Below are 132,666 nucleotides of genomic sequence, written 5' to 3'. Positions count from 1 at the left end.
TCATGGTGAGGGTGTGGGGGACGATGGAAAGACCTCCTTGAGTGAGAATGGGTGGGGAGAAAGGAGGAAGCCCTACACATGACAGTGGAAAAGATGACTTTCCTTCAGAGAGGGCTGCTGGAGGCTGAGGAGAGATTCACAGAGTGTGAAGACAGAGGGGTGGAGAGGGGGATGCTGGGCCTGAGGATGCATCTGTTCTGCCTTCCCCTCTCTCCTCAGAGCCCATTCAGATGATAAATAATTAGGGTTAATCATACTTTTGGGTTTTTTAAACCAGTGACTGAAACAGGACCTAGGGAGACCAATAGATCTGGAGTCTGGACACTCAATAAATTCTGCTCCAAAGCTGGCTGCAGAAAGAAGCTTCCCCTCATGAGCTCAACCAGCAGGCAAAGGAAACCACCAGCTCTTTATGGTGAGAAGTCACATCACCTCACAGCCCCATTACATGCAGCCTCCAGAACTGTGTGGTTTGCAACTTGTGAGGTGTAAGTAACAAACTCATAAACATTGAAACCTTGGTGGAAAGTAAAGAAGGTATCTGTACCATTTCAGTAAGGCTTTCACTCATTCATTTGATCATGAATGCATTCATTCACTTATTCATTCAGCAGTACTTATTGAGCACCACTTAAGTGCTGGGCATTATGCTGAACTCAGGGAATACAGCAGTGGGCCATGACAGAGGTCTCTGCCTTCAGGGTGATTACATTCTAATGGCAGAGGCCAACACTCAAATATCCTTTAAATATCATGGCTGCAATGATGACTGCTATGAAAGAGAGCTGTGTGGAGCCAAGAATGGCAAATTTTCCTCTGGTCAGAGACAGTATCTCCAAAGTGATGAAGACTGAGCTGAGATCGGAAGATGAGTAGGAGCTACTTACAAGAAGTGGAAAGGGAAAATAAAACCCTTCTAGTCAGAGGTGCAAAGGCCTTGTGGTGAGAGGACCTAAAAGAACAAAAGTCAGTGTGGCCAGCAGAGAGAGTTGCACTTTTAAAATTTCATTAGTTGCAGTATGGTAAACAGATTGTAGGGGGTCAAGATTGGATGTAGGCAAACTGAGTCAGAAGGCTCCTACAGTTATCCAGGAGAGAGGTGATGGTAGGTTGGACAAGGATGGTAGGATGCAGAGAGAGGGAAGGATGCTTTCAAGAGATATCTAAGGGATAAGGAGGTTTCTGCTTTCAGTACTGTCTTGGGAATGTGTGCTGATCTGGAAAAGGGGGTAGGAAGATGGGCCTTTGCTTCTGATAGCCTCTAGGGACTAGACGGACAAAGTTTGGAGTCTGGGGCTGCCAAGATTAGAGAACTGGTAAATCACTCATCTTTTTGACCTGGGACCCGAAAAGACTTACCCTAGGAGACTTATCCTTCTTGTAAACAAGAAGTACACCAGTTTTAATTCATCTATGGAGCCAAGAAAATCTCAAAACTGCTATTAGATTAAAGAGATCCAAGCTTACAAGTGCCCACAAGTACCTTACAGAAGCAAACAAAGACCATCACTAAAAGAAAATAGCATTCTTAAACCTCACATTTTCCTACAAATAATTTTTCATAGGCAACATTCATCATATGTTCAGAGATATCCAGGCCCATGAGCAAGACCCTCTTGGTGGGGATAGCCTATCACAGACTGCAGCCCAGGACGCAGCCTGGCCCACTCCCCTCTCATTTCATCCCAAGAAGATGGAAGGAGGAACTTCAAACCTTCTCAGTTCATGTACTTGTAGACAGACTTAAAAGATGTTTGGGCCGGGCGCGGTGGCTCAAGCCTGTAATCCCAGCACTTTGGGAGGCCTAGATGAGTGGATCACGAGGTCAGGAGATCAAGACCATCCTGGCTAACACGGTGAAACCCTGTCTCTACTAAAAAAAAATACAAAAAACTAGCCCAGTGAGGTGGCGGGCGCCTGTAGTCCCAGCTACTCGGGAGGCTGAGGCACGAGAATGGAGTAAACCCGGGTGGCGGAGCTTGCAGTGAGCTGAGGTCCAGCCACTGCACTCCAGCCTGGGCAACAGAGCGAGACTCCATCTCCAAAAAAAAAAAAAGATGTTTGGAGTTCTATCTGAGTATAGTCCTAAGCATACTCTTTATTGCAATCTGTCAAGAATATAGCCAACAACAGAGAAGAGTTGATAAACCATAAAATGACCATTTATAATATTTAATATTTAGAGCAGTCACAATATGCCAATCATTGTTCTAAACAATATATATGTATATGTGTATATGTATAGACATATGTACCTTTATTTAATCTTCATAACAAACATAACCGTTTTATAGATGAGATAGTTGAGACCAAGACTGTCTTTTGTCTAGCTGGGTTTTGTGGCTTGTTTTGTTTTGTTTGGCTAGCATGTGTCACTGTTCTAGGCAGTATTAATTAATTGATTAATTTATTTAAAATTTATCATTTTAAAATAAATACTGGTACTGCTTATCTTTACTAATTATAAAAGTTATTTTTTCTTTCAATTAAAACTTATTATGTGTCTACAATGTGCTCCCCATACTTCTAGGAGCTCACAATCAAGTGGGAGACAGGGATATCAACAGACATTACGAGTTAAAATGGTAGGTAAGAAAATAAAGGCATATATAAGACATATAGGGGGTTGTATTACTCACGGTTCTCCAGAGAAATAGAACCAATAGGATATTTGTAAATATATATAAAAGGAGACATTATAGCAATTGGCTCATGCATTAGGAAGGCCAAGAGGTCTCATGATCTTCCGTCTGCGGCTGGAGAACAAAGAATGCCTGAGGAGTAATTGAGTTTATGACTTGGAAGTCCTGAGAATAGGGGAGCCAAAGGTGTAACTCTCAGTATGACCCAGAAAGTCAGAGAACTGAGACCACCAATGCCCAAGGGCAGAAGAAAATGCATGTCTCAGCTCAAGTAGAGAGACCAGATTTGCTCTTTCTCTGTTTTTTGGGGGGGGAGAGTTGTTTTTGTTTGTTTGTTTTACATTTTTGTTTTGCTTTGTTTGACCTAGAGTTGTATGTTGCCCAGGCTGGCCTCAAATTTCTGATCTCAGGTGATCCTCCTGCCTCAGCCTCCCAAGTGGCTGGGAGTACAAGTGTGCACCACTGCATCTGGCCTTCCTCTGCCTTTTGTGTTCTGTTCAGGTCCTCAACTGATTGGGTGGTGCTCACCCACATTGGTAAGGGTGGATCTTTACTCAGTCTACTGATTCAAAAATGAATCTCTTCTGGAAACATCAGCACAGACACACCCGGAAATAACATTTTACCAATTATCTGAGCATCCCTTAACCCAGTCAAGTTGACACATGAAATTCATCATCACAAGTCCACCCCTTGTCAATTTAGCACCCATAGCAATCTCCTAAAACTCATACTTAATCTCCAAATAAAGAGAATAACAAGGCCATAATTCAATCTAGCATGATACAACAATCTTGCATACAACTGAAAACACACTAGCCTCTTCCCCAGAAGAAGAGATAAAGTCTTTGAGTAATATTTACTCTTCTCCTGATAGCTGTAACTTAAATATTATGATGTAAAATTAACAATACTTAAATACTGATATAAATTTAATACATCTTGTGTTACATGATAAGAAAATAAGACAGGAAAGAAAGAAAATATATTTGCCTAACATACATACACATAATTGTATTCGTAACAAAATAAGGAGGAAATATCCACGACAATTACAGTCCTTATTTCTGTAACTGGTCATATGGCTGTAGCTGAAATTTACAATTATCTTTTTCTACTACGCATTCTGTATTTCCTTTAACTTCAGCAAGCGCCTCAACTGGGTTTTGTTCTTTACCTGGTAGGGTGATCTAAACCTTCATTCCTGAAGGGCCTGGGCCATTAGCAGTTCTGCCTGCACTGGATTGTCATAGTTGACTTTAATCACAGGGCATGATAATACTAAGAGATGTTCCTAAGGGAGCTCTTTGTATTCCAAACCCTTACCCGCTTTTGTGAAATACTAGTCTAATTTCTCCCTTGGCAGTCAGGATCAGTATCCCAGTCAACACCAAAATTCCCTTCTTTGTCTGTTGATTCAGAGGCATAAGGAGGCCAAAGTGCTCAGGTGGCAGTCTTGACTTCCAGTTCAATGGAATCACTGTTGTGTCTCCTAATGGAAGCATTCCTCCCTCTGCAACTAAGACATTGAGGCCAGCAAAACACAAAGTTGCAAGAACAGGAAGGAAAGTTTTTGCTAGTGGGTCACTAGGGGGTAATAGTGGGTGGTGCCACTCCTGTTGCCATCTCCTTGATTCCACAACCGATGAATACTGGCGATTGCAAGAAAGAGTACTATATGTTGAACACTGATTCCAAGCCTAGACACAACCTTCTGGAGAACCTCGCCCTAGTCCTGCAAGGTATGTGATGGTCTAAAGGTTGCTAGTTCAACGAAATTCATACTTGGGACCTAATGCCCAATATGATAGTATTAAGTGGTAGAACTTTTAGGAAGTGATTAGGTCACCAGGCATCTAGCCTCATGAATGGGATTAGTGGCTGTAGAAAAGAGGCTTGAGAGGGCCAGTTTGTCCCTTTCACCATGTAAGAACACAGCAACAAGGGGCCATCTATGAAGCAGAGAGCTCTCATCATACACTGAATCTACTGGTATATTGATCTTGGACTTCCCAGCCTCTAAAACAATGAGCAAGAAATTTCTGTTGTTAATAAATTACTCAGTCTAAGACATTTTGTTATAGCATCAAGAACAAACTAAAACAGTATTGCCACCTAGCTCATGCTGTAACTGAGTCTTCCAAAGCCCATTCCTCTGTTCTATTAGGCCAACTGCTTCAGAATGATGATGAGCATGGCAAGACCAGCGAATTCGAAGAACATAGGCCCATTGCTGCAGTCCTCTGCTGTGTAATGAGTTCCTTGATCAGCAGCAATGTTGTGTGGAATATTATAATGGTGGATAAGACATTCTGTAAGTTCATAGATGGTAATTTTGGCAGAAGCATTGCATTCAAGGAAGGCAAATCCATATCTAGATTAAGTATCTATTACAGTAAGGACAAAAAAAAAATAAGGACACTGCCCCATGATGGAAGTGGTCCAATGTATTCAATCTGCCACAAGGTAGCAGACTTATCACCTTGGAGCATGGTGCCATATTGGGGACCTAGTGTTGGTCTCTGCTACTGACAGAGAACACAGCCAGTGGCCATTGCCAGGTAAGCCTTGGTAAGTGGGAGCCCATGTTGCTGAGCTCATGAAAAACCCCATCCCCGCCACCATGGCCACTTTTTTTATGAGCCCGTTGGGGTGACTGGGGAAAGAGGCTGACTGGTATCCATAAAATAGGTCATCCTATCAACTTGATTACTGTAATCATCCTCTGCTGAGGTCACTCTTTGGTAAGTACTCACATTAGACACAAATATCTTCACTCCTTTTGCACATTCAGAGAGATCTATCTAGATACCTATACCCCAAATTTCTTTGTCACCAACTTTCCAGTCATGACCCTTTCAAGTTCCTGCCCACTCAGCCAAAGTGTTGACTACTGCCATGAATCAGTATATAATCATATATCTGGCCATATCTTCTTCCAAGCAAAGTACACAGCCAGGTGCACTGTTCAAGTCTGGCACACTAGAGAGGATCTTCCTTCACCACTGTCCTTCAGGGATATCCCAGAAAAAGGCTGTAGTGCCACAGCTGTCCACTTTCAGATGGTGCTTGCATGTCATGCAGGACCATCTGTATTCCAAGCCTGAATCTTCTCTCCTATGTAAATTGAGCATATGGAACTACCCATGAGGCCATAGGTTCAGACGGGGAGAGAGAAAGTAGTGTAGCAGGAATGAGAATCATGCGTATTTAGGCCACTTCTTTATGTAATTTACTCATACCTTCAGGGCCTGCTTGGCCTAATTATGTATATAACTCTTCCATCTGATGATGGAGTATTGCTGTGTATGCCAAAATTTATGGCTTAGGGGATCAGATAATACCCAGTTTAAGATGGGCAGCTCAGGATCATATGGTAATTTGGTCAAACATTCAGTCTCTACTAAAGCCCAGTAATAGGCCAAGTGTTCTTTCTCAAAAGGAGAGTAGTTGTCTGCAGCTGACTCCAGGGCCTTGCTCCAAAATCCTAAAGGCCTGTGCTGTGATTCACCTATAGAGGCCTAACAAAGACTCCAAACAATACCCCTGTCTGTTGCTGACACTTCAATCACCATGGGATCTGCTGGAGCATGTGGCCCAAGTGGTAAAACAGCTTACACAGCAGCCTAGACCAGTTGCAGAGCCTTCTCTTGTTCTGGGCCCCACCCAAAACTGGAAGCTTTTTTGATCACTAGGTAAATGGGACAGAATGAGGTATATGTTATCTCAAAAATCCGAAGTGGATCACTCAGCATTGTGCCTCTTTCTTGGTTCCATTAGGGTCCAGATGTAACAAGTTATCTTTCACCTTAGAAGCGATAGCTCTGTCTGCCCCATATTGCTGAACCCCTAGAAATTTCACTGAGGTAGAAGGCCCCTAAATTTTAGTCAGATTTATCTCCCACCCTCTGACATGCAAAGGTCTTACCAATAAGTCTAGACTAGGTGCCACTTCTCACTCACTAGGTCAAATCAGCATAATGTCATGAATGTAACTGATTAGTGTGATATCTTGTGGAAGGTGTCAGGCCTCTGAGCCCAAGCCAAGCCATCACATCCCCTGTGACTTGCACATAGATGCCCAGATGGCCTGAAGTAACTGAAGAATCACAAAAGAAGTGCAAAAGCCCTGCCTCGCCTTAACTGATGACATTCCACCATAAAAGAAGTGAAAGTGGCTGGTCCTTGCCTTAAGCGATGATATTATCTTGTGAAATTCCTTTTCCTGGCTCATCCTGGCTCAAAAGGCTCCCCCACTGAGCACCTTGTGACCCCCACTCCTGCCCACCAGAGAACAACCCCCCTTTGACTGTAATTTTCCTTTACCTACCCAAATCCTATAAAACGGCCCCACCCTTATCTCCCTTTGCTGACTCTCTTTTCAGACTCAGCCTGCCTGCACCCAGGTGACTAAAAAGCTTTATTTCTCACTCAAAGCCTGTTTGGTGGTCTCTTCACACGGACGCGCATAACAGAAGGCAAAGGTGATCAAGAGTCCCTTGAACTTGATTATGACACAGGGCCAAAGAGTTGATATTCCCCCAAGGTAGGATAGTGAAGGTGTACTGCTAGCCTTGTTAGCTAAAAGCATACTATTTCTGGCGGGTCTTATGGATAAGAATGAAGAAAAAGGCATTTGCCTTAAGAAAATAAAAGAAGGTATTTGTCAATTTAAAAACAAAAGCTACATACTAGATACCAAGGAGTATGTTAATTACTCAAACAATAAAACCATATCTGGTATGGCAGCTGCAACTGGAGTGACCACCTAGTTAAACCTATGATAATCCACTGTCATTCTCCAAGATTCATCTGTTTTTTGCACAGGCCAAATAGGAGAGCAACAAGGATGTAGTGGGAATTATTACCCCTGCATATTCCAAGTCCTCAATGATGGCACCTATCTCTGCAATCTCTCCAGGTATGTGGTACTGCTTTTGATTTACTATTTTCCTAGGCACAGGTGTTTCTAATGGCTTCTACTTTGTCTTTCCACCGTAACAGTCCTCACTCCATAGGTCAGGGAACCAATGTGGGGGCTCTGCCAGCTGCTCAGTGTGTCTATTCCAATTATGCATTCAGGAACTAGGAAAATAACAACAGAATTGGCTCAGGGACCCCTTGGACCCACTGGGAAATGGATCTGAGCTAAAACACACTTGGCCTCCATAAGCCCCTACTCTGACCGAAAGGCCACAGTGATGTTTTGGTCTCCTGAAATCAGTGTCAGTTCAGAGCCCGTGTCCAATAGTTCTCAAAATATCTGACTATTTCCTTTTCCTCCATGAACAGTTATGGTTAAAGGCTGTAGGTCCTTTTAGAGAAGGCTAGGAGAAAGATTAACAGTATGAATATTCTGTTGTATATCAGGGTCCTTCCTCCAGAGAACTTGGCCTCCCCCTTATTCAAGAGGCTTTGGATCTGTAAACTGGCTCAAGTCAGGGAATTGATTCAGGGGCTGTGACTGTTTTTAGGAACTGTGTTAAACTTTTGCTCACTTGATCTAACAATTTTTTTCTTATACAGATCATGTAAGAGTTTAGTAGGCTTCCATCTGTTTTTCTTCTAGGAACGCCATAATTACCTCACTAGTGCCACAGGCCTGCACAAGTCAGACTATTCTGATTGCTGCTTTGACTCTGCTATCTATTATGGTAACCACTCCCACTTTGCCTTTGGCGGTTCAATACCACACTTGGCTCCTGCCACCCAAGGTCCAATTATTCCCATTGTGTTTAGGTTTTCCAACTGAGTGGCTATGGTTCCCACTGTAAGATCTAATCAAAGTGAAGAGTGATCGTGGAGCTCTCCAACGATGCTGGGGCTCCCCTCACAAATTTATTTCTCAGAATTTGTAAAAGTTGTGTCTTCTGGATACTCCCAGTGTGGGTGAGTAAGTCTTAAATAATATATTCACTCTAACATTCGATTTTCTCAAAGTCTCTGATCCTTTTCTCTACACTAAACAAGGGAGGTCAGGCATTTCCAATTCTTATGGTAGGTAACTTTTTGGTCCATGATTTCAGTCAATCGACCAGACAATGTCTTGGGCCCTTTCGAACATCATGAGCTGCAACACTAAATGTAGAATCTCTGCTTAGTCAGCATATTAACTAGTAAATAAACTGAGACCCAACTTTATGTTCTTTCTACCAATACCCCACACCCTTATTATCCATTCCCACAGGTTTCCCAGACTTTTGTTTATATAAGTTAGAAAACTCATGTAGTCCTTTTGGAGAGCAGTGTACCTCCTCATGGGTCCCACTTTGTACCTCATCTTTAGGGGCCTGCTGGGACTTGAGTTTAGTTATAGCTCTCAAAGCAAAGAGGGGTGGGGAGAGTGGGTCCTGAATCAGAAGGGTTTTGCATGGCAGTTGCCTTAGGGGAAGGCATTACTCTTTTCTTTGGCAATGCAGCACCTCAGAAGGAGGTGGAAAGGCCAAGACCGCTGTGGCTGGGGAGGCTACTTTCACTGGGGATGAAGGAAGACTTTTCCACTGGCAAAGAAGATTCATAAGCATATAGGGGCTGAATATCCCCAGCTCTATCATGGTATTCCCAATGTCCCTTTCTCAACTTACAGGACATCATTCTGTCCCAATGAATGCCATCACTTTAGCAGAAGACATCCTGCAAGTTTGAGAGTTCAACTTGTATTGTAATTCAGCCAATCACAGGATGAGGTTCTGCATTTGGTTTTCAGCCTTTCAGCTGTAGGAAATAAGTCTCTTCTTCAGGGCACACTACAAGCTTTTAGGTCATTTATGCCATGCTTTAGTTGGGAAATATATATATATATAGAGAGAGAGAGAGAGAGATGGAGTCTCGCTCTGTCACCCAGGCTGGAGTGCAGTGGGGCCAACTCTGCTCACTGCAAGCTCCACCTCCCAGGTTCAAGCAATTCTCCTGTCTCAGCCTCCCAAGTAGCTGAGACTACAGGTGCCTGCCACCAAGCCCAGCTAATTTTTGTATTTTTAGTAGAGATGGGCTTTCACCATGTTGGCCAGGCTGGTCTCGAACTCCTGACCTCAGGTGATCCATCCGCCTCGGCCTCCCAAAGTGCTGGGATTACAGGGATGAGCCACTGGGCCTAGCCTCCAGTGGGGAATTTAAATCCCCAAGCTCATCCCTTTCTTTCATCAGTTTGTCCATTGGTATTAGGAGAAAAGAACCAATGTCATTATATTCTCTCATTTTTCTAAAAATGTTTAAAAGTATCATGTACAGAGTAAATGAGCTCCTTGCTTCATATAAGTGATTAGATATAAGTTGATTAGAAGTATTCAGTACAGATATTTTTCCTATCTCTATATAAATGGTGTACGTCATAGACTATCACTGCTTTCCTTACTACTAGAAATAGAGTCATTAGCATCTTTCTAATCAGATTAGAGAGTCAAATCCAGAGACTCCAGAGCCAATTCAGAAAAATCATTCTTAAAATTGTTTCCTGTAGAACCACTCTCAGTACCAAACTCTATATTAACCAGGGTTCTCCAGAGAAACAGAACCAATAGGATGCAGATATATACGTGTATAAAGATTTATTATAGGCGTTGTCTCATACAGTTATGGAAGTCAAGGAGGTCCCATGATCTACTGTCTACAAGCCAGAGAACCAGGAAAGCCAGTCATATAATTCCGTTTAAGCCTGAAGACCTTAGAATTAGCAGGCCAGTGGTATAAGCCTCAGTCTCAGTCCAAAAGTCCAAGAACCAGGAGTGTCAATGTCTGAGGGGAGAAGATGGATGTCTCAGCTCAAGCAAAGAAACTAGTTTCCTTCCATCCTTCACCTTTCTGTTTTTATTTTATTTTTTTAATTTTTATTTTAGGTTCAGGGGTATATATGCAGGTTTGTTATATAGGTAAACTCTTGTCATGGGGGTGAGTTGTGTAGATTATTTCATCTCCCCGATACTAAGCCTACTATTCAATCATTATTTTTTTCTGCTCCTCTCCCTCCTCCCACCCTCCACGCTCAAGTAGGCCCTAGTGTCTGTTGTTCCCTTCTTTGTGTCCGTGAGTTATCACTTAGCTTCCACTTATAAGTGAGAACATGCAGTATTTGGTTTTCTGTTCCTGTGTTAGTTTGCTAACAATAATGGCCTCCAGCTCCATCCATGTTCCCACAAAAAACATAATCCCATTCTTTTTTTTAGCTGCATAGTATTCCATGGTGTGTGTGTGTGTGTGTCTGTGTGTGTGTGTGTATTTAATTGACATATAATAAGTTTACATATTCATGGAGTACATAGTGATATTTAGAGTCATATAATTTGTAGTGATAACATAAGGGTAATTAACATACTTGTCATCTCAAACATTTATCATTTCTTTGTGTTGGGAACATTCAATATCCTCCTTCTAGTTATCTAAAACTGTACATTATTGTTAACTATAGTCATCCTAGAGTGGTATAGAACACTGTAACTTATTTCTCCTTTCTAGCTATAATTGTGTAACTTTTAACAAGTCCTTCCTTATGCCTCCTCTCTACCTCTTTGTTCTACTCAGGTCCTCAATAGATGCATGATGCCTGCCCTCCTTGGTGAGGGCAATCTTCTTTACTCCGTCTACTGGTTCCAATGCTAATGTCCTCTGAAAACACCCTCATAGACACCCAGCAACAATGTTGTATCTGGTATCTGAGCATCCCTTAGCCCAGTCAAATTGACACACAAAATTTACCATGACAGGGACCAACAGTTGTTTCCCCTCTGCCAAGGTAAATCCTGTATAAGGCTGGGACAACCCCAGAAGGGACAATCCTGGAGCTGAGTTAGTCTGGGAAGAAAGCAAACAAGATGAGGACAGGGAGAGATGAAAGTGAGGCCCGGAGGCTAACCACTAAGATCTAAACTTCAAAGATGGGCAGACAGCAAGGCAAGTGGTTGAGTGGTTGAGGCAGTTAAGAGGAGACAGTAGTGTGGATCATGGCTCCACTTTAGGGCTGAGGCTACCTAAAGTTTTTGATTTGCTCTTCTATGCATACCACCTCCATTTCAAACAAGACAGAATAAAAAACCAGGGGTGAGCTGGCTTAGGGCACCAGGAAAACAAAATGAAAGGATGTTTAATTAAAAAGGGGAAAAATAAGAGAAAGCCCATGCTACCCACAGTGGTTAGTCACTAATCTGTTTTACTTTCACCACCCTGAAAACTTGGAGAGGAGAGAGAAAGAGACACAGAGAGGGAGAGAGAGACACACAGAGAGAGAGAGAACAGAAAAGCAACTCTGAACATCATACATCTTCTCCTAGTCCTATGACCATGAGCAAAATGCTTAGCTTCTTGGAACCTCAGTTTTCTCTTCTATAAAATGTGAAAGATACTTCCTACCTCACAGGGTTGTAGTGAGATTGAAGGTAAAGATAATCATACACATAAAGTGTTCAGCAGAGTATAACATCATAGTCCTTCGACAGAAGTTACTTCATCATAAAGAGACTACTGGCGTGAACCCAGGAGGCGGAGCTTGCAGTGAGCTGAGATGGCACCACTGCACTCCAACCTGGGTGATGGCGCGAGACTGCGTCTCAAAAAAAAAAGACAGACTACTGGCTAATTATGTAGATTCCATTCAGAACTGAGCCTCTAGAACTTTAAGTATAAAGAGTAACTGAAGACCTGAGAATAGCAGTTAATCATATCATTATAAAGTTGAGGCATGTGATAAGAGGCAGCTGACCAGTGCTCACAGAACAAGCAAACTAGCAAACACTCCCTTCTGTGTCATTCACTCATTCACACCACCCTTACAGAAGGCTTGTCAGCTATAAGCCTCCAAGCTGTTCCTCCCCTCACTCCTCTGGTGCTCTTTCTAGCTCCTCCTCTTCGCTGTGTTCTCCATGTTCCCTCCCAGTCACTTGCAAGCTGGGACCTGTGCATCTCCCCAGGAGCAGAAGCAAGCCCTGCTGAGTCAGGCTGCTAAACGGACTTTGTGGTTCTGGAGGTGCTGCAGGCCCAACTGCCCTGTGGGTGCAACTCTGCTGTGTCTCCTCCTGGGCAGTTAGGGACCCACCACAATCCCTCTGATTGCCCGGCCCTGTTGAGAGCCTGTTCCCTGCTCCCATCTCACTTGGCCCCAGTGAATTTCATTCATTTCCTGTTTTGCCCGGTCCCTGGATCTGTCTGATATCTACTGGTCAAGCCCTGGTCTGACTTCTTACCCAGCCTCATACCCTCCAATCCGGACAGCCTCCTCACCACTATGACAACCGTAGGGTCTGGAAGGCCCCATGGGAATGTAGGCTTCATAAGAGTAGGGAATTTTTGTCTGTTTCCTTCACTTTCTCTTCCCAGAGCTAAATCAGTCCCAAACGTCCATTTAAAGCTTACACACAGAATTTTGGAGCTGGAAGAGACTCTAAGGATCATGTAGTCCAACTCCCTCATCTCAGAGAGAGAAAGTGAAAGCAAGGTCCCAATGAAGGCTGGTGGTAACAGGATCCTCCAAGCCACACAGCAAGCCCTGGGTTAGCTCACTGCTGCCTCCTCATGGCTCAGCTGGAAAACCATGCACAAATTCAGCTGTTTTACTCGTCTGTTTTTTGTTTTGTTGTCTGTTTTCCAATAAAATATAGAACCTTATGAAAATACCTGCACACTAAGCTTCATGAACACTGAGGAAAACACATAGTATTTCCTCTTCTTCTTCTTCTTCCTCTTTTTTGAGACGGAGTCTCACTCTGTTGCCCAGGCAGGAGTGCAGTGGTGCAGTCTTGGCTCACTGCAACCTCCGTCTCCTAGGTTCAAGCAACTCTCCTCCCTTACCTCCCGAGTAGCTGAGTAGCTGGGATTACAGGTGTGCCCCGTGACACACAGCTAAATTTTATATTTTTAGTAGAAATGGGATTTCACCATGTTGGCCACGCTGGTCTCAAACTTCTGACCTCAGGTGATCCACCTGCCTCGGCCTCCCAAAGTGCTGGTATTACAGGTGTGAGTCACCACACCTGGCCTTATACACAGTATTTCTGTAGAGTAAAACTGTTGAATGGAATCTGCTTCTTAAAGTCTTCTAAGGGAAGAATATTGAGGTAACACAATCTGAATGAGAGTCTAAAAAGAATACAAGGAAAAGAATAGCTCAGAAGGCAAAATATAAGGCTGTATGAATCGAAAGGAAATAGTTACCCCTGAATTTTGTCTCCATTTTTGAATTTCCTTATTGCTTCAAAATTTAAAATAAATATCAGCAGGGATATGAACTCTCCCTAGCCAAACTCAGAACTGTGGGATAGGCAAACAGAAATGGATAGGTTGCTTCTCTCAAAGGGACTTTCATTCGTTCACTCGGTTTTGTTTGTTTGTTTGTTTGTTTGTTTGTTTGTTTTTACACTCACTTGCTCTGTAAGACAAAGTAGCAAACATAAGAGGCCATGTTTGCTCATTCAGCTGCCAGCAGAATTTCACAAAGCCCCTGACTCAGTGACAGAGGACAGCCCTTCGGAAGGATGCCCTGAAGATGATAAAGACGGAGCCCAGGTTACCACATCTCTTGCCTAAATCACTGCATTTTTAGAAAAGATAAATTCAATGATCCTGGCCTTTGTCTTTTTTCTTTACATAAGACAAAGGCTGACAGGATTAATCATTATGCCTCTGCAATCTATAACTAGATGGACCCTTGCACCCAAACTTTGGTGAAATTTTGCTCTTACATAACTTTTGAGCACAGGCAGAATGTCTGTCACCTTATGTATAAGCTGTAGGCTTAAACACTGCTTTGGAGCAGTCTAACAGAAACTCTCTGAAAGACTCTCCCGGGTTGCCATCCTCAGTAAGAGTAAATAAAACTAACTTTAATTCTTTAAAAACTTGGCTTTTCTTTAGTTGACAAGTGTCTCAGCAAGTATTTAGTGAGCACCAACTATGTGCTATGGCAGGGATGGATAAAGCATGACCCCTAACTTCAAAGAGCTCACAACTGATGGAAACACAAACGGGTCAAGAAGCAGCTTGACACAGATTGAGCCAGATGGAGAAAGGTCAGTGAGTCCCCTCGGGGAGAAAGAAAAGCAAGGTGACAGCACAGAGACATGTGTAGTGACTGTGGGGCTTCAATGGCTCTACTTCGGGGTGTGGAGACAGTGGGTAAAACTACAAAGATGGCAGAATGTAGCAATCTGTTTACTTTTCGGCTAAGGAAAATGAAGGGGGCTTTTCCAACAACTTGTTTTTGCATAGTCTGAATTGTCAACTTACTCTTTCATAGGGTGGTAATCTATCTGCTCCTGAGGGTCATTAGTCATTTCCTCCTCTTTCTACCTGTTCTCACCTCCTCCTGTCACACAGCAAGGGCATCTGGCAGCACCCAAGCAGGCAGGAAGCCTTCAGATACATACAGTTCATACTTCACACCTAAAACAATTTCCAGTAGACACCCACTTCCCTGGCTTTTTGTGGGTAAGCGGCAGGATTTGAGCTCTTCTCTTCTAGGGGAATCTCAGAGCTTTCAGTATCTTGGGACGTTTTCCAGCAGGCATTAGCTTCTCATTTTGCCAACCCAAGGTTAGGGACCAGGAGATGAAGCATTCCACTCCTACAAAATGCTGGTGACTTCAGGATCTCAAAAACAGGTATTGTACCAATTCTCCCTTCTCCTTCACATTCAGATGGCAGGCTGCTGCCCAAGAGTTAAGGGGTTCTGGTTCTCTTCAGACGCAAAGAGTGAATAGTGCTCTGTGGCAGAGGTTTGTATTGACAAGTCTATGCCTTTAACAGTGGTGCATTTGCTCTCAGGATCATGCTACCTGGAGTCCCTGAATGACAGTTGTCTGGAACAACAAGCAAGATCACTGACAGCCCCAGAACTGCTTCCCTAGCTATGAAATTTTGTTATATCTGTAAATAAGCATAAATATTAACTAGTTAGTAATGTTGAATTTTGTTGAATGCATCATTGGGGCTAGATTTGGAGAAAAGATATTCAACTCTAATTTTGTTTCAACTAAAATTTGACTAATTAATCTCTTCCTGTTTGTTTAAACCATTCACTCTTCCTGTAGAACCCCATGACCCATTGAAATCCTCCCATTTCCACCCAGTCAAGTCCCTAGACCTTTGAGTTCTCTTTTTTGTTATTGTTCTTCATCTCTTGATGCGCTTTCTAATATTTTAATTTTTTCAAAATACTACATATATAGAGAGTTCTAAAATTCAACTAATAGCATAAATCATAATAAATAAATAAACAGCAGACATCTGCCACACTACACCCAGAACTTCTGTTCTGGCAACTGCTGTGCTGGCAACCACTGTCAATTATTTGGTTTTTCTCATGATACTTCCTTGATGTTTAGAAATGATACATTTGTTCTGCCCTTTCTTGATTTTAGACATTAGTTATTGATGTCTTGCTATGGAGATAGGTATTTGACTCTCTTATCCACTGTCCTCCAAACTCTTTAGCCGCTCAGCAACACACAGGCCTTTCTGCCCATCCTGCCAGAGTATGACATAGCTTTTTGCTAAACTGTACTTAACGTTTATGATAATAATTATTCGCATTTGAGCCATGTAGAGTACAATGATTCGATTTCCTTCCTAACAATTTTTTGTTTTCCTTATAGTTGATGTCTTTCACTGGGTGCTCTGGTCCTGCTGCTGCATTAATTCCCAGTACAAAAGAGTTGAGAGGTGGGAACTTTAAGAGCCCTCATGAATAGGTTAATGTCATTATCTTGGGAGTGGGTTAGTTATTGTGGGAGTGAGAACCCATCAAAGGATGGGTTCAGCCCCCCTCCTCTCTCTCTCTTTCTCTCTCTCTCTCTCTCTCTCTCACACACACACACACACACTCTCTCTCTCTCTCTCTCTCTCTTTCTCATCATGTTATGCCTTCCACCATGGTATGATGCAGCAAAAATGTCCTCCCCAGATGCAACCCCTTGATCTTGGACTTACCAGTCTCCAGAACCATGAAATAAATAAACTCCTACTATTTATAAATTACCCAGTCTGTGGGATTCTGGCATAACAGCAGAGAATAGACTAAGACATGTCCCTTTCTGGAACTGTATTATTCAGGGGTTGGAGCTCCTGGGCTGATTCTTTAATTGCCTTATCTTTTCTGTTTTATTTTCTTCTGTTTGTCTTTAGTTCTACTTTCTGAGAGAGTTTCTCCATTTGATTTTCCAACACTTCCATTGAATTTTAGAAGATTTCTGCTTTTTATTTTTTTATTTATTGTTACTAGGGCTCTTTCTTATTCTCTGAGTTTTCAGTTTTTCTTATTCTGGCACCCTGTTTCTGTTTTTAAGTGAAAATCTTTTTATATGTCTCTAAGAATATTAAGTTTGAGGGATTTTATTTAATTTTCTCCTACTCCCTGTATTATCTCTTTTCTTCCAAGTTTCTTTTTTCTCCCCTGATTCATTTGGTTTGGAGATTGTCTTTCTTGTTAGAGGCTTTCCCCAAATATCTTGTGATCCTGTCTGCCTACTTATATTTCCAAATAAGTCATTAACTACTTGATTGGAAGCTTTGTGTGTAATGGGTGAGATTTGTCAATCCTCTCTGTGAATGAAATAGGAAATGAGGCTGGGCACAGTGGCTCACGCCTGTAATCCCAGCACTTTGGGAGGCCGAGACGGGTGGATCACGAAGTCAGGAGATCGAGAATATCCTGGCTAACATGGTGAAACCCCATTTCTACTAAAAATACCAAAAAAAAAAAAAAAATTAGCCAGGCGTGGTGGTGGACGCCTGTAGTCCCAGCTACTTGGGAGGTTGAGGCAGGAGAATGGCATGAACACAGGAGGCGGAGCTTGCAGTGAGCCGAGATCATGCCACTGCACTCCAGCCTGAGCAACAGAGTGAGACTCCATCTCAAAAAAAAAAAAAAAAAAGAAAAGAAAAGAAAAGAAATAGGAAATGAGCTAATCAACTGAGAGCAAGAAAAAAGAAAGAGAAGCGCAAAGTTTCTCTCCCACCTAAATTTTGCTTCTGGTTCAATTACTTGCATATGGTTCGAATTCTAGATCAACCTATCTAGCACTGCAGAGCAGCTTGCTGTCAAAACAAAACATAAATGACTTTTTTTATTTTAACTTTTTCTTTTGCCAACTGTTGAGCATTCTAGCAAACTTTTAGGATAAAGATTTAATTTCCTCCTTTCCATCAAAAGCAGAAAGAGAAAACAAACAATGGCATAGGCCCCAGATCCTTGTAAAACCTCCTAATAGTCTTCAAATCTTAAGAAAAAATATTCTCAACTCCAATTCATTCTGTCATTCATTCAATAAATGTTGAAGTATCTATCATAAGCCAAACGCTATTACCCTTTGGGTTTTTAGTTGTGAAAAAAATATATAGAAATAGTTCTTATCCTCATGGAGCTGAATATTTTGTGAGGGAAATAAACAATAAATAAATAAAACAACAAATAAGTGTGCCAGGCATGGTAGTCTATGTCTGTAATCTCCACACTTTGGGAGGCCGAGGTGAGAGGATCACTTAAGGCCAGGAGTTTGAGACCAGCCTGGGCAACAGAGTTAGATCCTGTCTCTATGCAAAATAAAAAGAAGAAAAGAAAATATTCGATTGCTTAAATGGAATTCTCCATTTAGAGATTAACTGGTGGTTTCCAACTGGTTAAGTTATTCTGAGTTAGTTTTCTGTTTGCTTGTGTAGAATCCCAGATTGCTAGGGCCGTCTCAGCCTAAGAGCCTCCCGATTATGTTTTAAACATACATTGATTATGAATGAGAGGAAAGATCTACTTAAGTGTAGTGGCCAAAGGCTGCTCCAAGGAGATGACATTCAAGCTGAAGCTGGGCTGAATCCAGTTATTTAAACATTAACAAAAACGTAATAGTATCTATGTATGACAATAACAATGTTTTTATGTTTCAAACCATTCAATTTTTCTTAAACAAATAAGCTCCTTTTTCTTTCTGAACACTTAAAAACACACTTCAACAAAACATAAACAGATTATTTTAAACAGAAGACATGTAGCAGTTTCCTGATAATTTTGAACTCAGTTTGCAAATGAGATAGGGTTTATGCCTTAATCAGTGTCAATGTCCCTCTCTCACACCAGGAAATGCCGGCCTCAGGCAGCACTCCACATGCGAACTTGTTTAACTCTGTGTCTCACAGGACGGCCGCCCTCTCACACTTCTCTTCTTGGCTTCTCCACATGTCAAGGTGAAATCTATTCAATCCCTAAAACTCCCAGAATCAAAAAAGGAAGAAATTCTTTCCTCAGGGTAGAAAGAAGGCTGAATGAACAATGACCATAGGTTAGGAATTGGGAGAAAAGGAAGAGAGGAAGACAGAGAAACAGGGAAAATGATTTTGAAGGAAGACAAATCAGAGGCATGGGTGGGCTGGAAGCCCCTTCAGGAAGCTGAATGTGGGGGTGGAGCTGAGATGTCCATCAGGCCCCATAGAGAGAGAGGGAGACTGTGAATGTCTATAGGCAATTATCATGTCTCCATGTGTCCCATAACACCCAGTGCAGATGCTTCTTAAATACTTGTCAGACCCACATTTTTTATGCCTTTTACTTCTTGTGTATTAGAGATGCAGAGAACAGTAAGAATGTGTTTTTTTCACAGTTCAGTGGAGAACACAGACACAAAAAGCCCATTATAGAGCACATTCAATGTTGTCTTTGTACAACAAAATACAGAACTCTCCCAAAGTCATTTCCCAGGGCTGACTGGAAGACGAAATGGCCAAAAAGCTAGTCAGGTGCAGGTTGTGATGATTGTAACAGTGATTTACATGAGGGGTAGAAATTTATCTGGACCTCTTCTTCATTGTATCTACAATGGTTAGAACAGCGCAGGGTTCATAAAAGATGCTCAGTAAATACCTGTGGCTTAAATGAATGAATAGTTGTTAAAATACTTATACCTTAGATAGTAGGCAGACATCATAGGGCTTTTTTTTTAGTTTTTAAAAGACTTACAATTTTTGATTGACAAATCACAGTAGCATGCATTTATGGTGAGCAATGTGATTTTTGATAATGTATACAATGTGGCATGATTAAATCAAATTAATTAACATATCTTCACTTACCTACCATTTTTTATGGTGAGACATTTGAAATATACTCCCTTAGCTATTTTGAACTATATAATACATTATTATTGACCGTGGTCACCCTTCTGTGGAATAGATCTCAAAACCGATTCCTCCTGTCTGTCTGAAACTATGTACCCTTTAATCAACACTTCCACATTCCCTCTCATGTTATAAGGTTTTAAGCTGAAAAGTAACACAAGCATTTCTTAACTTAGAATTAGACCTCTGGCAGTACAATCTGAAAGATGATTGGGAAGGAAGAGATTAAAGAAAGGAGTGGTTAGGATGCTGTGGAGTGGTCCAGGCAAGGAATAAAGGGAAAGGGTGAGCAATGGCAGGATGTGGTGGGGAAGAGGAGGGGCCCTAAATGACACCAGCATTTCTGCCTTGGGCAACAGAAAGAAAACTAGGGCAGTGGAGAAAGATCTGAGGCACCAGTCCTGAGAAGGATCCTGATCCAAGGGAAGATGTTCCAGGAGAGAGCAGTCCAGGTGACAAAGAAGAGCAGGTTAATGTGTCAAGTACTGGGAGAAGCCAAGGATAACAGAATTTAAAAGTGGCCACTGAATTTATCCATCAGGATGTAGCTGGAGGGGCAAACCAGCAGCAAGCGGGTAGAGAACGAACAATTGAAGATCTGGAGTCAGGAAAGACAACTGTTTCAGAAGGCAACTGAGAAGAGGAGAGACAGGATATGTTTGGACTAAGACAGTTTCCAGCCATGACCTATGACGAAGCCAAATGGGACCAGTGACGCCATGAGAGGCCTCCCTTTGCCTGCCAGAAGAGCACAGCTTCAAGTGTCTCTCAGAGCAGCTCTAGGCAAGGGGAGGTGGTAGGGTTTCTCTGAAAACACAGACAAGGAGTTTTGAAGGTCTCCACAGTGGGTTGTGCAGGGTTGAGTGTGGGTGAGGCAGCACCTTTCCTCAGGGAGTCCCAAGAATGAGCTGAATGCCTTGCTGAGTCTGCAGCAGGTCAGGCACAGAGGAACGAGGCCAAGAGAGAAAAGGTGGACCGGGACGGGCCCTGGGATGGTGGCTCCAGAGCCCTCATCTCCTGCCACCTCAGAGACACTTCCTGCTGCCAACTAATCTGGCTCCTCCCTTTCTTCAATTGCTCCTGGATCCAAGAGGAAGAGGCAGGGATGCTAAGAAACTAGACCAAGGCTTGCCAGGAAGAAGAGAGTCAGAAAAGGAAAAGTTTACCTAAGCAAAGGGGTCTGGTAAGGACAGAGCTGGAGCTCTGGCTGATGGGGTTCCTAGCATTGCAGTGGTAGCTCTCACTTTCCGCAGATATCCCGGGGACACTGAGAGTGGTCCCCCCATGGGATGCAACTGCTCCATGACTGGGAGGCTCCCAGCTGTTCTGCACATTCTCTCCAGCCTGTTCCAGGGAGCAGGCCAGGGTGATGAAGCAGGTCCCATCCTTCATGATCTGGGAGCTGGCAAAGATGTTTGGCTCCTGCAGCCTCTCTGAACCAAGAAGGGAAAGCTTGAGCTATGAGATGGCTCTGGTCTGGCCAAGCAGGGTAAAGGAAAGCTCAATTTCACATGTGGGGCCCTCCAGCCCTCCTTACCATAGACAAGCAGGGTGAAATCCCTGGTGATAATGATTGAGGAAGTACGCAGTTACCCAGGCTTATAGGCTTATAGGCTTATAGTCCTGCGGCCTCAGGGGGCTGATCTGACGAGAGTAGCTGTGGTGGGGAATGCTCAGTTATCTACTGGAGGGTCTCTGAGTCTCAAGAATCAGAACTGGTTTGCCTGTTAGTCCTTGTTGTAAAACAGCAACACGCTCTCGAGAGCTCCATGTAACACTTCCTACTTCTTGGTCTGCCGGGACTTCCAGGGGCCGAATGGCCAACTCCCCAAGGATATCTTCCCCCACTGTATCCTCTCCCAGTGTTCCTGACCCTGTAGAGAAAGAAGAGAACCCACAACCTCAGTGTCAGTGTCTCCCCACCCCGTTAGGGAAGCCACAGGCTCCATCCATCTCCTCCTGTGTTAGTCCCTCCAGCCTCCCCACCAGCTCCAGTGGGTCTTCTCCTCCCACTGCCATGACCACACAGACCATCACCCACCCACCCCAGACTCCCACCCTCCCAAGTGCATTAGCCCCCTTGCCCCAGGGTCTGAAGGGAACCAGGACTACTTCTTCCACCCTCTCTGTCAACCCCAGAGCTGCTCAGGCCCCTGGGCAGACTGAGGAGCCAGGTACCTATGCAGAAGTGGGGCGCTGAGATAGGGCGGGAGCTGCTGTTACTGAATGGGTTCTTGACCACGCAGGTAAAAGTTAGAGCACTGTCCCCAAGCCTCAAGGAGACTCTGAGGACAGACCCTCCACAGGACACAACAACAGTCTGGGGTCCCGGGGGTGTCCAGCTGTAAGTCACACTGTCTCCTCTGCTCTCTGCCACACATGTCAATGACATATGAGAATGATGATGCAGCATCCATCCTCACAAATCCTGGAGCTCAGTGTGACGTGAGGCCAGGCCAGCTGCTCTGTGCATGCAAAAAGGGAACAAACTGAGGACTGGGAAACTGCTCTGGGCCTCCACTTCACAGGACCAAAAATGCACAGCATTGGTGCCCAAACCTTGCATCACCTCGAATACACAGAAGGAACAGCAGAGGCAGGAACTGCCCACATCTGTTCCAGGACTTTGTGGTATGTAAGGCCATGTCACTTAATATCTCAGCTGATTTCCAGAACAACTCCATGAAGTAGACAGGGAAGATGTTATTCAACTCCATTTCACAGGCTCAGAATGCTTAGATAACCTGCCCAAAGTCTCATCTAGTTAAGTGGTAAAGCCAAAACCCAAATCCAGGGAATTTGACCCCAAAACTGAGGTTCCCAACCCTCCCCTGAATAGATAAAGGAGTGCAAGCACGGAGCTGTGTTGTAATTACATATATTCCCCGTAGGGGGCTCTGCAGCATACACTGAGCTTCCAGGTGTTGATCAAGGGTCCCAGAGGAGGTGGCTGTGTGCCTTTGAGGTTTCTCTTCATTCCTTTGCCCTCCGTTGGACCTGCTCCCCATCTCCTCTTGCCCCAGGGCCATGGCCCAGATATTCTTAAGTGCTTGAGGTGTCTACATTGCCATTATTTGTCCACCAGCCTCCCCAGGCCAGACCCAGGAGGATTTGCGGGGGAGGGCGGGGCAAGAAGAGCAGCTGCAGACACCAGGCCTGAAACAGGCTCAAAAGAGTCATATTGCATAGAACAAAGCTGCTCTGTTACTCAGCCTCAGCCCTGAGGCCCACATGACTGCAGCCCCGGGGGCAGCTCAACTGTGCAAAGTAGGACCACACAGGCCCAGCCTGTCCCCTAGGAGAAGGCAGCCTGGACGTTCCCATGGGTGGATACTTTGCTGCTGGCTCTCCCCAGTGTGTCTCCTATAGATAAGACCCTGCAATGCAAGCCTTTTGACTTCTATTGGCCATTTTCTCATCCAATAAATATGACGACATACCAGAAACCCAGAGAACGAAGGCACAGGGTACAGCATCAGAATACCTGAGTTCTATTCCCAAATCTGCCACTTTCTAGCTCCATGTCATAGGTGTGTTGTTTGCCCTCTCTAAAATTCCATTTCCTTCCTAGAAATGGAAACTCCTGACCTGCATACTGGCAGGGCTGTTGTGAGGCTGCAGTGGTGGGAAGCACCCTGTGAAGGATGGAGCCTAACCATTAGCACCGCCTTGCCATTGGGGTGTCAGCCCAGAGAGAGAAGGGCTCTCTGGAAGACCCCACCCCTGACGGGCTGACACAACCCTATCTGCTACCCAGAATCCACCTGACACCATACCACACTAAGTGCTACCACAGTGATTATCAGCAAGGCCAGAGGGCCCCTCCCACCAGTTTTGGGCCCATGCTACCCCAACCGCAAGTCCCAGCAGCCCACTTCCATTGTGCCCTGGTCCTGTTGTGAGGAGTAGGCCATAGTCAGCCCAGGCCTGATTTATGGCAGACATGCCTTCTCCCCAGCCATGTGGACCTGACCAGAGAGCAGCCCCATCAACTCCACTAAAAGAGTGCCTACATCTAATAGGAAGATTTCCTATCACAGAATCCAAGGAAAATGTCTGTGAAGGTTCTCTGCAGGCCTTCCCATGTCCATCCTCACTCATCACCTGTCCCCCTCACTCACTGCAGGGGAACGGCTCTGCCATGGCACCCCGACACCTTGCACATCTCTCTCAAGCAAAGGTTTCAACCTCTGCGAAACTGGGTCTTGGCAAAATGCCTTGTGATCCACCCAGGACACGAGAGTTCAAGTGGCCTATGAGGCACGGCCTTGAAGCCATCTCCCCTGGAAGGCTGTCATGAGACCATTTCCCCTGGCCCCTGGGGTTCTGATGCAGTATGGGACTTCCTGTCCTCAGAGCACTGCATTCTCTAAGTCCTCTTTGCTGAAGCTAGAATTGGCCCCTCCGCGTCTGGGTATTCCACTGCTCCCACTGCAGCCATCCGGCCCCTTTTGTTTCAGTGTCATCTTTTCTGGTGTGGAAAAGTGCCCAGGGATCTGGAACCCTTGGCTACTCTTCCATTCATTATATGAATAATCTACTGTCTGAATCTCAAAGTGGCTCAGTGTAGCATCTTTCATAGGCCTTTCTCGGTGCTGTGTGTGCTTGACACCCACTCCATTGCTTCTTTTGTAGTTTCTCCTGCTAAATTTTTTTAAATTTATTTAAGGAATTTGATAAGAGCATCCCTCTGCATCTGCATAGGCCTTTCCAAAGCACTTTCTTATGCCTTTCATTCTCACGAGAACGTGTTGTTCCCATTTTAGTAATGAGGAAGCTCCAAGCCACAAGAGGAGGCTGTGGAAACACTCAGTTCTCAGAGCCTGAAATCCCATTCTCTGACCTCTACTGTCCCAAGAACTCTGCTTCAGGTGGTCTGGGGTAGGTTCTGAGGCTTGACGTTTTTCAAGAGATTCACTCAGGAAACTCTAACTTACATATCTTTAAAAAAAAAGAAAAAGAAAAAACAGTGCACATAAATTAGTCTTGCTAATTGCGAATGTTACTAAAGTTGTAGAAATGACTGAGAGGCTGACACTGCCTCACCCACTGCTGCCATCTCCAAGACACTCACTATAGACTTGCAGATGGTACTCCCAGGTGAGGGTGCTGAGGGAAATCCTCAGATTAACATGGGCTCGGTAGGGCCCTGCATCGTCCCAGCTCAGGTTGCTGATCTGCACGCAGGGATAAACCTGGACCCATGACACTCTAGGGACCCGAGGACCAGGTTTCCACTTGGTAAAAGGTGTCTGGGCCCCCAGCTTCTCCCATGGTTACTGTGGCGATCTCTATGGGGACCGAACACAATATCCAGGAGATGGTCTCCACCTGCTGTCCACAGCAGCTGCAGGTGCAGAATGACAGACGCTCCTAGGTCCCAGTGACCGCCAGGGGTGCTGTGGTCCCTCTGGAAGTCCCTGGTCCTGCAGACACAGAACAGAGGCTTCAGGGGCATAGCCTGACTATGCCAGAAGGTCACAACAGGCCTGAGAGGGAGTCAGGGAAGGGATTATTATCCCCACTTCATAGATGGGAAAACAGTGACAAAGAATTTAGGTGACTTGCTCGAGACCACATCCCCAGAAGGCTTTATCCAGCCACTTCTGAAACAGATGTCACATCCCCTGAGGCCTAGCCAGGATTCCTGGGAACACATCTTATCTGGAGCAGGAGAACTTGTGCTGTGCTGGCCAAGCCAGTTTAAGGGTGCTCAGGGGGCAGCCGTTGGGATCCCAGCCTATACTTAAGAGAAGAATGTAAGCACTAGGGCACCAGTCAGACTGCCCGAGTTCAAATTTGCTCTACCAGATACCAGCTGTGTGATCTTGGGCAGGTGTTAAAACTCTCTGAATCTCGGTTTTCTTACCTGTGAAACAGGAAAGGCCACCTTCTAGCATTTTGTGAGGGTTAAATGAAATAATGCAAGTAAATACTATTCACCATTACTATTCACTATAAGTGTTGTGATTTATTATAATTCACTTCAATCCACTATTAGTATTATTAAAGACACTTTACATCACTGGAATAAATTGCTGAATGCACCTTGTTTTGCATCCTCACCAAAACCAGTCAGAACTCTTGTAGAGTAAGTTTGAAAACCACTCCTCAGTGGCATGACCTATCTCTGTCAGAGTATTTCTGCAGCACTGACATGCAGTCCCAGGAGGCAGAAACGCTGAAGCTGACCAAGGTCTACTACACACTTTTCTCTCTATACACAGCTGTATAGAGAGAAAAGGCAGCATGGGGTCTAAGGTCTGATTTGAAATTGGAATCTGGAAGCACTGACTACACAGCTGCTTCTTAGGCTGGGCGATGAGGCTCCTTGTCAAGCTGAACTGAGAAGTCCTGTGACAATAGCTGTGGTCACGAGGAGTGGGAGTGTGGTTGCTGTCTTGTGCGCCAAGCCAGGGGACATGCAGTGTGCTGGTGCACTCAGCACAGACTCCACTGGCTGGCCCAATGTTATGTTCTTCCATGGAACTAACTATTCTGGCTCTGCCTGGAGTGGGCAGCAGGAAGCATCCCACACAGGGTGTTGCTGACACCAGATAGATATTCCTCTCCTCAAATACAGCCCAGGCCTGAAATCTAAGCTGGAGGTATTCCACCTGGAACAAGCAGCTTTGTCCTCAGCTTGCACCCTCTAGTGTGGTAACTCACTAGCCCGGTTTCCATTCTGCTTCCTTGTTACAGCCTTATCTGAGCTCCACACTTCCGGTCCAGCCATGCCTTCCCCTTAGTTTCCTTCTGCCTGTGTTTTGTTGGATTGGTTTGCTTCAAGCATTTACTTCATTCTGCCTCATACAAATAGCTGTGTTGTGTATCTTTCTCTAGAGCCCATGAGCAACCCATGGAGAGGAGAAGTTGGGAGGGAATTAATATCTGAGTAACAAGGTAAAGTAAGGCCAGCGGTTTAGCCTCATAGTTAGGTGTAGTTGGGTGCATCCGGTGAATCCTGTTTCTGGATTCAAGGGAGGAGGGGAAAGAGACAGAGAAGGATCAGATGATGCAGGGCACAAATCCCAAAAGCCAGACACTTTGCCAAGCATATTATGCACATTACTTTCCTTAACCCTCCCAACAAACTTGTAAGGTAGGTATTCTTTTATCTCCACTTTATAGATGGAAGACCGTGAGACTCAAAGGGCTTAAGGAACTTTCCCAAAGTCACCAGCTAGCAACAGCAGAGTACAGGTTAAAACCCAGGTGTGTCTGTCCTCAGAGTCAATGCTCTGTTTACTACACCATGCTGCTGGCAGCAGGCCTTCCCATGCCAAATTCTTTCCTGTGTCACACTGACACCAGCTTTTCCCCAGCCACACCCGACATAGGACCTGGCACACAAGAGGCCTTAATTGATGTTTCTAGAACTGAACTGAGGAACTGTGAACATTTTTAAGGCCACATTTGTCTTACTCATTCTCTTGCCATGGGCCCAAGAGATGCCCCTGTGCTCAGTGACTACCAAGGGCCTGACTCAGATGTTGTGGAGGGAGGAAAACACCGATACACATGCTCCACAGGGGAAGAGGAAAAGCGCAGGCGTGAGAAACGTTGCAGTAATCCAGCTTCTTCGTTTAAGTTCTGTCTTTGGTTAGGGACACTGTGGTTCTCTGAGACATTCCTTGTTGCTCCTACGTTTCTACAGTTGGGCTGTGCTGACTTTCAGTTTCGCAGATCACTGGAAGATGCCACGTAATCTCTCTAAGCCTCAGTCTATCATCTATAAAATGGGTGAAATGCTACCTGCCTTATCCATATCACAAGACTGTTATAGGGATCACTTTTTTTTTTTTTTTTTTTTTTTTTTGAGACAGAATTTTGCTCTTGTTGCCCAGGCTGGAGTGCAATGACGCAATCTCAGCTCACCACAATCTCCGCCTCCTGGGTTCAAGCAATTCTCCTTCCTCAGCCTCCCCAGTAGTAGGGATTACAGGCATACACCACCATGTCCAGCCAATTTTGTATTTTTTAGTAGAGATGGGATTCCTCCACGTTGATCAGGCTGGTCTTGAACTCCCAACCTCAGGTGATCGCCCGCCTCGGCCTCCCGAAGTGCTGGGATTACATGTGTGAGCCACTGCGCCCGGCCAGGGATCACATTTTTAAAGCTTTAAGTTAAAGTTCTTGATGAACTATCAAGGTTTAAACACATCTAGGGGATTCATCAGTGTGTTAAAGGGGAGCCCTAAAGGCTGGGGTGAAAACAACCCTGAGGGCAGGTAACTGTAAGAAGAGAATGTGCTGGTTTTCCCCTGATGGAGAATAAAAGTGAAAGCTTGAAACTCTAGAGATTAAGAGCAGAACCTGTCCCCTCACCATGAATATCTCATGATCTGTGTTCCCCTAGCCTCCAAGCCCCAGGCCCATCCCCCTGCCATCTCTCAGATCCTTAGAAGTGAGCAGTGAGAATCCACAGGGACAGGAATTGCCACTGTGTGCCAGGCTTGAGCTCCCCCACTGAAACCACTTATGGGACATGAAAGGCCCAACTCCAGGTGAAGGGTGACTCCCAGGGGCTGGCAGGAGAGGGAGGAAAGGGAAAGAGATGCAAGAGGACCAGATACAAAACACAAATCCCAGGGCACTACACCCCCACAGGTCCTTAAAAATCTGGACATCTCTGGAAACATGACTGAAATGGCACGATGCAGACTACATGCATCTTGGAACTGACTGTGGCCGATCCTCCATCTCATGCCTCCACAATTCAGCCTCTCTGGAAATGCTCAGGCTCCTTGTGATACATTAGTCAAAGAGATGTGAGGGTCACAAGGACACCGTCTAGACCTGCATGTCCTGAGATTATAGCACATGCACACAGACTTACACACACACACACGCATGCGCACATACACATACACACACAGAGCCTGGCTCCCATACAGGCAGCACCTCAATGAAACTTGCACATTCCTAAAGTAAACCTGTGTACACAGCAAACAGACGAGGCTGGGAGGCAGTGGAGGGGTGGACTTACCTATGAAAAGACCAAGGAGGAGCAAGCACCATGGTAGAGAATGGGCCACAAAGTGCACCTGCAGAACTACTTGTCACATGGCAGCAGATGATGAACTATGCATGCGTAAATGTCAGCTTACTACCAGTTCCTGTTTTTAGTGTCACCACTTTAATCACGGGTGGTTTATGTGTCACAAGATATGAAGATGAGGGGACACAGAAGAAAGAAGGGTGAGAAACACCTGAACGAGCTACTTAAAAGCCAATGCTGGTGACATCACAGCCTTGCTTTAAACCCCTCAGGGGTCTACCACCCCCACAAGGCTAAAGTTGGGGGTCAAAATCCTTGTGGAGAAGGCCCTTCATGATTGGCTTGTGTCTTGCCAACCTACTTGGCTGCACTCTCTGTCACCAAGTCTCACAGCTTGGACTCCAGTCACCACAGACTGCTTCTAAAGCAGTCCCCTTAGGATTTCTCATTTTTGTAAATGCAGCTCTACTTCCTCAGGCCGTCTTACTGATTGGATTGCCCTAGTGTCTGCCATCTACCTCACCTACCTCACCCTAACACCCTCCTATTGCCCATCTCAAGTCATCACCACCTTGGGAAAGGCCTCCCTAAAGCCCCAGGCTAGGGTGGTGCTAGGACATCCATTCCCTCTTGCTGTTGAACGTCAGGCCTGTGGTTATGGGTCAGGACACTTGTACTACCAGCCTCCAGCCTCCCAGTTCTCAGGCCTTCCAACTCAGGCTGGGACCTACACCATCAGCTTCCCTGGTCCTCCAGCTTGCAGTCACCAGGTCATGAGACCACTCACCCTCCATAATCATGTGAGCCAATTCCTATTAAAAGAGATCAAAGGAAATATATATGAGAAGATATATTTGTCTTCTCATCTAAGTGTAAAAAGCTTTGAGTTTGTCAAAATTCTATAGTCTTTCATATTCTTCCAATCCGTGGTAGCATATATATACTACAAGTCAATAAAACATTTAAAATAAAGTCCAAAAAAATGCAATTGTGTAAAATGCAAGGTTGTCTTAATTGCACAGTGAATGAAGGGTTGGTTGGGGGATGGTGGTGAAGCAACACAGCTGAGTTTGTGGTTGTGGCTGCCAGACCCAAATCTCAACCCAGGCTGGAGTTTGATGCCACCTGGAGGCAATGCCCAGTTGATGGGGGTGATTTTGGGCCTGTAGCTAGCTGGACTCCCAGGACAGTAGCAGGGATTTCAAAAATTTTCCAGTCAGTCACACCCATTTGCTGGGCTGGTTGAAGGATACTGAGAAGGAAAACACTGGAGATGCTGGGGCCAACATCACTGGATGTTGCTCCCTGATTCCCAATGCTAGTGCCTTTGCCTCCCTGTCCTGATGAGAATATTAGTCCTCCCCATGTGAGGACAGGGCACACTTAACAAATGCATCATACCAAAATTTATATTAATTTAGGTTTTACTATACTTAAATGATAATACTTAAATTGGATTTTGTGTATCACAAGACTGTGTCCTCCTATGGTCACAACTTCAAAGGAGGTCATTTCAGTGTTGTTACTTTCCTAAATCTCAGTTTCCTCATCTCCAAAATGGGGATAATAAGAGTATAATCCAGATAGGGTTTATCTTAGAATTAAAGGAGAAAACATATGTAAAGTTCTAAACACAAAGCCTTACTCATAGTAATTACCCAATAAATGTTAGTCGCCGGGCGCGGTGGCTCACGCCTGTAATCCCAGCACTTTGGGAGGCCGAGGCGGGCGGATCACAAGGTCAGGAGATCGAGACCACGGTGAAACCCCGTCTCTACTAAAAATACAAAAAATTAGCCGGGCGCGGTTGTGGGCGCCTGTAGTCCCAGCTACTCGGGAGGCTGAGGCAGGAGAATGGCGTGAACCCGGGAGGCGGAGCTTGCAGTGAGCCGAGATCGCGCCACTGCACTCCAGCCTGGGCGACAGAGCGAGACTCCGTCTCAAAAAAAAAAAAAGAAAAAAAAAAAAAATGTTAGTGATGATTTTTAGTATTACCAATCTCTCTGAACTCCCTTCTGCCTTTGTCCTCGCCTCCCACGCAGACTGTTCCTGCTCCCATGCTCTGTACCCAGACTCCTTCAATAGATTCCTCACTTGTCTTCTCATCCCCAGGCTCATCCATTCCACCCATTCTCTCTTCACTCTGCAACTCCAGGAAGCTTCCTACTCATACTGTATCCTTGTTGCCTTTAGCTTGCTAACAGGATGCTTTATCTGGCCTCTGGTAACCTCTCCTGACCGTATGTCCTGCAGTTCCCTCTAGACAGCCCATGTTCTGGTCACAGGACCAAGACTAGAGTGAAACAAGACAGGCTCCTATTGCGCAAAATTTAAAGATTTTCGAGATTCTGTCACTTTCAAGATTGTGCAACATCAGATGGTGACCAGCCTCTAAAGATGCTTTCCATGGACAGAAGCCTATTATCCTAATGGTTCCTCTTTCTCTCCCTTCTTCCTTTGATCCCAGACTTCCTGAGTTCAAGTCGTTAATAACTATAAAACTTATAGTAAGCTATTTAACCCCTCTCCACCTCTGTTTTCTCATTTATAGAATGGAGATGATAAAAGATATCTCATAAAACTATTGTAAGATCAAATGAGTGAATATGTTAAAGTGTCAGAAGACGGCCTAGCACTCTGCAAGCTTTCATCGAATATTAGCTAAAACTACACACTCTGCCAGCCTCAAGTTTTCCTACCAAGTCCCCTTAATGTTACAGCCAAAGTAAACCAATGACCTGAAGCCCGAAACACAAACTACAGCATAGCCAGCTATTACACTACTGACAAGAAGAAGGAGGAGAATAAGACAGTTTCCCAAGTCAGGATATAGGGAATCATGCCGTTCTCCAACCTACCTTTTCAACTCAATCACCTCTACATTGTCACATACAATGTCCACCCCCACTGCAGTCTCCCTGATGCCTTTGTCCATATAAAAAGTCCTTCATTGCATGTGACAGAAAGTTAGCACAAACTGCCTTGAGCAAAATAGAAAATGTATTGGGTCACTGTATTAGTTACCTGTTGCTGTGTAACAAATTGCTCCAAACTTCACAGCTAAAAGCAATAAGCATTTTTGATGAAAAATAAAAAATTGAAAAAAATTTTAAAAACCAAGCATTTATTATCTTACAGTTTCTCTGGATAAGGAATCTGGGCATGGCTTAGCTGGGTGCCTCTGGCTTAAGGTACTCACACAGCTAACATCATGGTGTCAGCCAGGGTTGCAGTCATTTCAAGGCCCTCCTGGGGAGGATCCACTTCCAGTCTCATGTGATTCTTGGCTGGCCTCAGTCCTAATGGACTGCTGGCCAGAGGAATCAGCTCCTTGCTGGGTGTTGGCCAGGGACCTCCCTCTGTTCTTTGTTTGGAACCCTCTCCCTAAAGTATTTCACAAAATAATACCTGGTAGGGAGACAGAGATAGTGGGAAAGAGAGAGAAGGAAAGAGGGCAAGAGAAAGAGAGAGAGCATATGCACACACATGCTAACCTAAGATGGAAGTGACAGCTTTTTTGTAACCTGATCTCAGAAGTGACATCCCAGCACCTCTGCCACATTCTATTCACTTGAAGCAGGTCACTAAATCCAGGCCACACTCAAGAAGAGGTGATTACACAGAGGCATGAATGCCAGGAGGTAGAGATCTTTAGCAGTCACCTTAAGGAGCCAAATTTAGAACCCGAGTCCCTTGATGTCAAAGCAAGTGATGCTCCACATCAGTCACAAATGAGGCCCTGAATAGACTTGGGACCTTCACCTGCCTGTGCAGATGGGAGGAGTCTGTGGTGTTTCGTATAAACAACCCTCCCTCTGAGACACACACACTTACACATACACATGCACACACACACACACACACACACGTATACACGTGCGGAAGCTGTGGTAAGTGCATCCTCCTTCAGTCGCAGATCTGAAAATAGATCATCATGGTGGCACCAAAGAGTCACACACAAGACTGGGCTCCTGGGCCTTTCTCCAGTAAGCCACAGAGGAGTCAGCTGCAAATATTCTCTTCTGTTCTATGGACCTCTCTCCTCTTCCTGCTCATGGGTAAGTCCACTTTATGGCCACCACTTCTTGCAACTGGTGTTCTTCTGAAGCGGGTTGCATTCCCTGCCTGGGAGATTCTTTCCTTTTTTTCCTTTTTTTAACGGAGTCTTGCTCTGTCGCCAGGCCGGAGTGAAGTGGCGCAATCTTGGCTCACTGCAACCTCCGCCTCCTGGGTTCAAGCGATTCTCCTACCTCAGCCTCCCGAGTAGCTGGGATTAGAGGCGTGCACCACCATGCCCAGCTAATCTTTGTATTTTTAGTAGAGGTGAGGTTTCACTGTGTTGGCCAGGGTGGTCTTGATCTCTTGACCTCGTGATCCGCCCACCTCAGCCTCCCAAAGTGCTGGGATTACAGGTGTGAGCCCAATTCTTGTTGGTAAAACCAGGAAACTCCTCGCCTTGCCAGAAATTACTCTGCATTTGTACATACTCGTGTACCATGAAGGGGGTGGCATTCTAGCCCTGGTCTCAAATAACTCTGGGCTCAAACTACATTTCTCTCGCCCTCACACTTTCCTAAGAAATGCCAAGTATGTAATGAGTTTGTTCCTTGTATAGTGTGGATAAAACTCACAGAGGGATCCAGGAAAATCCCCTGATGAGAAGCCACCTAGCAATTCCTAGGGATGGAGATAACTTCTGGAGCTTCTTTCTACATATCCTGCCTTGGTTATCACATATGCTGGCTTTATTACTGAGGCTTCACTGGGGACCTGGAGGCGGCTGGGTGACCCTCGGCAAGGTGGTGTCTATCTGGATATCCTTTTGTCCTCAACCTTATTCCTCCCTATCAAGGCCCAACTCCTGGGAAACATCTCTCCGCTGCATGGCCCGGAACCCCACTGTCCAGCAGATAGAGCCAGTCTAGTACCCCAGAGAGGATCTCAGCCACCTGGGACTGTAGCAGCTACTGTCCTTCTGTGATCCCACTTTGTCCAGGGCTTCAGGGATGATGGTGCAGGTAGCACTAGAGATCTAAGAGCAGTGGGAGTTGGCTGTTGGTGCCTGAGGGGAGCTCTAGAAACACTCCTAGATGCAGATATGGGTGAACAAGGAGCCTAGACCTCAGGGCTGAGGTCCAGTCTGACCTCTCTTCACTTTCAATTTTATCTTGGCTCATCAAAAAAACACAGAAAGCAGCAAGGCTGTTTATGTCTACATGCAACCTTTGGGATATTCCTTGATTGTGTTGAGCAAACCTGAAATAAGCTACATTCAAGGTCATCCAAGCCTCAAATGATCATTGCAGTGAATTTCAAACAGATCGGAGCAAAGAGACATATCCTTCAGTCTGGCTCCACTGATTAGGATGACCTCAAATCTCACTCTTTTGATCTGAAAGGAGGATGCTTTTGTATCTCCGAAGAGTCGTTTCAGGAACTTAAAAGGCAGTCGAGTGAAAAGACCCCTCTCACTTTAGTATCAGGAACATCTAAAATTAAATATTGCTCCATCATTTATTAGTGGTGTGAGCCTCTATTTCTTAAGTGTAATAGTTAGTAGAATGCATCACGCAACACTCTTACAGATTGAAGATCTATACACACACACACACACACACGCACACACACACACACACATATATAGTGGCACATAGTTGGCAGAAGCTATGATTGTTATTATAATAATCAATTACTGTTATATGCATTCTTTAGAAACTATTAAAAAACAGGTGAGTCAAATTCAGTTATTGCAATCTTTGAACACTCTTTTATGATTTATCCTATGGTGCAATTCAAATAAAATGACTGGTACTGGAAAGCTGTCACTGTACTGGGAGCTGCATTGCACTGTTTTCTGCAACAAGATTTGCCCTGTGAGGCCCACATCCTGTCCCCTCCACTGACAGTCTGTGAGGCTTTGTTTATGATTTTTGTCTGATGTAAGAAAATTTGAAGTCAAAACAAGTCATATACACCCAGCCAAAACCCAGCAGCTTCTGGGCTTCCAGGATACAGATGGACAGTACTCCTGGCCTCCCTACTCCAGGGGCGTCATGGACATAGGATCTGGACTCTGTGACTGATCAACCCTGTAATCTCAGGGAAGTGGCTTAAATTCTCTAAATATCAGCTCCTCATCTGTAAAAGGGGGCTAATTACAGTATAGTTATGAGAATTAAATGAAATAAGTTACATAAAGTACCTAATGCACACATAGCAATCGTAAGCAGTGTCTTCCAGAAGAAAAGGGCTCTCTTTCAGAAAACCTCAAACCAGCCTCACATCAACTCAGCTTGAATCTGCCTAAAGAATCCACCTGACCTGACCTTCTCATGTCCAGTATCCCTAGCCCTGCATGCTCCATAGCTGCCTCTCCACAAGGTGCAAGTGCTTGACTGATGGAGGTCTAAGCAGAGAACCCCCATGACCTGCACCAAGCAGCCTCTCTCCTTCCTGTGTCTGCATATTCTGTAACTTCTGGGTGTTCAGAGCTTGCTTCAGCTTTCTTCCACCCCTCCAGGCTATACTTATGCTCCTTTTTTGTCTCTAACATTTTCTACTTATTTTCCCACCCAGAATTCCTGGTGGAGTCTGGGTCCCAAACCCATTTGATTTGGTCTAGAATTTCCAAAGTTCTCTCCAGAGCCTCAGAAGCCCTGGAATCTGGGAATCCAAGCTGGGGTCACCCAGAAGACACCCACAGGGTCCCTACAAGAAAATTAGCTGCCTTGGCCAAATACCAGCTTCCTAGATGTCTTGGTAACAATGTTTATCAGGAATATGATCTTGCCTAAGATGAGGAAATCAGGAACTGTATTGGTACCACCAGCTATTCCCACCCCCAAACCTGGCCAAGCCAAAGTCAATCTGAGATCCCATGGACAATGAAGGGAAAGATAGGGTGAGGTAGAGCTAGGAGAAGTTCCTTTAGTTCCCGACACTGCTATGAGAATTCTCAAACATTCAGAAAAGTTGGAGCATTTACACTGAACATTCATATGCCTACTACCTAGGCTCTAACACAAATGTTTTACTTTGCTTGCTTTATCATTCACCTGTTCATCTAACCATCCCTCTACACACCCATATTTTTAAAAATATGCTCCTTTTTACTTCATTGGCTCTTCACAATTTGCAGCAATCTGCTTTCATTTAATTTTTATCATATCCCTTGAAGAAAGTGGTGCAGGTATGAGCATTTAAATCCTTTAGATAAGTAAACTGATTCACTGAAAAATTCAGAAATGTACCCAAAGTCACAAGGCTAATTCCCCTACTGGAACAGAAACCCAGAAGATCTGTTTCACAGATTGTTGTGGCTACTTTTAAGGGAGACAGTGTTTGGAGAATGGAGGAATTAATGACTTTGCTAGGCAATGGACCTAGAAGAAGGCGGACAACAATCTCATTTCATTTCTCAGCATCTGACATTTATGCCCAATGTATATTCACCGAGTGAAAGAAAGAAGGCTAGCTCAAGGAGTCTAGCTGCTCCTGCAAGTCCCTTTTCTATCTCTGCAGGACTAAGAGCCTCTGGAAAGGACTCAGCCCCAACAATGGTGTCAGGGATCCTAGGGGGTTCTGTGACTCTCCCCCTAAACATCTCAGTAGACACAGCGATTGAGCATGTCATCTGGATTGGTCCCAAAAAGGCTCTTGCTTTTGCACGTCCCAAAGAAAATGTAACCTTTATGGCCAAAAGCTACTGGGGCCAACTAAACATCGCCAGGGGGAGTTACTCCCTGTCCATCAGCAATCTGACTCTGAATGATGCAGGATCCTACAAAGCCCAGATAAACCAAAGGAATTTTGAAGTCACCACTGAGGAGGAATTCACCCTGTTCATCTATTGTGAGTTCCAGAGAGCTTCTGTGTTTTGATCTTTTCTTTTTTTTTTATTTGTGCAAATTTATGGGGTATGCGTGAAATTTTGTTATATGTATATAGTGCATACTGATCAAGTCAGAGTTTTCAGTGTGTCTACTGCCTGAGTACAATACATTCTTGTTAAGTATAGTCACCCTACTCTGCTATCAAAAATTGAATTGATTCTTTCTATCTTACTGTATGTTTGTACCCTTTAACCCACTTCTCTTCATCATCCCCCCACCACCCACTCCCTACACTCACCCTTCTCAGTCTCTGCTATCTATCTTTCCACCATCTACCTCCACATGATCAAAATTTTTAGTACCCACATATAAGTGAGAACATGGCGATATGTGTCTTTTTGTGCCTGGCTTATTTCGCTTAAGATAATGACCTCCAGTTTCAGCCACATTGCTGCAAAAGACATGATTCATTCTTTTTTATGGATTTTTAAATTATTTAAATATATTTAGAGGGTACAAGTGTAGATGTATTGCATGCATATATTGCATGCTGAGGAAGTCTGGGCTTTTAGTGCACCCATCACCCAAAGAGTGACCTTTGTACTCAATAGATAATTTTTCAACCCTCACTGCTCTCCCACCCTCCCACCTTTTGTAGTCTCCACTATCCATTAGTCCTACTCTGTATGTCCATGTGTCCTACTCTGTATGTCCATGTGTACCCATTGCTTCCACTTACAGGCGAGAACATGTGGTATTTCACTTTCTGTTTCTGAGTTATTTTAGCTGGATAATGGCCTCCAGTTTCATCCAGGGTGCTGCAAAAGACATGACTTCATTCTTTTATGGCTGATTAGCATTCCATGATGTGTATAAATATATGTACGTATGTGTATACTGCATTTTCTTTATCCATTCTTCCATAAGGGACACAGATTAATTCTATATCTTTGCTATTGAGAATAGTGCTGCAATAAACATACAAATGCCGGTATTCCTTGCATATATCAATTTCTTTTCTTTGCCTTTGGGTAGATATCCAGTAGTAGTATTACTGGATCAAGTGCTAATTAAATGTTTAGTTTTTTGAGAAATCTTCATATTGTTTTTCATAGTGGCTGTACTAGTTTCCATCCCCACCAAGAGTGTCTAAGAGTTCCCCTTTTCTCCACATCCTGCCAACATGTGGTTAGTGTTTAAATAATAGCCATTCTGACTGGAGTGAGATAATATCTCATTGTGATTTTGATTTGTATTTCTCTGATAATTGGTGATATTGAGCATTTTTTAATACATCTGTTGGTCATGTGTATGTCTTCTTTTGAGAAATATCTATTTATATCCTTTGCCCACTTTTTAATGGAATTATTTGTTTTTTCTTGTTGAGTTATTTGAGTTCCTTGTATATTCTGGATATTAGTTCCCTGTCAGATGAATAGTTTACAAATATTTCTGCCATTCAACAGGTTGTCTCTTCACTCTGTTGATTATTTCTTTTGCTGTGCAAAAGCTTTTTAGTTTAAATCCCGTTTGTCTATTTTTGTTTTTGTTGCCTGTGCTTTTGAGGTCTTAGTCATAAATTATTTGTCCAGACCAATGTCCAGGAGAGTTTTCCCTAGGTTTTCTTGTAGTATTTTTATAGCTTCAGGTCTTACATGTAAGTCTTTAACTGATTTTGAGGAGTTTTTTTTATATGATGAGAAATAGGGGTTCAACTTCATTCTTCTGCATGTGACTATTCAATTTTTCCAGCACCATTTATTGAAAAGGTGTCCGTCCACGTCATCGAGGGTGACCACTGCACGCTCCTGGAGGGCAGCGGCCTGGAGTCCATCATCAGCACCCTGGCTGAGCCACACACGTGTGAGCGTGCGGGAGGGCTAGGCCTGCGCCCCCAACTGCCACTGGAGACCGCTCCGCCATCCCTACCTCACCGCGGCGCAGCGGGGACTGGAAGAGTCCTGCCGATGGAACCCTGCCCTGCCCAGGGCCGCTGCCCCCCAAGGCTGCTAGACGTAGGCGTTAGGCGTATTCCACCCACCCGCTGCCTCCCATGGCACCTCGGGGACACCAGAGCCCAGCTTGGAGACTTCTGGTCTGTGAAGAGCCGGCGACGCCCGCAGGAACCGGGCTGGGCCTTGTGTGCTGTGGGGTTTGCGCTTGGTCTTTCTCCGCTTGTATTTGCATATTTATTGCATTGCTGGTAGAGACCCCCAGGCCTGTCCACCCTGCAAAGACTCCTCGGGCAGCATGCGGGTCCCGCACACTGCACCCATTTCTCCAATGTCCCCTGCAGGCGCGGGTGGCCACCCAGGCCTGCTGGCTGCGGCCCTCTCTCAGCCAGGCCAGGCTCAGCCCACTGTGTGGGAGGTCACCAGCCAGTCCCGAGGAGCCGGGACCCCCGGGATGCAGGCCCACAGTGCCGGGCTGCATCCATGATGCGGAGCTGGCCTCCAGCCCTGCGGACAGCCCAGGGCACCAACTCAGTGTTTGTCAGTGTTTCTTTTTCCAAGAAATGATTCAAATTGCTGCTCGGATTTTTAAATTTACTGTAGCTGTCAGTGTACACGTCTGGATCCCGTTTCATTTTTACACCAATTTGGTAAAAATGCTGCTCTTCTCAGCCTCCCCACAATTAAACTGCACGTGGTCTCTTAAAAAAAAAAAAAAAAAAAAAGTGTCTTTTCTCCCCAAAGTAAGTTTTTGTTGGATTTGTCAAAGATCACTTGGCTGTAAATCTGTGGCTTTATTTCTGTGTTCTCTATTCTGTTCCATTGGTCTATGTGTCTATTTTTATAATACCATGCTGTTTTGGTTACTATAGCCTTATGCTATATATTGAAGTCAAGTAATGTGATGCCTCTAGCTTTGTTCTTTTTGCTTAGCATTGCTTTGACTCTTCAGGCTCTTTTGTGGTTCCGTATATATTTTAGGATTTTTTTTTTTCTGGCCAGGTGCAGTGGTTCATACCTGTAATCCCAACACTTTGGGAGGCTGAGGCAGGCAGATCTCTTGAGGTTAGAAGTTCGACACCAGCCTGACTAGCATGGTGAAACCCCGTCTCTACTAAAAATACAAAAATTAGCCAGGGGTGGTGATAGGCACCTGTAATCCCAGCTACTTGTGAGTCTGAGGCAGGAGAATCACTTTAATCTGGGAAGCAGAGATTGCAGTGAGCCAAGATCACACCACTGAATGCCAGCCTGAGTGAGAGAGTGAAAACCGTGTCTAAAAAAAATTTTTTTTTTAGAAAGAAGGATTGTTTTTTGTAATCTGAGAAGAATAAGGTTGGTATTTTGATACAGATTGCATTGAATCTGTAGATTCTTTGGGCAATATGGTCATTTTAACAATATGGATTCTTCTGATCCATGAGCATGGGATATTTCTCCATTTGTTTGTGTCATCTATGATTTTTTCATCAGTGTTTTGTAGTTTGCCTTGTAGAGATCTTTCACCTCCTTGGTTATATTTATTCCTAGGGTTTTTAATAGCTATTGTAAATGGGATTGACTTCTTTCTTTCTTTCTTGATTAAATCATTATTTGTGTATAGAAACGCTACTAGTTTTTGTACATTGATTTCTGTCCTGCAACTTTACTGAATTCATTTATCAAATCTAAGAGTTTTTTGGTGGAGTCTTTAGGTTTCTCTAGATATAAGATCATATCATCAGGCTGAGCAAGATGGCTTACACCTGTAATCCTAGCACTTTGGGAGACCAAGGCAGGTGGATTGCTTGAGCTCGGAAGTTCAAGACCAGCCTGGACAACATGGAAAAAACCCATCTCTACAAAAAAATACAAAAATTAGCTGGGCATGGTGGCATGTGCCTGTAGTACCAGCTACTCTGGAGGCTGAGGTGGGAGGATTGCTTGAATCCCGGGAGGTTGAGGCTGCAGTGAGTCATGACTATACCACTGCACTACAGCCTGGGTGACAAAATGACACCCTGTCAAAAAAAAAAAAATTATACCATCAGCAAAGAGGAACAATTTGTCTTTCTCTTTTCCACTTTGAATGTTTTTTATTTATTTTGCCTGGTTTCTCTGACTAGAACTTTCAGTACTATGTTGAATAAAAGTAGTGAATGGGGTATCCTTATCTTGTTCCAGTTCTTAGAAGAAAGGCTTTCAGCTTTTCCCCATTTGGTACAATATTAATTGTGGAATTGTCATATATGGGCTTTATTATTTTCAGATATATTGCTTCTATGCCTGGTGTGTTGAGAAATTTTTTCGTGAAGGGATTTGGACTGTATCAAGTGCTCTTTCTATGACCATTGAGATGATCATATGGTTTTTGTCCTTCAGTCTATTGATGAGATGTATCACATTTATTGATTTACATATGTTAAACCATCCTTGCATCCCTGGGATAAATCCCACTTGATCATGTATTATCTTTTTGATGTGCTGTTGGATTCTGTTAGCTAGTATTTTGTTGATGATTGTTTCTTCTATGTTCATCGGGGATGTTGGCCTGTAGTTTTCTTTTTGTTATTGTTGCATCCTTGTCTGATTTTGCTATCAGCATGATGCTGGCCTCACAGAATGAGTTAAGGAAAATTCCCCCCACTTTGATTTTTAAGAATAGTTTCAGGAGGATTGATATTAGTTATTCTTTGTATATTTGGTAGAATTTGGCTGTGAATCCATCAGTCTTGGGCTTTTCTCTGTTGGTAGACTTTTTTATTACAGATTAATTTCACTACTTGTCATTGAGGTCTGTTCAGGTTTTCTATTTTTTACTTATTCAGTCTTGTTAGGTTGTATGTTTCTAGAAATTTATCAGTTTTCTCTAGGTTTTTCAGTTTGTTAGAGTATAGTTGTTCATAATAGTCTCTGACGATCTTTTGTATTTCTGTAATATCAGTTGTAATGTCTCCACTTTTTCTGATTTTGTTTATTTGGGTCTTCTCTCTTCTTTTCTTAATTAGCCTAGCTAGCAGTTTATTAATTTTGTCTGTCTTTTCAAAGAGCTAACTTTTTGTTTCATTGATCCTTTGCATTTTTTTAGTCCCTACTTCATTGAGTTTTGCTCTGATATTTATTACTTCTTTTCTTCTGCTAATTTCGGGTTTGGTTTGTTCTTGCTTTTCTAGTTCCTTTAAGTGCATTGTTACATTATTTATTTGTGATCTTTATACTTTTTTCATGTAGGCATTTATTCCTATAAACTTCCTTCAGCACTGCTTTTGCTGTACCCCATAGGTTTTGGTATGTTGTGTTTTCTTTTTCATTTGTTTCAAGAACTTTTTTTAAATTTCTTTCTTAATTTCTTTGTTGACCCAATGGTCAGGAGCACGTTGTTCAATTTCCGTGTATTTGTATCATTTCAAAGTTCCTGTTAATATTGATTTCTAGTTTTATTCCATTGGAATTGAAAAGATATTTGATACGATTTCAATTTTTTAAAATTTGTTGAGACTTGTATTGTGAACTAACAAATAGTTTATCCTGGAGAATGTTTCATCTACTAATGAAAAGAATGCATATTCTGCAGTTGTTGGATAGAACATTCTGTAAATATCTGTTAGGTCCATTGGTCTAAACTCCAATTTAAATCCAAAGTTTCTTTGTTGATTTTTTGTCTAGAAGCTCTGTCTAATGCTGAGAGTGGAGTGCTGAAGTCCTCCACTATTATTCTATTGCAGTCTCTCTCTCTCTCTCCCTCACACACACACACACACACACACACACACTCTCTCTCTCTCTCTCTCTCTCTCTCTCTCTCTCTCTCTCTTACTCTCACTCTCTCTCGTAATATTTGCTTTATGAATCTGGGTGCTCCAGTGTTGGGTGTATATTCATTTAGAGTTGTTATATCCTCTTGCTGGATTGATCCCTTCATCATTATATAATGGCATTCTTTGTCTTTTTTTTTTCACTATTTTTGACTTAAAATCTATTTATCTGATATAAATATAGCTAGCTACTCCTGCTTGCTTTTGATTTCCATTTGCATGGAATTGTTTTTCCATTTCTTTACTTTCAGTCTATATATATTTACTGTTAAGGTGAATTTTGTGTAATTAACATATAGATGGATCATGTTTTTAAATTCATTCAATGATTCTACATCTTTTAAATGGATAATTTAATCCATTTACGTTCAAAGTTATTATTGATATGTGAAGCTTTTTCCTATATACTGTTGTTTTCTGGTTTTCTCATATATTCTTTGTTTTTTTCTCTCTTATTGTTTGTCATTATGGTTTGGTGGGTATCTGTAGTGACATCATTCAAGTCTTTCTCTTCACCCTTTGTATGATTGCTTTACAAATGAGTTTTATACTTCTGTGTGTTTCCATCATGGTAAATCTCATCTTTTGCTTACAGGTTTAGGACACCATTGAGCATTTCTTGTAGGACCCCATCTAATGGTAACAAATTCTCTCAGCATTTGCTTGTCTGAGAAAGGCTATTTCTCCTTTTTTATGAATAATTTTCCCGGATATAGTATTTTTGGCTGACACTTTGAATATATTATTCCATTCTCTTCTGGCCTGCAAAGTTTCTGCTGAGGAATCCACCATTAGTCTGATGGGCTTTCCTTTATAGGTGGCTAGATGTTTTTCTCTTACTGTTTTTATGATTTACTCTTTGACTTTGGACAGTTTGACTGTAATGTGCCATGGAGACCTTTTTGCATTGTATTTTCCTGAGAATCACTGAGCCTCCCATATCTGGGTGTCTAAAACTCTTGCTAGACTTGGGGAGTTTTCTTCTACTATTTCATTAAATACATTTTCTAATCAGTTCTTTGTCTCTTTGTCCTCAGGGATAGAAATAATTTGAATATTTTATCACTTTATGTTGTCCCAAATGTAACAAAGGTTTGGCTCATTCTTTTTTATTCTTTTTATTTATTTATTTTTTGTTTGGCTGGATTATTTCAAAAGACCTGTCTTCAAGTTGTGAGATTCTTTCTTCTGCCTAATCTAGTCTATTGTTGAAGCTTTCAAGTATATTTTGTATTTCCTTCAGTGAATTATTCAATTCCAGAATTCTATTGATTCTGTTTTTTAAATATCTATCTCTTTGGTTAATTTGTCATTCACATCCAGCATTGTTTTTCTGAATTCTTTGTATTGTTTTTCAGAATTCTCTTGTATCTCACTGAGTTTTTTCTTATTTTTTAATTTACTTTCATAGGGAAGTCTTTTTCCTGAAAATGTGTCTATTGTGTTGTTGGGGTAGGGCACCCTGGCTTTGATTCTGGGTGCATGCAGTAGTATAGTCTCTGTATGATTTGTCTGGCTGTAAATAACATTAGTGGTATCTGTGATTTCCTCAGTGGGTCAGGGTATGGTTATTAACAGAGGCTGTGGTGAAACTGTGCTGGGGATTGAAATGTCAAGTGGGCCAGTCATCAAGTCACAATGGTGGCAGCATACCTATCTTTATGCCTCAAGGCAGTGTATGCTGTAACTTGTGTTTATGCTTATCAGCAGGCTGATTTTTAAGTCTCCAGTGGCTTGCTCAGATACCGATAATGGCAGCAGTGGGCTGGAGGGTGGTTAGCAGGTTCTCAGGCCCCTGGGAAACCAATGTGGCATGGGCAATGACAGTAGTGGGATGATTCTCTGGGTCCCAAGCAGTGTGCATTGATGTTGACGGTGCCCAAGGCGGTGGATTGGGGTGGGCAATCCCCAAGATGCTGGCCTATGTGTTCTCTTTCCAAGGGGGAAAGGGGAAGCCAAGCTGAGTGGGCTTACGCTCAGGCCCCCCAGTGGTGAAAGCAGACACCAGCTATGGTACATGGGAGCAGGGCCATCCTCAGGCCCCAGGCAGAGTGCTCAGATGAGGGCAGTAGCAGCCACAGTGAGGCCCTGCCTCTGGAAAAGATGAGGCCAGGTTCAGTGTCCACAGCCTTGGATGGCAGATGGGGAATATGCATCCCTCTCAGCCTCAGTCCTAGGAGGGCTTCCCCCAATTCAGCACTAGCTGCAGGAGCTTTTGCCTAGCTTGCAACCAAGTTGCAGCAGCAACTCACAGCCCACTACTTTACCCAGTCTCAATCACAGCAGCACTCACTTCCTAGGAGCAGAAACCACAGCCCACACCTCTCTTGCTACTTAGTTCTACCCGCAGAGTGCTCCCAGTTCATACTCTAGTCTCAGCAGCAACAGTTTTAGTTTTCCTAACACCTCAGATCCAGCACTTTGGGCCCCAGGACAGCGTGCAGTCTGCCAAAGGCTAAGTTTGAAAATGGTCCCTTACTATAACTGCAGAGGTCTCAGAAAGAGTATGGAACCCTGTAGGAGCTCCCTCCCTGGAGCAGTTCTGTCCCACAGTCTCCCAGCAGCTCCCTATGGTAGCTTCAGGAATCAGGAGGGTCAGAGGGGTCTCATGCGGCCAGGATTGCATGATTCTGCAGTGGGATGTGGGCCACTGGAGGTCTTTCGCTCACCTCTATTGGGAAATCACCTCCAGCTCCCAGCAGATCCCAGCCAGGGAGGCTGTCTCTGTTGCTTCTCCTTCCCTGCTTTTAGTGTTTCCTGTCACATCTCTGTTGAATTCCGGCATTCTCCTTTGGAAAATGTATTTGAAATATGACTGTTTGTATACTACTTTGGTTCTTCTAAGTAGAGGAAGTAGGCATTAAATGCTTCTAGTCAGCCATTTTGAAGCCCCTTCTCTTGATCTTTTATTTTTAAAAACAGACATTCTTTTTCTCCAGGAATTTCTCTCTCTAGGATAAATATGACTACTATATTGATCATTTTTCACCTAATTCCGTATACACAGATGTCAAGATTAGAAGACACACCCATAAATTCCTGACATATATAATCGCCATAATTCATGTAACTTGTCTCCTACTTGTAGAAATACTGTTTCTGCTTATAGAAATATTGTTTCTAATATTTTCTCTTATAAACAATACTGCAATGAATATTCTTGTGCACCTATCTTTTCACGCTTACGTGACTAGGTTATATTCTGATGAATAAATCTAGAATATATACATGGGGTCAAGTTGCTGAATCAAATGGTATATGCGTTTTTGTTTTTTTTTGTTTTTTTTTTTTGAGACATCGTCCCACTATGTCACTTAGGCTTGTCTCCAATTCCTGGGCTCACGTGATCCTCCTGCCTCAGTGTCCCACGTAGCTGGCACTACAGGTACTTGCCACCATGCCCAGCTTTTAAATCCTGAATTTTTTATTATTATTATTATTATTATTACCACTAGTATTACCAGTATTTCATAGAGACATAGTCTCATTTTGTTGTCCAGGCTAGTCTCAACCTCCTGGACTCAAGCTATCCCCTTCCCTCAACTTCCCAAGTAGCTGGGACTACAGGCATGTGCCACCTGTAAAGCCATGTGCCTGGCTTTAAAATCCTAAATTTTTATTTATTATTATTTTATTTTGTAGAGACTGGTTCTCACTATGTTGCCCAGGCTGGTTTCAAACTCCTGGCCTCAAGCAATCCTTCCACCTCAGACTCCAAAGAAGCTAGTATTACAGGCACCACTGCACCCAGCTTAGTATATACATTTTTAATGTTGCTAGATATTGCTGGATTTCCCTCCGTGTTACCGAGTAACCCTCCCACTAGCAATGTTTGAGAGAATATTTCCTTATATTCTCAATAACAATGTATTGTCAAACATTTCTTTATTGATAAATTGAGTAGTTAAAATAGTATTTCATAGTTTAAATTTATATTTTAAATTGAAGCATCTCTTCATGTTTTAAACTGAGCATTTCTTCATGTTTTATGTTTTATGTTTGTTTCGAGACAGTCTTGCTCTGTTGCCCAGGCTGGAGTGCAGTGGTGCAATCTCAGTTCACTGCAACCTCCACTTTCTGAGTCCAAGCAATTCACATGTCTCAGCCCCCCAGGAAGCTGGGATTACAGGCATGCACCACACGCCTGGCTAATTTTTGTATTGTTAGTAAAGACAGGGTTTTGCCATGTTGGCCAGGCTGGTCTTGAACTCCTGGCCTCAAGCAATTCACTCTCCTCAGCCTCCCAAAGTGCTGGGATTATAGGCGTGAGCCACTGTGTCTGGCCATCTTTTCATGTATTAAATAGCCATTTGTATTCTCTTTTCTATAACTTTCTATTAATATTCTTTACTCATCTATATTAGTGTGAAAGGGATGCTATAACAGAATACCCCAGAATAGATGGCTTAAACAACAGAAATTTATTTCTCACAATTCTGGAGACTAGAAATCCAAGTTCAAGGTGTTGGCAGGTTTGGTTTTTCCTAGAACCTCTCTCTTCAGCTTGTAGTTGGCCACCTTTTCACTGTGCCCCCAGTCATTCCTTTGTCTGTGTTGTCCATGTCCTAATCTCTTCTTATAAGCACATCAGTCATATTGTATTAAGGTTCACCCTAACAATTCCATTTTAACTTAATTACCTCTTTAGATACCCTGTCTCCAAATACAGTCACATTCTGAGGTACTCGGGATTAGAACTTCTACATATGAATGTTGTGGGGGGACAGAATTCAGCCCTAACATTCTACCCTCTGGCCTCTCAAAATTCATGTCCTTCTCACATGCAAAATACATTCACCCCATTCCAACAACACCAGAAGTTTTAACCCATTCCAGCATCAACTCTAAGTCCAAAATCCATCCAAATATTATTTAAACCGGGTATGGGTGAGACTTGCGATAGGATTCATCCTGAGGCAAAATTCTTCTTCAGTTGTGAACCTGCGAAACCAGACAAGTTATCTGCCTCCAAAATTCAATGGTAGAACAGGCATGGAATAGACATTGCCATTCCAAAAGAGAGACATTGGGAAGAAGAAAAAAGTCACAGGTCCCAAACAAGTCCAAAACCTAACAGGGTAAATTCTATTAGATGTTAAGGCTCAAGCATAATCCTCTTTGGCTCAATGCTCTATCCTCTGAGCCCACTGGAATAGCAGCCCCGCCTCCTTGGCCCTGGGTGGCAATTCTGCCCGCTGGAATCAAGGAGGAAACCACCTCACCCTACCCAAGGCTTATGCCCTCTAGGCCAATGGTGGCAGTGGCATCTCTGCCTACTTCTGAACTGCCTGTGGGGTCACCGTTCCCTTTTCTTGAAGGATAATACATGTTTGCAGCTGTATGAGCTATATTGACTTGTTTCATAAAAGCCCAGAAGCCTGACACACTCCTTCATTTGTCCTGTCTCTGTCCTTTACAGTCCACACTTGCAGCAACTTTGCTGAGGTGGTCCAATCTCATAACCTCTCTAGCAAACATTGCCAAGCCACAATCTTTGTGTTCTCTCCAGACACACTTTCTCATTTTTCACAATATGAATAGGCTGAAATTTTTTCAAAGCTTTAAATTCTGGCTCCATCTTGCTTGACAATTCCTTATTTAACCTCTCTCTCTCCTCTCACATTTTATATAAGCAGCAAGGAGAAACCAGGCAGTGCCTTCAACTCTTTGATTAGAAATCTCCACAGCTAAGTACCCAAATTTATCACTTAAACATTCTGCTTTCTGCAAAACACTAGAATACAACGTGGCCAAGTTCTTTGCCACTTTATAACAAGTATACCCTTTCCTCCAGTTTCCAGTAACATATTTCTAATTTCTGTCTGAGACCTCACCAGCAATATGTTTAATATTTATATTTTTTACCAACATTCTGCTCATGATGACATATGTATATCTCTAAGGAAATAGCAGCTTTCCCTGCAGTGTTCCTATTTTCCTTCTGAGTGCTCACCCGAATTCTCGTTAACATTCATATGTCTACTCAGAGTCTCTTGAAGATAATCTAGGATTTTTCTAGCACATACCTCAAAATTCTTCCAATCTCTACCCATCAGCCCGTTCCAAAGCCATTTCACATTTTTATATTGTTAGAGCTTCATCCCACTTCTGGTATCAAAATCTGTATTAGTTTGCTAGGGCTTCCATAACAAAATACCACAGACTGACTAGCTTAAACAACAGAAATGTGTTCCACATTTCCCCAGAACACAATTCCGGAGGCCAATGAAGGTATCAGCAGGCTTGGTTTCTTCTAAGGCCTCTCTCCTTGGCTCCTAGATGGCCACCTTCTCTCTATGTCCTCACATGGGTGTCCCTCTGTCTGTATTGTCTACGCTGTAATCTCCCCTTCTTAAAAGGATACCACTCATATCTGACTAGGGCCCACCCTAACGGCCTCATTTTAACTTAATTACTTCTATCTCCAAATATAATTCCATCTTCAAATGCAGTCACATTCTGAGGTGCTGGAGGTTAAGACTTTAATATCTAAACTTTGCAGAGACACAGTTTAGCTCATAACACCATCTTTCTCTCAGGTAGTTTGATCGTTTTCATTGATTTGTATGGTATTCTGTATCTGTTAAGGAAATGGAATTCTATGCAGTTAATAAAATTAGAATGAATCAACATGTGTTGACATACGACATACAATAATTTCCAAGATATACTGTTAATTTTTTTTTTTTTTTTTTTTTTTTTTTTTTTTTTGAGATGGAGTCTTGTTCTGTCGCCCAGGCTGGAGTGCAGTGGCGCGATCTCCGCTCACTGCAAGCTCCGACCCCCCGGGTTCACGCCATTCTCCTGCTTCAGCCTCCCGAGTAGCTGGGACTACAGGTGCCCGCCACCTCGCCCGGCTAGTTTTTTTGTATTTTTTTTTTTACTAGAGACGGGGTTTCACCGTGTTAGCCAGGATGGTCTCGATCTCCTGGCCTCGTGATCCGCCCGCCTCGGCCTCCCAAAGTGCTGGGATTACAGGCTTGAGCCACCGCGCCCGGCCTATACTGTTAATTTTTAAGGTCCAAAACAGTGTGTAAAGTATGCATATATCTGTCTATATCTAGAATATCTCTGGAAAGATCAATAAGAAACCCATAACAGTAATTGCCTCCAGGAATAGTAATTCTTGGAGAGAGTAAATAAATGGCTGGAGGCTAGAAAGCTTACTTTTTCATTATGTACCTTTTGTATTTTCTCAATTTTTTTATATGTATTACCTATTCGAAGAAGAAATATTGGGCCAGGTGCAGTGGCTTATGCCTGTAATCCCAGCACTTTGGGAGGCCAAGACAGACAGATCACCTGAGGCCAGGACTTTGAGACTAGCCTGGCCAACATGGTGAAACTCCGTCTCTACTAAAAATACAAAAATTAGCCGGGTGTGGTGGTGTGTGCCTGTAATCCCAGCTACTCAGGAGGTTGAGGCAGGAGAATTGCTTGAACCCAGAAGGCAGAGGTTGCAGTGAGCAGTGATCGCGTCACTGCACTCCAGCCTGGGTAACAGAGTGAGACTCTGTCTCAAAAAAGAAAAAAGAAAGAAAGAAATATAGCTTAATGAAACATTCACACATGTGCACATACATGGTGAACAGTGGAGATGGAGCAAAAGGAAAGGAGAAGACAAGGAAGAAGAGCTAGAAGCACAATTCTAAATTCAGACCAAAAGACACGGGCAACTCAAATTCTAGAGGCACAGTTCCCCACTCCATAGTGTTTGGGGCTGGGCCGTTCACCTATTTATTCATCAAACATTCCTGAGTATTTTTCATAAGGCAGGTGCGTGTTAGATGTTCAGACACAGAAATCAGCCCCGTCGTCAAAGAGTTCTTATACTGGTCTGGGAGAAAGAGAAGTAATCAGACTATTAGTCATGCTGAGTCATGGTGATAACACCTGTAGAGGATGTTATGGGAGCACAGAGGAGAGGCCGTCAACCCAGCCTGCAGAGAAGATGTCCCTGTGACTGGTATTGCTGGCCTCTCTCTGCTGCCCCCAACTCCACTATTATCACTCCTTTCTTCTTTCAGTGCTTTTCTGCTGGCAAAGGGAACTGAGCATCTTCCCATGCTGTTGTCTCTGCAGAACAGCTGCAGGAGCCCGAAGTCACCATGAAGTCTGTGAAGGCGTCTGAGAACTTCTCCTGTAACATCACTCTAATGTGCTCCGTGAAGGGAGCAGAGAAAAGTGTTCCGTACAGCTGGACCCCAAGGGACCCCCATGCTTCTGAGTCCAATGGAGGCTCCATTCTTACCATCTCCCGAATGCCCTGTGAGCCAGACCTGCCATAGACCTGCATAGCCCAGAACCTCGTCAGCCAGACCAGCTCCCACCCTGTCCATGTTGGGCAGTTCTGTACAGGTACCTGGCTCCAATTTGGCCCTTGAGGGAAATCCAGAAACAATGTGAGCAACTGTGGAGTCTAAACCCTAGGGTTCTGGTCGGACACACAGCGGGTGGGGAAGCAAGAGGATAGGCCCCAAAACCCCTTACTCTCTACTCTCAGGGGCCTGAGAGAGGCTGGCAGGACTTGGAAAGCCCAGAACACCGTGATACTCTAAGGGTAGAGCAAGGGAGGAGAAGACAATATGGATACAGGAGTCCTGATGGGTTTTTGCTTGGGTGGAGGTGTTTCCGGGTACCCTCAGAAGGGCAGAGAAGGGGAATGAGAGTCCAAGTATTCAGTGGGCAGAGCCCGGTGGAACAGGTGGTCATGGGGAAGTAGCAGGCATGCCCCTCAGAGGAGGAGGCCAGGAGGAAGAGGAGGGGGAGGAGGGACTTCAGTCCCCTCAGTCCCCTTTAGAATGCCTGGAGGCCAAGCGAGTAGGGACAGTGACTGAAGCTGCAATGTCTCATCTCTGACCCCAGATCCAGGAGCCTCCAGAGGAGGAAAAACAGGGGAGACCGTGGTAGGGGTCCTGGGAGAGCCAGTCACCCTGCCACTGGCACTCCCAGCCTGCCGGCACACAGAGAAGGTTGTCTGGTTGTTTAACACATCCGTCATCAGCAAAGAGAGGGATGAAGCAGCAACGGCAGATCCACTCATTAAATCCAGGGATCCTTACAAGAACAGGGTGTGGGTCTCCAGTCAGGACTGCTCCCCGAAGATCAGTCAGCTGAAGATAAGAGGACGCCGGCCCCTACCGTGCCTACGTGTGCTCAGAGGCCTCCAGAGTCACCAGCATGACACATGTCACCCTGCTTATCTACCGTGAGTCTCTGGGCAGGGCACCCATCATTAGATTCCTTCTCTGAAAGCTTTCTCCTCTGCTGCCTTCTCCACCTCCCCCTTCTCCAAGGGTCTTCCCTCAGACTGAAATGCCTCAGACCACTAGGACAGCTGTTCAGTTCACACCAGTTGATTCACAGGAGGAAAACTCATGACTAGCTGCTGGACAAGTCTACCTGCCAAAGTGCCCCTGGTTCTAGGCTGCCAGTTAGGCCTCTACCACCCAACTTTAGGTGCTTGCCCTGGTCCTTCTGCATTGAGTCTCAGAAGGGACTAGGAGGCCAGGCGCGGTAACTCACACCTGTAATCCCAGTACTTTGGGAGGCTGAAGCAAGTGGATCACCTGATGTCAGGAATTTGAGATTAGCCTGACCAACATGGTGAAACCCCGTCTCTACTAAAAATACAAAAATTAGCAGGGTGCGGTGGTGGGCACCTGTAATCCCAGCTACTCAGGAGGCTGAGGCAAGAAAATCGCTCGAACCCCAAGGGGCGGAGGTTGCAGTGAGCTGAGATCATGCCACTTCACTCCAGCCTGGGAGAAAGATCGAGACTCTGTCTAAAAAGAAAAAAAAAGGAGGAGGGGGGGCTGGGAACTCACCAACCTGCATTTTTTTATTTTTGAGATGGAGTCATGCTCCATCTCAAAAATAAAGTCAGTCACCCAGGCTGGAGTACAGTGGCACGATCTCAGCTCACTCCAACCTCTGACTTCCAGGTTCAAGGGATTCTCCTGCCTCAGCCTCCTGAGTAGCTGGGAGTACAGGCACACACCACTACACCCAGCTACTTTTTGTACTTTTAGTACAGATGGGTTTTTGCCATGTTGGCCAGGCAATTCTCGAACTCCTGACCTCAGGTGATCCACCTGCCTCAGTCTCCCAAAGTGCTGGGATTACAGGCATGAGTCATGGCACCTGGCCCCAACCTGCATTTGTATAAACTATTATCATTTTTAATAAGGCCAGAGTTGGCTGGGGTGAAATCAGAGAAGACTGGGGAGAAGCCCTTGATGTCCAAAGACACTGTGGCCTCCAAGAAGGTGGGCCACTCAGCTCCCCTGGACGTGTGGAACAGAATTTGCATTCTACCTCCTCAGCCTTGGGCCTCACAGGAGCTTGGCTTGGCAATTTGCATGGTTTATGTTTACCTGTTCCTTCACCTGTGCCATTCAGACATGGTCAGCCTACCCCCTGCCCGAGTTTGTCAGTGTCTAGGTATCTGTGAAGAGTCACCATCATGGTTTTGTTAAAATATGCAGCAAGTCGGCCAAGTCCATGCCTATTGCCCACAGTGCCTCAAATATAAAGAAACCCACAAGGTTAAGTAAAAATAAGAATAAACAGGAAACAAATAGAGTCAATCTTATTGTTTCTTTTAAAGTTGCTAACATTTATTGAGCGTTTACTCTGTCAGGTACAGCGCTCGCCTCTCTGCATCCCTTGTCTCACATCAGTAAGCAAATCAGCCTCAAAGGCAAGCCTTGAAGGGTCTTTACAGCACATGGAAGTGTTGCGCTCATCCGTGTTGACTGGTTTGCTTGCTTTCACAGCTGTAACTAACTGTATAGAATGAGGTTGTATCTTTCTTTCTTCACTTTTCCTCATTTCCCTTTTTTCTCACCTGAGCATCAAGAGGTAAAGAGGTGTGTCTGAGATGTCACAAGTAGGGAGGAAAATGCCAGGTGTACTCCAAAATTCCTGTGGCTCCTGGAGGCACTCTGCCAGCAGTATCAACACTTGGCTTCATGAATATATTTTTAACGAACGAAGACAGATGACTGCCCAGGGGGCAGGCCTGATTCCACACGGAGTCTGCCTCTCTTCTCACAGGTAGGCTGGTGAAGCCCAAAATCACGTGGCGCCTCCGGCACAGCAAGGATGGCATCTGCAGGGTCAGCCTCACCTGCTCCGTGAAGGATGGGGGAAATGCCGTCATGTACACATGGACCCTGCTGCAGAAGGGAGCTGTTGTGTCCCAAGGGGAATCACACCTCAACGTCTCATGGAGAAGTGGTAAAAATCACCCCAACCTCACATGCACAGCCAGCAACCCTGTCAGCAACAGTTCCCACCAGTTTCTTTCTGAGAACATCTGTTCAGGTTTCTCTCCATCTCTATTTACTCAGGCCACGGGGCCTCGGGGCCTCAGATCCAAGAGTTTGCATCCTGACTGATTCTTTATGAAGTGCAGTGGGAGGCTGTGGGTGAGAGCTCTTTAGAGTGGCATGCTTCCACAGATATATGAGAGCCAAGCATGTGATTTTAATGTTCTAATAGCCATGTTAGAAAAAGCAAGAAGAAATAAAGTTATTTTAATAATATATTTCATTTAACTGAATATATCCAAAATATCATGATTTCAATGTGTATTCAACACACAAAAAAACTCATTAGACACTACATTTTATTTTGTACTAAGTCTTTGAGAGCCAGTATGTATTTTACACTTACAGCACATCTCTATTCCAATGCTAAATTTTCACTGAAAGTGTTTAATCTATATTCAGACTTTGTAAAATTACAGTTGAAAAAATAGATGTGTGCACCCAAGTTATTCCAAGCACACTTATCAGTTTTTCAAGAAGGAATTGAGTAGCCATTTATAAATTAAAACTAAAACTAAACAAAAGAAGCAGTTTGGTGTCTCAGTAATCCTAGCCACATTTCAAGGGCTTATGCATAGCTTGTGGCTACCATATTGAACAGCACAGAGTTAGAGGCTTGTAGAGAAAATCTGATATGAAGCTGATGTGGAAAGGGATGTGGACCACCCAGGAACAAAGGCTGTGTGAGTGGGAGCTAGAAAAGAAGCCCCAGTGGCCCTTACTAAATGCCAAGCACTATTCTAGGCCTTCATGCATTTTTGCACAATCTTCGCAACAATCCTACAGAGTAGATACTCTCATTTTTCCCCATTATACGGGTAAAGAAACTGAGGCTCAGAAAAGATAAGGGACTTGCCCAAGGTCACACCGTAAAAACTGGATTTGAACCCTAAGCTGTATCTTCTGCTCTTCCATAGAAGGAAGTAGAAAAAAGGTACGGTCTACCCAGGATCTGACAATGTTGGGTCAGATTGTGTCTGGCAGACAGATCTAGAGTCCAGCTTAACAGGAATCTGGAAGTCTCCTCATATCATTTACAGAGGGGCAGTGTAACGTGGCGATTAAGGGCGCTGTAGGATCTGCACTCGAACCTCAGGTCAGACACTTGAAACTCTGTGACACTGGGCAAGCCATAAACCTCTCTACCGAGGGACTGTCTGCCTCAGGTACTGCTATAACCTCTTGCCTAGAATAATGCTTGCTTGAAAACCATTGCACTCCAACCTGGGCAAAAAGAGTGAAACTTTGTCTCAAAAAAAAAAAAAAAAAAAAAGACATGTATTAACATGGCATACAGTTAAAAGTAGCTCTTTTTCCAAATTCCAATCTCCAAGTTCTAAGTCTCTCCCCCAACAGACAACCACTGCTGAGATTTCTACAGACCTGAATCCTTTCAGAAACTTTTAATTCATTTGCAGGTTTCATACATATTTGTGTGGGAAGGGTGTTCCTTTAACTTCACACATGGGAGCAATCTATAACACTTTTCTAAACCTTGCTTTTTGATCTTACCAGTACATCCCAGCAATATTAACATTTGTAGATTAAAACTGACTCCCATTTATTCTATTCTACACATTCGTTTAACTAATTTACTTTGCCAGTACTTATTAACAGTCATTCTCATTCCTTGTTACTTCTTTCCTAAAATATGCTAATAGTTTCCTTACAGACTATTCCCTCTCATCACTTTGCCAAGCTCAACTGACTTCTCTAAAACCCTCAATAGCTCCTAATAGCCTTTGTCTGTTCAAAAGGCAATATAACCAAGTGGTCAGGTGTATGGGTTCTGAGGTAGGGCAATCCTGTGCTCAAACCCTAGCTCTTCTCCTTATGAATCCCTTAGCCTCAGTTTTCTTACCTTCCAAAATGAAGGTGTCTACCTATTTTCACTCAGTATTGAGCGAAAGAGAAAGAGGGGTCAGCAGGGAGGGGGCAGGATTGAGCAGCGGTTAAGAGCATCAGGGACAAGACTACTTGTGTTCAAATCCTGGCCCTACCACTTACTCAGGCAAATACTTAATCTTTATGTGCTCGAGTTTCCTCATCTACAAAAAATAAACACGGATAGTTATTCTTTATGCTTCATGGGGTTTTATGCAGACTAAATAAACTTATTCATGAAAAGCATTTAGAACAGTGCCTCGCACATAGTAGGCACTTACTAAAAAATATGAGCATCAGGTCAAATCGAAGGGGCTATGTTGTCTGAGATATAAACGCAGGGTTTGTCCTCACTTGCCAGGAAAGTTTAGGACACAGACACACACGAGGAGTTTAGGAGTGGAGGTTTAATAAGTAGAAGAGAAGAAAAAGAGAAACAGCTTCCTCTATGGAGGAAGGGGTCTCAGGGTGGGGACCGGCTGCTGGTGAATGTGCCGAGTTCTATAGTCCAGTTTGAGGAGGTGGCGTCTGATTTACGTAGGGCTCACAGATTGGTTTGATAAGGTATGACGTTTACATAGTGCCTGGGGAAGGCTGCTTCCCCCACCCTAATCTTCTTATGCAAATAGATTTTCCAGTTGATCGCCACCATCTTATATGCATCTTATATGCTCCTTACAATACCAGTGGCTGGCAGAGAAGGGAAGATGGAGCCACCATTTTGAAAATGTCTAGTCCTTAGTCCCTGCTGGCATTCACCCATGCAAGCTCCCAGCTTGCAGGCTGCTCTTTGTTGGAAAATGATTTGGGGCTGCTTTTCAATAGAAAGAAAAGCCTTACCAAGGACTCCCATACCCTTACTATCTGCCTAAGTAATTTCTTCTTAACTCCTACATCAAAATGGGCTACTTCACGTGCCCCACAGGCAGGGTTGACATCCACCCAGTGTGCCGTGACAGCATTCACAGCATATCCACCCAGTGGGCCACACCAGCCCTCACAGCGTGTCCACCATGCCAGTGTTCACAGGTGCCCATGCTGATTGCCTAAGCCCTGACCATTGCAATTGTTAAGTATTTTTAATATCACCCTTTTGGAAAAGGAGACTGCTCCAGGCTTTACACCTGCCTCTAATCATGCTGCTCCCTCCTCCACCTAGAATACCCTTCCACTCATCGAAATATTGAATCCCTATTCAAGACCCACCTCAATTCTGCCACCTTCATGAGTTCCTCTCTGCTTCTCTAACCAGAGTCATCTCCTCTCAACTCTGCACTTTCCTCATATGTTCCATGGAATACTTGGCAAAGCTGGCCTTACATTACTGGTTTACACATGCACGCGACTCCCCAGCTAGACAGGGTGCTCCTCCAGGACCGGGTCCAGTTTACCTTTGTGTTTCCCCAGAGTACCTGTCATGATGCTTGGCATGGTGTATCCCACAGGGCCAGAGAGTTGCTAAAGTCTATCACATGTCATATTTAATATTGATCAAATGAATGAATAAATGAATGCTTGAAAGGAGGAAGGGAGAGTGGAATGGACTCCCTGAGGGAAGACAGGAAAAAAACAATCTCCCTCAGTTTTCTAGGCCTCATCCAATGCAAGCGTCAGAGCAGGCTGGGGCCTTGCAGCAAAGCAAGAGAGTGGTGGGGTTGGCATACTTTTATCAGCCCTGCACAAGGTGTTCCAGAACCCACAGCTGGCCACATGCTATACTCTGTGCTCTCTCAAAAGTGTGAGAAGCTGGACACTCCCCTCAGGCCTGCCAGGCAACGGCCTAGGCCCGCCTCAGACAGCAGCTCTGACAGCAACATCACAACTGAGGAGGATGCGGACAAGCCCAAGGTGCACAAGCCCATCAATGGAAGAGACGAGGTGTGTGACCAGGTCACTCAGGAGGGTGCTGGACATGACCCAGCCCCTAAGGGCCAAGCAGACTATGATCCCGTCACTCCATATGTCACAGAAGTTGAGTCTGTGGTTGGAAAGAACACCATGTATGCACAAGTGTTCTTCAACTTACAGGTGAGCCCTTCTGATCAATACACCTTCCTCCTCCTCCCACATCTAGCAGCATCTGAGATCCTGGTTGACTAGTTCCTCCAAACTGGGGGCTGGGGCCTGGAAACAGGACTAGGGGCACATGGGCAGGGACTCATGGCTGTGTCCATGTTTACCCAACCTTGGGATCCTGTGGAAGGAGGGACTTCTCCCTCAGCTCTCATTCTTAGGCCACTAAAAAGGGAGGTGTTGGAGAAGCAGAGGCACCGTCCCCACTGCACTAAGGCAGCTCCCACCCTCTGTGTGAGATGGGAAGCTGGGGGGTATCCCTTCTCCTCAAGGGTTGAGGGTAAAACTGAAAAGCTCTCATGTGGGGTCACTAGGGCTCATCTGGTGTTGGTCTGTTACAGGGAAAGACCCCAGTTTCTCAGATGGAAGAGAGCTCAGCCACAATCTACTGCTCCATACAGAAACCTCAGACGGTGAGAACAACTTTCTCTGTATCCCAAGGCCCACAGAGTGAGGAACTATTCCTTAGACCCTTTGAACTGAAAATCCTAGATTCCCACGGCTAAGGATCTTAAATTCTACCTACTATGCACCCCTCAGATACATTCCATGGTCAACAGAAATGTGTAAACAAACATTCCTGATATCTGTATGACCAAAGGCTGAACATTTCTAATTGATTTAATAATATCTTATGTTGGTTATTTTTAACACTGACCTGAATGACAGCTTATAAACTCAAACAAGGTAGGGTCTTTATAGTTTTCTAACTCTATCTCCAACCCTAATCCTAATCTACCTAAATGGCAGCTTCTCAAAATCATTGAAAATTAGCTCACAATTTAACAACAAGAATTTTTGGAAAATATGCCACTACCTACAGTACGTTAGTTTTATTCTAGTGTTTAAAAAAATCCCAGCTGGGTGCGGTGGCTCACACCTGTAATCCCAGCACTTTGGGAGGCCAAGGCGGGTGGATCACGAGGTCAGGAGATCAAGACCATCCTGGCTAACATGGTGAAACTCCGTCTCTACTAAGAATACAAAAAAATTAGCCAGGCTTGGGGGCGGGCCCCTGTAGTCCCAACTACTCGGAGGCTGAGGCAGGAGAATGGCGTGAACCCGGGAGGCAGAGCTTGCAGTGAGCCAAGATCACGCCACTGCACTCCAGCCTCGGCAACAGAGCGAGACTCCATCTCAAAAAAAAAAAAAAAAAAAAAAAAAAAACACAAATCCCAGCCTGGGCAACATGGTGAAACTCCGTCTTTATAAAAAATGCAAAAAAGATTACCCAGGCCCATGGTGGTACACACCTGTAGTCCCGGCTACTTAGGACACTGAGGTGGGAGGATTGCTTAAGCCGGGGAGTTCAAGGCTGCAGTGAGCCAAGATCATGCTACTGAACTCCAGCCTGGGTGACAGAGTGAGACCATGTCTCAAAAAAAAAAAAAAAAAAATCCCTTACAGGTAGAATTTATCATTAAATAATCATAATGATAATAATAACTAACTTGCTTTTATATGAAGTTTTACAGATACAATACATTGATACACATTCTTCTCTGATCTTTGTAATATCTCTAGAAAAGTGTTGTCATCCACGTTTTGTAGCCGAAGAAGCTGAGATTCAAGGAAGTTAATTTTGCCTAAGGTCACAAAGACAGTAGTTGGAAGTTCCAGTATTAAGACTATGAGGCGTTTTAAGATAATCCTGAGTAATCTTAAATAATTCACCTTGATCTTACTGTCCACTCCATTTTCACTTTCCTGAAAACATCCGGTCTATTCATACTTCTGCTTTCAAATCTCCCCCAAATTCCCTCCCTATAACATATTCAAAAAAATATGTTTTAAAAAACTCTTGGCCAGGCCTGGTGGCTCATGCCTGTAATCCCAGCACTTTGGGAGGCTGAGGCAGGTGGATCACCTGAGGTCAGGAGTTCAAGACCAACCTGGCCAACATGGTGAAATCCCATCTCTACTAAAAATATAAAAATTATCTGAGTGTGGTGGCGGGCACCTGTAATCCCAGCTACTCAGGAGATTGAAGCAGGAGAATTGCTTGAACTCAGGAGGTGGAGGTTGCAGTGAGCCGAGATAGCACCATTGCACTCCAGCCTCGGCAACAAGAGCGAAACTCCATCTCAAAAAGAAAAGAAAAGAAAAGACTGCAGCTGACCCTTGAACAATTCAGGGGTTTAGGAGTGCCAACCCCACCCCACTCCATGCAATCAAAAATCATTATGTAACTTTGACTCTCCAGAACTTAACTTCTAATAGGCTACTGTTGACCAGAGCCTTACCAAAAACATAAACATTCGATTAACACATATTTTGCATGTCATGTGTATTATATACTGTATTCTTACAATAAAGTAAGCTAGAGAAAAGAAATTATTAAGAAAATTATAAGGAAGATAAAATACATTTACTATTCATTAAGTGGAATTTGGATCATTGTAAAGGTCTTCATCCTCACCCTTCACATTGAGTAGGCTGAGGAGGAAGAGGAAGGATTGGTCTTGCTCTCTCAAGAGTGGTAGAGGTAAAAGAGATAGAGGAGGTAAAAGGGGAGACAGGAGAGGCAGGCACACTCAGTGTAATGTTTATTGGAAAAAATCCGCATATAAGTGGCCACACAGGTCATACATATGTTGCGTTTATGCCTAGTGTTCCATTATTGGAACGCTAAGCATGTAGGAGTTATTTATATCCTACTGCTCGAGATAATCGCCAAGGTCTGATTTCTCACTCACACACAAATTCAAAAAATTGCAACCTCCTGCATAAATGGGTTAAGGTTACTTGACTACTTAACAAATTGTATGCTCAGTTCCTAAGGGTTTTTCAGACACTGAAGGTGGGGGATATCACTGCACTGTGGTAAAGAGGAAACACTTCCTAAAAAAGGAATTTGGGTTGGGCCTTAAAAGATGGATAGAATTTGCTCAGTAAACACTCGTTGGGATGTGTGGTTTGATTCAACCATCATCCATCTCATGCTGACTTCTAGACAGTAGTCTAATGCTTAGCCAGCTAGAGACTTTGCCTTGGAACCTGAGGCCAAATATGTGCTGTTCACTGCATTCCCAGAGCTGCTTTCTACTCCGGCCTGGCCCTTTGTGTTTTGGTCAATATTGGTCAAACTTAAAGTCATGAATGTCAGTCCCTGCTCTGAGTTTCAGAATGACCACCACATGTCTGGTCAGTACTGTAAGGCACCCACACTACTGTGGAGACTTAAGACCCCTAAAACCACCTCTCCTACAGTGTAAGTGGAAATCAGTGCATTTCCTGAACCAAAATCTTAACAGATATGTCCCTTGTCTTCAGAATTGTCAGGACCAGGAATTCTGGTTCTGGATCGCTGAAGGCCATTACTGCCTACTTGATCCGGAAATTCTCAAACCTACTTTAGTTCTTATTTCTGATATACCTCTCTGCACAACATCTCAAAGGTTTATGCTATCCCCAAGCTGTTGCTGGTACCCAGCCTCCCACTCCTCTGGGTCAGTGCAGAGCTCATCTGCCCTTTAGAGCCTTCCCTGAACACTCTCAGACAGGGGAGTCTAAGAACCCTTGGAATAACTTGGGGACTAATGGTCTGGACCATTACTTTGGAACTTAATCTCTGCCATCTAAATTATCTTCACATAAATGTTTATTTTGTTTCTCCAGCTAGGGCAGAGATAGGAATCATTTGACAGTACCTTCTTGAGGGCAAGGCCCTTCACTGTCATTTTTTTATCCCCTGGATTTGCTGCACTAAACTGTCTTGCATTGGCCTTGCAGAGCGTCCAGCCCACAGCCTTTGCCATTAGGATCCTCCATAAATGCTTGGCATCAGGCTGGTTAATTGTGCCATGCCTGGGCCAGCACATGTGATTCTACTTCTGTAGGATGGACCGGTCATAGCCTGGCCTTGCCGTCCTCTTTCAACAGCCTCACTCTTCCAGGGCTTTATTAACCATATTCTTTGTGGATTTTTGGCTCACAGGTCGTGCCGCCACCACAACAGAATGATCTTGAGATTCCTGAAAGTCCTTACCTATGAAAATTTCACCTGAAAGGAAAAGCAGCTGCTGCCCATCTCCCGGGACTGTGGGGTTGGAGAGTCAGCTGGACCTCATGGGGCCTGGGGCTCACAGACAGAAGCACCTCAGTGCCTCAGAGATGCCTGGATGTGGCCCCTCCCCATCCTTCTCACACTCAAGGCCTCCCAAGCCCATTAATAGTTCAGACACAGGCTCCTTCTTGGAGCCTATGGGCTTCAGATGTCTTTGCCCCATTTGTCACCTCCCACACTCATAGCGTTTCCTTCTCGAAATTCTACCACGACTGGTCAAATGTTGCTGAGGGACCTGGACCAGCTGACCTTTACACCACCTTCTCAACACTGCTGAAATGAACCCAAGAGAATTGTCACACATGACACAAGATGTACGTAAAATCATGCTCACTGCAGTGTTATTTAAAATAAAAGGCAGGAAATAACCTAGATGTCCATTTGGTGAGAATCCAGTTACATATACGATTATATACCCATGCAACGGCAAACCCTGCCGCTTGGAAAGCAAGCAAGGACTAATAGGTGCTAATATGGAATGGGCTCTAAGATACATTATGGAGTGGAAAAAACAAAGTTCAGGACCATGTGTATTGTATGCTACCAATTGGATTTTTAAAAAACTGTACGTTGGTCAGGCGCGGTGGCTCATGCCTGTAACCCCAGCACTTTGGGAGGCCAAGGTGGGCAGATCACTCTAGGTCAGGAGTTCAAGACCAGCCTGGTCAGCATGGTGAAACCCCGTCTCTAATAAAAATACAAAAAACAACTAGTTTGGCCTGATGGCTGTAATCCTAGCTACTTGGGAGGCTGAGGCAGGAGAATCACTCGAATCTGGGAGGTGGAAGTTGCAGTGAGCAGAGTTCGCGCCACTGCATTCTACCCTTAGCAACAGAGCAAAACTTTATCTCAAGAAAAAAAGAAGAAAGAAAGAAAAGAAAAAAATGTAAGTCTACATGCTTACACAGGCATAGAAAAGCTTTGGAAAGAAATACAAAAAACATTAGTGGCTGCTTCTGGAAAGGAACTGGGAATCTCAAGCTGGGAAAGAGACATTTTTTACTGCACAATTTTTTGCACTGCTGGAGTTTTTTAAACCGTATGTGTGTATTACTCTTTTGCTATTTTGTAAAGGTGCTTAAAATGCCTGTTTCAAATGAGCTTCCCATATTTACCTAAAAGAACTTCCCTCCTTATTGTCCAGTCTGGATACAGAATGCCCACAGTATCTCTCCCCAAGACTGTGGCTACAGCCCTCTCCTCTGCCTGTAAGATGCACTATGCTTGACTTATATTCATGATACTCTAGCGAACATTTCTGTTACCATCACCTTGCAGCCCATCTAGGTCCTTTCATTGTGTGCTGCCTCTGTCATGCTCTCCTGCACATGGGCCTGGAATCAGTATGGCTTTTGTTACCTGCAGTGGGTACTCCCAGGGGTTCAAGCAGTGCTTCCTACACAGCAGGAGCTTAATTACTGCTTGTTCATTGACTGGCTTGTTGCATGGATAATTATCTTTGTGAGACATTATCAGGGAAGCTCAACAATCAGACATATAACATGGTGATATTGTACATCTTTCTTTCCATAATACTGCATCCTCAAAAGCCCTGACCCCATAGGGTCTCTTCTGCTCCTTAAATAAATCTGGCCGGTTCAAGATCTATGCAGGACACGTGAAAGGCCAGCAGCAGTTAGTGGTCAGAGTCCTTGGTGTTCATCTGGACTGTTTCTGACCCCCGTTATTTCCTGCTGCCTCTGCTCACTGAACTCCTTGACTCTGCAACTCAACTCCCAGTACCAGACTCCTTCTGAATATATTTCCCTGGTTTTTAAGCTTCACACTTGCTTTAAGATGTCATCTGTTCACACTTCTCTCCAGGAGGAAGCCAGCCTGGCCAGCAGCACAGTCTCAGGGGGGAGGGATCCTGCAGGGTGTGAGCAAGTGCATGCCTTGGCTCTCCTTCACAAGATGGAATAGCCCCTGGTGCCTGGTTCTGTGCTGTCCCAGTGCGAACAGGGCTGAAGGACACTGCCAGCTCACCAGAAAGCCAGACCCTCTACAGCAGTATTCAAACAGACATGTTTATGGACGGCCCACAAGTGTCCTTTGGCTGCTATAGAGAATAAAAATGCAGGATATGGAGAGGATAAATTTAATTCAGGTAAGGAATTCAGACTGCATCTGCACGATATCACAGTTTTATATGAAACTCCTGTATTAGATACAGGGTAGGACAATTGAAGAACCAGGCTTTGTGCAGTATCACCTGTTGGGATCTCTGAGTAAGTCCTCTCCCAGTTCACCCTTGTCCCTTTCCTGGGCCCAGCCAGAGTCTCCGCCCTGCTCCCCACAGCCTTGTTGAAATGTCTGGACTGACGACTCAGGGAACCCAGCATAGTGTCTAGATTCCAACTGCCTCGTGCTCAGCTCTCAGCTGCCTGAGCCCTCATCAGTGCACCTAGGGAGCACTCATCAGGACTCAGAACTTAAATAGAACATGGCTTCTGAGAGGCCTCTTCCTCTGGGAAGCCACTTCTATGAAGAAGCCAAAATGGGCCGGGCGCGGTGGCTCACGCCTGTAATCCCAGCACTTTGGGAGGCCGAGGCGGGCGGATCACAAGGTCAGGAGATCGAGACCACGGTGAAACCCCGTCTCTACTAAAAATACAAAAAAAAAATTAGCCGGGCGCGGTTGTGGGCGCCTGTAGTCCCAGCTACTCGGGAGGCTGAGGCAGGAGAATGGCGTGAACCCGGGAGGCGGAGCTTGCAGTGAGCCGAGATCGCGCCACTGCACTCCAGCCTGGGAGACAGAGCGAGACTCCGTCTCAAAAAAAAAAAAAAAAAAAAAAAGAAGCCAAAATGGATTTCTAACAATGTGTCTTCATAAATCAAACATCATACCGTGGACAAAGCTGGTCTCAACCCCCAGTTATCAGGTTGGCATGTGCTCGGGTGATTTTTCTACTCAGAGATGGGCTTGCTTTGCACCATCTACTCTCCCTTCAGCTTACTCCCCCTGGTGGCCAACTGGCCAGAGGTAAAGGTGTGAGATGTAGGGGGAAAGTTTTTTTCTCTGCAATTGAGAAGCCCAGGCCCTGGCTCCTGGTGCAGAACCTGCCAGGCACCTCACAGCCAGACAGTCCAGGCTCTCAGCGGAGGGCTGCTTCCTCTTCCCCTGAGTCACCATTATCGTTCCTTCCTCTTGCTTTGGAAGGCCCAGGCCCAGGGAGAGTCTAGAAATGCAGTCAACCCAGATTGAGGAGAAAAGGAGACAAGGGACAGCTTGAAAATCAGGTGGACAGAATCTCGATGCTGATAACATCACTTACATACACTTCCTAGATTACAAATACTTGGAAAGTGGCCTTTTGTGAACAACCTAACCCGTCCACCCATTCATGTCTGATTTGTAAACTGGAAGATATTATTTAACAGCCTTGCTCTTACCATGGCTGTTAGACATCATTTTCAAAACAAAATATAAAACAAGAACAAATTTCCATATCCTCTCCAAACTAGGAGCTGTTCTATGAGACTCCTGTGCCATCATCCACTGTGCCAATTCCCAAAGCAGATGCTGATGTGCAGGAAAGGTGAGAATTGCTGCAGCAACTAGGAATAAACATCAAAGTTCTTCAGCTCTTTGCGGCTCAGTCGAGCAGGGTTCTGGGCTTTAGGTTGACTCTTTTCAATCTGCAAAAGAAAAGGAGAAACTTCAGGCACTTCCACTGGGAGGTCCTTATAACAATCCTGTGGGGTATGAATTGCCATCCCCATTTTACAGATTTTAAAAATGAAGCTCAGAGTGGTAAAACAAATTACTCAGGGTCCACGACTAGGGTGAAGTGCAGGAGGGACTTGAATCTAGTTCTTCTGGCTCCAATTCCAGTGCTCTCTTAACCATATATGCTTTTTCATGACCTCACAAGCTATCTGAGTCTACACAGTGCCCTCTATGACCCTAGGTTGTCCAGTTGGCTTTAATGTTGGGTGATAGCTGAAGTGCCAGGAATACCGGCAGGCAGCCATCCACCCCCTCCCTTGTGACCAATGGCAGCATCTTTATTGGACCACAGGTGGGGAGGCTCAGGTGTAGTGTGAGGCTACTGGGTCGGGGGGGAGGATGAGGGATGCTCTCCATGCCTTAGTTTCTCTGAGTATAAATGGAAAGTATAATTATACCTATCTTGTAGCATTCTGTGAAGATTAAATAAAATAATCCATGTGAAGACACTGGCAGGCTACCTTATCCATAATAAACTCCCAAGAAATGTTGAGTCCCTCCTTCCCAGTCTCTAAAAGCTCTGATGGGAATTCAGCCACCAGGCTCAGTGGTCATCTTTGAATAGTGTCCACTCCTGAAGAAAATTAAGATCACCTATGTCCTGCAATGGCTCCCAAAGACTTGCTAATTTTAGAAAATCATTTAGAGTGCTTTATCTTCCCTCTCTGACCCCTCCCGCAACCATTCTTGGAAAGGGGAGATGTCCAGTTTGTGGCCCACAGCCTGGGAACTAGCTTGGGGACAGCCCTAAGGTAGAACCCAAGCTGCCCGATAAGTATCGTATCTAAACACGCAACATGATCTTGGGTTAGACCCTCACTCTCCTTGGCCTTCAGTGTCTTCATCTCTAAAACAGAGGCTTGCATTAGAAGATCTCTAAATTCCCTACAACTCTGAGACCATGTGGATGACCTTTTCCTAAGTGTACCCTTTCATGGCTAGATTTCAGGGCTATGCCACAGACACTAAACCCATTGAGGAGTTCCAGAATCTTACCACTTCATAGATAGTGCTATTGAAGGAAGGGCTGTGGTTCCTCTTTCTGGATCCAGGCTAGAAATTCAGAAGGTAAAGAATGCTTAACTTCGAGATAAGTGCTCTCCCACTCCTAAGTGATGTGAGAGGTCCCAAAAGAGACTCAGGGCCCAGAAAAATTCTGAGGCACTCTCAGCCGGAAAATGAATAGCATCTGTCACCCCAGGAGCAAACAATGGTGTTTATGGTCTCCAGGGAAGACACAATATATACAGTATTTGCCTATAATATGATATTTCTGAACCAAAATCAGAATTTACTGTTCCATACCCACATACACCTAAAACCCATACATATATGTGTGTGTATGTATATATGTATGTGTGTATATACACACACACGCGCACACACACACACGCACACATACACTTTCCCAGAGCACATACACATACACACACACACATATCCGCAAGGCAATCCTAATGCAAATACTGCCCCAAACCATATAACTCTTCAACACATGGTGTACATACACCCTTAATGTAAACAATTCAGGCATATAAGCAATTGCCAACCCAAGGACACTAGAATTCAGAGGCACATTCAGTAGCACATAGAGTTTTCATATACCAAAGCATGTGAACGTGGTGCCTATGAACATCTATAAGGCCTTATGTTGTAGCATATAATTAAAAATAAATCTCTCTCATGATGGGATCCAAGTAGGTTGAATGGCTTATTGGAAGGAGGTTGAATGAAAAGTCTGAAAATCTGTCCTAAACCCCTTCAAACCTGTGGTCCCTGACTTGCATGGACTTCCACAGTTATGTGGACTCCCAACTTCCCATGCTACCATGTTAAGGTTTTCTGGCTTCATACTATGGCTCCAGCCTTGGGAACACCACTCTTCCCATCCCCTTCTACACAAGAGAAAAATAATGACCATGGGTACCAGGATACCCAACTCTGTTTCCAAGTACACAAGAGAGCTATGAGCTCAGCTTGGAGAAGGATTTCAGTGGATGACGATGGGTTGCCTCAGTCTGGAGGCCTCCACCAGCAGGTGACTGACTGGTCAGGACCTTTCTCTGGTCCCTGAGGGTCAAGATTGTGTCTCTCTAGATACAGTCTACTCCTCCAGCTCCAGGCAATATGCCCTGCCTTGCAAACCCCTCCAGTATCTCTCACCATAGCCTCAGCTGGCCTAAGTACCCCGTAGTCTCTCTGTGCAAAGCACCTCCTTTCTGTCTCTGATTGTCCTTTACCTCCCACAGAAACTCCCAAAAACTCATCTAATCTACTGTTCTCTTAGTCTAGAAGCTGTTATTTTTCTCCAGACAGAACCAGAAAGGCATTTCTCACTGGCCCGTTGACATTTAAATACAGTCATTTAACAGAAGCTACTCAGATACACACAATGAAGAACAACTTGCTAGGATGTGCACACATACTGTCTCTGCAAACACATGCAAAATACACATCTGCATCAACAACACCCCACCATCACCACAGGAAGAAGCTCACCTTCTTGGAAGGCTGAATTAATGAATATAATGTATATGCAGGTTCTTGTGACGTAGGAGCAGAAGACTAATGAGAAGAGAAATAAAATCATTTCAGAAGCACAGATCCAGCACAACCCTACGAAGGTCATCTCTTCTATCCCTCCACCTCAACCCTGCCTAGATGAGATGGAAGCTTCAAGTGTTAGTGCAAAGAGCCCTGGACTAGCCAGGAGGTCAGACAACCTGAGTGTTAGTCTCGCTCTGTCATTAATGAAAGCTACTATTTGTCGAGCATTTATTTTAAATGTGTATTCTCCTCTGTTTGTTTGTTTGTTTTTGAGACAGAGTTTCATTCTATTGCCTGGGCTGGAGTGCAATGGCTCGATCTCGGCTCACTGCAACCTCTACCTTCTGGGTTCAAGCAATTCTCCTGCTTCAGCCTCCTGAGTAGCTGGGATTACAGGTGCTCGCCATCATGCCCAGCTAATTTTTGTATTTTTAGAGACGGGGTTTCACCATGTTGGTCAGGCTGGTCTCAAACTCCTGACCTCGTGGTCTGCCTGCCTCAGCCTCCCAAAGTGCTGGGATTACAGGCATGAGCCACCGCACCCGGCCCCTTCTCTAACTCTTTTTTTTTTTTTTTTTTTTTTTTTTTTTTTGAGACGGAGTCTCGCTCTGTCGCCCAGGCTGGAGTGCAGTGGCCTGATCTCAGCTCACTGCAAGCTCCGCCTCCCGGGTTCACGCCATTCTCCTGCCTCAGCCTCCCGAGTAGCTGGGACCACAGGCGCCCGCCAGCTCGCCCGGCTAGTTTTTTTGTATTTTTTAGTAGAGACGGGGTTTCACTGTGTTAGCCAGGATGGTCTCGATCTCCTGACCTTGTGATCCACCCGTCTCGGCCTCCCAAAGTGCTGGGATTACAGGCTTGAGCCACCGCGCCCGGCCTCTCTAACTCTTTTAACACTCCTATAAAATAGGAATGATCATAATTTGCCCCATGCCACAAATGAGGCTCCAAAAGGATAAATAGCCCAAGTCAGGCAGTGCATACACAGTAGAAGCAGAATCCAAACCCAAGACTCTCCAGGGCTCTTTCCTCAACATCTCAATGCCTCCCTTTGGCAACTTGCCTTCCTTCCCTAGACCTGAATCAGGTGTCCTCTAACTCAGGTAACCATCCTCCTTTTAAGATGCTCCAGAGGAGGATTCTCATTCTCACCCAACACCATAGTTTGAGAGGAGCCCTTTCTTGCACTGATACAAGTTCCTCTTGTTGGAGTTCATGTGGCTAAAACTAGAGAAATGGCAGATATCAAGCACTCTTATAATCAGATTTTCTTTGCCCCACAACTCAGCCACCAAACTGAAGATGGTGCTATTTCAGGTCTCAATTTTTTTTTTTTTTTTTTTTTTTTTCTATTTTTTTTTAAGCCATTTTTATCAGAAAGTATTTTATTACTGGCCACCAGGAGGCAGTGTTTCCCTTGGGAGAGACGTCCCAGCCTGGGTTATCAATGTCATTTTAGCCATCAATATTAAAGGACACTTCTCCAGTTTATGAGTGAATTTCTCTAATCCCAGAATATCAGAGGTGGAGTATGAGGAGGTGCAATGGAGACTCAAAAACGCTTTGGCTCAGCTCTGCCACCACCTAGCTATGTAGCCTTGAGTTATCAGTTGACCTGAGTCTCAGTTTCCTCATTGTGATATGGAATGTAGACCACATCTAAAGTATTAGAACTAGTTTCATGAGGCTGTTATGTGAGACTTAGTAAGCAAATATGGCCGGGTGCAGTGGTGCACACCTGTAGTCCTAGCTACCCAGGAGGAAGCTGAGGTGGGAGGATCACTTGAGGCTGGAAATTCAAGGCTTCTTCAGTAAGCTATGATTCTACCACTGCACTCAGCCTGGTAGACAGAATGAGATCCCGTCTCATAATGGGTGTACCAAAAATCTCACAAATCACCACTAAAGAACTTACTCATGAAACCAAATACCACCTGTTCCCAAAAAACCTATGAAAATAAAAAATAAATCAATAAAGAGACCCTGTTTCTAAACAATAAAATTTTTAAAAAGAAAAGAAAATGGACATTATTGCTAAGTCATAATAAGATAAAAGAGACCAATGCAGATTCATTCTTTCCTGAAAATGAATATAATAGGGAATAGGGATAAAAAGTGCAAGAGCCCCAAGTGCTAGAGGCAGCAGCAGGGCAAGAAAGCAGAAGTTGAGTCCCCTAACCAGGTTTCTGCTCCTATAGACTTTATCCGGGCCAGACCTTCTGCCAGACGCGGAAGAAGAAGGAATGCCCACATCAGGCTTCCCAGCTGTGTTAAGATGCTCCACAATCACATGGATCTTTTCAAATCATGTGTTAATGCAACTGAAGTCAAGCTATCTTCTGGATTCCAAGAGCACTAAGGTCTTATTCTGCCATTCAAGGGTGTGAGTTTCGGGGGGGCACTAGGAAACCCCAGAGATAGGTATGGAATGGACTAGAGAAACTAGAGAGGTACCTGGGACTGGATCATAGAGTAGATGGTGCTCCCCCCTCCAGGAAAAGTCTGCTCCTGCTCCTGCTCCTGCTCCTGCACAAGAAATAGGGATGGGGTAACATGAGCAGACAGCTAGGTCAGTCCAGATTTAGACTGAGCAGGGGAAAACAGCACAAAGAAGAGGGGCTTTCAGGAGCCTGGGAGGGAGGTGGCAGGACTGAGGAGAGTCATTGATCCTCCCAGGATGGGGAAAGACAGAAAGAAGAGCAGTTCCAGTGAAGCCATTAGTATCAGGAGCAAAGAACCACCCAGGTGTGAGGGATTCCAGCAACCCTGCCCAAAGAGAATGCTGTCACTTTCTTTCCTTTACTGACTTAGAAACTCTTCCTTGCAAAGCTCTGAGTAGGGCTGTTATCTGAGCCTTATGTCAGAGCACTGGAATTCAGAAAGTTTAAACATTTCAAAGACCACACACAGGTAAGCCCTCTCTAGATCATCTTCAGTGTCACTTTGCCCGTGACCTCAAGCCAGCCCCCTGGGCAGCTACAGTGCTGGGTACAGCCCTGAACCCAAGGGCCAAAGCAGGGAGCAGGGAGCAGGGAGCAGCGCTACCTGCTTCCCTTTTCTTGTTCTTGCCCCTTAGGAAATCGGTGGTGGAGGTATTTCATGCTGCTGGCCACTGAAAGCATATTGCCAGTTGGATAGGAGCCAGTGGAGGCCAGCAGGTTTCATTAGGCAAGGTGCAAGCTAAATTCCTGGAAGCAAGAAGAAGCTAAGAGGAGCAGAGAACTGTCAGCTGTCCTTAGAGGCTGGAGAGTCATGGGCATCTGACAATGTCAATAACTTCATTTGTGTTTTAAAATACTGCAAGAGTTTGTTGCTTTTCTCTCCTGTCCAGACTCATCTGAAGTGTTTCTAGAAAGATTAGAGCTGGGTCTCAAAGTGAGACCACATGAAACTTGAGATTTAGGCCTTCAAATTGGAACCCTGAGACAATAGGGAGAGGCCAGAGAGGGCTGAGGCCAGACAGGGAGGAGCTCTTGAGTCAGAAGTAAGCTAATAGGACTGAATCCCCAAGATGTTTCCTTTGCACTAAGTTGTTTCTCCCCCTGTGGTCTCCTAAACTCAAGTCATCTTCTTTTTGGAAAAACAGATTATTTGTAGCAAGCAGCACCCGCGCATCATTGGCTGTGGGTAGATTCACATGCTCTCAGGAATTTGCACCAGAGTCTGGTAGCAGTGAGACAAACAAAGTTCCCTTTTATTTTTCACATTCCAATAGCCACTGCTTTATTTTTCACATTCCCATAGCCACCGCTGGGGCCAAAACAAAACAAAACAGGCGTGGGGAACTGCCCTAACTGCCTCTGAAACCAGACCCAGGAGAGGATGCTTGCCTGCTCTGAGAGGCTGCACAGGGCCTCACGTATGTGGCCAGCGCGGAAGAGCCCCACCACATGTGCTTGCTACGTGGTGCTGGGTCTCCGCAGCCAAGCGCCAGGGGGCAGTGGAAAGAAGACATTTCCGCCCCACTTCACCCCCCAACTTCCTGCCAGCAGTTTGGTAGGCCCCATTAGAGCTTTCCCCTGGGCCTGTCACCACATTAGCCCTGAGCAGGACATAGCAGCAGGGGCATCTGCAGGCCCTCTGCAATTTCCTCCTCTTCTAATTCTTGGATGACGGGCAGAGTTGGCCACTGCCTGCCACAGAGAGCAGGCGAGAGGCTCCTGGAGGAACCCACTCAGGCTGGTGGGCTTTGTGCCAGGCTGGTTACTCTAATACCTCAGCCACACTCAGGCCTCTTCTCCCAAAAGGCTGTGAATGCAGCCCATTGAGCCAGCTACAAAACTGTTATGCTTTGGCTGGTCACACTTCCCAGCCTGTGTCACCATTAAGGGACTCATGAATGCAAGCCCTGACTCATTGGGAAAAAGAATTTGTGGTCAGACAACAAATACCACAGCAGCACTCTGCCTCTGCCATTGATTTCTGTTGTGCTCCATCCCTTCTCAGCAGGTGCAATATTGCACCAAGAAGCCCCTTCAGCCTCCCTTTCATCTTCTCTGCTCCTTTTGTTTCCTCTTTTCCTCCATTGCCAGAACTAGGAAGCAAGTGGAGAAAAGATAGTTGGGGAAGGGCTGAGGGTCACATCAAGAAGACAGTTGTTCAGTCCTTTTTGTCCCTCTTCTCTGTATAACCATCATTGAAAGAGCATTTTCCAAGCCAATTGAGAGCGACCCCAGCCTCTGGGACAACATACTTTATTTCTCCTGGTTTTCAGATCCTTGACCTCTTCATAAATTGTCAAAAATTCCTTGGGACAGGTCTCTGAGGGAGGAAGAAAACAAAGAGCAGAACTGCAGAAACTTTCAGAAGGGCTTTTGCTTCTAACAGGCCCCACCTCCACCCCAAATGGCCAAACCTTAAAGAAGGTTCTAGAAAGGAGGCAGGTTAGTGCTCTTCCCAGGAACCCCAAAGAGCACAGAGGCAGCAACCAAACTGCCCCTCTCATGCTTCCTCCCAAACCAGCTGTCTGCAGGGAAATCTGCACATTGGGGATCAGAAAGCATGAACGAGGAGAGAAAGCCTGGCGGCCTGCATGCCCCCTGCCACCACGCATATGCATATACCAAAGCTCGCTGAGGAAAAGGAGATGCTGTGCTCCCAGACACATCCCACTGGAGGCAGGACCAAGTCACAGGATCCGAGGCCTCAGGCAGAAGCATCACCCCAAGGACCTTCCACTCACCTGATTGCTTCCCCTTCCTCTTTCTCCTCCACACACAGAAGCAGACAAGGGTGCCAAGGAACAGTGTGCTTAGAATCACGATGATCACCAAAAACGGCCAAAATCTGAATTCTGAGGAATACAGAAGGCATGAGGTCTGAGCTGCCAGCTCACTCTCTTCTTCCTTCCCATCTGCCTACTGCAGGGGCTGCCTCAAAACCCACTCTTTTCTGTGGTGTGGTTGATCACACTCTGTGAACTCACCATCAAGGTTTTCTCTTTGCTCATTTGGGTAACCTCCTCTGAGTGATGCCAAGAGCATGGATATTAATAGCAGACAGGCCTGGCTCAAATTCTAACTCTGTGAGCTCTGCACTATTTATTTAACCTCTCTGGGCCTCTCAAGTCATCTTCTTTTTGGAAGATACCTCAGAGCCTCTCAGATTTTCTCACCTGTAAAAGGGGATAACGTTATCTACCTATGGGGGTTAATTACATGATCTAATACAGTTGGCCCTCCAAAGTTTTGAGTTCCACAACTGTAGATTTAATGAATTGTGGATCCAGAATATTCAGAGGAAAAAAATTGCATCCATATTGAATATGTAGACACTTCTTTCTTTGTCATTATTCCCTAAACAATACAGTATAACAACAATTTAAATAGCACTTACATTGTATCAGACATTGTAATTAATCTGAGATTATTTAAGTAAGGTATACAGAAGGATGTGCATAGGTTATATGCAAATACTGCACCTGTTTATACCAAGGACTTAAATATTCGTGGATTTTGGCATCTGTGGTTATGGCATGGGTCCTGGAACTAATTCCCCATGGATACTGAGGGACATGTAAAGCATCTAGCACAACAAATGTTACATTTATCCATTCATTTGTTTTTAACTCAAAAAATACTCATTGTCCAGGCAAGTTTTCCATCTCTCTTTTCCACTATTCCTGCCTTCATGGTTCTTCCTCATTTGAGCTTCTACTTAAAACATTTGTGTCAAACATGTAGCCTGATACATAATCCAGCCAATGAGAGGAAGGGAAAGGAATTAAGGGTTCCGAGGTACTTATTATCATCCCCATTTTACCCAAGGGGGGAAAAATTGAGACTCAGAGAGGTTAATGAATCTGCCAGAGATCACAGAGCTTTTTTTGTTTTTTTAAATTTATTTATTAGGGATGGGATTACACCATGTTGTCCAGGCTGGTCTCAAACACCTGGACTCAAGTGATCCACCTGCCTCAGCCTCCCAAAGTGCTAGGATTACAGGTGTGAGTCACCACACCTGACCTCTAAGAGATCACAGAGCTTCTGAATGATGAAGCTGGTGTCCCAGTTCAGTGGCGCGATCTCGGCTCACTGCAACCTCCGCCTCCCGGGTTCAAGGGATTCTGCTGCCTCAGCCTCCCGAGTAGCTGGGATTACAGGTGCCAGCCACATGCCCAGCTAATTTTTGGTAGTTTTAATAAAGACAGGGTTTCACCATGTTGGCCAGGCTGGTCTCAAACTCCTGACCTTGTGATCCACCCTCCTCGGCCTCCCAAAGTGCTGGGATTACAGGCATGAGCCACTGCTCCCAGCCTGCCTCAGTCTTGTTTATTTTTTGTGCAAAAGTACTTATTTTAGTTGCCCTTACTTGGCTGTAAGTTCCTTATTAATGAGAACTGTATTTTTTTTTCCTATAGTGCCCATGCTGCTGGCATATGAAGTCTCTGTTTATATAATAAAAAGTTGTGGAAAGTGAACTCAGGTAACTCGTAGGATGAGCGTAAGCAACAACCCAAGAACTCATCTAGGTATCCCTGGGATCATTCTCATGCTCCCGCTCCAGGCTACTGCTGCACAGTATAGTTACCTCTTGAACTATGTGGCCTGGAGAAAGTTATCACTCAAGAGGAGAGAACAGTTCTCCATTAGCCTCTCTCAGGAAGAAAATAATGTTCAGGAGCCATTTCAGGACTGTCACTCACCAAAAAACTGTGTCCTCCCTCTGCAGAAGAAAAGCTTGCATCTCCCAGAAGGAAACAGGGATAATTTTTTTTCCAGAGTAGGATAGCTTTACAGGAACTATGTGCTTGGAGGCCAGGACTCCCCTGGGAAGGGCTACAAGGCACTGGGAGAGGAAGCCAAGGGATTTTATCTCATACCACGTCTGTCTTACACATGAGCCTGGTTGTGGGTCCAAACCTTCAGCCCTTGTTATAGCCCAGTGTGTTCCACTTACCGTGATGGGCATTCTGACAGTCCTGAGTGAGATTCAGGGTGTGGCTTTCCCAGCTAACAGGATTGCTGACGTTGCAGGTATATGTGTGCGTGCCATTAATGTCAACCTCCTCCTCCAGGTAGGTGAGGTTCCCTGCTGTCTGGATCAGCTTGCTGCCTCTGTACCAAGCATAGGTCACATTGTCATCCCTGGAGACCAAGCAGGACAGAGCCACTTGGCACCTCCCTCTGTCCAGGATCTTGCCCTGCCCCTGTAGGCGGGGTTTCTCAACTTTATCTGGAAGCAGAGATGCTGATCAGAAAGGCATGGAAATACAGAAATTAGAGGCCTACAGGAATCAGAGAGGGCAGTATGAGCAGTCCTGGAGACTTACCAAATACAAAAACCTGGAACATGGCTCTCTGAACTTGTCCCATCGTATTGGTGACCTCCAGGCAGTAGAGGCCACTGTCCTGCTGCTGAGCTGCCTTGATGAGAAGAGTCGAGTTCTTGATTATAAAACTGAATCTATTGTTGAAGGTATTGGAAGGCGAAGAGCCATTCTCCCACTGCAATATCTGACGAAATGTATTTTGTGAGGGCAGCCACATCTTCCACTGAACATTGTAAATCTTTGTCTGTATGCTGTTTGGTTGTAACTGAAGGGGCATTCCCAAGATGCTAAACACATGGTCAGCTGATCCCTGGCATCCTAGGAAAGAGAACCCAAGCTGAAAGTAGCGGGAAGAGTGAGCAATGTGGGCAGCTGGATGTGATTTCCCTTAAGCCAATAGGTTGGGGATGGGTATGAGGAGCCCAGAGCCTAGGAGCACCTTAAAGTGTATCCCCCCATCTGCCTCCCCTTGTCCCCAAGCTCTTTGTCCCTAGTCTGAAGGATCCCATAGACCAATAGCTAAAATCTTGAGTACTTACTATGTGACAGGCAGGTTTCGCACTTTATACATTTTAACCGTTTAAGTTAAAAGGAATAAAATGGTGAAAATGTACAAATGTTTTATACATTTTAACTATTTAACTTAACAATGACCCTTATCCCCATTTTATAGGTGAGGAAACTGAGTTAGAAAGAGCTTAAGTAACTGGCTTAAGTTACACAGTGAGAATGATGAGCCTGAAACCTAGTCAGTTTGGTGTTGTTTTTGTTTTCTTTTGTTTTGTTTGTCAGAGACAGGGTCTCACTCTGTCACCCAGGCTGAAGTGCAGTGGCACAATCACAGCCCACTGCAGCCTTGAACTCCTAGGCTTGAGGTGATCCCCCCACCTCAACTTCCCTCGTAGCTGGGACTACAGGTGCATGCCACTGCACCCAGCTTATTTGTTTACTCTTTGTAAAGACAGCAGTTTGACTTCAGAGGATAAATTCTTAACCATGATGTTATAAACACCACATCTAATGTGACTCCCTCCAAGCAGTGCTGAGGCAACTACTAATGGAAAGTAGTGACTGTCAGAAATTCTGAAGGGTCAGGCCCAGGAAGAATGACCCTCCAAGCTGGACTCATGACCCCTCAACTGTCCTCTCAGAGAGCTGAATACATAATCCTCTCTCGTGGCACTTGGCACATTGGATTTTGGTCATTACTCATTGATGTTTGCCAGTTTTTCAGTGATCAGAAAGTCTCCACAAAAATTTCTCCCTAGAAAACAATTTTTAAAATAAAACTACACTTCCCAGGTAGATCCCAGCACTTCCCTGTCAATGAATCCAGATGAGACCTAATGAATATGGGGGTGTGACAACCTGGAGCAATTCAGTGCAGGCAGTGTACAAAACTGGAAGTTTCTACAGCCAGTTTTAGCAACGAAGCTATGTGGCATGGCCCAGTAGGTACAGTAAATTAAAAAGTCTCTCTGGGTGAGTTGGAGTGGGTCAGGGAGGGTTTGGAGGAGAGAATAGGAGATGGAGAGAGTTTTACAAGTGGCTCTGTTAAAATGGACGCTATTAAGAAGTAAGCAATGGAGAGAGAGGGGTTTTTAGATGTCCAGTGCATTATGAATGCACTCTCTCCAAGCCACAGCTTCACCCTGGCATTTTCTCAAGAGACTAAGTAAATAATTAAAGGACTTGTAATACTATTTGTTTGATGAAATATGTTTCTTTGATCTTGATGTTCCTAAGACTAAAACACATAGGTTCCCATTTATATTTATATGACTTGTACTGGCTCTGCCCATTAGCAAACCAAAAGCTTCTCCAAAGTAGAGACTGTGCTGTGCATCTCTGTGTCTCTGTCTCCCACAGTCCTAGCACTATTTATGAGAACAGGTCAACCTACCAGATATTGCACAAAGACCCTGAGAACAAAGGTGAATGGAAAAAATCATTACTAAACTTACAAGAAGGACATAAACTGTCCTCATCAATCATTCAGTCCTTACTGAGTCCCACTCTAATCCAGCCCCTGAAGAGGCAGGGCCTCTTCACGTATAAGACGTGATTCCTGACTCCAGAGAGTTTGTGATCTGGAAATGGAACACTTTCATTCTACAGCATCTCCTTAACGGTTGATATAAAGAATCATCTGAGGAATTCTAATTATGTAATGAAAATCCAGGTTAAGACTTGCTAACAAATCCTCCCACTAAAAATAACTCGAAAAAAAAGGAACAACATGTAAAAGCACATTGTTAAAGTTATCAGAGAGTTTACAAAGCAGTGAAAAATTACGGGGCCAAGATCTGGAAGAAGGAAACTCAGAGAGGTGAGACCAACATTTCTGACGGTTGTTCCCTGGAGGCATCTTCTGATTCCATAAATGGCAGCTAAAAGGCTGAGAAGCTGAGCAGAGCTCACAATAAAACTCAAGGAACTAAGAGAACATGGAGTTCAGGCCCCTCCTGTTAGAAAGTGGGTATACCTAAAATCCATCGGTGTTGAGGTTGGTACCACAGAGGGCTATACACTAAGAGTAAGAGTGAACGAGAAATGAACAGCCCTCGCAGGAACTGAAGCTCAGTTTTGAATCATCACAACCCTGGATTGAACTAATGATCTGGAATCTCTAGTAGCCCTAAGCTAGCTGCCCACTAGAAGCAAATATAAGTTATGACTAGAGGAAAATAACATCAACCAGAGCATTAAATTATTTCTAGAATTTTTCGTGCACAATATCCGAAATGAAATGAAGTATAAGAAAAGGAAACATGTCCAAAAACCAAAACAAGAATAGAGACAATAGAAACCAACCAACAGGGCATCTACATAATAGAGTTGTCAGTCATAAACTTTAAAGTAATCATGTCTAATATGTTCAAGGAAATAAGACGTAAGTTTAAGAATTTCAGCAGAGAACTAGCATGATCGAATGCAAAAATAACCATGTCCTTGCAATGTGACTTTGCAACTCCTTCCATCATCAAGAAATGGGGTTCATTTCCCTGTCTCTTGGAACTGGGCTGGTCTTCATGATGAAACGCAGCAAAAATTATGTCTGCCAGTTCTAAGCCTAGATCTGAAAAGGCATTGCACATTTCTACTTGTTCTCTTGGAACCTCATCTGGCTGACATGTGAACAAGCCTAAAATAGCCTGCTGGAGAATAAGAGATCACATGATACAGAGATAAACCAATACAGCTAAGGCCATTCTAAATCAGCCACCCCTGGCCTGGTGCGGTGGCTCATGCCCATAATTCCAGCACTTTGGGAGACCAAGGAGGGCAGATCACTCGAGGTTGGGAGTTTGAGACCACCCTGGCCAACATGGTAAAACCTTGTCTCTACTAACAATACAAAAATTAGCCAGGCGTGGTGGCACACACTTGTAACTCCAGCTACTTGGAAGCCTGAGGCACGAGAACCTCTTGAACCCGGGAGATGGAGGTTTCAGTGAGCCAAGATATCATGCCACTGCACTCTAGTCAACGTGACAGAGCAAGACTTAATCTCAAAAAACAATAAAAAATAAATAAATGAATCAGCCATCTGTGGTCTGGCAGCTGACCACACATGCATGACTGCTGCAAGAGGGAACCGAAAGAACCACCTAGCTAAGCCCAGCCCAAATTGCCAACTAGCAGAATCACTAACTAAATAGGTAGTTGTTTCAAACTACTGGATTTTGGAGTGGGTCATTATGCAGCAATAGTTACCTGAAATTGGATTTTTAAAGAATTAAATGAAAATTACAGAAATAAAATGTAAAATAACTGTAAAACAAACTCAATTGAAGGGTTTAAAAAGTCATTTAGATGCCATTGAAAAGAGAATTAGAAAACTGTTATAAAATATCCAGAGTGAAGTAAAGAAAAACAAAAGGATAAAAATACACAAGAAGGAGTGTAAGAGATATTTGAGATATAGCAAAAACAAAACCCCTAAACTAAGTGTAATTGGAAAGCAAGGAGACGGGAGAGGAAAGAGGAACTGAGCAAAAGAGATAACAGATAACAATTTCCCAAAACTGACAAAAGCCATCAAGATAGGCTTGTAAAATGTGTTACAAACCCCAAGCAAGATCAAAACAAACCAACAAGCTGGGCGCGATGGCTCACGCCTGTAATCCCAGCACTTTGGGAGGCCCAGGCAGATGGATCACCTGAGGTCAGGAATTTGAGACCAGGCTGGCCAATATGACAAAACTCCATCTCTGCTAAAAATGCAAAAATTAGCCAGGCATGGTGGTGCACGCCTGTAATCCCAGCTACTTGGGAGGCTGAGGCAGGAGAATCACTTGAATCCAGGAGTGGAGGTTTCAGTGACCCGAGATCGTGCCATTGCACTCCAACCTGGGCAACAAGAGTGAAACTCTGTCTCAAAAAAAAAAGAAGAAGAAAAAAAAAAACAAACCATTGAACAAAAGACAACTTCTCAAAACATCAAAAAAAAAAAACATGGAAACCAAAGATAAATAGAAAAATCGTAAAATAGCCAGAGTGGGGGAAAACTAAATTCCCTTTACAAAATAAACAACTTAGCTGACATTTCAGCAAAAATAATAAAAAGCAGAAGATGATGGAATGGTATCTTTTTTTTTATTTTTCCATAGGTTATTGGGGTACAGGTGGTGTCTGGTTACAAGAGAAAGTTCTTTAGTAGTGATTTCTGAGATTTGGTGCACCCATCACCCGAGCAGTATACACTGCACTCTACTTATAGCCTTTTATCCCTCACCGCCTCCCACTTTTCCCCCCAAGTCACCGAAGTCCATTGTATCATTCTTATGCCTTTGCATCCTCATAGCTTAACTCCCACATATCAGTGAGAACATACGTTGTTTGGTTTTCCAAGGAATGATATATTTAAAGTGCTGAAAGAAAATAACTGCCTATCTAGAATTTTATACCGGTGAAGAAGTACTTCAAAGACGAAGGCAGACACAGTGGCTCATGCCTGTAATCCCAGCGCTTTGGGAGGTTGAAGCAGGTGAATCACTTGAGGTCAGGAGTTCGAGACCAGGCTGGCCAACATGGCAAAACCTCATCTTGACTAAAAATGCAAAACTTAGCTGGGCGTGGTGGCACGCACCTGTAATCCTAGCTACTCAGGAGGCTGAGGCATGAGAATCACTTGAACCCGGGAAGTCAAGGCCAAGACTTGTGCCACTCCCCTCCTGCCTGGGCAAAAGAGTGAGACTCTGTCTCAAAAAATCATAATCTTTTTAAATGAAGCTGAAATAAAGACATTTTTAGAAAAAATAAAAAACTGAAAGAATTTGTCACAAAAAGGCTTGCAGTAAAGGAAATACCAAAGAATGTTCTTTACATATAAAGAAAATGGAAACTCAGGCACAAGAAGTGAAGAGCAATAGAAATAGATGTAATTTGTGACAATAAAAGTTGGGAGATAGAGCTGTATAGGAGTTTTTTATACTATTGATAAGAAATTGGTATTAATTCAAAAGATATTGTTGAAGCTATTCATTGTAATACCTGTAGTAACCATTGAGAAAATAACAAAATGTACAGAAAAAGAAATAAGAAGGGAATCAAAATGATGCAGCACAAAATATCAATTAAATACAAAAGAAGGCAGTAATGGAGAAAATGAGGGATAAAAAAGACATAAGATGTATATAAAATATACAGAAATAGAAGGAAATGTCATCATTAGAAAAGGACCAATTAAGTAGGAGTAAACAATCATCTTCAGTTTCCATGCATATAACAAGTTTAAAATAAATAAAATAATATTTGAAAGAACTAAAAGGAGACGTAAATCCACAATCATAGTTGCAGAGTTTTATTACATTGTCTCTCTAACTGATATAAGAAGAAAACAAAAAAACAATAAGGCTATAAGAATTTGAAGATCATTAAACCAATATATATTAATTATATATAAAACAATTATCCTAACAATTGCAGAATACACATTCTTTTCAAGTGCACATGCAATATTTACCAAAGTATTTTTGTAATTTTATTTTATTTTATTATTATACTTTATGTTCTAGGGTACATGTGCACAACGTGCAGGTTTGTTACATATGTATACATGTGCCATGTTGGTGTGCTGTACCCATTAACTCGTCATTTACATTAGGTATATCTCCTAATGCTATCCCTCCCCACTCCCCCCACCCCACAACAGGCCCCGGTGTGTGATGTTCCCCTTCCTGTGTCCAAGTGTTCTCATTGTTCAATTCCCACCTATGAGTGAGAACATGCCATGTTTGGTTTTCTGTTCTTGCAATAGTTTGTTGAGAATGATGGTTTCCAGCATCATCCATGTCCCTACAAAGGACATGAACTCATCCTTTTTTATGACTGCATAGTATTCCATGGTGTATATGTGCCACATTTTCTAAATCTAGTCTGTCATTGATGGACTTTTGGGTTGATTCCAAGTCTTTGCTATTGTGAATAGTGCGGCAATAAACATACATGTGCATGTGTCTTTATAGCAGCATGATTTATAATCCTTTGGATATATACCCAGTAATGGGATGGCTGGGTCAAATGGTATTTCTAGTTCTAGATCCTTGAGGAATCGCCACACTGTTTTCCACAGTGGTTGAACTAGTTTACAGTCCCACCAACAGTGTAAAAGTGTTCCTATTTCTCCACATCCTCTCCTGCACCTGTTGTTTCCTGACTTTTGAATGATTGCCATTCTAACTGGTGTGAGATGGTATCTCATTGTGGTTTTGATTTGCATTTCTCTGATGACCAGTGATGATGAGCATTTTTTATGTGTCTGTTGGCTGCATAAATGTTTTCTTTTGAGAAGTGTCTGTTCATATCCTTTGCCCACTTTTTGATGGCGTTATTTTTTCTCTTGTAAATTTGTTTGAGTTCTTTGTAGGTTCTGGATATTAGCCCTTTGTCAGATGAGTATATTGCAAAAGTTTTCTCCCATTCTGTAGGTTGCCTCTTCACTCTGATGGTAGTTTCTTTTGCTGTGCAGAAGCTCTTTAGTTTAATTAGATCCCATTTGTCAATTTTGGCTTTTGTTGTCATTGCTTTTGGTGTTTCAGACATGAAGTCCTTGCCCATGCCTATGTCCTGAATGGTATTGCCTAGGCTTTCTTCTAGGGTTTTTATGGTTTTAGTTCTAAAATTTAAGTCTCTAATCCATATTGAATTAATTTTTGTATAAGGAGTAAGGAAGGGATCCAGTTTCAGCTTTCTACTTATTGCTAGCCAGTTTTCCCAGCACCATTTATTAAACAGGGAATCCTTTCCTTATTTCTTGTTTTTGTCAGGTTTCTCAAAGATCAGATGGTTGTAGATGTGTGGTATTATTTCTGAGGGCTCTGTTCTGTTCCATTGCTCTATATCTCTGTTTTGGTACCAGTACCATGCTGTTTTGAGTACTGTAGCCTTGTAGTATAGTTTGAAGTCAGGTAGCATGATGCCTCCAGCTTTGTTCTTTTGACTTAGGATTGTCTTGGCAATGTGGGCTTTTTTTTTTTTTTTTTTTTTTTTTTTTTTGGTTCCATATGAACTTTAAAGTAGTTTTTTCCAATCCTGTGAAGAAAGTCTTTGGTAGCTTGATGGGGATGGCATGGAATCTATAAATTACCTTGGGCAGTATGGCCATGTTCACGATATTGATTCTTCCTATCCATGAGCATGGAATGTTCTTCCATTTGTTTGTGTCCTCTTTTATTTCATTGAGCAGTGGCTTATAGTTCTCCTTGAAGAGGTCCTTCACATCCCTTGTAAGTTGGACTCCTAGTTATTTTATTCTCTTTGAAGCAATTGTGAATGGGAGTTCACTCATGATTTGGCTCTCTGTTTGTCTGTTATTGGTGTATAGGAATGCTTGTGATTTTTGCAGATTGATGTTGTATCCTGAGACTTTGCTGAAGTTGCTTGTCAGCTTAAGGAGATTTGGGGCTGAGATGATGGGGTTTTCTAAATATACAATCACGTCATCTGTAAAGAGGGACAATTTGACTTCCTCTCTTCCTAATTGAATACCCTTTATTTCTTTCTCTTGCCTGATTGCCCTGGCCAGAACTTCCAACACTATGTTGAATAGGAGTGATGAGAGGAGTGCATCCCTGTCTTGTGCCAGTTTTCAAAGGGAATGCTTCCAGTTTTTGCCCCATTCAGTATGATATTGCCTGTGGGTTTGACATAAATAGCTCTTATTATTTTGAGATACGTTCCATCAATACCAAATTTATTGAGAGTTTTTAGCATGAAAGGCTGTTGAATTTTGTCAAAGGCCTTTTCTGCATCTGTTGAGATAATCATGTGGTTTTTTGTCTTTGGTTCTGTTTATATGCTGGATTATGCTTATTGATTTGCGTATGTTGAACCAGCTTTGCATCCCAGGGATGAAGCCCACTTGATCATGGTGGATAAGCTTTTTGATGTGCTGCTGGATTCGGTTTGCCAGTATTTTATTGAGGATTTTTGCATTGATGTTCATCAGAGATATTGGTCTAAAATTCTCTTTTTTTCTTGTGTTTCTGCCAGACTTTGGTATCAGGATGATGTCGGCCTCATAAAATGACTTAAGGAGGATTTCCTCTTTTTCAAACTCAATCAAAACTGCTCAACTACATGGAAACTGAACAACCTGCTCCTGAATGACTACTGGGTACATAACGAAATGAAGGCAGAAATAAAGATGTTCTTTGAAACCAATGAGAACAAAGTTACCAAAGTATTATCATGTGCTATGCATTAAAACAAGTGTCAACGAAGTTCAAAGTATTGAAATCATATGAATTATGAGTAGAATTAAATAAAAAATCAATAACAAAAATAAGTGGAAAATCTCTGAATGTTTAAAACATAAGCTACATATTTCTAAAAACCCATGAGTCAAAGAATAAATGAAATGAAATTTGGAGAAAAATTTAGAGCTAAGTGATAATGAGTATCAAATGTGCAATATAGCTAAAGCATTGTTTAGAGGGAAATTTATAGCTTTAAATTTGTATGTTAGAAAAAAAAGAATGTTTGCAAGTCAATAATGCAAGATTCAATCTCAAGAGACCAAAAAGAAAAAGAAATAGTAATTCAAATAATGATGATGATGATGATAACCCAACGAAAGGAGAAAGGAGAAAATAAAGGTAAGAGCTAACCTCAATAAAATAAAAAGCAAATGTACAATAGAGAAAATTAGCAAAGTCAAAAGTAAGTTCATTAAATAAAAGTGTTAAAATGTATATATCTGGTGCTTTGGAGGTGCCAACACCACCTAGAGTCTCTTGCTATCAGCCATAGTTAACCCCACCGTGTTCGTTAATATAGCCGTTGACTATGAACCCTTGGACTGTGTCTCCTTGGAGCTGTTTGCAGATAAAATTCCAAAGGTAGCAGAAAATGTTTGTGTTCTGAGCGCTGGAGAGAAATGATGTGATTATAAGAGCTCCTGCTCTCACAGGATTATTGTAGAATTTATGTGCCAGGATGTTGACATCACACACCATAATGGCACTGGTGGCAAGTTCATCTATGGGATGAAATTTGATGATGAGAACTTCATCCTGAAGCATACAGGTCTTGGCATCTTCTACATGACAAATACTGGACCCAACACAAAGAGTTCCCAGTTTTTCATCTACATTGCAGAGACTGAATGGATGGATGGCAAGAGTGTGGTATTTGGCAAATTGAAAGGGGGCATGAATATTGTAGACACCATGGAGCCCTTTGGGTCCAGGAATGGCAAGGCCAGCAAGAAGATCACCATTGCTGAGTGTAGACAACTTTAATCTGATATGAATCAAAAGACCCTCATTCCAGAGAAGTTCCTGCCTCAGATTCTAGAGAAAGAAATGCTGCACAGAGAGACCAAGAAGAATCTGAACAGACAGGCCTTGCTGAGTTTCTCCACTCAGCCTATTAATATGAAATCATACCCTTTTTGTCCAGTCACATTTCTACAAGGTTGTCAGTCATGCCTATGAAATGAAGTCTCCATAAAAACCCAAGAGGACTGGGCTTGGAGAGCCTCCAGATAGCTGAACACGTGGAGATTCCTGGCAGGCGGTGTGCCCAGGGAAGGCATGGAAGCTCCATGTCCCTTCCCCCATACCTTGCCCTATGTCATCTCTTCATCTGTATTCTTTGTAATATCTCTTATAATAAATCAGCAAACATAAATGTTTCCCTGGTTTATGTGAGCCACACCAGCAAATTAATTGAACCCAAAGGAGTGGGTTATGGGAACCTCAAGTGGAAGCTGGTTGGTCAGAAGTTCTGGAGGCCCAGACTTACAACTGGTGTGGTGGAGGGGTGGTGTTGGGGACTGAGCCCCCAAACTCTGTGGTCCAACACTGTCTCCAGTTAGTGTGTGAACTGAATTGGAGAACACCCAGCTGGTGTCCACTGTAGAATCCATTATTCAGTTTGTTGTGAGGAGAAATCCACCTCCCTGCATTTGGTCACGGAAGTCTTCTATGTTGATGATTGTTGTTATTTTGATGTGGGAGCAGAGGAAAAATGTGGTTGGAGAGGTTTGTTCAAAACAACAAACATTCACATTTGTACCCATCTCTTTTTTTTTTTTTATTTTACTTAAGTTCTGGGATACATGTGCAAAACGTGCAGGTTTGTTACATAGGTATACAGGTGCCATGGTGGTTTGCTGCACCTATCAACCCGTCATCTAGGTTTTAAGCCCCACGTGCATTAGGTATTTGTCCTAATGCTCTCTCTCCCCTTGGTCCTCACCCACTAACAGGACCTGGTGTGTGATATTCCCCTCCCTGTGCCTATGTGTTCTCATTGTTCAACTCCCACTTTGAGTGGGAACACATGGTGTTTGGTTTTCTGTTCCTGTGTTAGTTTGCTGAGAATGATGGTTTCCAGCTTCATCCACGTCCCTGCAAACTCAGGAACAAAAAAAAGGATTCCATAATTACCTCTTTTAATCGACATTGTACTGGAGGTCATGGCTAGTTCAACAAAACAAGGAAAATGGCCAAAGGGAATAAAAATTAGAAATGTATATGTGAGGCTGGGTGTAGTGGTTGACGCCTGTAATCCCAGCACTTTGGGAGGCTCACCTGAGGTCAGGAGTTCGAGACCAGTCTGGCCAACTTAGTGAAACTCCGCCTCTACTAAAAACACAAAAATTAGGTGGGTGGGTGGCAGGCACCTGAAATCCCAGCTACTCAGGAGGCTGATGCAGGAGAATTGCTTGAATCTGGGAAGCAGAGGTTGCAGTGAGCCAAGATGGCACCATTGCACTCCAGCCTGGGCAACAAGAGCAAAACTCTGTCTCAAAAAAAAAAAAAAAATGAAAAAAAGAAAAAAATGAATATGTGAAACTGTCATTATTCACAAACTATATACCTGTGTATATAGGAAACCCAGAGGAATATATGAAAAACTATTTGAGTGTAGAAGTCAGTTTGGCAAAATTGCTAGGTATAAGGTCAATATAGAAAAATCATTTTTATTTCTATATGTTAGTACAAACAGATAGAAAATGAAATTTTGGAAACAATACTAATTACAGCAGCACAAAAAAATTAAAATATATAGAAATAATTTCAACAAGCAATATTTAAGACCTATACACCTATTGCAACAAAAGATTTCTGAGAAAAAATTAAAGAGCTAAATAAGCGGAAGAATATAGCATGGTTTTTATGGTAAGACTTAATATTGCTAAGATGTCAATTCTTCCTAAATTAATGTATAGATTCAATAGAATTCCAATAAAAATTATTGCAGATTATTTTTATAGAAATTAACAAGTTGATTCTAAAACTTATGTGAAAATGTAAAAGACATAGAATAGCCAAAGCAATCTTGAAGAAGAACAAAGCTAGGTTTTCATTACCTAATATCGACATGTATTGTAAAACTTCAGAAATTAAGATAGCATTCAGTATTGCAAGGATTGAAAAGTAGTTGATGGAATATAATAGTCTAGAAATAGACCCTGTATGTGGGAAAAGACACTAACTGTTTTTCCTCTGGTTTCACACCACAACAATCAACACAGAAGTGACCAATGTGTGGGGAGTTTTCCCACGCACCAAGCAAGCAATCAGTTCTTCAGTGGACACCAACTGGATGTCCTCTAACTCAGTTCAATTCTGACACTATCTACCTGTAGATATCTACCAGATGCCAATTGCAAGCTCCAGAATTGTTTTACCCGCGCTTCTGACCAACTGGTTATAAATTGGGTTTCCCGTTACTCCCTCCTTGGGTTCAATTAATTTGTTAGATGGCTCACAGAACTCAGGGAAACACTTACATTTACCGGATTATTACAAAGGGTACATATGAAGAGATGCATAGGGCATGGTGTAGGGGAAGGGATACAAAGTTTCTGTGCCCTCCCAGGGTGTGCCACCCTCCAGGAACCTCCACATGTTTAGCTCTCTGAACCTCATTCTTTGGGTTTTTATGGGGGCCTCAATAAGTGGGAATGATTGACCACTGGCCATCAGTGATCAGCTTAACCTTCAGTCCCTCTCTTTTTCCTAGAGGTTGGGGATGGGCTCAGAGTCCACTATTCCAAACCTGCCTTGGTCTTTCTGGTGACCGGCCCCTATCCCAAAGCTACCTACAGGCTGCCAGCCATCAGTCACTTCATTAGCCTACAAAAACACATCACTTCGGAATTTCTAAAAGTTTTAGGAGTTGTATGTCAGGAAAGGAGGTTGAAAAACAAATATATATTTCACAATATCACACAAACCAACACATATTTGATGTTTTCAACAAATGGTGCTGGGTCCAATTGATACCTATAAGAAAAAAAAACCTTGATATCTCCCTCATATCATATACAAAAATTAATTTTAAATAAATCATAAATTTAAATATGAAAGCTAAACCTATAAAGCTTCTAGAAAAAAGCACAAGAGAGTATCTTCTACATCATGAGATAGACAAATGTTTCCTTTTTTATTTTTACATTTTAATCTATTTTTGTGTTTATTTTGAGACCAGATTACAAGACTGGCTAATTTTTGCATTTTTGGTAGAGATGGGGTTTCACCATGTTGCCAAGGCTTGTCTTGAACTCCTGGGCTCAGGTGATCCACCCACCTTGGTCTCTCAAAGCACTGAGATTACAGGCATGAGCCACTGCAGCCAGCCAACAAATGCTTCTTTAACAGGACAAAAAAAAAAAAAAATCACTAACCATGAAAGAATATTGATAAATTGGACTTCACTAAAACTTAGAACTTCTGTTTGGTGAAAGACAACATTGAGAGAGTGAAAAAGCAAGCCACAGACTGGGAGAAAATGTTTGCAACACATAGATCTGAAAAAGGGCTCATATCCAGAATATATAAAGAATTCCATCCATAATAGACTGATGACAATAATCAATAATAGACTGCAAATCAATAATACACTGATGACAATAACCACAAAAAAAGCAACAGACTTGGGCAGGCATTTTACGAAAGAGAATATCCAATATCCAATAAGCATGCAAAAGGGTGCCCAACATCATTAGTTATCAGAGAACAATGAGATTACGCATTCCCACCAAAATAGCTAACATTTAAAGGTCTGAAGGTTGGGCGAAGCAGCTCAAGCCTGTAATCCCAGCACTTTGAGAGGCCGAGGCGGGTGGATCGCTTGAGGCCAGAAGTTGGAGGCCAGCCTGGCCAACATGGTGAAACCCCATCTCAAAAAAAAAAAAAAAATTAGCTGGGCGTGGCAGTGCACACCTGTAATCCCAGCTACTTGGGAGGCTGAGGCAAAAGAATCACTTAAATCTGAGAGGTGGAGGTTGCAGTGAGCCAAGATCACACCATAGAACCCCAGCCTAGGCAACAAGAGTGAAACTCTGTCTCAAAAAAAAAAAAAAGAAAAAGAAAATCTGATGTTTATATCCACTAAAAATATGTACAAGAGTGTTAATAATGGCTTCAGTCAAATAATTCAAAATGAGAAAAAATCCAAATGTCTATCACAATTGGATGAGCAAATAAATCATGTTATAGTCTTACGGAATATTACACAGCAACGAAAAAGAAAAGCTATTTTCCTGGCAATAATGTGGATGGATCTCACCACAATGATGAGTATTAAGGAAGCCAGACTCCAAAGAGTACATAGTGAATTATTTCATTGATGTAAAGTTTAAAATCAGGAAAAACTAATCTATGGTGAGGGAGGTTAGAATGTGGTTACCCTTGCGGGAGGGCGGTTATCAACTTGAAGGAGCAAAAAGGAACAACTGGGTGCTAGAAATGTGTTACATCTTGATGTGGGTAGTGTGAATATGTACTTAAGCATATAAAAGTTCATGAGGTTGTTGATTTAAACTTTGTGCAGACAGCTGTGAGTTATACCTCGATTAAAAAAAACAGAAAAGGAGTAATGACTACCTCTCACTGCACTGTTCTGACCATTAAACTAAGATGTACTTTGATAAAAGCAAAGTATGACCTGCCATTGTGGAAACATTACCATAGCAAGTGAATTTGTAGATTTCCTCACTCATCTCAGCTAAACCCAACTCTTAGCTAAATATCAGAAAAGCCTGGGAGGCAGGGGTTGCAGTGAGCCATGACTACACCACTGCACTCCAGCCTGGGTGACAGAGAAAGACCCTGTCTCGAAAAAAAAAAAAAAAAAACAATGAAAAAGAAAGATAGACCTAAAACAGCCAACTGAAATGCAATATGGAATGTGCTATGGATGTGTGCCCAGGATGTAAGGCAAGCATAAGAAAAGCATGTTTTCCGCTGTCCGGCAGAATTAGGAGTGGCTGCCCGGAGGAGGTGGGTGGGAGCTGCCATTGAAAGAAAAAGCCAAAGCCTGCCTGGTGGATGCAGAAAGGAACAGGGAAGGGGGTTATTGTGGACACAGCAGTAGCATGTTTAGGGGAACACACAATACATGTGTGGCTTATGGGTCTGGTAAAGACAGAGCAGGTTTGGAGAGTGAGGTGATGGAACATGAGTTTAATTTTTAGGTGTTTTGTGGTGGTTTTTTTTTTTTTTTTTTTTTTTTTGAGGCGGAGTCTCCCTCTGTAGCCCGGGCTGGAGTGCAGTGGCCGGATCTCAGCTCACTGCAAGCTCCGCCTCCCAGGTTTACACCATTCTCCTGCCTCAGCCTCCCGAGTAGCTGGGACTACAGGCACCCGCCACCTCGCCCGGCTAGTTTTTTGTATTTTTTTAGTAGAGACGAGGTTTCACGGTGTTCGCCAGGATGGTCTCGATCTCCTGACCTCGTGATCCACCCGTCTCGGCCTCCCAAATGTGGTGGTTTTATTTTATTTGTATCTTTTATAAAATTGTGAGAGGTAGCACAAATATTAAAAGGTACTTAAATATAAAGGTACTGTATAATGAATAATAACGTAAACTCCCACATAATCCACCAGTAGATCAGAATGTAGAGTACTACGTAGAAGACGGTTGTGCTCTGCTATTATAAAACTGAATAGGAATCACACAGGAAAATGGTTAAGTTACTGCCTAGACTTCTTTTTTGTTTGTTTGTTTGTTTGTTTGTTTGTTTTTAGACGGAGTCTCTCTCTGTCACCCAGACTGGAGTGCAGTTGCGCAATCTCGGCTCAATGCAACCTCTGCCTCCCTCGTTCAAGTGATCCTCCTGTCTCAGCTTCATGAGTAACTGGTACTACAGGTACCTGCCACCAGCCCCAACTAATTTTTTTTTTTTTTTTTTTTAAGTAGAGACAGGGTTTTGTTGTATTGGCCAGGCTGGTGTTGAACTCCTGACCTCAAGTAATCCACCCTCCTCAGCCTCCCAAAGTGCTGGCGTGAGCCACCACTCCCAGCCATAGACTTCTAAATACTTAAAGAACAAAGTGTGTGATCTACAGTCCTCATGCTACACTGCCTTTGGGGTTTTTTTAAAAATTATGCCATTATATTTTATTTTTATGTAATATTATATTAGTTTATACACTTAAGACTGGTTTGTCTGCAGATAAAAAGGAGCTAGAGAGAACACCAGGTGTTGTTTTGATTTGTTGGTTTGATTTTTTAACTGGAAGGAAACTACTAAAGGTAGAAAGCCCGCAGAAAAGGAGCAGCTGAAGAAAGATCAAGGATGTCTTCATGGACAGCAGGTCCCAGATGACTTCTGAAAGAAGCTCTGGTGCCCTGAGCACATAGGAAAGTATGTTCAAGGACAGGGCAAGAGCACTCTTGCCCTCAGCAGAGGCAAATGTGGTCATTTACAGGAGTAGATGAAGTACATTGACACTGGAGAATTGCTGGCAAGGCTGGCAGAATCCCTAACTTGTGCTTCAGTTTTCTTAAAGAAGGAGGTTGTTGGTTTGTGGAGGCTGGGATAGTGGAACAGGGTCTTGAAGAGATGACGAAGGTGTGGAATTCTCCCACCTTTTGGGGAACAGGAGAAGCTATGGGCCAGAAATGAGGATTCCCAGGACACTGAGAGTCCAGCTGGGGTTGGAGATTATGAATCTGTAGCCGCTCTTTGTTGCTGAATTTTCTCCTGTAGCCCCCAACAGTCCAGTGTGGGAAGAAGGAAGACGGTTGGAATGAGTTTCCATGGACGGCCTGGAAGGGGTGGTGCCGGAGCAGGGGTGCAGAGCAGATACGGTGAAAAGGCAAGTAGACAAGTCATTATGTCCAGGGTATTGTGACTGATACAAAAAGACCTCAGTTTCTGTCCCAGGGGTGTACACACACCAGACAGGGGAGACGAAATGCTAGTATGAAAACATAACTTCAACACAAGTTCTCACACATTTAGTGAGGCATAGAGGAGGACGCTACAAGTGAAAATTGTTTAGAGGAAAGAGGCCACAGTCCAGGAAGGCCCCGGGCCCCTGCCACTGCTGTTGCTACTGCTCGGCGGCTTTGGGGGCCTCTTTCCGGTGGTTAAGAACGGATGAGGTGAACTAGTAACTCTGAAAGGGAGGGTAGAGGGCAGATGGTTAACTCCACTGCAGCCTCAGGAAGAACAGAGGATGGTCAAGGACAGAAGTACGGAGGATGGTGAAGGAGACAATCTGATCCAGCAGCAGTGAGTCTCGTTCAGCCCTGAGCCCATGTGCAGAGCTCTGAGTCAGCTCAGCTTCCTCCAACCTGGACTTGCCAGTCGGAGGAAAGTGTGGGGCCTGAGCACCTGGGAGAAGGAGCACGGAAGGGTCTCAGAGCAAGCGGAACTTCCACCAGTCAACAAATAGATGTTAAGGTTTTCTCAGCTAGGGCTTGTGCTACCAAGCTTGGGGTGAAGGCATCAAAAGATGTACCTGCTAGGGACTGAGCAAATAGAGCCCAGTGAGATTCCAAAAGTACTGGGGCAATCCAGCTTTAGTCAGGGCAAAATCATAAGATAGATAAAGTATCCTACAGGGCCCACATCCCATTTCTTTCTTCCTCTCTATTTAGCTTCATACTGACCATATTAACTCCCCTCGTCAGGTAATACAACCTGCTTACCTCTGTCAAAACTCACCTAGCCCAAGTCCCACTCTGCATTAGTTAACCAAATCATCTCATATGTCATACTCTTTCTCCATGATAACAAGTGCATCTGCCTTTCCTGTTTCCCATCCAAACCCCATGCATCCCTGGCTTTTCTGAGCTCTTTCCTCTGCTTCAATTGTCCTCCTACTTTGTACCTACCTCCTAAACTCTTATTTATTCTTCAAGGCCAGTTCCCCAGTGTTCCTACCTAGAAGGAATCTTCATCTTCTTAGCTCCTTTTTTATTCTAAAGGTATCTTGCCTGTTAATGACATGTAGCATTTCCATCTTCCCTTATAGTTGTAATTATACATACCTATTTTCCTCTGTCTGAAAGATTCTTAAGGGTAGAATAGACATCTGTTTCATCTTTGTTTCCCCCACAAAACCTTGCATAGTTCTTGGACCATAATAAGGGCTGGGGAAAAAGTATATGAATAAGACCTCAAAAGCACAGGTAACAAAAGCAAAATAATCAAATGGTATTATAGCAAACTAAAAAAAATCATGTACAGTAAAGGAAACAATCCACAGAGTGAAAAAGCAACCTATAGAATAGAAAAAAAAAATTGCAAACTATGAATCCTACAGGCAACTAATATCCAGAATAGACAAGAAATTCAAACATCACAACGGCAAAATGAACAACCCAAGCAAGGGCTTCATGAATTCATTTAAATTAATTAATTCAACAATGCATCTCACATAACTCCTAAAAATGACTCCATTGTCAGAATTTCACGCAGGATACCAGAGAAATCACAGAGCTGTAATTCCCTTGCCTTTGGCCTTTTGCCAAGCTCCACATTCCCGCAATTTCATTTTCCATCTGCAGACCTTCAGAACCAAAAGCCAGTGGCCCTGAAGCAGCATGGAACTCTCATGCACTATTTCGTCCAACCACTTTGGAAAACAGTTTGACAGCATCTGCTAGAGTTACGTACACATACCCCATGATTCTGCCCCTCTGTCTGAAAGAGGGGCAGAATAGGCCTGGGCCCTAAAGTTCATTTTGGACCCTAAATTCAGGTTTCAGTTGTCCATTCTGAGGAATGGACATTTACTTGTAAGCTCGCCCCATTCCCTGTAGGAACCTCAGTGTGTGCTAACCTGGCAGACCTCCCGAACATCAGCAGCCAGAGCAGCATGAAGGGGTGTGCACCCTGCCTGGTCTGACTGGTTGGGGTTGGCTCCAGCCTCAAGGAGGCAGCAGGCAGCAGTTGGCTGGGAGAATCAGGTTCAAGACCACCCTGGGCAACATGGGGAAACCCTGTCTCTACAAAAAAAAAAAAAAAATAGCCAGGCATGGTGGCTCAAACCTGTAGTTCCAGCTACTAGGGAGGCTGAGGTGGGAGGATGGCTTGAGCCTGAGAGGTTGAGGCTACAGTGAGCCGTGAGCATGCCACTGCATTCCAGTCTGGGCGACAGAACAAGATCTTCTCTTAAAAAATAATAATAGGCTGGACACAGTGGCACACACCTGGAATCCCAGCACTATGAGAGGCGGAGGTAGACAGATCACTTGAGGTCAGGAGTTTAAGACCAGCCTGGCCAACATGGTGAAACACTGTCTCCACTAAAAATACAAAAATTAGCCAGGCATGGTGGCATGGACCTGTAGTCCCAGCTACTCAGGAGGCTGAGGCAGGAGAATCGCTTGAACCTGGGGAGGCAGAAGTTGCAGTGAGCCGAGTGGTTGCAGTGGTTCAGCAAAAATTATTATACATTTATGCACACATATACATACAGCGAGGACCACTGTACTCCAGCCGGCAACAGAGCGAGACTTCATCTCTAAAAAATAATAATAATGATGATATAAAATAAATAAAAATGCATATGATAACCTGAATCATATGAGGGAACATCAGACAAACCCAGATTAAGGGACCCTCCACAAAACAACTGGCTTGTCCTCTTCAAGAATGCAATATCATGAACGATGAAGAAAGGCTAAAGTATGGTCATAAACTGAACATGAGAAACATAAAAACTGAATGTAATACATGATCTTGATTGCATCTTGGGTCAGCAAAAAATAAACAACTAAAGCATATTCTTGGGACAATTGGTAATATGTGAATATGGACAGCATATTTGATGGTATTAATGTGAAATTTACTAAATTTGATAATTGTGCTGTACTAACATGAGAATGTCTTTGTTCATAGGATATAAGTGCTAAAATATTTAGGAGTAAAGGGACATAATGTCACAACTTGTTCTCAAGTGGTTCAGCAAAAATTATTATACATTTATACACACATATACATACAGCTAGAGAAAGAGAAATAAAGTAAATACGATAAAATATTAACTGGTGAATCTAGATGAAAGAAATTCAAGAATCCTTTGAACTATTCTTGCAACTTCCCTGGAACTTCACAATTATTTCAAACTAAAAAGTTTAAAAATTACATAAACAGAGCAGCTTCAGTCAACTTACGCCAGGCCAGCCCCACAGACCCAGGTTGGAGAAGGAAGCAGCTCAGGAAGACCCAAGTCCATCCCTCCCTGTGCCTAACGAGTCACTCACCAGCTTCATCCTGCAAGGGCCAGCATAGCCAAGCCCAGCTATGGCGCTGAAACCCTGGGAATGGGAGTGGAGGGAGCATCACCCTCTGTCACACAGGCTCATGACCTCAGGGTCATAACCTCAGCTTCTCTGTTACTCTCATCCCCATAGCCAGGCACCAATCCCATCAGTCCTCCTTCAGCTGTCTGAGCTGCTTTCAAGGCGCCTTAGACCAGGTTCCAGCCTAGCTCTCCTGACCAGAATCCTGGGTCACTGGGCCTCCCAACCCACCCACAAGAGCCGCAGGCTCCACACCTCCCTCCCTGCTCCCTGTTCCTCATCATACTCTGCCCTAGGCTGCCTGCATCCTTACAAATGTTGAGTCCACCTGAGCTTTGACTGTGTCTTCCTGAAGGACACAAGAATGCTCAGGGACTCAGTAACTGAATTGAGTACCTGGGCATGGGACTTTATTGCATATGGGGCTTCTACCCGGCCCTGAACCCACGCAACACTATGCCTCAGTTTCCCCTCTTTGTGCCCAGAGTGTACCCTCCTCTAACTCCACGCTCTCCACCCCTGTGAAGACCCTGCAGAGTCACTGATCTAAAATGCAGAACCGTGGCGAGGCACAGTGGTTCACACCCGTAATCCCAGCACTTTGGTTGGGTGAGACCAAGGTGGGCAGGTCACCTGAGGTCAGAAGTTCAAGACCAGCCTGGCCAACATGGTGAAACCTGGTCTCTAATAAAAATACAAAAATTAGCCAAGTGTGGTGGCACGCGTCTGTAATTTCAGCTATTCGGGAGGCTGAGGCATGAGAATCGCTTGGACCCAGGACGCAGAGGTTGCAGTGAGCCGAGATCACACCACTGCACTCCAGCCTGGGTGACAGAAGGAAACTCTGTCTTAAAAAATAAATAAATAAATAAAAATAATAAATGAAATAAATTAATTTAATTAAATTATATGTGGGATCCAGGTTTCAGAGCATCCTGGACCCCAGGACTGGAGAAAGAGGGGAGCAGCCCTCAACCGGGATCCCCGGGAGTAAATGTTAGATGGCTCCATGCCTAGCTGATAGCTTTAGGTTTGCTGTGGAGCTTCCTCATATTGTCTCCTTCTTCTGCCCCAGCCCAACATGTCCCTAATAATTTCCAGGCTCCTGTGGCATCTGGGTGGCTGAAGAAGCCAGGGAGATGAAGAACCATGCCATCCAGGCTCTTCCTGGCTGCTGGCCTTGCCCTCCCCTCCTCGGGCTCAGTTTTCCTGCCTCAGGGGTCCATCCGTCTGTCTCTGAGCTCCAGAACCAACCACTTCCTTGGGACTGCTTCTCTTCTCTCATGCCACAATTGGAGGATGCAATTTTCTTCATCTTTACAGGCAGCTGGAAGGAGGCTTCTCTCTCCACGACATGGAAAGATAAATTGAAGCCAGTGGGAAGGAATCTCCGCACCCAAGACTTCCTGGATTGCTGGCAGCAGAGCCAGATGCCCCTCTCACAGACCCCCCGGTGCACTGCCAGCCTGTCCTGTCTGATTTAGACTGTCAGACCTGTCAGGAGCTGCTCGGAGTCAAGTTCCAGATGAATGTGTATGTGGCACAATCAGGGAGATATGGCTCTGATCTCCCTGAGGGGCACAGCTCCTAGTCCATCATGTGAGTCCCCCGCCCCACGCCAGGTAGGACCTCCTTACCTTTGCCCTGATACCCCTTGAGGAGTAGGAGGAGTGTGAAGGTGACCACTTGCTCCAACATTTCCACAGAACAGAGGGGCCAAGCCAGCCCCTCCACCCCCACCAGACGCTGTGCCGCGCACTGGCTCAGCAGTCTCCAGTCAGCAAGAGGACGATGCGGAGCAGAACTGCCTTGCAGCCTGTCCAGCCACAGTTTCCTCAATTAGAGGCTGTTAACACCTGTTGTGAGCTGACAAGGCCACTGAGAAAGCCCCAGCGCCTGGAGCTGGTCTGACAGTTCCCACAAGCCAAGCTGGTGAAGCTTACCTCAAGTGGGAGGGCGCTTGAAGTTCACAGTGACTCACAAAGCCAGTTTCAAAACTGCATCCCTTTCTCTGCTTCAGCCCAAGAAATGTTCCAATTCTCTGAAGCCTATGTGGAGAGACCCACATGGGGGCCAAACAGCCAGTATCCTTGGCTGTTCCTTTCCAACAGACTTTGTGGAGGTGGAGTGGAGAGGGGCTGGAGAAGGAGTGGGCTGAGAAATAGGACCCTGGATACAGCGGCTAACAGTGTTGAAGGAGAGGAGGAGTAGCTGAGAGAACATAGGAAGAGACTTAAGGGCTGGAAGCACTAGAAAAATCTAACAAACCTGGGGATCCCATGCAAGTTGACACCAAAGTTTAAGCACATGTAAATTAAATTTGTTCCATAAGAATTTGTTTCACATGGGGCACGGTGGCTCACGCCTGTAATCCCAACACTTTGGGAGGCTGAGGCAGGCAGATCACTTGAGGTCAGGAGATCAAGACTAGCCTGGCCAACATGGTGGACCCCTGTCTCTACTAAAAATAAAGAAATTAGCCAGGCTGGGTGGCATGGACCTGTAATTCCAGTCACCTGGGAGACTGAGGCAGGAGAATCACTTGAGCCCAGGAGGTGGAGGTTGCAGTAAGCCGAGATCACGCCACTGCACTCCAGCCTAGGTGACAGAGCGAGACTTTGTCTCAAAAAAAAAAAAAAAAAAGAATGTGTTTTGTTCCACATTTCCAATCTGTATGTCTAGATTCCCTCCCTTCCTCTTTTTCTACTTTTCCATAGTAGTCCTCTCTTCCCTCTTTTGCCTTCTCCCAGAAGTGACGTGGGCCTACTTTTGCTGCCTTCACATGCATGCTTGGATGCCACCCTCCAGGAAGGCCAGGCAGCTTTGGATCTGCTCAGGCCCCCATGGAGGGGTGGGGACAGTGGCATCCCCCATCCCCTGGAACACTGTGCTTCAAGGTCAGGCCCCAGGGTTAACACCTCTTTCTTACTTCCTTCTGCTTTCCCCTTAATAAATGCTTTCGGTTCCCTTCAAGTCCACTCTTCTCTTTTTCCATCCTTTGGTCCATTTCCGGCCATCCTGTCTGAACTGGGCAGGGGTCAGCAGACTGACAGCTTCAGCTGCCAAAAGAGGCAACAGTGGTGCTATGGACAGAGCCCTGGATTTAGAGTCAAAGACTTGGACTTTGAGCTCCCATTCAGCAACTTACAACCTATGGTGATTCTGGCCATGTTGCTGTCTGAGCCTGTAGGGTCATCAATACATCCTCCCTGCCTTCACAAGGTGGTTTTCAGAATCAAATTAAAAATGATACTTGAGAATATGCATACAAAAAAAAAACACTATACATAGATGAGGCTTTTGTGGTTTTGTTTTCATTTTTTTAAGCTCTGAATTGCTTTTTCCAGCTGGTCTAGTGGTTGTCATCTCTTCTCTCCTTTGTCTCCTCCCAAGTCTCAGCCCTCAACCCTGGGGAATTTCCTCAGAGTTGATCTGGCCATGTCCTTAACCTTGAGAAGTGGTTCACAAGACACGATATAACAAAGAAGGGTAAACTTCCTCACATGCTAGGTGGAAAACAAGATCCAACTGTTGGAACCCACTAATGAATGTGACTTAGGAATCAGCCTCTCCAATCCTGACCCCAACACCAGCTCCATCCTTCCCACCAGGCATGTGGATGACCTATCATCCCCTGGAAACTGAACTCGGAGCAGCTGTACTACTTAGTGTGTGTCTGTCTTGTAGTCCCTGACAAACTCTATCACACAATGTCTGCTATTTGTAGGCTAATCGCAGTGGCTCATGCCTGTAATCCCAGCACCTTGGGAGGCCAAGGCAGGCAGATCACTTGAGGTCAGGAGTTTGATATCAGCCTGGCCAACATGGTGAAACCTCATCTCTACTAAAAATACAAAAATTAGCTGGGTGTGGTGGTGCATGCCTGCAATCCCAGCTACTCAGGAGGCTGAGGCAGGAGAATCCCTTGAACCTCGGAGGCAGAGATTACAGTGAGCCGAGATCGTGCCTCTGCACTCCAGCCTGGGAGACAGAGCAAGACTCTGTCTCAAAAAAAAAAAAAAAAAAAAAGGCTGGGTGCAGTGGCTCATGCCTGTAATCCCAGCACTTTGGGAGGCCAAGGTGGGTGGACTACCTGAGGTTAGGAGTTTGAGACCAGCCGGACTAACATGATGAAACCCCGTTTCTATTAAAAATACAAAAAAAATGAGCCAGGTGTGGTGGTGCACACCTGTAATCCCAGCTATATGGGAGGCTGAGGCAGGAGAATCACTTGAACCCAGGAGGAGGAGGTTGCAGTGAGCTGAAATCACGCCATTGCATTCCAGCTTGGGCAACAAGAGCAAAAACAAACAAACAAACGAACAACAATAACAACAACAAAAAAAAAAACTGCTATTTGTTCTACACACTGACCTCCCCAGCCCTGAGCTCTTCAACACAAAGTCTATGCTCTCCTTAGCTTAGTGTTTCCAAGCCTCACCCAGTGCCTGGTTCTTCAGAGTTGATTAGTAGATTGTCAAGTGCTGAAGGAATGAATGAATTCCCTAAGGAAAACATTTCTATTTCCCCTGAGATAGACTGGTTAGCTAAGTCACCATAGACCCTGCCTTCATGGAGTTTGTATCTTGCCTTGACGAATTTTTGTGCAGAGAACACTTCTGTGCAACTCAGCCCCTTTAGCACGAGGACCCAAGACCTACAAAATCAATATGAACCAGAGACTCCCTTAGCTACATCTCCCATACATATTCACCCGGTCTCTATAAGTCTGGGACAGAGGACTCAGACAGTGCATTTAAAGGTTAGCGGACATCAAAGGTTCATAAACCCCTGCCCTTTCATCTTTCCTTTTCCCAAACCATGCTTTCATCAAGTTTCGGTGAGTCAAGGTCATTCCAGTAAATCCCACTTCTGATGCCAATTACAAATTTCATGGGTCCCCAAGACCACACATTTCTGAGACAAATTGCAAGTTTGAGGTTCCCAAGACCACCTTCAGTTTTGATAATTAACTAGAATGACTCACAAAACTCACTGGAAGCTGTTTTACTCATGTTTTATTCTAGCCTTCACAAAGAACCCAACTGATCTTATAGGTATAGTCAACCAATCTTGTAAGAATTCAACAAATAACTTCTGTAATATTAGAGTTTATTAAAGCCAAAAATACAGATGAAAATGAGCCAAGGGAAGAGGTACCTAAGGCAAGGTCCAGGAGAGTCCCAAACAAAGGAACCAGTCACAGCACTTCCAGTCTCCTCTCCCAGTGGAGCTGTGCAGACAGGGCCTACTTCTCCCAGAAACTATGTGTAACAATATGCACAGAGTATTGTTAAGCAGGGAAGCTCTTCCAAGTCTTGATGTCCAGAATTTTTATTGGGGTTTGGTCACGTAGACATGGCTGACCACCCATGTGGCTGACCATAGTCTCTGGGCCCTCCAGAAATTGAATTGATGCTATGTGGCCAAAGCTCCCACCATAAATCACATTATTAGCATTGACAATGCTAACAAGGTCCCCAGTAATGAAGATACTCTTATCAAACAGGACATTTCAAAACTTAGAGATTACTCCCAGGAGCCAAGAGCAAAGGTTGGGCCTCTCTTTGGAGGTTTATTCTTTACTGCACCACTGGAAAGAGGTTGTTAAAGTTGTCAAAGATGAACCGTTCACAAAGAGGCCAACTGATAGGTATAGTTAACCAATCTTGCAAGAATTCAGCAAATAACTTCTGTAACACCAGACACTAAATGAGAACTCATTGCCTTTATTTCTAACCATCTGAATATTCTCTGTGTTCCTATTTGGATTAAACCATAATGATGCTTTTAACAAGCACAACCTATCTTTTTCTGTCTCTTCTTCTCAGAAGGGCTAGAAAATCACTTTCCCTTCTACGTATATTTATCTTCTGTGGGCTTTCACTTGTTGGAGCAGAAGTAGCCAGTTATTGTTTATTTATTGGTTGTGATAACTTTCAGGTTCAGGTTAAAGGTAAGAGATGCAATAGTCTCATAAAGCAGATGGAAGACAGAGCCTCTCAAAACAATTTATGGGACATCAAATAACCCAGAGAACCCACATCCCCCGGAGCAAGGGCTAAAGAGTGCAATACATGTCTTAACTCCTCTCAGAATTTCAACATAACAAGAAATTTGTCATTCCCAGATTCAGTGTGAGAAACAGCTCTGACGATGCAGAGAACCATAGGCTAGCTCTCTCTGACACTAGTAATGTGGTGGGGGAAATGGAATCAATCTCTACTTCCCTGTGTTGAAACAAAATGTTTCTACACGAAAAAGGAACGAAAAGGTTTTCCTAAATTGCAAGGGAAATGCACCATAGAATAGTCTCCTATTTAAAGATAACTAAATATAAATTTGTCTTATACATTTCTATCTTTTATTACATTGTATAAATCAGAATCTGATTTAGTATGAAATTATATTCTGAGATTTTTATGTTTGACATATTAGTAGATCAAGTGTTTTGCAATTAAAAAAAAAAAAATAATGACTTCTAAGTGCCCTGCCATCTAGTTTGTGAATTTTATCTAGTTTGTGAATTACAAATATAGATAATCAAAATTGGGGTTATAATGATAAAGTCATTTGTGCAAACCAATGTTCTCTTTTAATTTTTTTGTGCTACTTTGACACCTAAAAAGAAATGAATGTGATCAAAGTTTAGTAGTGTAATCAGATAAACTCATGATATGGATTGGCTGTGTCCCCACCAAAATCTCAACTTGAATTGTATCTCCCAGAATTCCCACGTGCTGTGGGAGGGACCCAGGGGGAAGTAATTGAATCATAAGGGAGGGTCTTTCCTGTGCTATTCTCGTGATAGTGAATAAGTCTCACGAGATCTAATGGGTTTATCAGGGTTTCCGCTTTGCTTCTTTCTCATTTTCTCTTGCTGCCACCACGTAAAAAGTGCCTTTCACATCCCACCATGATTCTGAGGCCTCCCCAGCCATGTGGAACTGGAAGTCCAATTAAACTTCTTTGTCTTCCCAGTCTTGGGTATGTCTTTATCGGCAGTGTGAAAACAGACCAATACAACTTACAACCAAGTTGTTATTTTAATAATTTGAATATCCATAATTGACCATGAAATTGTTTTGAAATGACAAAACTTTACTGTGGAGTATTTTATTCTACATCATGTTGCTGTTTTATTCTATTTCACCTTGCTCTTTATCCCTCATGTAGAATCCTTATCAGTGATGACAGTTTCCCTGATTCTATGTGTCATCGAATCTACCACACAGGTTGCATGGGCTCACACATTCACATATGAGATTATAGAAGATGAAGAACCTAAAACTGACTTCTTGTGTCTCTAGGAGTTCCTCTTCTTCTTCCCCTATCCGTGCCCTATCCGACCTCCCTACATGAATTTTTTTTTTTTTTTTTTTTTTTTTTTTTTTTTTTTTTTTTTTTTTTTGAGATGGAGTCTCGCTCTGTCGCCCTGGCTGGAGTGCAGTGGCCGGATCTCAGCTCACTGCAAGCTCCGCCTGCTGGTTTACGCCATTCTCCTGCCTCAGCCTCCCAAGTAGCTGGGACTACAGGCGCCCGCCACCTCGCCCGGCTAGTTTTTTGTATTTTTTTTCAGTAGAGACGGGGTTTCACCGTGTTAGCCAGGATGGTCTCGATCTCCTGACCTCGCCTGTCTCGGCCTCCCAAAGTGCTAGGATTACAGGCTTGAGCCACCGCGCCCGGCCTCTACATGATTTTCATGTGAAGTTCTCTGGGTTTTTGTGGCATACCCTCTCCTGCTAAGAAGTTTGCTCTGGCCAGGTGCAGTGACTCACACCTGTAATCTCAACATTTTGGGAGGCTGAGTTCAAGAATTTAATGGGCAAAAATAAAGAAGTCTGGTAACACCAAGTATTTGAGGGCATAGGGATCAATTGGATCAATTATATACAGTTGATGGGAGTGTAAATTGGTAAAATTTTGTGGAAATAAATTGGTGTTATCTTGTAAAGTAAAATATTTATAAACTCTAATGATCCAGCAATATGACATCTAGTTATATACCTACATATAAGAGAAAATTTAGCACATACATACCTGGAGACACATATGATAATGTGCATAGCAGCACTGTTTTTTATTGGAAAAAAACTGGAAACAAAACAAATGACAATGGGAGAGTGGAAAAACAAGATGTGATCTATTCATACAATGTGAACTCAATAGCATTGAAAATGAACGTGGCACAGCATAGGAGAATAGTAGTTACATAAAGTCATAGGAAAAAAATAAGCACCAGAAAACAATATACAATATAATAGTATTTTTATATAGTTTAAAAACAAAAATTAAACAACATATTATTTAGGCATGTGCATGATTGTTAAAAAGTAGTTTAAGCAATAGGACCTTAACCACAAATTGAGATAATGGCAACAACTAAGGAAGAAGGGAGGGATGGAGTGACATAGAGGAACACAGAGGTAGGTGTAGATTATTAATAACATTCTAGTTGTTGGGTTGTGTCATGATAAGTGTCCACTGCATTGTGAAAGAAAGGAAGGTGGGAGAGAGGTGGACAGGAGGTAGAAGGAGAGAGAGAGAGAGAGCTGACCTAGCTGCCATGCATCTCTGCTGCTTATTATAACCACAAAGAAAGACCACTAATACCACCTCATCATGAAACCTTTCAGGTAACCATTAGTGTTGTTCACTCTGATACAATTCTCCTCTTTTGGGGCAGGGTGGGGACATGGAAGGCTGCACTTCTCTTTGAAGTTAAACAGGACCATGTGACTTGCTCTGGCCAAGAAATGTAAGCAGAAAGTATCACTTTCAGGCTGAAGCCTTTAGGAGAAGCAAGGCACCAGTCAACATACTCCTTTCTCCAGCTTCAGTTAATACCTAAAACACGCAGCATTGACTTGGTAATGGGCTTACTGGTGATGAAGAAATTAATATTGAAGGTTGGAAAGATGGCACTCCATGTTATGTAAGAAGTGAAAACGTTAAGAGCATTGCCTGTGGTCACTCAAGAAGTGTGTTATATACCTAGTGCCCTTGAGCTCTAAGGGAAGACATCAGGGAAACAGAATGTAACACTGTGTGTCAGCTGCCTTTGGTAATATATTATAAAACAGAGGCCCAAAGGAAAATCAGATGGTCTGTTTTGCAAGCAGGAATGAAAGAACTAACTGATTCAGTGTCTTCAACAGGTAAATGGTAAAGAAAGCTTTCATTGATAAATGATCTTCAATAAAGACACACACAAATACATACACGTGGCTGGGTGTGGAGGCTCACCCATGTAATCCCAGCACTTTGGGAGGCTGAATCAGGCAGATTGCTTGAGTCTAGGAGTTCGAGACAAGCCTAGGCAATGTAGTGAGACCACAACTCTACAAAAAAAAAAAACAATTAATTAGCCAGGTATGGTGGCATGCCTGTGGTCTCAGCTCTTTGGGAGGCTGAGGTAGGAGGATCTCTTGAGTCAGGGAAGTCAATGCTTCAGTGAGCTGTGATCATGCCACTGCACTCCAGCCTGGGCAACAGAGTGAGATTCTGTCTCAAAAAAAGAAAATACACATACACACACACACACACACACACACATGCACGGTATAAAAATCTTTCCGTCCACCTCAGTCAAGAGAAAATATTAAGTGCATTCATACTCTTGTACAACCATCACCATCATCCATCTGCAGAACTCTTCCTCTTGTAAAACTGAAACTCTGTATCTATTAAACAATCATGACCCGTACCCCTTTCCCCACAGCTCCAGAAAACAATCATTCCATTTTTCTCTATATATAAATTTGACTATAGGTACTCATAAAGTGAAATCATACAATATTTGTCTTTTTCTGACTGGCTTATTTCACTTAGCATAATGCTCTCAAGATTCATCCATGTTGTAGCTTCAGTCAGAATTTTATTCCTTTTTAAGGTTGAATAATATCCCTGTCTATGTGTATATATATGTGTGTGTGTGTATGTGTGTGTGTACATATATTTGTATATATATATGTGTATATATGTACATATGTACCACTTTTTGCTTCATCTGTCAGTGGGCACTTGGGTTGTTTCCACATTTTAGTTATTGTGAATAATGCTGCTATGAACAAACATCTCTTCAAGACCCTGCTTTCAATTCTTTTGGGTATACACCCAGAAGTGGACTTGCTGAATCATATGGTAATTCTATGTTTAATCTTTTTTTTTTTTTTTTGAGACAGTCTCGCTCTGTCCCCCAAGCTGGAGTGCAATGGCATGATCTCAGCTCACTGCAACCTCCACCTCCTGGATTCTAGTGATTCTCCTGCCTCAGCCTCCCAAGTAGCTGGGATTACAGGTATACGCCACCACACCCAGCTAATTTTTGTATTTTTAGTAGATACAGCGTTTCACTATGTTGGTCAGGCTGGTCTCAAACTCCCAACCTCAGGTGATCCTCCCGCCTCAGCCTCCCAAAGTGCTGGGATCATAGATGTGAAGCACCGTGCCCGGCCTATGTTTAATCTTTTGAGGAACCTAATACTGTCTTCCACAGATGCTATACCATTTTACATTCTGATATGGTTTGGATCTGTGTCCCTGCCCAAATCTCATGTCCATTTGTAATCCCCAATGTTGTATGTGGGGTCTGGTGGGAGGTGATTGGATCATGGGGATGAATTGCTCCCTTTGGTGCTGCTCTCATGATAGAGTTCTCACAAGATCTGATTGTTTAAAAGTGTGTGGTGCCTCCCCCCTCTCTTTCCCTTCCTCCTGCACCCACTATGTAAGATGTGCCTGCTGCTTCTTCGCCTTCCGCCATGATTGTAAGTTTTTTGAGGCCTCTCAGAAGCCGCTATGCTTCCTGTAAAGCCTGTGGAACGTTGAGCCAATTAAACCTCTTTTCCTTATAAATTACTGGTTTTAAATATTTCTTTATAGCAATGTGAGAACAGACTAAAACACATTCCCACTGTCAGTGCGTAAGAGTTTCCATTTCTCCACATCTTCACTAACACTTATTATTTTCTGTTTTGTTTTGTTTATAGTAGCCATCCTAATGGGTTTAAGGTGGTATCTCATTGGGATTTTGGTTTGCATTTCTCTAATGATTAGTGATGCTGAGCATTTTTTCATATGCATATTAGACATTTGTATATCTTGTTTTGAGAAAGATCTATTTAAGTCCTTTGACCATTTTTGAATTGGGTTGTTTGGTATTTTGTTGTTGAATTTTGGGAGTTCTCTGCATAGTCTGGATATTAATTCTTTATAAGATACATGATTTGAAAGTATTTTCTCTCATTCTGTGGATTTTTGCTTTGTTGATAGTGTCTTTAGGTGCACAACATTTTTAAATTTTCATAAAGCACAATTTGTTAATTTTTTTCTTTTGCTGCCTATGCTTTGTTGTCATAGTCGAGAAATTATTGCCAAATGCGATGCTGTGATGCTTCTGTCCTATTTTTATCTGAGAGTTTCATAGTTTAGGTCTTACATTTAAGTCATGGGTCTGTTTGGAGTTAATTTTCTTTTTTTTTTTTTTTTATACAGAGTCTCGCTCTGTCACCCAGTCTAGAGTACAGTGGCACAATCTCAGGTCATTGCAAGCTCTGCCTCCTGGGTTCAGGTGATTTTCCTGCCTCAGCCTCCCGAGTAGCTGGGATTATAGGCATGCAGGACCACGCCCGGCTAATTTTTGTATTTTTAGTAGAGACAGGGTTTCACCATGTTGGTCAGACTGGTCTCGAACTCCTGATCTCATAATCTACCTACCTCAGCCTCCCAAACTGCTGGGATTACGGGCATGAGCCACCACAGTCAGCCCAAATTTTATTCTTTTTACATGTGGATATTCAGGCTTCTGAGTATCATTTCTTGAAAACACTGCCCTTTCCCCATTGAATGGTCTTGGCAACCGTGTCAAAAATCATTTGGCCATATATGCTAGGGTTTCTTTCTGGGCTCTCTATTCTATTGTATTAGTTTGTATGTCCGATATTATGCCAGTAGCACACTACTTTGAATACTGTAACTTTGTAGCAAGTCTTGAAATCCGGATATGTGAGTCTTCAAGCTTAGTTATTTTTCATGGTGGTTTTGGCTATTTGGAGTCTCTTGAGATTCCATATGAATTTTAAGATGGGTTTTTCTATTTCTGCAAATAAATATTGAGATTTTCATAGATATTGCATTGAATCTATAAATCACTTTGGGTGGTATTGACATCTTAACAATATTAAGTCTTTCAATCCATAAACATGAGATGTCTTTCCATTTATTTAAGTCTTGTTTAATGTCTTTCAGAAATGTTTTGCAAGGAGTCTTTCACCTCCTTGACTAAGTTAATTCCCTAGTATGTTATTCTTTTTGGCGCTATTGTAACTGGAATTATTAATTTTACTTTTCATATTGTTCATTGTTGCTGTATAGAAATGCAAATGATTTTGTTTGTAGACTCTGTATTTTGCTACATTGGTGAATTTATTTATTAGTTCTAACAATATTTTGTGGAATCTTTAGGGTTTTTTTACATATAAAATCATGTCATCCGTTAACAGAGATAATTTTACTTATTCTTTTCAATTCAGATGCCTTTTATTTGTTTTTCTTGACTTATTCCTCTGGCTAGACTTCCAGTACTATGTTGAATAGAAGTAGCCAAAGTGGGTATTCTTGCCTTGTTCCTGACATAAAAGAAAAGCTTTCACCATTAAGTATGATGTTTGCTGTGGGTTTTTTGTATATGTCTTTTATTTCATTGTATTGCGGTTATTTTCTTCTCTTCCTAGTTTGTTGAGTGTTTTACATGAAAGAGTGCTGAGTTTTGTCAAATACTTTTTCTGCATCCATTGAGATGATCGTACAGCTATTTTCCTTTATTCTGTTAATGTGATGTGTTACGCTGATCAAGTCTCATTTATTGAAACATCCTTGCTTTTCAGAAATAAATCCCACTTGGTCATGGTGTAAAATCATTTTAATATGTGACAGGGTGCAGAGCGTGATGGCTCATGCCTTTAATCCCACCACTTTGGGAGGCCAAGGTAGGCAGATTGCTTGAGGTCAGGAGTTCAAGACCAGCCTGGCCAACATGGTGAAACCCTGTCTCTATTAAAAAATTTTTTTAAAAAGTGATATGTGTATATATATACATATATATGTATGTATATATGGATATATACATGTCACTATTTATATATATTTATCTATTTTATATATACTTTCTTATATATGTATATATACATACGTATGTATGTATGTATACGTATGTACGTATATATACGTGTGTGTATACATTCGTGTATATACATATGTATACACACACATATATATGTATGTACATATACATATATACACACACACACATATATATATGTTGCTGAATTTGATTTGCTAGTATTTTGTCAAAGGTTTTTGCATCAGTGTTCACAATGGATACTGATCTGTATTTTTCTTTTCTTGTAGTGCCTTCACCTGGCTGTTATCAGGGTAAAGCTGGACTCACAGAATTGGGGAGTTTAGCCTTCTCCTCAGTTTTTTGGAAACGTTTGAGAAGAATCGATGTTAGTTCTTCTTTAAATGTTTCTTCACTGATAGAATTCACCAGTGAACCATCAGGTCCAGAGCTTTTCTTTATCAAGAGATTTTTGATTACTGATTCAATCACCTTACTAGGTATACGTTTATTCAGATTTTCTCTTTCTTCATGATTTAGTCTTGATAGGTTTTATGTTCCTAGGAATTTGTCCATTTCATCCAGGTTATATAATTTGTTGGTGTAAAATTGTTCATAGGCCGGGCATGGTAGTTCACGCCTGTAATCCCACCACTTTGGGAGGCCGACGTGGGTGGATCACCTGAGGCCAGGAGTTCAAGAACAGCCTGGCCAACATGGCAAAACCCAGTCTCTACTAAAAATACAGAAACGAGCCAGATATGGTGGCATATGCCTGTAATCCCAGCTATTCATAAGGCTGAGGCACAAGGATCGCGTGAACCTGGGAGGCAGAGGTTGCAGTGAGCTGAGATCGCACTACTGCACTCCAGCCTGGGCAAAAGAACAAGACTCTGACTCAAAAAATAATAACAATAACTAATACATATCAAGCAATTACTATAGGCCAGGCACTCCTTTAAAGGCTGTACATAATTATTTCATCTAATTTTTATGAAAACCACATGTGAGGACTTTACTACTCTTATCTGTAGTTTACAGATAAGGAAACTGAAACTCTGCTACACGAAAAATTTTTCAAGGGTCAGATTCATTTAGAAAGCTAGGATTTGGACTAATTCCATCTATTTCCAGAGCATAGACCTTTAACAACTTCACCCTCTGGATGTGGGGCACAGTGAAAACAATGACAGGTGAAAACTTTCCCAGCTCAGAGATCTCTGTGGTCACGCCAAGGTGGCAGGGAGAATTAAGGTAAAGCCACCTTCTCTGAGAGGTCCTCCCTAACATTCCTTTCTGGATTGGGGATCGCTCTCCTGTGTTTCCACAGTTCCCCAGGAAGCTCTCATGGGAGACTTTTATCACCTTGCACCTAAAGAGCTCGTGGGCTCCACCACCTGCAGCTTTAGAATTGGATTCATCTGTCTTCTCTATCAATTCTCTATTACCGTATCCCCAGCACTTAGCCCAGGAACTAGTACACACTCAATGAATATTGTTGGAATTAATTCATAAAGGAATATATCAAAGAGAAAAAAATGTTCACCTCTCTCTCCCACCACTGGTCTGTGCACTCCCAGCCAACAGTGTCTGGCACACAAAAGGTGAGTCACATACAGGGGAACTCCAACCAGAGGTAAAAACATACTCTGGTTTGCCTCCTGTAGTTGGACGAAGGGCATCTGAGAGTGAAGAGGGACGGAGATATCTGTGTTTCAGGATAGAGAATGGGGAAAAGAGGTAAGAGAGAAGGCAGGAAGAACAGATGACAGAAAATGAGTTATTAAAAAGGTAGAAAGAACTAAAGAAAAAAAGGCTCTAGAGAGAATACTAACAATTTCTAACCCAGGTCTAAATAGACCTAGTTTAAACAACAAAGAAAATCCTCCCAGATTTTTTTTTTTTTTTTTTTTTTTTTTTTTTTTTTTTTTTGAGATGGAGTCTCACTGTCACCCAGGTGGGAGTGCAGTGGTGTGATCTCTGCTCACTGCAACTTTCACCTCCTGGATTCAAGCAATTCTCCTGCCTCAGTCTCCTGGGTGGCTGGGATTACAGGCACGTGCCCCCGTGCCCAGCTAATTTTTGTATTTTTAGTAGAGACGGGTTTCACTATGTTGGCCATGATGGTCTTGATCTCCTGACCTCGTGATCCGCCCACCTTGGCCTCCTAAAGTGCTGGGATTATAGGCGTGAGTCACCACACCCCAACCCTTCCAAACCTTTTCTAAGCAAAATTCTTCCCCTTCCTCTTTCCCTTCTTCTTCCCCTTCCTCTTTCCCTTCTTCCCCTTCCTCTTTCCCTTCTTCCCCTTCCTCTTCTAATTCCTCTAAGGCCTAAGAACTTTAAACTTCATATTCTAGCCAATGAGAAGTAATTGACACTTAGAGTGGGGAAGAATTGGAAGGGCTTGTCATAATCCAATTTGTATTGTAGAGGAAACACAATATTATGCCTAATAGTTAGTCATGGATAAGAACTGATGCCATCCCCATCCTATCTGTACCGATAACCCATTGGGAATTATTTGGCCACGTGGCTCCTTCTGAATGAGCACCTGCAGATGGGAGCCCAGGAATGGTTTAGCCACTGCCCAAGGAGAGTCACCATTATCATATCATGCCAGCCCATTCTTCCCTAAGGAGAACGCTCAGTCACTAAGGTTAGAACGTACTAGATATCGATATTGGGTATATATCTCCTTCTTCTTTGGTGCACCCCCCAAAATGGACTATTTTCTCCTTTTGGGTCTACAGGTTGAGGATACAAATTGATCAGTCTATGTGGGTGAGTTAGGAAGGGTTAGGATAAATGCTTCATTTCCCCTTGCCCTGTATTCCTCTGGCTATTTGAAGGGCTATCTGAAAGGGAATTAGAGATGCCATGTTTCTCTGTCAGGATTCCGGAGTCCTAAGAGTCCAAACACACAAGCAGTTGAAGTTCAATCAGCCACAGCAATACACATGCTTTTGAAATTTCCTACAGTGCTTCACCCCTACAGGAAAGGAATTCACAGAAACACCAAGCCTTGAGTCAATATGATTTATTAGTTTCTCTTCTGCCATAACATTGTAGCTACTGGGTAAGTTGTTCTCCATCCCTGGGATCTCATGGTTGGGAGGAGAGGTCTGGGTTCCCTCCCACAAAGCTCTCAATGATAGAATAGAAGCACAGCTGCCTCAGTTATCTCCCGGCTGCTGCTGTAACCAACATGAGTTCCATATCCACTCCAATCAAAACCAGAAAAATCTCCACACTGCCGGGGACTAGACTCTGGAAAATATCCTCCTCCACCAAGGCAGTGCTGGGAAACAAAGAGAGGAAGGGGCAGTAATGAGAGACCTGCCAGTGAGGCCAGTGCCATCTTAACAGCCGAATCCAGTCATTTCTGTGGTCCTCATCAGACTCTCCATTGACAGTGTTGATCTATCCTTCCCATAAAAATCTCTCTCTCTTCCTTGGCTCACCTATAATCCCAGCAGTTTGGGAGGCCGAAGAAGGTGGATCACTTGAGGCCAGGAGTTCAAGACCAGCCTGGCCAACATGATGAAACCCTGTCTCCACAAAAAATACAAAAATTAGCTGGGTGCGGGCCAGGTGTGGTGGCTCACACCTGTAATCCCAGCATTTTGGGAGGCCGAGGTGGGTGGATCAGGAAATCGAGACCATCCTGGCTACACAGTGAAGCCCTGTCTCTACTAAAAATACAAAAAAAAAATTAGCTGGGTGTGCTGGCAGGTACCTGTAGTTCCAGCTATTTGGGAGGCTGAGGCAAGAGAATGGCATCAACCCGGGAGGCGGAGCTTGCTGTGAGCCGAGATTGTGCCACTGCACTCCAGCCTGGGTGACAGAACGAGACTCCTCTCAAAAAAAAAATTAGCCGGGTGAGGTGACAGGCACCTGTAGTCCCACTACTCAGGAGGCTGAGGCAGGAGAATTGCTGGAACTTGGGAGGTGGAGGTTGCAGTGAGCCTAGATAGCACCATTGCACTGCAGCCTGGGTGACGATCCTGTCTCAAAAGAAAAAAAAAAAAAAAAAACTCTCTTCCTTTAGCTTTAGTGACATTATTGTCTTGATTTTCTTTCAACTTTTCTAAACACTCATGCTCAGAGCCCCTGTCTGTACTCTTCTTTCATAAATCCTCTAAGCACTGCTCCCTAGTGGAGGACCCATCTCCCTCTGGCTTATAAATTGCATGACCACTGTGGCCTCAATTACTAAAAATTCACTGATGGCCCCAAAATCTCCATCTCCTGTCGAGATACTTCTTGTGCTGAAGACCTCAAAATCCAGCTTGGATATCTACACAGGCATCTCAAGCCCCAAATGACCAAAACAAAGTTAATTATATCCCTCATTGACCCAGAACCTATTCATCATCCAGACACTCTGACTTCATAAATGACACTCACCCAAATGAGAACCATGTTATTCTAGACTTCCCTGCTCATCCTCTGTATTCAACTGGTGATATGGTTTGGACTTGGGTCCCCACAAAATCTCATGTTGAATTGTAATCCCCAGTGTTGAGGGTGGGGCCTTGTGGGAGGTGATTGGATCATTGGGGTGATTTCACATAAATGATTTTAGCACCAGCCCTTTGATGCTGTCCTCATGATAGTGAGTGACTTCTCACGAGATCTGGACATTTAAAAGTGTGTAGCACCAGCTGGGCGTGGAGGTTCATGCCTGTAATCCTAGCACTATGGGATGCTGAGGAAGGCAGATCACTTGAGGTCAGAAGTTCGAGACCAGCCTGACCAACATGGAGAAACCCCATCTCTACTAAAAATACAAAATTAGCCCAGTGTGGTGGCTCATGCCTGTAAACCCAGCTACCTGGGAGACTCAGGCAAGAGAATCGCTTGAACCCGGGAGGCAGAAGTTGTGGCGAGCCTAGATCGTGCCATTGCACTTCAGCCTGGGCAATAAGAGCAAAACTCTGTCTCAAAAAAAAAAAAAAGTGTGTAGCACATCCCCTGCCCTCACTCCTGCTCCTGCCACAGGAGACACCTCACTCCATCTTTGCCTTCTGCCATGTTTGGAAGCCTCCTGAGACTTCCCTAGAAGCAGAAGCCACTATATTTACAGGATAGCCTGCAGAACCATGAGCCAATTGAACCTCGTTTCTTTATAAATTATCCTGTCTCAGATATTTCTTTTTCTTTTCTTTTCTCTCTCTCTCTCTCTCTCTTTTTTTTTTTTTTTTTTTTTTTAGACAGGGTCTCACTCTGTCACCCAGGCTGGAGTACAGTGGTGTGATCTTGGCTCACTGCAACCTCCACCTCCCAGGCTTAAGCGGATCCTCCCACCTCAGCCTCCCAAGTAGCTGAGACCACAGGCATGAACCACCACACTTGACTAATTTTTGTATTTTTTGTAGAGACAAGGCTTCGCCATGTTTCCCAGGCTGGTCTCAAACTCCTGAACTCAAGAGATCCACCTGCCTTGCCTCCCAAAGTACTGGGATTACAGGCGTGAGCCACCATGCCTGGCCAGTATTTCTTTATAGCAGTGAGAGAATGGACTAATACAACTGGTATTCCATTTAAAATCACTGGAATTTATCAATCCCACCATTCGGGATTCCTGAACCTTAACATTTCAACCACCCAAGGGATGGCCTGAGTGAGGTTTCTAGAAGGTGATGTCCAGGACTGTCCCAGCAACTCCCCAGTGCAGTGTGTATCTAGGCAAACCATGGCTAGGGTTGGGAAGGCCCAGGTTTCCTCTGAAATATAAATCTCAGATGAAGAAGAATAACACCTGTGTTTCGCAAGGAATCTCAGCTCTAAAGACTACTACAGAATGTTTCCGCACACAAACCTCACCCCACCTCCAAGCGATTAAGTGTTTTCTCACAAAGCCTGAGCACCCAGCAATGGTTCTTTGAAGCCTCACTCCTTGATTTTGGTCCTCAGAGGGACAGGATGTGTACACCTGGACAAAGGGTCCCACAGCCCTGGCCCCTGAAGCCCAGCAATGAGCAAGAGAATGTCACACAACCACACACATACACACATACACCAGTCATACCACACTCAACACACACACACATACCAACACACACTGACAAACGCGACCTTACTCACAGGTCCTTGTGGTCCCCACAGAGACTCACGTGTTCAGTGTTACATCCAGTGACCTTCATTCCAGCACACAAGGCGTTGGCTGCTCTCTCATTATTAAATACCCTGAACTGAACAAATCCCGCAGTGAACTCCACTGAAAACAAGAGGCACAAAACATCATTCAAGGAAGATGCTAGAAATCACTTTCGTTAGGCCAGCCCTGAGATTCTCGATGCCAAAGCTCAGGCTACAGCCCAACACTCCAGCCGTACTGGTGGAGCCCAGCACCTCTGTGGCCAATGGCTGGTGCATCCTGGCCTCAAACTTAGCTAAGAGGGAACTTTTCCCAACCCCAGAGAGCAAGAGCTGGTCCTCAGAGAGGGTTCCTCATCTGCCAGAGGCTTGTGAAGAGAAATTCAACTTTGCGGGAAGATCACCACTGAACATCTACAAGAACTGAGTTTCAGCAGTTAACAGATGTATTCACTCTGTTCCTATTTACATTTTTCTTTTCTCCTTTGTTTTAAACTCTCAACTCCCAAATGTAAACAATAACAGCTTTGAGTTCCATAATATATGCTCAGGCTCTGTGAAGCAAACTACACTACCAACTTTGGCTTCACACAAAATAAACTCACAATAGGAAGAAAAAGTCCTGCCATTTTTTTGGTTGTTCTATACACATGGCCTGGCCTGGTCCTAACAAGCTCCTGCAGGGCTGAGAGTGGGTTGTTAGGAGTGAAGAGTCTGGAGTCTGCAGCCTGGCTGGGCATGGTGGCTCACACCTGTAATTCCAACACTTTGGGAGGCCAAAGCGGGTGGATCGCCTAAGGTCGGGAGTTGGAGACCAGCCTGGTCAACATGGTGAAACCCCATCTCTACTAAAACTACAAAAATTAGCCAGGCATGGTGGCAGGCACCTGTAATTCCAGCTACTTGGGAGGCTGAGACAGGAAAATCATTTGAACCTGGGAGGCACAGGTTGTGGTGAGCCAAAACTGCACAATTGCACTCCAGCCTGGGCAACAAGAGTGAAACTCCATCTCAAGAAAAAAAAAAGTCTGGAGCCAAATTTCTCACCCTAATTGATAACTCTTCCACACATGCCTGTGATCTTGGCAAGATTCTAAACCTCTCAGTGCTTCAGTTTCCTAAAATGACGTTAATAACAGTTCAGATCTCAAAGGTAGCCATGCAAAACAAGTGAGGCAATACAGGGAACATTACAGAAGAGAACCAGGCCTCAGTCGGATGCACAACTGTTACCTAGCACAGTTGAATGTATTCCCTTTCCTACTAAGAGTTCAGAGGATCATCAAAGACTCACGCTGGCCATAGGGTGAATAATAAGATGCTGTTTTCTGGGCATCACCAAAATCATAGACCACAGGGATCGCCGGGCCGTTGTCAGTAATACACTGTCCTACTCCATATTTCACTGGGAATTTCTACAAAGAAAGAAAAAGTCATGGAGTAAAGACAACAGATTTGCCATTACCAGCATCTCCTGGGATGCTGCCATTCATAGAGGGGAAACAATGCTTTCTCAGTAACTGAGATTACTTCAAAACCAGTCAAAATAAGAATCTTTCCCTGGTACTGCTGCCAGTTACTCAGGAGCTGTGATTCTGCGGCAGCCTAGACCACTTCATTCTCTCTCTCCTTCTCCCCAACCCACCCACACTCTTCCTGCCCCCGCTGTCCTCTCCCATAGGTCTTTAATTTATTATTATTATTATTATTATTATTATTATTATACTCTAGGTTCTAGGGTACATGTGCACAATGTGCAGATTGGTTACATAGGCATACATGTGTCATGTTGGTTTGCTGCACCCATTAACCCGTCATTTACATTAGGTATTTCTTCTAATGCTATCCCTCCCCTAGGCCCCCACTCCTCCCATAGATCTTTTCTCTTGCCTGGCTCAGAATTCCTAAGAAAAGCAACAGAAGCCATTAGCAAATATAGGTTAGAAGAACATGGGAGAGAGGCCCATTGAAAAATGATTCCTGCCCAACCTCTAACACTTGCTTTCTGAACACCCATGAAAACCAGTCCCAGCTAGCAGCCCTCTGTACCTGGTAGAGGCCAAACAGATTATGTCCCAGTGTCTGGAGGAAGCCAGTGTCAGTGTGGTACCTCAGCAGGGAGCTGTTTCTCCAATGCTGCATGGGGGATTTGTTGGGCACATGCCAGATGCCCAGATCCTTGGCCTGGATGTCATAGTAGCCAGGGTTCTGGAAAGCAACAGACACTGAGCCTGACCGGGCCAGGAGGTCCCAGGAGGTAGAAGGTCCACACATGCAGCCTCGGCTGGACTGAGAGCTCTGGACTCCAGGTGAGCAGATGGCCAGCCACACTCAGACACCCCAATCCCAGCAGATGATCCCACCACACCCAGGGCCCTAACGGCCTTGTTAGGAGGAAGTTGTGATTCTACATGTAAGTTGGCTGGGCGTGGTGGCTCATGCCTGTAATCCCAGCACTTTTGGAGACCAAGGTGGGCAGATCACTTGAGGTCAGGAATTCGAGACGAGCCCGGCCAACAAGGAGAAAACTCGTCTCTACTAAAAGTACAAAACCTAGCCAAGTGTGGTAGTGAGCACTTATAATCCCAGCTACTTTTGAAGCAGAGGATCACTTGAACCCAGGAGGCAGTGGTTGCTATGAGCCAAGATCACACCATTGCACTCCAACCTGGGCAACAGAGTGAAACTCCGTCTCAAGAAAAGAAAAAAAAAGGTGCAAGTATTTCTCTCTTCTTCTCCAGCCCTTCCCCACATCCCCACCTTCCAGCCCTCCCCCCTGCAGGCTTGTGGTCAGCCACACTCCACTCCTCACCCTCACCCTAGTGGGTGGGAAGTGGCACCAACCTTGTAGTCATCACTCGTGGCTGCCTCTGCAGACCCAAAGGTGTTGTAGTTGGCCCAGTTGCCGTCCCCCTCTGGGTAGTCTGCTTTGCTGCCCTGCTGACTGGACCAGTGATCACCCACTGTACACTTCCCATGCATGTTATTCTCGTGCACGCTGGCCACCAGGGTCCAGCCACCACCCCCAGAGGTCATGTCACAGAAGGTCTGGTAGACAACACCATTCTCAGTGCGGAGAAAATACAGGCCATCTGTAGAGAGAACCAGCCCAGAGCCTCACTGTCTGAGAGCTGAGGGTTCATCTCAGCCCCATGACAAGAAAGGCCCTAGAAACCAGAAACATGGCCTACAGGCTCCTGTCCTGAGTCACATCACTCAGTGTTCCCAGGGCTACTAGGGCCTCCCTGAGTTCAGAAGATCATGTTCCTGTAACTGAGGCAGAACATAGAATTGTATAAAATCCCAGTGACATTTTTCATAAAGTTAAACATGGAATTATCATATGACCCAGCAATTCCAGTGCAGTTCTGTCCCCAAAACAATTGAAAACAGGGTCTCAAGCTGATGCTTTTGCACCAGTGTTTATCGCAGCATTAGTCACAAGAGTCAAACAGAAGAAACAATTCAAATATTCACCAACAGGTGAATGAATAAGCAAAACATGGTGTGTGTGCATATATGTATCAACAATGGATAAAAGGGAATGAAATACCCATGCTACAACATGGACAAACCCTCAAAACACTGTGCTAAATGAAATAAGTCAGACATCAAAGGACAAATACTGTATGACTCCAATTACATGAGGTAACTACACTAGGCAAATTCATACAGACAGAAAGTAGAATGCAGCTACCAGAGACTGAGGGAAGGGAGTTATTGCTTAATAACTCCATGTTATTTTTTGTTTTGTTTTGTTGTTGTTTTTGTTTTTGAGATGGAGCCTCACTCTGTTGCCCAGGCTGGTATGCAGTAGCACCATCTCGGCTCACTGCCACCTCTGCCTCCTGAGTTCAAGCGATCCTCCCACTTCAGCCTCCCAAGTAGCTGGAATTACAAGTGTGCACCACCACACCCACCTGCCACAGCCTCGTAAAGTGCTGGGTGAGCACTTTACAGGTGTGAGCCACCGCATCCGGCCCCTACTAGTTATTAAGTAAAGAGTTTCTGTTTGTGGTAATAAAAAAGTTCTGCATATGGATAGCAGTGATGGTTGCACAACCTTGAAGGTAACGAATGCCACTGAATTGCACACTTACTATTGCTTAAAATGGCAAATATTATGCAAATTTTAATGTGTATACGTATACTTTACCGCAATTTTTTTAACTAAAAGACAAAAATGACTCCCAGAAGACACAATCCTGATACCTTCACTGAGCTCTGTTTGAGTGTTTATCACTCACCACATGCACTAGGGCACTTGTCTTTGATTTCCTTGCAGGTTCTGGGCAGAGATGAAGACGAAGAACAGGTCCATTCCTTGGAGTAAGTGTTAGCCTCATCTACGGAATATACAGAGTTTGATTCTCATTCCTGGTCTGACACAAAACCTAGCCTTTCCTATCAGCAGTCACACTCATTCCACCACTGTAGCAGAACCTCAATGCCAGGGTGGTAAGGCCTGAGACAGCCAGTGTCACATCCACTCAGCCCGTAAGCGTCACATCCACTCAGCCCAGCAGCGTCACACCCACTCAGCCCATCAGCATCACATCCACTCAGCCCAGCAGCTTCATACCCACTCAGCCCGTCCGATGCAACAGCCAGCACAGGCTTAATGCGGGCCTCCCGCCACATGACCTGCCCTTGTGCTGGGTCCTGCCTGCCCTAAGCACTGAGTAATCAAAGACATTAAACTTCCCCAGCAAGAGCTTGCCTCTAGAGGGAATTGATGACAAGTCATCAGAAAATTGGATTGAGAAGAATAAATGGTAGAAGAAAGACAAACTCAAGAGAATGAAAGAAAGACTCTGAGGTAAGAATGGAGAATGGAAAGGCCAGACAGCGAGCAGGGCAGTTGCCTGGGAGAAGGAGGCAAGAGGGGTTGTCTCATGTCTTAGTCACAGAAGACCTTCAGTCCAGGTGACATCGTAGCTTCTTCTGAGAGAATAAACATGATTTATCAGTAGGAAGAGAATCCAAGGCAGGGAAAACAGCATATCCACAGGCCTAGAGAAAAAAAAAAAAATACAGCGTGGCCCAGCTGTAGAGCTACAAACTGCTTAATATGGCTGAAACATGGGATGTGAAGTAGGGAGCAGTGAGACTAACCTCTACTCCAAAAAGTGCAAACTATTCGAACAGTCTAGGGGAAAAGCTTTGAGGTCAGAGGTGACTGATCTCAGTCTTCTCATACCTAAAACACCGTTAATAAACAGTGATTTTGCAAAGATGAAGTAAGAAGATATTTTGAAACAGCCTTTTCCTTAAAAAAAAAAAATTTACAGTGAAGGGAAATACAAATTTTTAAATGTCATTGTTATTCTTGTTGTAGTGAGGAAGACTGTGAAGAGAACGTTCTCCAGGCACAAAGCAGACCATGTAGTTCCCATGGAAATCCCACAGCCAAGACCACAGGAGTGGGCAGTGGCTGGGAGGTGGCACAGTTCTTACCACAGCCCCCTCAGGGCCACACAAAAGCACAGAGCCTGGACCCAGGACATGCCTCAAGCAACACGCTCACTGCCACAGGCCAGATCCCACCAGAGACCAGAAATTGGCACTCAGTCTACATGCAAGCCGGCCTCTGTGCATCTCAAAGACATGCTCTGTGTCCTGGGAGAGACCAGGATCCCAGGAGCCACCCAGCTGAAGGAACTCTGTCCCTAACAGCGTGACTCACCTGTAATCCACCCTCTGGTGGCCGCAATGAGAAAAAGCAGGAAGCTGAGTTGGTTCATCGTAATCTAAAGAAAGCAAGATGAAGGTCACCGTCTTGCCCATCATTTTTCTCTACATCCCTGTCCCACCCCTGTCCAGTCCTACGAAGACTCCAAAAGCCCTTGCCTTTTGTTTAAACCTCACACACCTCCGAGACCAAAAGCAGACGTAAGCTGAAAACAGGGTTCCCCCAACTCACAGACCTTGTCGGAGTCTCAGCTGCACTTTACTTGGGTACAGAGAGCTCCTTCACTCCCTCTCTACACTGCAGCCTGGAGCTTAACAGAGTGCAGCTTTCTCCAAAAACACTCCTGATGTGGGATGAGGGGCTGAAACCTTTATGGAGAAAGCCTAGCAGGGTCAAACCCAGGTTTCCAGCCTCACCCTCCCCTGGCACAATGCCCAGTGCTGGGGAGGTTTCTGGTTATCTCAGGGAGGTAATTTACACAGTGGAATTAACAGGTTCTGAAGAAAAAAACCAATCCTAAATATTGCCTACTAGCATTGTTCCTGGATCTGGGGGTTTCATGAACCTGTGTCAAAGTCCATGAAAACAAAACAAGTAGACGAAGAGACTAACAAGAGTTGGCATTGATTTTGGGTTTTTGTGCCTTTCTTTTGTGCAAAATAAAAACTTTCTCTAAATTAAGCATCTGCTGGCTTGGCACATTGGCTTAAATCCCAATGCTTTGGGAGGCCAAGGCAGGAGGATCACTTTGAACTCAGGAGTTTGAGACCAGCCTGGGCAACATAGGGCAACCACTTCTCTACTAAAAATAAAAATTAAAAAATGAGCATGGCATGGTGGCACTTGCCTGTAGTCTCAGGCGGGGCTGAGGCAAGGCGGGAGGGTTCTTGAGCCCCGGAGACAGAAGATTCAGTGAATTATGATCATGCCACTGTATTCCAGCTTAGGCAACAGAGCAAGACCGTATCTCTAAATAAATAAATAAATAAAATGAAATCAAACATTGGCCATAATTATCATTTCATAGAAATAGAAAAAGGAAATTTTAACAAGATGGGAAACTGATCATTTCTGAATAATGTGGTAAAAAGGAATAGGGGGAAAGAGATACAAAACACACAAAAAAAAGAATAAAAGATTTTTTAAAAATGTGTAAATCTTTAGTTTGAATAAATTTAGCTTCACACAAAGACTCACTACTTTGTCTTTAATTTTGTCATTTTGCCACAAACTAGGGAAAATTTACTACAGACTTCATTTGAAACTGAATCAATATGAAACCTCTCTGATGCTTCGAACCTCCTGTCTTATTCCTGTTCCTATGTCATGAAGTTCTCAAATGCCACCCTGCAGCTATAATAGAATTGCTCAGTTCTTCCCCAGTGATATCATACACCTAATACATAATGTCATTGTAGCATTAATAATACTGCAATCTTTTGTTACGAAGATTGTGAATATCTTTTTTGTTAAGCTAATATTTACTATTTGTTGGTTCAAAGTACTGATTTGCACAAAATACTCATATATTGATAGAAGAAAATAAAATAGCGCCCAAGAAGAAAAACTGCAAAAAAAGTTATACTTTTGTAAATTTAAAATCTATTAGAAGCTATTTGCTCTGTGTATGCAGAAAATGATTAATTATCTTAGAAATAGAGGTCTCACCAGGCACGATGGCTTACGCCTGTAATCCCAGCACTTTGGGAGGCCGAGGTGGGTGGATCACTTGAGGTCAGGTGTTCAAGACCAGCCTGATCAATATGGTGAAACCCTGTCTCTACTAAAAATATAAAATTATCTGGGTGTGGTGGCAGGTGCCTGTAATCCCAGCTACTCGGGAGTCTGAGGCAGGAGAATCGCTTGAACCCGGGAGGCAGAGGTTGCAGTGAGCCGAGATCGCACCACTACACTCCAGCCTGGGAAATAAGAGTGAAACTCCGTCTAAAATAAATAAATAAATAAATAAATAAATAAATAAAGTCTCTAAATTTACAGTTTACGGTAGTAAATACGTGTATATAAAGTTAACAACAAGGGCTCAAGATCTAGAGAAAAAATTAAACATTCCCTCAGTTGTTCATTACTGTGTAACTAACCACCTGAAAACCTAATGGCTTAATTAATAAAACAGTAACATATTTGCAAAAAAAATAAAAGAAAGAAAGAAAATTTATAGTTCTAGTAATTTCTTTAGTTGATCCTAAGACACTTTTTTGGTATTTTGACATCTTTAATATCATTATGCATCTCATCCTTAGCGGTACATGATGCCATCTAATAGACTGGGAAAACGGTACATCTATTTTAGGGACATTACCCCTTCTAACCAACATCATCCAATCAGTGACTGCATCTCATTGATTCTGCCCCTACTTTCTCTTGAATCTGTTCCCCACACAACTTCCTCTAAACCCCACTGCCCTGGACATTGATTTAGTTTAGTCTGGTTCTTTTTCGCTGTAACTAATAGAAACCCCATCTCAAAGTGGCTTTTCTAAAAAGTAAATCTATTACCTCAGGAAATAGAAAATTGAGAGAGAGGGCAAGATCCAGTCTTGCTTGACAGCAGCTTCTCTTTATTTTATGTATTTATTTATGTTGAGACAGGGTCTCATTCTACTGCCCAGGCTGGATGGAGTGCAGTGGCACGATCTCAGCTTACTGCAACCTCAACCTCCTAGGCTTAGGTGATCCTCCCGCCTCAGCCTCCCAAGTACCTGGGACTATAGGCACACACCACCACACCCTGCTAACTTTTGTATTTTTTGTAGAGACAGGTTCTCACCATGTTGGCCTGGCTGGTCTTGAGCTCCTGGGCACAAGCAATCCTCCTGCCTCAGCCTCCCAAAGTGCTGGGAGTATAGGTACATATGTGACAGTATGTATGTGCACAAAGATGTAAGAATGTGGAAGAAAGCCCCTCCCCACCAACTCACTCCAGTTCCACATCTACATCTCCAAGTGACTTGGAGAAGCTTTATTATAAAATTACACATACAGAAAAAGATATGACATTAAATATGCAGTTTAATGAACTTCAAAAAAGCCAAATAGGATGTGTAATTATCATCCTAGCCCAGAAATGAAACTTTGGCAGCACCCAGCAGCTTCCCATATGCTGCTTCCAGATAACAGAGCTCCCTCCCAAAAAGTAATCACTGGCCTGTGATGGAAAGCAGCACTTCCTTGTGTGCATACCATATTGTTCCAAATATTTATATATATATATATATATATATATATATATATATATATAATTTTTTTTTTTTTTTTTTTTTTGAGACAGAGCCGCTCTCTATCGCCAAGGCTGGAGTGCCATGGCGCGATCTCGGCTCACTGCAACCTCCGCCTCCCGCGTTCAAGCGATTCTCCTACCTTAGCCTCCCGAGTAGCTGGGATTACAGGCATGCACTACCACGCCTGGCTGATTTTTGTATTTTTAGTAGAGACAGGATTTCATCTTGTTGGTCAGATTGGTCTTGAACACCTGACCTTGTGATCTACCCAACTCAGCCTCCCAAAGTACTGGAATTACAGGTGTGAGCCATCGTGCCTGGCCCAAATATTTTAGATTTATAAAATGTCTTGATATCCAGTAGAGCAAGGCTTCTCACTTTGTTGTTCTTTTTTTGGTTATTCTTGGTCGTTTGCCTCTACACACACACACACACACACACACACACACCCTTTAGAATTTTATTGGAATTACATTGAATCTGTAGATCATTTTAGAAATAATTTATGTCTTTAAAATATTGAGTGTGGCCTGTTTCTTCATTTATTTGTGTTTTTATTGCTTTTTCACATGTAACATCTTCCTTATGTGTCCGGAATTGGTGGGTTCTTGGTCTCACTGACTTCAAGAATGAAGCCACGGACCCTCGCAGTGAGTGTTACAGTTCTTAAAGATGGTGTGTCTGGAGTTTGTTCCTTCAGACGTTCAGATGTGTCTGGAGCTTCTTCCTTCTGGTGGGTTAGTGGTCTTGCTGTCAGGAGTGAAGCTGCAGACCTTCATGGTGAGTGTTACAGCTCTTAAAGGCAGCGCATCTGAAGTTGTTCATTCTTCCCAGTGGGTTGGTGGTCTCATTGGCTTCATGAGTGAAGCTGCAGACCTTTGCTGTGAGTGTTACAGCTCATAAAGGCAGCGTGGACCCAAAGAGTGAGCAGCAGCAAGATTTATTGCAAAGAGCAAAAAACAAAGCTTCCACAGTGTGGAAGGGGACCCCAAAGGGTTGCCACTGCTGCCTCCAGTGCCCTACTTTTATTCCCTTATCTGACCCCACCCACATCCTGCTGATTGGTCCATTTTACAGAGGGCTGATTGGTCTATTTTACAGAGAGCTGATTGGTCCGTTTTGACAGAGTGCTGATTGGTGCCTTTACAATCCTTGAGCTAGGTACAGAGTGCTAGACAGAAAAGTTCTCCAAGTTCCCACTAGGTTAGCCAGACACAGAGTTAGCGAGATACAGAGTACCAATTGGTGTATTTACAAACCTTGAACTAGACACAGAGTACTGATTGGTGTATTTACCATCCTCTAGCTAGACATAAAAGTTATCCAAATCGCCATTCAGCTCAGGAGCCCAGCTGGCTTCACCTAGTGGATCCTGCACCAGGGCTGCAGGCAGAGCTGCCCTCCAGTCCAGAGCTGGGCCTGCACTCCTCAGCCCTTGGGCTGTCAATGGGACCGGTTGCCACGTAGCAGGCGGCAGCGCACGTAGGGGAGGCTCAGGCCATGAGGGAGCCCACCGCAGGGCGGTGAGCTCAGACACGGCGGGCTGCAAGTCCAGACCGCTGCCCCCTGGGGAGGCAGCTAAGGCTGGGGTCTGGGGGACCCAGCGCAACCTCCGCAGCTGCTGGTCAGGGTGCTAAGCCCCTCACTGCCCTGGGCCGGGGGACCAGCAGGCCGCTCCACCTGCAAGGCCCGCCAAGCCGGCGCCCGCGCCTGCCAGAACTCGCACTGGCCAGCTAGCGCTGCGCGCAGCCCCAGTTCCCGCCCACACCTCTCCCTCCACACCTCCCCACAAGCAGAGGCGGCTCCGCCCTCAGCCTGCCCAGAGAGAGGCTCCCACGGTGCCGTGGGAGGCTGAAGGGCTCCTCAAGCGCCGCCAGAGTGGACTCCCAGGCCGAGGAGGTGCTGAGAGTGAGGGCTGCTAGCACATTGTCACCTCTCACTTACAGGGATTTTGTGTATTGTTTCTTACTTGTTCCTTAGTATTTGATTTTTTTTTTTTTTAGACAAGGTCTCACTCTGTCACCCAGGCAAGTGATTCTCCCACCTCAGCCTCCTAAGTAGCTGGGAACACAGGTACATATCACTATGGCCAACTAATTGTTTTATTTTTTGTAGAGATGGGATCTCACTCTGTTGCCCTAGCTGCTCTCCAGCTCCTGGGTTCAAGCAATCCTTACAACCTTGACCTTCCAAAGTGCTGGGATTACAGGCATAAGCCACCACGCTTGGCAGTGTGTGACATTTTTTGATGCTATTATAAATGCTATATTGTTGAAATTTTATTTTCTAATTGCTTGATGCTTATATATAGAAACACACCTGATTTCACGAATATATATATCAATGACAGCACAGGAAAGACATCGTCTCAAAATAAACATAAATTTTCAGCTTGAATAAATTTAGTTTTATGAAAAATAATATTTTTTCTTACTTTTCTCATTTTGCTACAAACCAATGAAAACACTCTTGTGGTGGGGGGTCATTCTAGAGTATCACGGGCCCCCAGACTACATTTTGGAATCACTGATCCACGACAAACTTCCTCTGATGCTTCAATACCTGCTTTGCCATTTCTGTCCCAGTGTCATTCCTCAATTTCCTGAGCATAAATGTCACTTATGCCTCTTCTCCCTCAGTAATGGAATGGATCACTCCCTCCTCAGTGTTGCCACATCCCTTATGCCCATTACTGTCTTAACACAGTAACATGACCTTTTCATCGTTTACATGTTTCTCACTACAGTTCTTAAGAAAAGGTTTATGAGGCACCATATTTGTTAAGCTAATACTTTATTTGTGGAGAGAAAATATTGAACTATTTATTTCCGGATGTTTTAACAAAAGGAAATAGAACTGTATCTACGTCCAAGACAAATATTTGATTTTTTTTTTTTTTTTTTTTAGACATGGTCTTGCTCTGTCACCCAGGCTGGAGTACAGTGGTACAATCATGGCCAACTGCAGCCTGAACTCCTTGGCTCAAGCAATACTCCCACCTCTGCCTCCTGAGTAGTTGGGACTACAGGCACAGGCTACTGAGAGGTGACAACATGCTAGCAGCCCTTGCTCTTGGCGCCTCTCAGCCTCCGCGTCCCCTCTGGCAGCACTTGAGGAGCCCTTCAGCCCACCACGGCACTGTGGAAGCCCCTCTGTGGGCTGGCCGAGGCCGGAGTCAGCTTCCTCTGCTTGCCAGGATGTGTGGAGATGCGCCAGCGGGAACCTGGGCTGTGCCTGGCACTCCTGGGCCAGCGCCAGTTCTGGGTGGGCGTGGGCTCCGCGGGCCCCACACTCCGAGCAGCGGCCAGCACTGCCGGCCCAGAGGGCAGTGAAGGGCTTAGCACCCGGGCCAGCAGCTGCAGAGGGTGCGCCGGGTCACCCAGCAGTGCCTGCTCACTGGGCCTCAGCTGCCTCCCCATGGGGCAGGGCTTGGTACCTGCAAGCCGCCAAGCAACCCCCCCTTCGCCCTCCCCTCTTCTCCCCCTTCCCCCTTCCCCCCTCCCCCGCCATGGGCTCCTGCACGCCGAAGCCTCCCGGATGAGCGCTGCTCTCTACACTGCGGCACCCGGTGCCATCAACCGCCCAAGGACTGAGGAGTGTGGGCACTCTGTGTGGGACTGGTGGGCATCTCTGCCTGCAGGCCAGGTACAGGATCCACTAGGTGAAGCCAGTTGTGCTCCTGAGTCTAGTAGGGACTTGGAGAACTTTTATGTCTAGCTAAGGGATTGTAAATACACCAATCAGCACCCTGTGTCTAGCTCAAGGTTTGTAAATACACCAATCAGTACTCTGTATCTAACTAACCTAGTGGGGATTTGGAGAACTTTTCTGTGTAGCACTGTGTCTAGCTAAAGGATTGTAAACGCACCAATCAGCACTCTGTCAAAATGGACCAATCAGCTCTGTGTAAAGCAGACTAATCAGCGCTCTGTAAAATGGACCAATCAGCAGGACGTGGGTGGGGTCAGATAAGGGAATAAAAGCAGGCTGCCCAAGCCAGCCAGGGGCAATCTGCTCAGGTCCCCTTCCATACTGTGGAAGTTTGGTTCTTTTGCTCTTTGTAATAAATCTTGCTGCTGCTCACTCTTTGGGTCCAGGCCGCCTCCAGAACTGTAACACTCACCACAAAGGTCTGCAGCTTCACTCCTGAAGCCAGGAAAACCATGAACCCACCAGAAGGAAGAAACTCCAAACACGTCCTAACATCAGAAGGAACAAACTCCAGACACACCATCTTTAAGAACTGTAACACTCACGTGAGGGTTCACGGCTTCATTCTTGAAGTCAGTGAGACCAAGAACCCACCAATTCTGGACACACTACCAAACCAGATAATTGTTTAATTTTTTGTAGTGATGGGGTCTCACTATGTTGCTCCCACCACTCCTATTCAACATGGTGCTGTAAGTCATAGCCAGAGCAATCAGGCAAGACAAATAAATAAAAGGGACCTAAATAGGAAAAAAGGAAGTCAAACTGTCTCTATTTGCAAATGATATGATTCTATACCTAGGAAACTGCAGAGTCTCTGCCAAAATCTCCTAGATCTGATAAGCAACCCCAGCGAAGTTTCAGGATTCAAAATCAGTGTACAAAAATCAGTAACATTTCCAGTCAGCAACAACATCCAAGTTAAGTGTCAAATCAAGAATGTAATCTCATTCACAATTGCCACAAAAGGAATAAACTACCCGGGAATATAGCTAACCAGGGAGGTGAAAGACCTCTACAATGAGAACTACAAAACACTGCTCAAAGAAATCAGAGACAATACAAACAAATGGAAAAACATTTCATGCTCATGGATAGTAAGAATCAATATTGTTAAAATGACCATACTGCCCAAAGTAATTTACACAATCAATGCTATTCCTATCAAACTACTGATGACATTCTTGGCTGGGCATGGTGGCTCATGCCTGAAATCCAAGCACTTCGGGTGGCTGAGGTGGGCAGATCACCTGAGGTCAGGAGTTTGAGACCAGCCTGGGCAACATGGTAAAACCCCATCTCTACTAAAAATACAAAACTTAGCCAGCTGTGGTGGCATATGCCTGTAATCTCAGCTACTCAGGTAGGAGGATCACTTGAGCCCAGAAGGTGGAGGTTGCAATGAACTAAGATAACACCACTGCAGTCCAGCCTGGGTGACAGAGGGAGATTCTGTCTCAAAGAAATTAATTAATTTAATTTAATTTAATTCATATGGAATGAAAAAAGAACCCAAATAGCCAAAGCAATCCTAAGCAAAAAGAACAAAGCTGGAGGCATCACATTATCAGACTTCAAAGTATACTGAAATGTTACAGTAACTAAAACAGCCTGGTACTGGTACAAAAACAGACACATAGACAAATGGAACAGAATAGAAAGCCCAGAAGTAAAGCCACACACCTACAACCATATAATCTTTGACAAAGTTGGCAAAACTCAGCAAAGGATAAAGGACTCCCTATTCAATAAATGGTGCGGGGATAACTGGATATCCATATGCAAAAGATTGAAACTGGACCCCTTTCTCATACCACATATACAAAAATCAACTAAAGATGGATCAACTAAAGATTAAATGTAAAACCCAAAACTATAAAAACCCTAGAAAAAAAACCTAGGAAATACCATTCTAGACATAGGTCCTGGAAAAGATTTCATGATGAAGACACCAAAACCAATTGCAACAAAAACAAAAGTTGACAAATGGGACCTAATTACAGTATTTAGTAAAGAGCTTCTGCACAGCAGGAGAAACTATCAACAGAGTAAATAGATAACCCACAGAATTGGAGAAGATATTTGTAAGCTATGTATCTGAACAAAGGTCTAATATCCAGAATCTATAAAGAACTCAAACAATTTTACAAGAAAAAAACACCCCATTAAAAAATGGGCAGGGGTGGGAGTCGCCAAGATGGCTGAACAGGAACAGCTCCAGTCTACAGCTCTGAGTGTGAGCGATGCAGAAGATGGATGATTTCTGCCTTTGCAACTGAGGTACAGGGTTCATCTCACTAGGGCTTGTCAGACAGTGGGTGCAGTCCATTGAGCAGGGTGGGATATCACCTCACCCAGGAAGTGCAAGGGGTAGGGGATTTCCCAAACCTAGCCAAGGGAATCCGTGACAGATGGTACCTGGAAAATCGGGACACTCCCACCCGCATACTGCGCTTTTCCAATGGTCTTAGCAAACGGCACATCAGGAGATTATATCCCACACCCAACTCAGAGGGTCCCACGCCCATGGAGCTAGCTCACTCGTGGAGCTAGCAAAACTCACTCACTGCCAGCACAGCAGTCTGAGATCTAACTGCAAGGCAGCAGTGAGGCTGGGGTAGGGGCATCTGCCATTGCTGAGGCTTGAATAGGTAAACAAAGTTGGCGGGAAGCTCGAACTGGGTGAAGCCCAATGCAGCTCAAGGAAGCCTGCCTGCCTCTGTAGACTCTACCTGTGGGGGCAGGGCATAGCTGAACAAAAGGCAGCAGAAACTTCAGCAGATTTAAACATCCCTATCTGACAGCTTTGAAAAGAGTAGTGGTTCTCCTAGCACAGAGTCTGAGATCTGAGAATTGACAGACTGCCTCCTAAAGGGGGTCCCTGATGCCCGAGTAGTCTAACTGGAGACACTTCCCAGTAGGGGCCAATTGACACCTCATACAGACAGGTGCCCCTCTGAGATGAAGCTTCCAGAGGAAGGATCAAGCAGTAACATTTGCCTTCTGCAATATTTGCTGTTCTGCAGCCTCCACTGGTGATACCCAGGAAAACAGGGTCTGGATGGACCTCAAGCAAACTCCAACAGACCTGCAGCTGTGAGTCCTGACTGTTAGAAGAAAAATTAACAAACAGAAAGAACATCCACACCAAAACTACATCTATAGGTCACCATCATCAAAGACAAAAAGGTAGCTAAAACCACAAAGATGGGGAGAAACTAGAGCAGAAAAGCTGAAAATTCTAAAAATCAGAGTGCTTCTTCTCCTTCAAAGGATTGCAGCTCCTTGCCAGCAACGGAACAAAGCTGGATGGAGAATGACTTTGACTAGTTGAGAGAAGAAGGCTTCAGAAGATCGGTAATAACAATCTTCTCCGAGCTAAAGCAGGATGTTCAAACCCATCGCAAAGAAGCTAAAAGCCTTGAAAAAAAGATTAGACAAATGGGCTAACTAGAATAAACAGTGTAGAGAAGACCTTAAATTACCTGATGGAACTGAAAACCATGGCACGAGAACTACGTGATGCATGCACAAGCTTCAGTAGCCGATTTGATCAAGTGGGAGAAACAGTATCAGTGATTGAAGATCAAATGAATGAAATGAACCAAGAGGGGAAGTTTGAGAAAAAAAAGAGTAAAAGAAAAGAACAAAGCCTCCAAGAAATATGGGACGATGTGAAGAGACCAAATATAGGTCTGATTGGTGCACCTGAAAGTGACAGGGAGAATGTAACCAAGCAGGAAAACACTCTTCAGGGTACTATCCAGGAGAACTTCCCCAACCTAGCAAGGCAGGCCAACATTCAAATTCAGGAAATACAGAGAACACCACAAAGATACCCTTTGAGAAGAACAACTTCAAGACACATAATTGTCAGATTCACAAAAGTTGAAATAAAGGAAAAGATGTTAAGGGCAGCCAGAGAGAAAGGTTGTGTTACCCACAAAGGGAAGCCCATCAGACTAACAGAGGAACTCTCAGCAGTAACACTACAAGCCAGAAGAGAGTGGGACCCAATATTCAACACTTTTAAAGAAAAGACTTTTCAACCCAGAATTTCATATCCAGCTAAACTAAGCTTCATAAGTGAAGGAGAAATAAAATCCTTTACAGATAAGCAAATTCTGAGAGATTTTGTCACCACCAGGCCTGACTTACAAGAGCTCCAGAAGGAAGCACTAACCATAGAAAGCAACAACTGGTACCACCCACTGCAAAAACATGCCAAATTGTTAAGACCATCAATGCTAGAAAGAAACTGCATCAACTAAAGAGCAAACTAACCAGCTAACATTCATAATGACAGGATCAAATTCACACATAACAATATTAACCTTAAATGTAAATGTGCTAAATTCTCCAATTAAAAGACACAAACTGGCAAATTGGATAAAGAGTCAAGACCCATCAGTGTGCTGTATTCAGGAGACCCATCTCATGTTCAGAGACACACATAGGGTCAAAATAAAGGGATGGAAGAAGATGTACCAAGCAAATGGAAAACAAAGAAAAAGTAGGGGTTGCAATCCTAGTATCTGATAAAACAGACTTTAAACCAACAAAGATCAAAAGAGACAAAGAAGGCCATTACATAATGGTAAAGGGATCAATTCAATAAGAAGAGTTAACTATCCCAAATATATATGCACCCAATACAGAAATACCCAGATACATAAAGCAAGTCCTTAGAGACTACAAAGAGACTTAGACTCCCACACAATAATAATGGGAGACTTTAACACCCCACTGTCAACATTAGACAGATCCACAAGACAGAAAGTTAACAAGGATATCCAGGACTTCAACTCAGCTCTGCACCAAGTGGACCTAATAGACATCTACACAACTCTCCATCCCAAATCAACAGAATATACATTCTTCTCAGCATCACATCACACTTATTCCAAAATTGACCACGTAGGTAGAAGTAAAGCACTCCTCAGCAAATGTAAAAGAACAGAAATTATAACAAACTGTCTCTCAGACCACAGTGCAATCAAACTAGAACTCAGTATTAAGAAACTCACTCAAAACTGCACAACTACATGGAAACTGAACAATCTACTCCTGAATGACTACTGGGTACCTAAAAAAA

The 132,666-nt window shown here is 43.8% G+C and overlaps 3 protein-coding genes and 3 long non-coding RNA genes across 18 annotated transcripts; 2 read left to right on the top strand and 4 right to left on the bottom strand.

Annotated features, from left to right (window-relative positions):
• Nucleotides 1-18,471: 18,471 nt before the first annotated feature.
• Nucleotides 18,472-30,900, bottom strand: LOC144330092 (uncharacterized). The gene is made up of 3 exons (XR_013395961.1): nt 30,724-30,900; nt 28,717-29,540; nt 18,472-21,601 (listed from the first exon to the last, which is right to left on the bottom strand). It is a non-coding gene; the product is annotated as an uncharacterized LOC144330092 (long non-coding RNA).
• A 1,668-nt stretch (nt 30,901-32,568) lies between these two features.
• LY9 (lymphocyte antigen 9) lies at nt 32,569-61,738 on the top strand. Its single transcript, XM_077982442.1, is given in 10 exon segments — nt 32,569-32,786; nt 36,250-36,579; nt 50,389-50,664; nt 51,172-51,428; nt 51,430-51,514; nt 53,365-53,700; nt 57,025-57,551; nt 57,938-58,009; nt 61,534-61,581; nt 61,583-61,738. Coding segments are annotated over 10 exon segments (2,076 nt in total). The 5' UTR covers nt 32,569-32,662; the 3' UTR covers nt 61,604-61,738.
• Nucleotides 52,904-97,619, bottom strand: CD244 (CD244 molecule). Of its 9 annotated transcripts, XR_013395957.1 has the most exons (10): nt 97,345-97,616; nt 75,708-76,025; nt 75,335-75,610; nt 73,119-73,229; nt 72,630-72,697; nt 70,391-70,456; nt 67,892-67,957; nt 66,389-66,445; nt 65,056-65,301; nt 52,904-53,804 (listed from the first exon to the last, which is right to left on the bottom strand). XR_013395957.1 is itself a non-coding variant. In XM_015113652.3 (9 exons), exons 1-9 carry the CDS (start codon nt 97,403-97,405, stop codon nt 65,221-65,223), a joined length of 1,104 nt encoding a protein of 367 aa, XP_014969138.3. In that variant the 5' UTR covers nt 97,406-97,619; the 3' UTR covers nt 63,747-65,220. The 9 variants fall into 9 exon arrangements, 8 of the variants coding, with proteins under 8 accessions (XP_014969138.3, XP_077796342.1, XP_077796352.1 ...); XM_015113652.3 differs by lacking the exon at nt 52,904-53,804 and having other exon boundaries at nt 63,747-65,301; nt 97,345-97,619; XM_077940216.1 differs by lacking the exon at nt 52,904-53,804 and having other exon boundaries at nt 63,747-65,301; nt 70,391-70,462; nt 75,335-75,625.
• Nucleotides 83,177-91,713, top strand: LOC144330091 (uncharacterized). The gene is made up of 3 exons (XR_013395960.1): nt 83,177-85,860; nt 86,101-86,837; nt 91,331-91,713. It is a non-coding gene; the product is annotated as an uncharacterized LOC144330091 (long non-coding RNA).
• Nucleotides 97,620-103,761: 6,142 nt separating the features above from the next.
• On the bottom strand, nt 103,762-110,535 carry LOC144330046 (uncharacterized). Its single transcript, XR_013395890.1, has 2 exons — nt 110,374-110,535; nt 103,762-105,048 (listed from the first exon to the last, which is right to left on the bottom strand). It is a non-coding gene; the product is annotated as an uncharacterized LOC144330046 (long non-coding RNA).
• A 1,317-nt stretch (nt 110,536-111,852) lies between these two features.
• ITLN1 (intelectin 1) lies at nt 111,853-121,064 on the bottom strand. 5 transcript variants are annotated; one of them, XM_077940055.1, is made up of 9 exons: nt 120,857-120,966; nt 120,616-120,679; nt 119,845-119,942; nt 119,177-119,275; nt 117,774-118,021; nt 116,979-117,137; nt 116,224-116,344; nt 114,947-115,050; nt 111,853-112,128 (listed from the first exon to the last, which is right to left on the bottom strand). In XM_077940055.1, the coding sequence occupies exons 3-9, from the start codon at nt 119,930-119,932 to the stop codon at nt 111,976-111,978; spliced, it is 972 nt and encodes a 323-aa protein (XP_077796181.1). In that variant the 5' UTR covers nt 119,933-119,942; nt 120,616-120,679; nt 120,857-120,966; the 3' UTR covers nt 111,853-111,975. The 5 variants fall into 5 exon arrangements, with proteins under 5 accessions (XP_077796181.1, XP_014969150.3, XP_002801914.3 ...); XM_015113664.3 differs by lacking the exon at nt 119,845-119,942 and having other exon boundaries at nt 120,857-121,064; XM_002801868.4 differs by lacking the exon at nt 119,845-119,942 and having other exon boundaries at nt 120,802-120,972.
• Between the last annotated feature and the right edge of the window lie 11,602 nt (nt 121,065-132,666).

Source organism: Macaca mulatta, chromosome 1, assembly GCF_049350105.2.
Source record: "Macaca mulatta isolate MMU2019108-1 chromosome 1, T2T-MMU8v2.0, whole genome shotgun sequence".
Lineage (NCBI taxonomy): Eukaryota > Metazoa > Chordata > Mammalia > Primates > Cercopithecidae > Macaca > Macaca mulatta.
The sequence above is the reverse complement of the archived record's forward strand: the minus strand, read 5'-3'. Positions and strand labels throughout refer to the sequence as shown.

What these genes read in the sequence shown, in the direction of transcription:
- CD244 (XM_077940216.1), bottom strand. Translation starts at nt 97,405, where the DNA reads ATGTTGGAGCAAGTGGTCACCTTCACACTCCTCCTACTCCTCAAGGGG. An exon ending in ACTCTATGATCCAGTCCCAG is followed by an intron (nt 67,958 to 70,390) that starts GTACCTCTCTAG and finishes TCTTCTCATTAG; the next exon opens with TCTTCTGCTCCTACGTCACA. An exon ending in TAATTCAGCCTTCCAAGAAG is followed by an intron (nt 66,446 to 67,891) that starts GTGAGCTTCTTC and finishes CTGAATTTCTAG; the next exon opens with CCTGGATCCAGAAAGAGGAA.
- ITLN1 (XM_077940055.1), bottom strand. Translation starts at nt 119,932, where the DNA reads ATGCTGTTTTCCCTGCCTTGGATTCTCTTCCTACTGATAAATCATGTT. An exon ending in ATCTGTTTGGCCTCTACCAG is followed by an intron (nt 116,345 to 116,978) that starts GTACAGAGGGCT and finishes CTTTCTTTGTAG; the next exon opens with AAATTCCCAGTGAAATATGG. An exon ending in CTGGATGTAACACTGAACAC is followed by an intron (nt 112,129 to 114,946) that starts GTGAGTCTCTGT and finishes TTTGTTTCCCAG; the next exon opens with CACTGCCTTGGTGGAGGAGG.